The sequence below is a fragment of the Mirounga leonina genome, unplaced genomic scaffold (assembly GCF_011800145.1).
Source record: "Mirounga leonina isolate KUSES-001 unplaced genomic scaffold, KU_Mleo_1.0 Mir_154, whole genome shotgun sequence".
Lineage (NCBI taxonomy): Eukaryota > Metazoa > Chordata > Mammalia > Carnivora > Phocidae > Mirounga > Mirounga leonina.
Window position 1 is genome coordinate 52,392,538 of NW_023270389.1, and position 144,179 is coordinate 52,536,716.

Genomic DNA, 144,179 nt, shown 5'->3' on the forward strand with positions numbered 1-144,179 from the left:
AAGCTGTTCAACGAGAAAGCTTTTGCTAAACTGCTTTAAATATGTTTATATAAACCCATATCTTCACTCTTTTTCTGACTCTCCCTCCCCCCAACCCCAGTCTTGGCCCGCCCTCCTGCCCTCCCCCCTCCCCCGACACGACAGGGCTTCTGGGGCTCTAGGAGACATGCAACCCCACCAAGGACTATTGGCTTGTCATCAGGGGAAGGACAGAATCTACAGGAGGAGAGACTGAGAACACCTGTCAAATTAAGGGAGAGAACAAATCTAATATTTAGAAATGACACATATCAGAATCATATCTTACAGCCTTTATGTTTTCACCTTTTTCCTTTAAAGAAATCTCAGCCTCCCACAAAACAACCTAGAAGTTTCTGACAATTTGGTAGCTGAGCAAATAACTTAATATTGGGTATTGTCCCCAGGGTAACTTCTCCAATCAGGGTAGGCATTTTAAACTTCATTTTGGTTGTTTCTTTTTTTCCCTTTGGCGGGCGGGGCGGGGGCGGACAGCTTAAAAATGGGTAGGATTTGTGTGTTGACATTAAGGAATTTGGTTAATTTCACAGGGTCTGGCAGGAGTTCTCCCTCCTCAACTCTCCTCCTGAAGTAATCTGGCTTCAGGGCCAGGAACAGCCACTCTCCTTAGGAATTAAAGTGCATTTGTTCAGTACAAGGGGGGTGAGGGGAGGTGCGGTTTACACTTAAGTGATAATGATTAAAGAGGGTGGGGTGAGAGAAAATCCTATTCCTATATATAGGTATTTATAATTAAGGTCATAATAAAAACAGATATTCTCTAAGGAAATAAGATGCACGAACCCAGGCCAGCACCCTCAGAGGTGGAAGAGCGCTCGCCTGGCTCACTGACTTTTCTGAGGCATCTTTATTAATGGTGTAATAGCTTCAGATGAAAGACACAAACCTCAAATGTTTGTTTTTTCAAAGGGAAAAAACGGACTGGTAGGTTCTTATAGTTTAAAACTCTACCTCATTCCCTTTCAGGGATAACAACATTTTAGAAATTGATTGTCTGTTTTAATATGAATCTTTGATTAGCAAGTTGTGAAAAAAATGGTACCTAAGTTTGTCACTTACAAATACTACGGTAGCCTTTAAAAACACAGGAAGGGGGGGCATGTTGATCCTTGCTATCCGTATTATGAGGGGAAGAGAAATTGTCCTATAATCTCTTTATTTGATAGCTACCACCAGGACCTTATTTTCTGACTATTTTCCTTGAAATGCTTTACTACTTCTTGGGGGACAAACCCAAGAGTTTTCCAAAGAGAAGTAAATGCTACATTATTAGCTGTATGAAGAAGTGATGGGCTCAAGATGAGAAGGGAGGAAATGGTCCTGGGTTCTGGCCTCTGAGTCCAGTGTGATCTGCTTTTCACAGTGACCAGTGGGAAGGCACAGTGCCAGGGACAGGTAGATGGGGGACAGTTGTCACCCACCATATAAGCACCATAGAGAACAGGTGGACAGATTTCTTCCAGACCATGTCCATCTGAAGGAAACCACATTTCAGCTACCTTGATTTTTCTGTCTTTAAACCCTCAGCCTTCTCTTCTCCTCCCAGGGGCAGAGCGTGAGTGAGTCCCAACCCTGAATGATGAGGAGCCAGGAAATCTAAGTGCTCTTCCAAATGTTCTTCTCCCTTTACTCACTTAGGCTAACATGCCAAAGATGGAGAGTTCTGGTTTTAAGATTCCTTAAAGGAGAGGCCATTGGTTCCTTACTGAATTGGCAGATCTCTTCAAGTTCTGCCATTAGATCACAAAATAACGCAACGGGCTAAAACTATGAACACAGACCAGAGCAGATAAAAAGGTAATGAACTGAGAGAGAACACATTTCTCTAGTTTGGGAATGTTTTTCTTTTGTTGAGTAGAGGGAGGGTGGTGAAACTGTAATCAGACTAGCATTTGCGTAGCTGTTTCCGAAAGGACTCCTTAGAAGTTGAAGAGGAATCAGCAAGCCAATCCAGTAGGGCAGACAACTTGACTGAACTTCACAGTTCTGACAGAGAATTCCTGTAGGGGATTTGTTTCATTCCTTGCTTAAAATATAGAACAAGTTTATATATTTTATACCATTACTGCCCCATCCTCCTCGTCTACTCTCCCTCTCCCCCCAGGAATCATAAAATCCAGTGCAGTGTGATTTGCATAAAGTTCAACAATGGTTCACAGTACTCCACAATCCTCCTCAGTATGACACCCTAACGCACTACTCTCTGGATGCATGCAAGTCCCAAAGGCTACTGTTTTTCTCTTCCACCCCATATCGAGAAGCCTTCATAAATTTTCTAAGGCATAGGAGACATTTTCTCTAAAAGACATTGCAGCATTTACATGCAATGTAAACAGCCAGGCCTCCATTTATTTTAATGAAATGTCAAGGCCTGATGGTAATTCAGTCCTCTGCACTAGCCAATCTTTCCATCTAACTGATTTTTCTTCTTGAAAACACTGTGACCTATTTGAAATTTAAAGTATCAATTATTGTAGGCAATATATGAATGAAAATTTCTATGGTGCCCAGAATTCTCTCAGAAAAGAGACTGCTATAACTGAACTTGCTCTTAAACAAAAATTTCTATCATGAACGAGAAATCACTTGGTAGCTAATCAGTTTGAATGGGGCTGGGGGGAGGGTGGTGTCTCACTTGTAAGGTAATCAAACTGTTCTCCACATTCCCATTACCGTGTGTGAAGTTGCCACGGGCAGGGCAGGCATTTTTACTACCTGGGGTGGGGAGAAAGAAAGATATGGAACCTCACTTAGGAATTACCAGGTTAGGTCTCTGACATCCCAGAATAAAGATACTAAAATGACTCATTTCACATTTCATGTAAAATTCAGAAATATTTAAGCCTTAGCTAGTGCATTTCATTCACAAAAAATACAAACACAAAACCCCCCAAAAAACAAACAAAAAAACCCCAAGGAAAAGTGAAAGTCACTTTACATTGAAATCCCACTTAGAAGATAGGCTAAGAGACAAATAATCAAATGTATCACCATCACCCCCAGGAAGGATCCTTCTCTTTTTCCATTAACTTTAATAATGCTTCTTGTTTATTTTACAAATAGAAATCATCCTAGGTGGGTTGGGCTTGGCCTTTTAATAAGTTCAAGTGCTCTATTTTAGCTAGCAGAGTTGAGAAATCTCCACTCAAATCATATAATGCAAAGAAAAGAGGATTCTAGAGACCAGACTCTGAAAATCTGTTTTGCTTACTTATGCACACCTTGTATTTGGTATAGAGACGAAACTGGATGGATGGTAACATCTCTCTCCAGAATTACTTTGAGGACAAATGGATGATCCATTTTACCACCTGAGCCTTGGACCACTTTAAACTCAGAGCCATGCTGGGATAGCAATAAAGGTATCTTATGACACAAAAAGAACCAGATTGAGGTTATCCTGCTGGAGACCACTCAAGAATACCTGGCCAGTGATTCTCAACCTTGGCTGCCCACTAGGATCAGCTGGGGAGCTTTTAAAGCCCTAGGTGCACAGCAGACCAATTCAACATGAGGGTCCGGCAGGGGCCCCAGGCAACAGTCATTTTTTACATGTCCCACGTGATTCTAATGCGCAGCCAAGATGGAAAACTACTGGCTTAGGGTCAACTGACTCTGTAATAAAAAGCATTCAGGCCAGTGTTCACTGAAGCCAGGGGGAAGAAAGGTAAGACTCCATGCTTCCTCTCAGATTCACAGATTTAATATGCACCCCAAAGACATGGCTAGGCATTTCTCACTTTTTTGTTTTGTTTTTAAATAAATCACTTTGGCTGTAACAGGTCACACTGCCAACAGTAAATTTCGGATTTAGGTAAGTCTGCATTTAAATATGTGTTATAGCAAAACACCTGGGGACAGGCCTAGAACAGACTTGGCACAAAAAGATAAGCCAGAGGGAAGAAGTTTCCTAAGCAGGAGTTAATTCCTGAGTCTAGGATATTAGCATGGCTTATAAAATGACAATTATTCTACAGTTAGAATAACAACAGCTGGGCAGCTCTTTCCCCCGTGCTTTAATAAACACACACACACACACACACAGAGAGAAAAGAAAGGAAGGGAACCAACAGTGTGGTGAGTAGACTCACATGATTTCCTGCCTCAGCTCCCTCCAGGACTCATGCTGTACTCAGGCAGAGGTGACTTAGATCAGTGGCCTCCTAGGAGTAATGCCTGTCTCATTAACTGGAATTTCACACCGTATCGTCGCTTGCCCTTCCCAATCACCAGGACAGCAAATACTGATCAGCTAGGACCTGAACACAGAGGTCAACCTGTAAACACTGGGGACTAGATCACTTTTTCACTCTCACTCCTAACCCGAGAATCCCCGTTTGGACGTTACCAGCAGCCAGTGCCTTAGAATGAAAAGGTGGAAAGCGCCACAGGAGATCTATGACAGGGCCGAGAGTTCTTCTTAAGCCAGAACACATGTTCAAAACGTAGGTAACCTGATATGGCTCGGTGTGCAAGCGCCCCAAACAGTAAGTCAGCCGAGCATCACACCGAATGTAAAGATTAGGTGGTGTGCCTCGTGGGAGTTTATTACTGACACTCAGATTCCTGACACCTGCACATTCAAGTGAGGCCATCCTGACTACAGCAGAGGCATTAAAACAGGAGTGTCTCTTTGGAGTGACTAAAAGCAAAACCAGTCATCTAAAAACCCATGTCACGCATTCCTCTGTGTCAAGATACTGGCAGAAGGCTCACCGTCGGGCAAATACGGTTAGTCATCTGGTCCCCCAGTAATGGACTGCAAATGGCAATGACCAAAAAAACAGCTCAGGACTCAAACAAAATTTTCATATTTCATTAAAAGGAGTTTGGTGCGTTTTTAAAAAAAACCAGGAAGATTCCACATGCACTGGCTACTCTTGCCAAACAGAAGCCTGCAGATAAAAGCACTAAACCGAAGCATTCTGACACTGTTGGATTTCGACACCAGAGCTAAGGACCAACATCTGCACGTGACCAGGAGATACCGCGACCTCTAGACTGTGCGTCTGGCTTTCCTTCACTTGCTACAAAAAGCACGCTCTTTCTTCAGCCAAGTGCTCAGAGGTAGAGGAGCTGAAGCGAGTGCAAAAGAGGACGAGGTGGACAGTGGCTGAGGAACGCGGCTTCCTGCCCAAAGGGCTACAGGGCAATCTTGGAATATGCTCAGTCTTTAATGGGAGGTAGACTATTCTACATTGACTTATCTGCCTTCATCAGACACCTTTTTCTCACACACACACATAAAATCACACACATCGCTGGCAACTCGTGATAAAATTGCAACTTGCAGCAACAGCACGCCTACCCCAACAGCTCCTTTCACTCTAAATTTGATATGAAACCCCAGCCCTTCTCAGGTAGATGCAAGCCAAGTTTGTTATTTTGAGGTCCCTCCTTATGCCAGGCTTTTTAAACATACATTTCACTTTAACACCTACTTTTTTTTTTTTTTTTGTCTCTAAACAACAGCTACACTAAGTGGGTGTAATGTGTTATAACATCTTTATAAATAGAAAGTGCAAGAAATAATTTTCTTAGCCAAAATACAAAGCAACAAAAAGCTCTCACAGCCTACTATGCCAAGAATTTGATTTTTTAGAATCAATGATACAGCTAACAAATGCTTCTAATGCTACCAAGGTCATAGTGGATGAGTAAATATATTTATAAACATTTATGAAAAAAGATATTACGAAAATAGCCAAACTTCCCACAAAAGCTATTTGCATGAACTATCTTTAGTATACCACTCTGTGTTCAATGCACATGCATATACAATTGAGTTATATTAGTGTTATTTTTATTGGGCCAGTTTTCCAAAAAGAAAACAGGCTAATTTTTTAAAACTTCAAGTTACATGATTTAAAATCGTTTTTGTAAAAATATTAGAAATACCATATAAATCCTAAATATCTCTGCTATCTGATAGCGGTTCTAGACATAGAATTCAGCCACACTCTCAGTGACACCCGCTTGAGCATCTCGGCTTCCAGAGGAAACACATTTTAAGCTTTGTTCCCTGTGTTGTAATTCTGTTTTTGCAGTGGTTCTTAAACAACCACTACAGTGAGGACTCTATTACTTTATAGGAAACTCAGGAGATCATCTTCAAATATGTCACGAACATCTGCTTTAAGACATAGCTAAGAGCAGAAATCTGAACCCTAAGAATTTCTATTCCCGCAGGGCGCTGTGACCGGCCTGAGATGCTGGAAAGACTCACTATGTTCTCAATCTACAGGTTCCCTTTCTTCCGACTCTGTTCTCTTCTGCAAATCAAGACCACAGTACTTCATTCTCATGCCACCAGCAGAGGATATCAAACCTAAGCGCCACGGAGAATCTAGAGGAGGGCCCAAAGAGCTATCCCATACAGAACATGAGACTTCTCCATAGATGACCATAAGATTTTTCATTCCCTGGGAATATATTTTCAAAGGCTTCTCTGTCACAAAAAGCAGACTTTGAGGTACATTAGAGTGGAAATGTGGATCAAAAAGAAAATGTTAAGGCTCACTTGTTTTTATTCATTGAAATTTGCCCCAATCCTTATATGATAAAATCTAATCTTGATGCCTAAATGCCTCAAACATTTCATCCCTGGCTATCCAACTACAAATGCCAAAGTCCTTTTCCCTTCCCAGCATTTTGTAGAGCCCTATATTAAGCCTTCAGCACTGAGTACCCTCCCTTTCCTGTGTCTGCAATTCCTGAGGCCTGACCTAAGGAACAGAGACCTCCTCACTCTCTGATACCTAGGGATGACCAGCAAGAAGCCTTCACAGCTAATTCTCCAGGAACCCACTGCCCACGGCATGAATAGATAATCCCAAATCTTTCTTCTCTTACAAAGCATATTGGTCTGGGGGTGATCATTTTTAGAGCAGAATTTATTCTCTGCCCATAATTCTTCTGTCACAGCAATAGTCTAACTAGTATCAGCCACCAGGAGTTTAAATAAAGCACCCTAAATCTGACAAAAATCCTCACAGTTCAGTGATCTGTTACTTTAGATGACAGGTTGACAGCAACTGCTAATTTTATTTATTTTTTTAAAAAAGATTTTTATTTATTTGACAGAGAGAGAGAGACAGTGAGAGAGAGAACACAAACAAGGGGGAGTGAAAGAGGGAGAAGCAGGCTTCCTGCCGAGCAGGGAGCCCAATGAGGGGCTCGATCCCAGGACCTGGGATCATGACCTGAGCCGAAGGCAGATGCTTAACGACTGAGCCACCCAGGCGCCCCCTCAACTGCTGATTTTAAAGGATTAACAACATATTAAATTGAGCAATGAATTTTCCCATATGAAAGGTGATAAAAAATGGGATGAACTGTGCCTGAGGTGGTGTGGTGTCAGTTAAGGTGGGACTAGGATATGCAGGCAAAGTTTTCAATTATCTAAAGAATATGATCCATGTAGTCACGCGATAGAAACTCCTGTTGAAAGAGATTTAGTAGCCATATGAATTTTCCATACCACAGGAGTTTTTGCCTATTTGTAAACTTAAATACAGTTGACATCTCTAAAAGATAAACTTCTATAACAGCAAGCTTTTTACTCCCTCTGGGGTATTTCTGGCTCAGTATGTACAGTTGCTGTAGCTTCACAGAAAAAAAAAAAAAACAAAACCAGCAAATGCTCACCACTTGGAACTTGGAACAAAAGAAAAATGAAATGGAAATTTTGCTATAAGATAAGTGAAACTCAGTGGGTGGATAGCTAATGAAACCTTTATGGGGTATGTGTCTCATTCTCTTTCTAGCTCCTTGACTGACCCACGGTAGACATCATAAGTGGTTTCTATGGCACAAACAACTAACCCAAATGAATGAACACAGAAAAGCCCAGAGAAATCAATAACCTAATGCTACCTACGACAGATTAAAGTAGTCCCAAATCCTTGACATACATGCCATCAAGTGGTATTTCCTCTCCCCTTGAGTCTGGGCTGACCAGTGACTTCTCTGACCAACAGCGTATGGGGGTGACTCTATGATAGTTCTGAGCCTGGCCTTGGAGGCCTGGCACCATCTGCCCAGCTTCTTAGAGGCCTGAGCTGCCATTTAATAAGTCTGACTGCCCCGACGCAGAGACCACATGGAAAGTCCCTGAGACTCCAGAGAGGGAGAGGAAGCCTGCTGAGCCCCAAGTCTTCTAGCCCTCCCGCAAGGTGTCAGGCATGTGAGATCAGCATGGACACTCCAGACCAGTCCAACAACCTGCTGAATACGACCAGGTGACCTCAGTCATCACCACAGGGAACAAGAGAATTGCCTAGAGGAGCCTTTATTTCTGATTCACAACATCACAAGATATATAAAATTGTTGTTTTAGGTCACTATAGTTTAGGGCAGTTTGTTACAAAGCTAGATATACAAGAATGCTATCTTTCAATTTTTGCCTTGGTGGTAACCTGAACTGAGTCACAATTAGATCTATCAAATGGGCGACTCCTGAATCAATGGGCAATACCTCCAGAAAATATTCACCATTCAACATCTGCTCAGAGACACTATCTTTTGAAGAAATCTTCCAATCATGCTTTCTTGAGTTAAAAATTCACTGAAAGCAGTACTGTTACTGACTATTCTTTATTCCAAGTCACCCCAACTCTTTATAAGTAAACAGAGTCAATATGATGTAGTGGAGAGAGTCTGGGCTTTGGAATCAGACAGGAAAATACTGGGTCTGCAATTTATTCACTGTGTAACCCTGGGCTCTCTTCGTCTATAAAATGTGGTATAATTACACTTCTTAAAGGCAACATAGTCTAGTACAGTGTCAACTCTAGTGTCAGATGGCCTGGGTCAACCTCTCTGTGCCTCAATTTCTATTTCTCCCTCTCTAAAGTGAGGAGAGTAACAGTGTCTACCCACATGGGACTGCTGTAAGGATTAGGTGAGTTAACCAATGTGAAACACATGGATCCATGCCTGGCACATAGTAAGCATTCAAAAAAACTCTCAACCATTTTTAGTTCTACTGTTATTAACTCACAGGATTATTCTGAGGATTAACTGCAATTATGCCACTAAAGCATTTAGGACAGTTAATTCTGTTCCCTTCTCTTTGATCTCTGTGGTGAAAAGTGCAGGCTTTTAAAAAGCGTACATCCAGACTCCAACCGAGTGGATTCAGGACTCTCAAGTATAGGAAGCCACATCTAAACTATGTCTAAAATCAATTTTGTTATATAAATTCCAAGCATACGGTCAGGTACCAAAAAGTACTTAATATTTACTTTATGGGACAGATTCTCCTGTATGCTACTTATCACTTAAGATAAGTGATTTCACAGAATAGGAAACATTTTCCCACGAGAAACTCTGACTTTTGGCATCATGCATTAATGCAAATTCTAAGATTCACAGTATATTAAATTGTGCTGTTGTCCATATAAGATGCTGCACATATATCTCCCTTAACTGGATGGTGAATTCTAGCCTCCTCAACAGGACTTACTGAGTGGACAAGAAAGAAGCAAGCATTAGAAGAGTTTTATTTGTCATGAACTGCTCTGCCTTTATAACCTAGCTCTGTTGCTTAAAGCTTCCACTATCTGAGTGAGCCAGCCCCTCTTAACTATGTTAAGATGGGAAGTCTCTCTCTCTCATTCTCTCTCTCAAATAAATAAATAAAATCTAGAAAAAAAAAAAAGATGGGAAGTATTTATTATATAGATAATGGGGAAGATGTGAGAGAAGAAATTTATTCACGCACGTACTCTGTGAAGACACTATACATTTCAAGTAATAACTGCCTTTTAAGTCATTGCTGTTCCTCACAGTTGAGGGAAAAGGTAGTCTGCCTATATGAGAAAACTGGAGAGTCTGTGCCGATATCCTCCGGGTTTTAATACCACTGTTGGCTGTCAGTAATTACATCCTTTGGAATGTAACTAAGTCAGGTGTTTGAAGGGACTCATAATATCCAACTTTGGCTTGTCCTGAGCAAGAAACACCTACTTACTGCAAAGTAAAAAGACTGGTCTTGGGAAAAGCCTACCTAAAAATGAGAAGACTGAAAACAGAGAAACAGACTCTAGAAAGCAAAGGCGGCACAACATAAGACTGGTAATTATCAAAGAAATTATAATGCTGGGCAAACAACACTGTTTTCAACGCATTTGCATAGAAATGGCAGACGGTTCACCTGGCTCTCTAAATTCAATCGCTTTCACAAGTTCTATATCTCAGATTAATCAGAATCCCAAATTTTTCAGAAAAGCAACACTCCAAAATCTCAAGAACCCTGTATTACTCTAAGTGTGCCATGACAAGGCAGTTCTAACCTAGGCAAATATTCTGGAACTTTACAGGTAAGGGTCATCTATTACTCATAGGGCATATCATATAAAACTTACTAATATCCAACTTAGAAAAAAGGAACTTTAAGAATAAAATGCCTAGTAGAGAGGTGCGTTACTGGAGGTTAGGTCACTCATCCGAACTTGGTTTGTGTTGGTTGAGCTGACAACAAAGTATGAATCAAATTCATTGCATTGTGTCAGCATGGCCTAGAACATTTTGTCCTGATAAATTTAACTCAGAAGTCTATGCATGGTTTCCAGATGCGGAACAATTATATTCTCCTCTTGCAAGGAATTCTGTTAATAATCATCCTAACATTTTCCATTTTTTGCACATCTGGCATAAATAAGCTATTTGAACAGTAAGAATGAACATTCAGAGAGCAAATAAATAATGGCCCAGTATATATTTAGAAAAATGATAGTAACAGAATTTGTAAGATGGGTCTAAGAGGAATTTGAAGTCCTCAGAGATTTCATTATGTTTTAAAACATTCATTGGAAAAAAAAAGATAAAGGAAGGAAAGAAGATTTGGCTTTTTACTACTCCACATGGAACAGAGTGAGTTTGAGGAAATGAAAATGAAGATTTGTAGTACAGGGAAAGGGTAGAGATTTCTAATCTAGAAAGCAGTATTTTGGGTAAGAATCAAACCACTTATTCATAACAGAAGTTAATTTTTATACTAATGGGAAAAAATTCATTCTTGCCATCATTATGCAAATCAGTTCAAGTGTTCTCAGAGGAATGGCAAAACTTACAAAAACATTAATTTTTTACAGTAGTTTATGTAAACATGGTACTCATTTAATCCTACATTATTATCACGGGAATTATTTTTTAAATTATTTTCTTACATCCGTAACTACTATCCTAAACTTTAATCTACCTGCACCTTTAAGGCAAGGACAGATTGTAAGGCTATTCTAAATGCTTTTAAAGCAATGGGAATCATTAAGAAGGAACACAAAGAGGGTTATGAGACAAAGATCTAGAAAAAGATGGCAAGCTCTTTCAAGAAACTGATGCATACATGGCAACATGAATTTAAAACCTCAACCAAACTATTATAAAGACAAAATGACCGGAGTGACAAATTTGGAGGTCATTCTTTCAAATCTAATTCTGGAGTTAGCAAACTTTTCTGTCAGGTGACAAACAGTACATTTTCAGGCTTTGCTGGCCATGTGGTCTGAGTCACAAGCACTCCACCTTGCCATCACAGTAGAAATAACACCTGAAGAACAGGTGTGGCCCCATTCCACCATCACTTTCTTTAGACAAACAGATGGCCTCAGGATTGGGCCCTGGGGGCCGCAGTCTGCTGAACCCTTATCTAATTCATAAATTCTAGGGATACACTTTGCTAAGGGGCATCCTCTCAAACCCAGGAGTTTACCTGACTTAATAGGTTGGTGTCCCTTTTCTAAATCTCAGCAACTAAAATACTTCAATATTGTGCACCCTTCCCAATGGCAAAGGTAAAGAGCCCCCGTTTTCAAAGACAAGTTCAATAAAGGCCTCTTTATTATGCCTTAAACCAGTAAGAGGAGAGCATCTGAGGAAGAGAAAACAAACAAACACCTGTCTGTTGGATCTGAAGAGAGAAAAACTTCCAGGATTCCAACCCCTTCCTGATTAAATGCCTTCCACTAGGATTAAGAAGACTGCAGTCTTTGTTCAGTTGAATTTCCTTTCCATTACCTGTTGTTTTTATTTCTTTAAATTAGATCTTCTAGTCAAACAAAATATAATTTTTACTAGTTAAAAGAAACGAAATTTGTGTCAAGTAACAGCTAAAATTTTTTAAAGTTATTTCTTGACCAGAGACTACTCAGCTAAGGATGAAGTTCACTATTTCAATACTCTTCCTTCAGACCACTTCCAACCAAGGCCAGATTTCAACTATGAAGGTGGGAGGAGAATGGTTTATCTCTATTGTCACAACATCTTTGGAAACTCTGTTTCACTGATATAGAGGGAACTGGAAACATTAAAAAATACCAAAAACAAAATAACAAGAAAACTTTCCTCAACTGCTGCCTCCCTTCTTTTCCAATCCTTATCCTTTAGGAACTAACTTATTTTTACTTATTCAAGATTAGATTTAACTGTCTGGCATAATGATGGCTTGGGGGTAGTTGGCAAATTACATAAAATAAAACTCAACTCGGTTCAGAGGTAAATATGGTTCTGAGTAAAGAGAGAACAAGTCATTAGAAAGAGCCCTTCTGCCTAAGTACAGTGTTCCTATTCATGCCAATGCTATATTTATATACTGGTATCGGAGTTCAGAGAGAATAAAAGGTACCTCTTAGAATGAAAACAGATTAATATACTGCCGTCTCTCTTCTTTTGCTGAGAATATTGGGTAGCTCCTTTGCTATTAAGTGCCACTCAATGAATGAAAACGGTCCCAGTGTTTGCTATTTCATGGCATTAAAGTACTTAATGATGATTTAGCTCTCATTGCTAATGCAGTTCCCTTCACAAGGTGACATGTGCAAGTTAAGATTTGGTAATGAGTTTTCAGCATTAGCTAAAGTCCATTTAGTACATCCTTAAGAGAGGTATCCTCTGTGCATACACCAATACAGCTATTCATTAATGTAGACAGAACACTACGAACTCCTATGACCCTACAGTGATGTTAGCTAAGAACTAGGACAATGTCACAGTGAACCTGGATAAGAATCTTGGATAGTTATTTAGAATAATAAAAGCCTTTGTGGCTAAAATGGAAATTGCTTTCAGAAACTTGAATTTGTTTAAAAGCTAGTCTGGCTTGTATGTTCATGGATTTCATGGCTCTGGGCTAGGCCAATTAAGAGGCGAGAACCAGCAAACATGCTGCTGTGGTCCCAGAAGACCGGGTAGCACTCTATTCACAGTATCAATACAGCGAAAACCTAGGACAAGTGAATGACAAGGGAGAGGGACCCACCAAACACTCACAGCATTTCCTCATCTGCTCAACAGTCCCTACTTGTTTAAGAGGTTTGTTGCTAATCCTGGCCAGAGGACTGACAAATGCTGCAGAGTTTCTCTTGACAAAGATTACTGCACTTCACCTTTACAATTTGGTAATAGTTTAAAAAAGCTCTGTTTCCTCACAGAAAATCTAAGAAACTAACAAAGCATAAAGAACTTTCCAGCATACTACTTCTCACAAGTAGGGTGGACTTAACATTTTTTTGGTAGGCTTAAAAGCTCCATCGACAGCAGCATATTCTGTACTTCTCATCTTCCTGCCTATTCAGTAATGAATCTGTCCACAGACAGCCTGGATGACCTGCAAAAAGGTTTCCCTAAAGATTTGAGTCTCATTTCAAATCCACTTCTAGGCCACAGAGCATAGCTGGTCCCTAAGATGGCCCTATTGTGCTGTTGCCCAACTAAAGAGGAGAGTGCCCCAGTCTATGTCTCTGAAAGACAAGACTGCTTCGGCAGATCGTGTAAGGGTAGGCTCTTATCAAATGGTAGCATCATTACATTCCTATTGAAAGACGCATTTCTACATTTTTCCAGAAGAGAAAATAACCACTCTCCAGTGACACGGTACAGCTTTATGTGTAGGTACAATTCGCAGATTGCTTACGAGTTACTCTTTGCACTCTAACTTCCTATCATCAAAGAAATGCCATTCTTTCCTACCCACCTTTCCACATACCACAAAGCATTCTCAGGAAGGGAGCATGCTACTAACATTCTCACAAATGGCTCACCCATGCAGGCACGACCAGCCCCGCCCCCGCCCCACATCTCTTTTACAATCATCTACGCCTCTGCACCAGAATAACTGCTTAAACCACTGCATATTTAAAAACTCTTAAAACATTAATGATCAATTAGGAGAAGCTATGGATTTTTCTCTTTTCTATTTGTACTGTAAGCATCTCCTTGCCCGCACCCCTTACTAATCCTCCTTCATTCTCTGAATTCGAGACAGGGCATCTAAACTCTACATGTTTGGTAAATTTTTTCTGACTCTCAGTGCTGGATTAAGAATCTCAGAAATTCCCAGAATTACCAAAAAGGTCCCTTGAAGTTTTAAAAATCTTAGGAATGATTAAGTAACCAAACCTGATCAAAACTGATCCCTTGATCAATTTATTGCAACATGATTGTGCATGATGTTTTCTGGTGAATGCCCTGTAGTGTATTATTAAAAAGCAAAGCTCTTGGAGTCACCAGCAATTTGCTGATGGTGGGTTTATGAATTACTAGGTTTGCAGACGCGAGACATGGATTTAGTGAGGTTCTTCTATTGGCTTGAAAATATTATAAACTATCACATATGTAGAAGGAAATGGAATTGTGGTTGCGATAAGAACCGTAGTGTTGAATTTCTTCAACCACAATATTGCAGAAAAAATGTGTTTAAAACTTCATATAAAAGTTATCAAATATGGAGACCTGTAGATTTAAAAATACAGTCCAGGCTCATTTCACTGGAAAGTGACATTTTTGATGTATAATATTGCTGTTACGTGAAAGGAGGAGCCAGAGAGACTGGATGAAACTTTGGTACTCAGCCTAACACATTAATTCATCTGGACTAGAGCCATTTCCTAACACCCAAAGATAATTAAGCACTGTGGTGTAAAAACACCGACCAGGAAGTTGCAGTACTCTGCGCCATTTGAAATTTGCACAAAAATCCCACTTCCTTCCCTGCTCCCCTCTTCCTCAATAGGACACTCAAGCCCCCAAATGTAGCAGAACCTACTGCGAACACTCTGCTGCTCATTTCACTTCCAGTTGCCTAAAGTGCTTCAGGTGATGCTGCCCACGAGAACACCGCTCCAAGACAGCGGTTTACATGAAACAATCAGGCAAAGTATCATCAGATGCCTAATCAGAGCAAAGATAAGGTCTGACCTTTCAAAACCGTAAGAACCACCAGGATACTTTTTTTTTTCCTCAAATGTGAAACTGCATGTTCTGGCAGGGAAGGAAGAGGAGAAATACCTCCTCCCTGTCACCATCACAACTACTTCCTTCTCTCTGGTGGCTGGCTGGTTCAGATGACCAAGGCTCCTGCTGTTTTTTTAGATCCGGGCAATTACAGCCACCAGGATGATATGGACCAAAGTACAGTGTTCAAACATGACTGGTAGATAAATGACCATTTATCATTGTTTTGTTAAAAAATTTTTTCTTATAAAGTTAACAAACCAAGGCTGTTGATCCCTGAATTAGAAAGTTGATTTGCTTGATTATTTTCCAAAGTATGAGGTGGGAAGGAGGAGGGGAAGAGCCTCTAGTGCTTCTGTGTATGTTGCTGATCCTCTAGTTTGGCAACATCTTGGGAGCATCTTCCGACCTAGCGATGTGGCATTTTGTAAATCTAAGTACCAGCCCACGGCCCTGATGCTGGCTGCTGACGGCCCAAAGGGGAAGAGGGTCTGCCCCCTCCCCCTCGATGTTTCAATCTGGCCCAGTGGTGGACACAGAGCCCTGGGCAGTTTCCCCAGGAGCAACTGTCTCTTCTTGGGAAGGTGACTCTTCCTCAGCTTGTCCTCGAGATGTGACAGTTGTTTCCGGGGAGATGCTGTGAGGCCCCTCCAGGGGTATGCAGCCAGGGTGATTTTTGCGAAAGTGCTGATTCAAGATGGCCTGGAAGGGGAAACTTTTGCCACAAACATGACAGTGGAAGGGTTTGTTGCCTGTGTGCTTGCGGATGTGATACTCCAGCTGATCTTTCCGGGTGTACTTCTTGCCACACATGCGGCAGACGAACGGCGTGATCCCCATGTGCAGGCGCATGTGGCGGTCCAGGCTCCCCTTCTGGTTGAAAGATTTGGCGCAGTAGATGCAGGTGAGACGGGGGTTGTACCGGAACCACCGCTCAGATACTTCTTGCTCTCGGAGATACTCCACATAGCCACTTACTCCCATCACTGCAGACTCTTCGACCTGTGCCAGGTGAGGAAAGCAGGCAAGAACACCTACGCTTAAGTATACGTATTAAAAGAGATCAAATCTCTTTTTACCTCTCATACTAGCCATATGCTTATTTTTAGGAGAGATCCGAACAGGAAATTAATGACTACAAAAAAGTAAAGATGTTAACATAGGAATTAAAAGAACAATCTGAGGACACTCTATTCCATTTCTTTAGAAGAGCAAGACAGTAGAGTTACTTGGGCTGACAAACAGCATGCTCATAAAGCCCCCACTGAATGTTCTATTTTACATGATAGGAGAACCTGAGGCCATTCATACCATCCTCTTGAACTCTAAACAATCACGTAGGTACTTAGGCAGTGCTGGGCCAATAGAACCTTCTGTGATGATGGGAATGTTCTGTAACCTGTTTCATCTCATATAGTAGCTCCTACCCATATGTGGCTCTTCAGCATTTGTAATATGGCTAGTGCAACTGAGGAACTGAATTTTTAATTTTAATTGCTTTCAATTAATTAAAATTTAAACTTAAATAGCCACATGTGACATGGCCAACGATAACAATACCTGATGGTATAGAATACATTATGTATGGCAAACACATCATAAATTCTATTTATGGCATTATCATTAATACCAAAAGGTAATCCTGCAGTTACTACCTTTATAATAGATAATACAATTTGTTAGTAACAGTATTCATTTACTCAAAAATATTTTGGTGCCATATCAATATATATGATCTTCATTCTAAAGACTACTCAAATTGTAACTGACCTCAGAGCAAATTGGCAGAAGAGGTGGGAAAGGAAACCAGACTGAGATATGGATTTACTAACTTGGTTATTCCTTCCTGTACCCTTTTCACAAATTGATACTCAATAAATATTTACTGACTATTGTCCACCAAATACAATAACAGATAACCACAGAGAAAGAAGTGTGAGACTTGGTTTCTGATTTTGCCCTCCGAACAAAAGATAAAATTTCTGAACAAAAACCAGACAAAGAGAAACAGGATCAATACACATTCCTAATGATATTGCTCATTCACTTTTCAAACTGCTTATACTAAAGGTTACCCTTGAAATACAGTGCACAGACATATTATCATCTGGCTTTATACACCTATTTGTAGTGGTTTTGAATTGATTTAAACAGATTATTAAAATAGAATAATCTGGGATGCCTGGACGGCTCAGTCGGTTAAGTGTCTGCCTTCGGCTCAGGTCATGATCCCAGCCAGGGTCCTGGGATCGAGCCCTACATCGGGCTCCCTGCTCCGCGGGAAGCCTGCTTCTCCCTCTCCCACTCCCCCTGCTTGTGTCCCCTCTCTCGCTGTCTCTCTCTCTGTCAAATAAATAAATAAAATCTTAAAAAAAAAAGAGAAAGATTATTTTTCTTAATACAATCAAACTACCACTACCACACCTAAAAAACCCAGTAATTCATCAATATCAGTTAAAGACCTTAATTTTGTTTTACCTAATATGAACATTAACAATGTAAATAAAGTTTTTAACATATGAAATAAACAAGGATTCCTCCTATCAGAAAGCTGGAAGTGGGAACAATATATTTCTTTTAATGAATAATTTAAAAATCCTGAAATATTTTTATAACAATTTTTTGAAAGTTTATTACTATTTTTAGTAATCTCTACACCCAACATGGGGCTTGAACCCATGACTCCAAGATCAAGAGTAGCATGCTCTTCTAACTGAGCCAGCCAGGTACCCCTAAACATTTTGGATTTATAAATGCTTTTCATTCAAAATTCTTTATTAAAATCTCCCCATTCAGAAATTACTGATATTTTCAGTCTGCGGACTTCTGAAATATAAATAACATACATATAACATAATGTTTTGAATAAAAAGCTTTTTTTAAAAAAATATTTTATTTATTTGAGAGAGACAGTGAGAGCACAAGCAGGGAGGAGAGGGAGAAGCAGGCTTCCCAGCTCAGCAGGGAGCCCGATGCAGGACTCGATCCCAGGACCCTGAGATCAGGACCCGAGCTGAAGGCAGACACTTAACCAACTGAGCCACCCAGGCGCCCGAATAAAAAGCTTTTATGTGGGACACCTGGGTGGCTCAGTCTGCTGGGCGTCTGCCTTCGGCTCCGGTCATGATCCCAGGGTCCTAGGATCGAGTCCCGCATCAGGCTCCCTGCTCGATGGGTAGCCTGCTTCTCCCTCTGCCTGCCATTCCCCCTGCTTGTGCTCTCTCTCTCTCTGACAGATAAATAGATAAAATATTTGAAAAAATAAAAAAAAAGCTTATATGTGTACAAAGATGTATGAGGCAATTACAGATGTTTGGTAGAGGCTAAAGTACAACTGCAAAAAGGAGAAAATGCAAAAGCTGACTCTGGATTAACTGGAGAAAGACTCATCTAATTTGTAATTAATTTTGTGCCCTCTTCTTAAATTTCTTTTTTTTAAGATTTTATTTATTTATTTGACAGAGAGAGCACATGTAGGCAGAGCAGCAGGAAGAGGGAGAGGGAGAAGCAGGTTCTCCGCTGAGCAGGGAACCCAATGCGGGGATCGATCCCAGGACCCTGAGATCATGACCCGAGCCAAAGGCAGCTGCTTAAGAGCGACTGAGCCACCCAGGCTCCCCTCTTCTCTTGAATTTCTAAAAATGAGTTTTGTCTCCTTTCACATGTGTAAACTGACAGTGCTCTCCAGCATTTCCAACAGAACAGAAGCAGTTCTCAGCAGGCTTGGGAAGCAGTATGTGAAGTCAAGCGTTGAATAGTTAAGACTGAGGTTTTAGATGATTTCTGATTTGTTTTATATAACATTTGTTTCTGCTCCATTTCCCTGGATAATCAACACTGAACTCCCATAAAGAACGAGGGATTAGCCCACTAAAAGTTCCTGGACAAAGCACAGAATAACTTCTCTGAGGCTTAGTTTTCTCATCCACAAAATTAAAAGGTTAGTACATGCTCTGCCAGCTCAATGAATTCTCTCAAGAGGATTCTCAGGAGAATCAAACACAATAAAGGTACCTTGAAACATTCCGAATGCACGTTATTACCCTGTATAGCAATTAAGGGTGCTGAAATGTGGGCTCAGATCTGCATCCTACTTAATGTGTGACCATGAGCAAGTTTTTTTTTTTTTTTTTTAAAGATTTTATTTATTTGACAGAGAGAGACACAGCGAGAGAGGAGAACACAAGCAGGGGGAGTGGGAGAGGGAGAAGCAGGCTTCCCGCCAAGCAGGGAGCCCAATGCGGGGCTCGATCCCAGGACCCTGGAATCATGACTCGAGCCGAAGGCAGACGCTTAACGACTGAGCCACCCAGGCGCCCCCATGAGCAAGTTATTTAACTACCCTCTGTGTGAATTCCTTCCTCTGTAAAATGAATACGATAATAGCATCTACCTGATAGGTTGCAATGAGCACTGAATGAGTTAATATACTAAAGTGCTTAATGTAGCTAAATAAATGTTAACTATTATTAAACATTATCAACTCACAATATTATTCATAATCTTGAGGGTACTGATTCTCTTAAAAAAAACCCCCTAACTTTAAGGAAAGTAATGTCATACCAGTATTATCCACAAGCAGAAAGTAAATGCATTTTAGTTATCCATGCTATCTTTTTAAATTATCTTTTAAAATATATTTATTTAATTTTTAAGTCTTTTAAGTTATCCTTTTAAGCGAATTATTCCATATAATGAATAAATTTCATATAAATGGTTTCCATATTTTCTACAATACCAGTCTAGATTCTTGACGTGGCCTTCAAATATGTTCACCATTAGGGTGCCTGGCTGGCTCAGTTGGTAGAACACCTGACTCTTGGTCTCGGGGTTGTGGGTTTGAGCCCCATGTTGGATGTAGAGATTACTTAAAAAAATAAAATCTTAAAAAAAACCCAGAAAAAATATGTTCACCATCCTAATCTTCTAATTACTAATCAGACTCAACTGAAGTAACTTTAAAAACTAATCAATTTGTGGGGTGCCTGGGTGGCTCAGTCGGTTAAGCATCTGCCTTTGGCTTGGGTAATGACCCCGGCGTCCTGGGATCAAGTCCCGTGTCCAGCTCCCTGCTCAGTGGGTAGCCTGCTTTTCCCTCTCCCTCTGCCCCTCTCACTGCTTGTTTTCTCTCTCTGTCAAATAAATAAAAATAAAATTAAAAATAAAAAACCTCATCAATTTGGCTCATTAATTTTATTTGAAGATCTCTAAAACTGGAAATTCACAGACAACCAAATAATCCCCCATTTGGTAGGTGCCTCTTTACTGAGCACCTACTAAGTAACCTTAGTTACTCAAAATTAGTGGTAAAACAACTTCTATTTATTGGGTACCCGAAAAGGCAGTCAGATATGAAGATTAGAAAATGAGGACTCTGTCCTCAGGGAAATTTCAAAGTAGAGGAGACTTAAAATTCATGCAAATAAAAAAATAATAATTTATATGAGTCAGTAGAGTTAGGAAAAATTATATCGTACCATCTGTAAATGCTATGGTGGTTTAAGGAGGGATCAAAGAGGACTGGACTAGTTAGGGCACATGGAATGAGGAGTGGGGTCTTAGGTGAACCCAGACACCTGGGAAGAAGAAGGCATCCCAGACTCAAGGTACAGAGACAGGAATAAGTTTGATGTGGTTCTGACACACAGAGAAAGTCTGTTTGTTTGGGATAATAAATGCTGATGAGTGGTGGGAAAAGCTAGGTTAGAAAGATTATAATTACTTGGAAAATTAGGCCAAGTATTTTCACCTTCATGTGGCAGAAAAAAGAAAAAGCCACAGAATTGTTTTGAATAAAGAAGTGACCTTAGCAGTTTAATCACCCCTATAATCAGGAAGCTCTTCAAGTCTATCAAAATTTGTTCTTACTGTAATGTAAGTTCATGTCTTGTTTTGGTCCTCTGCAGGAGGGAAAAAGGAACTGTGGTGGAGACGCACCATAATAAGCTTTCACACATACTAAGGTCTGTAATAATTCAGCTCTTAATATTATCTTCAGATAATACTACTTACCTGCTATTGCTTTATAGCCTGTACCTTCTGCTTTGGTCAGGTAAACACCCTTGCAGAATTCCCATTTTTATCCCTATCCCATCTACAGACGTAAGTTACCTCTTTGTAACCACTTCTTGCAAAAATGCGTTTCATCTCTCCTGAAGAACACTTTGCTAGGGGTACAGTGATTCTCAGAACTGCCTGTTAGCTACTCCCACTCCCACAGCACTGCTCCTCAAATTGCTACAGTCTTTCCTATACGTGTTTTATGTATCTGTTAGTCTGTCTTACCCACCCAGGCAGTTGTCAGGTCTGTCCCACTGCAGTATGTATTTGCCTAATAGTCACCTTCACAGGGTCATTGCATCCTATCTGAGAGGCGAAGAGAAAATCTGGGCCCTAATTATATGAGTAAAGTTACTTTTCCTCCAAGCTCCTCTCCTAACATTTTCTCTAACATCTTATTAAAACCAAAATCTATCTTTTTTTTTTTTTTTAAAGATTTTATTTATTTACTTGAAGAGAGAGACACAGTGAGGGAGGGAACACAAACAGGGGGAGTGGCAGAGGGAGAAGCAGGCTTCCCGCGGAGCAGGGAGCCCGATGCGGGGCTCGATCCCAGGACCCTGGGATCACGACCTGAGCCGAAGGCAGACGCTTAACGACTGAGCCACCCAGGCGCCCCCAAAATCTATCTTCTACTAGTTACCTTCCTTTTCCTGTACCCTGGCCTGATAACATACAAGTAAATACAGTTTCTAACAATGTCTCACCGCTGTTACTATACTATGGACACAATAAACATCCAATGGTTTACATAAAAACTAAGATACTATCATACAATGCAGAATCTAAAAACATTAGCTATCCAATCTTAATCCACCAGTGTTTCCTTTTAAAGGGCAAAAATATTTACAATTCATTGTGTTCTACTTGGTGAGTGCATAATCTTTTTAAAAATCAATCTTCCATGATACAGACTTATGAGAACAAACAAAACTATCAACTACTTACACTACTTGCTATGGACAGTTGCAAAAAAGATGGAAAACATCATTCCTATCCTTTCTAGAACATTTTGGTCTAACAAAAGATTCCAGAAGAAAAAAAAAAATGAAAAGGGCACCTGGGTGGCTCAGTTGGTTAAGTGACTACCTTCGGCTCAGGTGATGATCCTGGAGTCCCTGGATCGAGTCCTGCATCGGGCTCCCTGCTCGGCAGGGAGTCTGCTTCTCCCTCTGACCCTCCCCACTCTCATGTGCTGTCTCTCTCTCATTCTCTCTCTCCCTCAAATAAATAAAATCTTTTAAAAAAAAAAAGAAAAAGAAAAAAAATGAAGATACCAGCATACAAAAAAAGCAATCACACACACAAAAATGCATATGCAATTTATTTACAAATATATGACACTATGACACTATATAAATCAGTAATTATGTAGTGTTATACCCACCCAAGTACAAAATCAAACTCTCTCCATCCCAGGTCCTAAATTACCTGCATGTAGTTTTCAGGGGTTATTTATGTTATTCTCAGGAATACAGACTGGTTCCTACAATCAGGGAAGAGTTCCACAATCTCATCTTTTTCTACTTCCCAAACTCTGCTGACAACAAAACTGTATTTCCTGCATGCTCACAAGCCAGAATAAAGAAAAAAAAGTAACCAAATAGAGTACTTATTTAACAGGGCCACTGTTACCTTTCCTACATCTTTTCTTTCTTATTCATTATATTCTGTTCACACACAGCGGCACTTTCTTCAACCACTGCAGCAATCCTAAATCCACTACATACCTGGGAGCTGGGCTGCTTAGGCTCATCCATTCTCCCAGGAGACTCACTTCTGGCTCTGTGTCTCTCCGTCAAGGGAACAACACTGCCGGAGGGGCTAAATCTGTTGGAAGAGGAGCAAAAAGGGGACTGATAGAAAATAGCGTCAAGGAACTTAAAAAATAGTGATGTCTACCCTTTTTATCCCATGGCTGAGGAAGGGGGAACAAACGGAAAAACAGATTACTGAGGAATACTTTCATGGAGTCAATATAGGATCTGATCTGAAATGAGAAAGGTCTGCCTTAGTAAATCAAACACAAAATGACATAGCAGACAGACCACATGGCCTGGTGAAACTAAGGCTAAATAGAAGCTTCTACCCTTAAGTTCTGGGAGACCATAGAGGCATAAATTAAAACTGGGTCTATGATTTTGTTTCTTCTATGTAACTATTAGGTTTGGGGTTGTTCCTCCCTCCAGTCCCCATGGTAACTTGTTACATATTTCAGACTGCTGATACCGATCATGGAGATTACAAATCTTTGCATCCAAAGCCATTACTTCTGATACAGTTCTAACACTGGACAACAGTGCTAACACAGGGGGCAGTAAGTATTGTGCACAAGGAGATTTTAACTGTGAAGGACACAAGAAAAGACCACCTATAGTAAATACAGGATATACTCTCTGTGAAATATATGTCACTTTCAAGACCAGGTGTGAACCAAAGTAATAGCTTCTTTAGTTTTCATTGTTCATGCAGTCAATTTTAATTTATTTTCAAGAGTGGAAAAAAACAAATGTTACCAATCTACATTGGTAATATTTTCTTTCACCTGAGACTTTGTTTCAATTTACTTAGATTAGAATTATTGCTACTTCCACCAAAAAAAAAAAAAAAAAAGTTCTGCAATATATCAGACAAAGTAAAGTGAGGGGTAGGACATTAGCAGCACTGGTGGAAAAACGAGACTCTCAGGCTTGTGGTGCCAGCAGTCATCGATGAGAGAAAACAGGGAAGATATTATCAAATGGCAAATGAGTTAAAAAAAAAAAAAGGGAAAAACATCCAAAAAGCTTTTCTTTGGAATTACTGTGATTACACTAAAAAGAACAATCCTGCTGGTACCATCCTTCCTCTAATTTGGTAGGTGGGGGCAAGGAAAAGTAAACAGTGCTACAAAGGAAAGTAAAAGTCCCCGAGGCCACCTACCTGTGTGATAACATACCAAGGAAGGGCAAAGATGCCAGGCTCCCAGCTGATGATCAGCTCCCTGCCTGGAAATCCGAGAAGGCCCTGGCAATTACTGATCCTAGTGTGGCTGCAGCTGCTAGTCTGATTCATGGAAGTGTCTAACTTTACCATAGTTCTCACAACACTGTGAATACTTCACGACTAGGAGCTTCCTGCTTTAAAAAAACAAGAATGCAAGTCTTTTGGCACACTTCCAGTTTCCCCAACACCAACTTATCTTGGCTAAGAACAGCAAGTAAGGAAGATGCCCTCTGTACCACACAGAGGGCCTGCTTCAGGGATGTCTGCTCAACAGCCATCAGATGACCAAGGAAAACAAACCTTACCTGTCAATTTCACTGCTTGTTGGCCGGGCCACCTTGGTTCCCGAAGATCCTAAAGGGTAATTTTCCTGTCCCACAGAACCATGGCCTGTGGTGTCGATCACCATAGCTGTGACTTCCTCGGCACTACTCCCATCTTCTCCGGAAGGCTGATTCTCAGGCCCGAGCCACTCCTCCAGATTCTCAGTTTTGATGTGCACTGCTCCAAGGACCCTGACTTCGTCATCACTGCGGGCCCCTCGGTCTGCTACTCCCGTCTCCACGTACCACTGTCCTGCTCGGTTGATTCGAAGGATGGGCTCCCGGCTCTCTACATCAGAACTCGGTTCAATTATCTGAGGGCTGGTGGACTCCTCCGGAGGACTGAGCTCCCTGATATCCAACACAGCGCTAACCTGACCTCGCCGGTTTCCCTTTGCGGTATTGGGCCGTGGGCTAAGGGAACGGTTTAGAGTTGGTGTAACCCTGTGAGATTCTGGAGGTCTTTCTGGATGCTTTGTCCTCGTCTGACTTAATTCGGCTTCAACCTCTGCCACATTGATTTTGAAATGAATGCCCTCCAGGATCTGTGTACATTTGTCGATGATATGCTGCATCTGCAGGAAACTGGCGGCCGTCAGGTAGCTGATGATATCTGCCAGCTGCAGGCATATCCGCCCCGTGTAACAGAAGGAGAGGAGCTGTTCAAAAACACTAGGGTTCTTGATGACCGAAATGGAGACAGTACTCATCTCGTTTAAGGACATGTGATCCCGGAAATAGGGTGAGCTGGCAGCCAGTACCACTTTGTGCGCCCGAAAAGCTTGTCCTTGCACATTGACCACAATATCACAGAGACGGCCCTGCATGCGCAGCTGGTTTAGATGGCTCAGGACAGAGTTGCTGAAGTCCGGGATCTCCAGTTGTATGTTCCCACCTTTCTCCATGGTCGTGCCTGAGGCTGTAGGCAGGCATTCAACCCTGTGGAAAGAGGAAACCATGTTCAGCGATAGTTAGAATGTCACTCCTCTCATGCTTTCTGATTCAACTCTACTGACGAATAGTTTTGGGTAAAATTTCAAAATCTCCAAGTAAAAAGATAACTTTCCTCACATTTAAATATGGAAAAGAAGTACCAACAGGTTTTTCAGTTCACATTTCCCAGAAGATACCCTTAAAACCGAAATGTGATTGCTAGACTTCTGTACACTCGAGCTATGTCCATACGTCCCTTACTAATAAGCTATGCAACATCAAGACAGAAGTTCAACAGAATAGAAGGGGCAAAGCAGTTGTGACAGTTCTTTTTTTGTTGTTGTTCTTTAGTCATAAAGTATTTGCACACTGAATATAAAAATCCTCTGACAACTTTTCTTTGGAGGAGAAAGTAATAAGCTCTTTGAATAAATGTAATTACACACCAACGGGTCGATTAGGCATCCATCCCTCCTGTTAATACTTTACTACATTATGCATGAGTTAGGTTTATTATTTAAAAGGTGACTAATAGCCCATATGAATGCAAGCCATTATTTCTAAGCTTAAGAGTCAGAGCTCCCACCAAAAGGCTTTGGGTTTAGGACTCTGAAATAAACTCTAGGTTAGGAAAACGTGCCACAGCTGTGTCAGAACTCAGTGAAGATGCAGAAAACTTGAAATTCACTCTCAGAATTAGGACAGAGTAGGTAAACCTACTTCTATCTAAATTCAAAGTCGGGAATTTCAGGGTGGTGATGATACTGATACTGACATTTCATTCCCCCAAACTGGTTAAAAAAAATAGAGCATTTACCAAGTATGGTCAAAATTTTGACATTAAAAGATTAAAAAAAAAAATAGCTGAAACACTATGCCGGTAATTGCACCCAATAGCCTTCAATGGTTGAGAATAATTTGTATAAATCTCAACAGGAAGACACTGACTTGAGCCCAATGTTTCCATTTATCTGTAACTTTATAAGACATTACATAGTTATCTAAGACCTAAAATTTCAGGAACTTATCCTGACAAACTCACAGTATTGCCCCGCATTTACGACACATTTATCAGTAAATAGGGAAGTGTATACACTGCTTTCAAGAACCAACTTTAGCCAATCTGACCTTTTTCCAAAGCGTTTTGGTCTGTTTTGAAACTTTTAATCCAATAAGAGCCTCTGTCGATGCCATCATGAATTCAGATGTGTTTATTTTGGAGCCTACACCAGCGCCTTTTTTGTTTGCTCTTTCCGGCAATTCCCCAGTGAGGAGGAAGCCCCTGGAGTAAGGTCTTTACCGTCGGCACTGGAAGGGTGAGAGCTGTAAGAGGGAGAATCGGGAACGCCATGGGGTTGGCCACCTCGGTATTTGAGGGGCTTTAGTCTGCGTTAGGAAGCGTGGGTAGCGGGGAACTGGCGGCAGGGCGAAATGTCACCGAGGGGCGGGGGAGGAGAGGGGTGCAAGGCGTGAGGCTGGGGAGCTAGCCATCAGGTGAGGGCAGAGACCGGGAAGGGGGCGGCGCCCCGGGACCCTGTCCAGGCGGTAAGCGTAGGCGGGCGGGGAGCTGCCCAGAGGTGGGTGTGTGTCTCTGGGTGTGTCCGGGCTGCGGTGGGGGAGGGGGCCGCCCATCCCGGGGTCCTGAGGGAGGGGCCCGGCGAGGGGGCGGGTCCGGCAGCTCAGCCCGGCCCGGGGCCAAGGGGGTGGAAGGTCTCCGGTGCCTTGAGGGTGGGGTGAAGGGGAGTGGCTGAGCGCCCCAGGAGCAGGCTGCGGCGGAGCCCGGACAAGGCGGCCCCGGTGCAGGGCAGCTGGACCGGAGTGCGGGGCCCGAGCCCAGTCAAGGAGCAGCACCTACCTCCGGGGGTGGAAATGGGCCGGAATGGGCCGGAACACCGTCCCGGAAGTGAAACCCCCCACCCCCTCCCCCGGAGCGGGCGACGTGCCGGAAGGAAATCACTCACCCTTACACCGCCCCCCTCCCCCTCCCCCAGCGCTTTCCGTCCCTCGCGCCCCCTCCCCTCTCTTCCTTCTCAGTCGGTCGGAGGGCGGGAGCCCTGAAGTCACGCGGGCGGTCGTGTCTCCGCCCACAACGGCGAGGTGGGGCGGGGCCAAAGGGAAGGAGGTGTGGCTAGAGGAGGAGGAAGAGATGAGGGGAGGAGAGGGGGAGGAGCTGAAGCCTGCGCTGGCGGGGAGGAGCTGAAGCCTGCGCTGGCGGGGAGGATGCGTCATGACGTCATAAAATCCCCATCTTTATATACTAGCGCTGGCCGCCATCTCGGTCTTTTGAGGCTAGGAGTCGCCGATCTGTATGTAAGTGTTTTTTTTTTTTTTTGCTTAGTGGCCTCTTGGCTCGAGGCCGCCAACTCTTGGCAATTAAAGTCACCTTATACATGTATTTCTAGGCTGGTCGTGAGCCTTTGCAGGGTTCACAAGATGAAGATGGTAGATGATTACGCGTAGGGTGCGGGTGCGGCCTAAACTACTTGGGTTGTGGGGGCTGAACTGCGAAAAAGCCCTGGGCTCGCGTTCCCTGCCTGTGATGAAGCTTGCGTTGGTAGGGACATCTGAGACTGTTGATGAATGCCAACGGCTCTGATGGCGGCGCGTGCCGATGACCCGAGTGGGCCTCCTGTGGCCTCTTGCTCAGGGAGGCCGGCGGTTGGGGTGCTTCGTCCACGTGGTTCTCTCAGTGGCTGCATCCAGCATCGCACCGTTATTTACGCCAGTGGTGCCCAGCCTTTGTGCACTGCGCTTTCTCTAACCTGTGAAGTGCACCCTTTATAGTCATGAAGTCACGGGTGGTGTAGACCACCTGGTATAGATGATAGGAAAACGACATGCTTAGACTTATTTAGAGGAAAACGGTATCCTAAAAATCGTCGTCTTTTCTCTTAGGAATCATGCTGGGCACGAATGCAGTGTGGCTTTTGATGGCTTCTGATGGACAGGTAAGAAACGGGTAAATGCAGTGGTAGGAGTCAGATCTGCTTGGAGGTGGTCTTTGTGTTAAGCCTGTGATGGTTTAAGAGTAGTGGACAGAAGGGATTTCTGAAAAATCCTACTCTGAGGCTTAAGTAGTTAAGAGTGTTGATAATTTACGTGGCTACTCGGTGTGTTTCACTGGATATTCCTTGTCTGTTTTCTAGTTCTGTGTCAAAGGGGTGGAAGTGGCTGCCGAGGTAAGTTACTGAAATTCTCTCACAAAGGGGAGGTTAGGTTGAAAGTGCTACAATGATGACATTTTATTTGCTACTCTTGACTGTGAGAATGACGAGAATTATTACCACCGTTACACTAACTGAGGCACATAAAATGGTGATGTAAAAAATTTAGAGATTGCTACCAAGTTTACATGAAGCTGTTTCTTCCTAGGTCCTAAAGTTTCACACCCTCGCCATGGGCAAAGAGGTGAGAAACCTTGTATTATGTAGTCCATATTACTCGGTATTTTTTTTTTTTTTAAGATTTTATTTATTTATTTGAGAGAGAGAATGAGAGACAGCACAAGAGGGAAGAGGGTCAGAGGGAGAAGCAGGCCCCCCCGCTGAGCAGGGAGCCCAATGCGGGACTCGATCCAGGGACTCCAGGATCATGACCTGAGCCGAAGGCAGTCGCTTAACCAACTGAGCCACCCAGGCGCCCCAGTATTTTTTTTTTTTAACACAAATGTGAACTTCTGTACTCCAGTATCTTCTGTTAAATGCTTGGGGAACCTGAAAAACAGATACTGTGATGGTTGCATAGTTCAGCAGATTGGATCATGAAGAGAGACACCATTTGTCTGATGTATCTGCATTGATAGTAAAACTGGTTTGGTACTAATAGCATAAGGAAAATGTCACTAACTTAATTTCGCTCCTTTTTTGTAGGCACTAAACAGAAGTAGCTGGAAGTTGAAGGGGTGAGTAGTTAATTGAACTAAAACATTGGTAACTGGGCAGACATGACAAAGAATGCCACTAATGGCTTTTCAGAGTTGCCTTATGCACAGAAACCACTCCTCCCATGAAATGCTTGAGTGCATTGCTGAAGGCATTAAATAAATCAACGGCCAGATCCTTGTCCTGTTCCCATTAGTTAGGACCCTGTCATTTGTAAAAAACCAGCCTGTATGATGAGAAGCAAATACTGACTGAGCATGAAGGTCTTAATTAGCTCTACCTGATTTCAGGCATTTTTTAAATTTGTGGGGGAGAAAATTCATCTTTGGTGTCTTGCTAACTATCTTTATTTCTTAGGTGGACTTGAGTCTTAGACATGTCTGGACCATTTTTGGGGTAAGTATTAAACATTTTAGTAGGTCCAAAACTTACTGTGAATGCGTAAGTAGAACGCTTAACTACCAAGTTACTAGTTTTCTATGGCTGGTTAGTGAACGCATGTTGAGCATGCTCTGAACGGGGTTTTTGAAATGATGTTGATCAAATGTCTGACCTGAAATGAGCATGTAGACAAATTTAACACTGAAGAACCCTGTGACAGTGATAATTGTCTATCCAATTAATTCAATGATAATTAACATTTTAATGAAATGTCTTGTTTCTTTTCTAGCTTATAGGCCACTATCATGGAGGCTTGCTTGGGGTAAGACAAAAACAGTTCATTTTCTGAAGTCAAGTCTATGTTTCTGAAATACACTGTGTTAAGTGCTTTCTGGTGTTGCGGGGAGGATTTGGCTTGTTGTGAAGTGTGTCTAAAGCGGTATCTTTTTGTTAGGTACTGAGTTTGAAGACGTTTTCATATAAAGGTATGTATTCTATTAATTTTACTTGGTTACTAAGCAAGATGCTGTTAGTGATGATTTTTGAAATTAAAAACAGATGGGAATCTCTCTGAAAAAGAGTGAAGATTTTTAAAAAACTGAAACAGTATCAGGAAAACTTCAGAAACCTACTTGTTATTACTTACTACTAAATTTGACCAAATTTCTGCAGGTGTGAAGAGTTGGGGGCACCTTACAAAGCCTGGAACAAGGAGTTATAAGCTAAGGTACAGAAATCTCAAGTTTGATTTCTATATGAAGTGGTTTAAAGCCGGTACGATGATGAAACCATAGTTCAGCAGACTAGCAGTGATGAGCAAAATTGTCTTTCGCTCCTATCTGATGTATCTGGCTGCAGCAATCCTATCCATAACCCTTGAAAAGGAAAATTAGCCATTCTACCACAGAAAATGTTCAGGGTTTGAATACTATAGTGGCTCATACACAGACAGTTCTAAGGACTCATAACTTGAGAAATACAGGCTGATACATTTTTGCCAGGAAATTATGGCATGTAAATCTGAATAGATTATGCCAGAATGAGTTATTTAGTTGTATTTACTTATTAATAAACTCCATTTCCAGAGCAGTTTCAGTATCCCCAGCAAAACTGAACATAGACTTGGTATATATCCTGTCTTCACACACCTCACTATCCACATTCAACAATGGAGTGAGATTTGCTACAGTCACGAATCTATAATAGACCGTTATCACCGAAGTCCAGAGTTGACATTAGGATTCACTCATGGTGTTACATGATGTATGGGCTTGGATAATAGTGTATGACACCTACACAACTGTTATAATGTGTGGAATAGGTTTGCTGCCCTAAACGTTACTTCTCAGAAAGTTAAAAATGGGGAAAATGAAGGACAAATTTTAAGGGCTTTATTTCTCCCATATTCAAACAGGCAGACTTGTCAACCTGAAGATTTAGAGGTACGTTGGTCTCTCTGATCTAGATGATAAGTTAGAATGTAACCAGTGATGTAGTGATTCTGCCAAATGAAATAGAATGATATCACTCTTAAAACCGTTCCATTTGATTCTGAGGTTACTTTATTAGCAACCATCATGTAAGGGGTTTTTTTTTTTACCATGATTAACTTGCAGTTGCTTTTAGGGTGTTTGAGAGCAGCAATCCAGTTATGAGAGCAGCTTACCAGTTGAAAGGTGAGGCTTAAAGACATCAGTACTGTTGTCTTATTCCAGAATACATGATGATCTCACTCCAACTTGAACTCTCTCACTGATCACTTGATGATCATAAAAGATCTGATATTCTATGTACTCAATACCATTAGAATTGAAACACAGAAATGTGACTAAAAACAGCTTCTTTGTCCTTGCAGGCACCTGAATGGATGCTTATGGGATAGAAGATCAAATTTCCAATTTCAATAAATTTTTATAAACCATCTGATCAAGAGTGCTTCTTTCAGTTTAATGAGATGAAGGAAGGGAAGTAGGACATCTTTGTGGTTTGAGACCCTGTGACCTTAGTTTCATTAGTTGACCTTTTCATGTGTATTTTATAGGATGTCTTGGGCTTGAAAATAATTTGCAGAGGAATATACTATAGCCCTTTTGTTTAAAATACTGTATTTGTATTGACTTAGATTAGTGACATGATCTGGGATTAGCTGTATATTTTGCAGAAATTTTCTAGGGCTGAATGAAATCCCTGTCAGAAAAATATTTGCTGTTAAGCATGGTTTCTTAGAAGTGTTGATAGATGATAAAAAGAAGTGACTCGGTATCTTCCCCCCCCATACAAATTGAAAGCAAGCCTAAAAATCTAATAGATTTTAAGACTGAAGTCAGTACTGTGGTTATACCAATCCTTTAGAAAATAGGTATATTTAGTAGTAGTGCTAATTTTGTAAGTGACAATTGGGATTTTGGTCATTACTGAATAATCGTAAACTAGTGGGTTGCCAGTCAATTACTCCCTAAATTCCTAAAGAGACCGCTTTGGCTTCTGGCAACATAAAAGCCTTAGATACTCCAAATCTGCACATTTAGTACTTGAAGTGTGGGGGTGACATGACACATTCGGGTTGCAATTTATCTTCGGACTTAACCTACTTGAGTTTTAAGACCAAAGATACTGCAAATCTGGATACAATGTGACTTGAAATAAACACTGGGGTCTGATTGTGAGCTTTTGATGGCTTTCAGAGTATGAGAAAACTTAACCCCAGCCACACTGACAACCACACTTGTACAGGAAAGTAAAGTACGAATTTATCGCAGATGGGATTAGCTCAGTCTCTGAGAAATTGTGGCTAGGTGCCCAAAGGTCAATAATGAAATTAGGCAGCAATCATGGTGGTCTATGGCTTGGAAGATGGCCATTAAGGTGAGTTCATGGCTGGTTGAAAACTTCATGAAGTGAAGACTAATGGTAATAAATTAAAAGGGACATCTCTAGTATATTAGAAACACCAATCGTGTGTTATTTTAAAAAAAACCTGAATGAGGGAAGCAGTTTTTGAATGTCTACTATATGCTAAATGTTTTTAGTTCTTATGACAGCAAGTGAGGAATTTCCTCCATTTTACAGATGCACAACCTCAGGATAAAGTTGCCAGAGGCCACACAGATGGCAGTGTCAGACTATACTACAGTGTATCATTGTAATGGGCAGAATTAGTACACTGAAGGACCCATCTCTTAGGGGGCTCAAAGGGAGGGCCAAAACCACTAGACGAAACACTACAGGCAGAAATATTAAAAGTCTTGCCATCTGGTCTGAAAAGTCCCAGTGTATACCTAGAATCAGTAAAGTTTGCTTGACATTAGATTGGGGAAGACTTGGGAGGTTTTATGGGACAAAGGGTTATCCAAAAGGGCTGGGCTGATTTTAAAAAATGAAAACCCTAATGTGACTTTAGCCTCTGGCACTGGGTGGGAGCTTGGACTCAAGTTACAAGGTACCCTGCAATCCTTGGAACACGTAATCCTTTTAACTTGTTGCCTACCACTTACAGGGAGGTGAGGGATGGGTGTGTAGGGTACTGTTGAGTCATTGGTAACTCCAGTTTGAATAACTGATTCCCACATTTATACTTCCAATATTTGATTGGGCCCCCTGGAAAATTGATACCCATTACTAAGAGCCCATGTAAATTATTTTCATTGAACAAAATGGAAATAGCCCGTTAGTTGACCCTACCCTACCAGAAGGCCAACAAATAGCTTTGGAGGCCACTGTAAGGACTCTAGCTTTTCTCTGAGATGGGAAACCACTGAAGGGTTTTGAGCACTTAGAAATGTTGATAGATGATAAAAGGAAGTGACTGATACCACTCCAGGAGTGACCTGACCCTGACAGACTGCTGAGGGGTAAGGATGCAAGCAAGATTGTTAGGAAGCTTTTGCTGTGGAAGATGGTCACCTGAACCAGGGTGGTGGCTGGAGGTAAGAAAAAGTATCAGATGCTAGATATATTTTGAAGGTAGAGCTGACAAGACCTTTGAGACAAGTTTCTCCAGACTCACGTTCTTGTTCTGACCATAAAACTGAGGACTACCATGTGTTTACAAGATGACTCTGGAATGTCTGGGAAAAAGAATGTTACGTAATAATAAAGCTACTTTTATGTGGCACTTAACAATCAGGGACATACGTCAGGAAATCTATGAAGCACTTTTTATTTTTTAAAGGTTTTCTTTGTCGGAGTGCATGCAAGAGCACAAGCAGGGGGAGTGGCAGGCAGAGGGAGAAGCAGACTCCCCACTGAGCAAGGAGCCTGATGTGGAGCTCGATCCCAGGACCCTGGGATCATGACCCAAGCCAAAGGCAGACACTCAACTGAGCCACCCAGGCGCCCCTATATATAATGCTCTCAATTCCCCTTCCAAATTTGCCTAGCTATTTTTTATCATTTCTTCTACCCCGTGCACACATTTAATTCCCTCTTTTATTTCTATAAATATGTTTTGTTAGGTTCCAATAGTTCCAATACATTAAATATTTGCAAATCTGATTCTGTTTGCTGATAGTGTCTCATTAGTAGCTTGTTTCCTTGGGTGTTTTGTCATTAAAAAAAAAAATCATGAGATTATGTGCCTTGGAACTTTATCTTCAGCAATTCTTTGAGAACCGGGTTTGTTTTATTTTGCATTTGCTTTTATCAACCTAGGAATACTATGAATCTCAGCTTGTAAAGTGTTCAAACCTCCGTTAAGTGTCAGTTTGTGGTTGTTAATGCTCAGAGCCGATCCCCAGAGCCAATGCAAACACAGACAAGTTTCTTTATCATCACCCTCTACCAAGGGGGTCTCCTTTCAGGAGCTTGTTTTACATGGGGATCTCTTATCTAACTTCTCCATGTATGCAGGAGGCAGTAGGCTTTGTTTGCCTGTTTCCCCTTATAATCCAGCAAAAACCAAAGTCCTAGGTCACACCAGATCAGCAGTACCCCCAGGATATCAACAGCTTAAGCACCTAATTACATCAGTGTCGGGGGCATTTCTGGTCTCTAAGGAGCTCCCTTACTTTCTTACTAGTTCATTTATGCATTTAAAGAGAGTCAATGAGGGGCGCCTGGGTGGTTCAGTGGGTTAAGTGTCCAACTCTTGATCTCAGCTCAGGTCATGACTTCAGGGTCATTAGATCGAGCCCCTTGTCGGCTCTGCGCTCAGTGCAGAGTCTGCTTGAGATTCTCTCTCTCCCTCTGCCCCGCCCCCCGCTCACACTCTCCCTCTCTCTTTAAAGAAAATCTTAAAAAAAAAATACAAAGATTCAAAGAAATTTTATTTAGGAATTTTAGGTGTTCTGTACAAGAAAGATTTTCTAGGATAGTTACTCTATCATATTGCTAAAGTGAAGTCCTAAGCTAACACTGTTTAAATATTCAATGATATTATATGAACAGTAGTTGTGTGTGCCAAAACAGATTCATTTACTTAACTCCCACTGCCCGAAATAGTGAGTATTCTAAAAACTGCCCGAAAAAATCTAGTTTTCTGAATTTTTATATACCTCTTTATATATAAAATCTCTATATATTCTTTATATATATTTTTGTTCCCTCTTTTATATAAAAGTGCCATTTTCTGAATCAGAAAACTTTTTATTTTTTTAATTTTTTAATTTTTATTTTTTTAAAGATTTTATTTATTTGAGCCAGAGAGAATGAGAGAGAGAGAGAGCACATGAGAGGGGGTAGGGTCAGAGGGAAAAGCAGGCTCCCTGCCGAGCAGGGAGCCCGATGCGGGACTCGATCCCGGGACTCCAGGATCATGACCTGAGCCGAAGGCAGTCGCTTAACCAACTGAGCCACCCAGGCGCCCTGAATCAGAAAACTTTTTGAGAAGCATAAAGATTATAAATTTTTATATATTGTTCATCATTTTGGAACTTTAGTTATTCAATCTTGACCTTGAGTGCATGTCATTTAAATATTTTGTTTGACAAAAGAGCAAGTACACGTGCACTTCTGCCACATAACAATGTATGATTTTTTTCTAGAAAAATCAGGTGCAGTGCTTTTTTAAAGACATCTGAGGGGCGCCTGGGTGGCTCAGTCATTAAGTGTCTGCCTTCGGCTCGCGTCCTGATCCCGGGGTCCTGGGATTGAGCCCCGCATTGGGCTCCCTGCTCCTTGGGGAGCCTGCTTCTCCCTCTCCCACTCCCCCTGCTTGTGTTCCCTCTCTCACTGTGTCTCTCTGTCAAATAAATAAAATTAAAAAAAAAAAAAAAGACATCTGAATCTTTGTTTTTATTTTATTTTTTTTTAAAGATTTTATTTATTTGACAGGGAGAGAGCGAGAAAGCATAAGCAGGGGGGAGGACCAAGGGGAGAAGGAGAAGCAGGCTCCCCACTGATCAGGGAGCCCAATGCAGGACTCCATCCCAGGACCCCGGGATCATGACCTGAGCCGAAGGCAGGTGCTTAACCGACTGAGCCACCCAGGCACCCTTTATTTTTATTTTTTAAAGTAATCTCTACACCCAACGTGGGGCTCGAACTTACAACCCTGAGATCAAGAGTCACATGTTCCACCGACTGAGCCAGCCAGGCACCCCTGCAAGCTGAATTATGTGCTTTTTCCATACAACATCATTTTTACTTGAAAACAAGGCTGACAAATTGAGATTATTCGTATTTGGGTATTTGGCAGATATTTTCTAAAAAACGAATCAAGTTTGGGGGCACCTGGGTGGTATTGTTGGTTAAGTGTCCGACTTCTGTCTCAGGTCAGGATCTTGGGGTAGTGAGACAGAGCTCCATTGTCAGGCTCCGCGCTCAGCATGGAGTCTGCCTGGGAGTCTCTTTCCCTCTGCCCCTCCCGCTCATGCTCTCTCTCTAAAATAAATAAATCTTAAAAAAAAAAAAAAAAAAAAGAAACCAAAACAAAATATGATTAAGTTTGGGAAAAAACTGATGGTCTTCGTTGGCAATGGTGAAATTCAAGCTAATTAAAAACAGAATTTGGAAAGCTTGTATCTGTCACTGTGTCCTTGCAGCCTCTTCATACTTAAAGACTGGTGACAAAGGTCATGGTGGTATCAGTGTGATTTTTTAGATATTATGGGCCAAAATGTGTCAACATTTGGAAGATTTGTATAACTCAGTGTACCAATATTTTCCAAATGATCAGTGTGTAGTGTTACAAAAGCATGCATAAAAGTTGTATTCAAAATACAAGGTCAACCAATGGACTTTAGAAAAGTTTACCAATCTGATTTCTGACTCCACATTGCAACTAATTTTTAAGGAACTTGTATCAAAGAAGAATACCTATAATTATCAGGAAGGCTATTAAAATATTCCTCTCTTTTTCAACTTCACACTTACGTGAGGCTAGGTTTTCTTCACATATTTCAACCAAAACAACATATGACAACAGATTGAATGCAGAAGCAGATAATGAGAATCCAGTGTCTTCTATTAAGCCAGGCATCAAAAAGATTTGCAGAAATGTAAAACGCCATTAATTTTTGTTTTGAAAAATAATACTTTTAAAATAAAAACATGCTATTTGTGTCAACGTGTCAGGAGTTCATTATTTTAAAATGAATTAATACATATTTAAGAAATCTAATTCCTACTATAGTAAAAGAGTATTTATAGACGCTCTTTGGGGTCCTCAATAATTTTTAAAGAGTTAAGTGGTCCTGAGACCAAAATTTGAGAACTGCAAGAAACAGGAGCCTAGAGGGCGCCTGGGTGGCTCAGTCGTTAAGCGTCTGCCTTTGGCTCAGGTCATGATCCCAGGGTCCTGAGATCGAGCCCCGCTATTGGGCTCCCTGCTCAGCGGGAAGTCTGCTTCTCCCTTTCCCACTTCCCCTGCTTGTGTTCCCTCTCTCTCTGTCAAATAAATAAATAAAATCTTAAAAAAAAAAAAAAAAAAGAAACAGGAGCCTAGAGAGGTTGAATGGCTGGGCAAGGTTGCATAACTAGAGAATGGTAAAGAGGGAATTAAATTCAGGTTTGTCTAAACCACACAAGCTCTTTCTACCAAGTACACGGTCTTAAATAGAGAAGATGACTCAGATGTACACTGTTGCAGGACTTACATGTGCAACTGTTACACAGCTGTCTCATCTTACTATGCACCTGGTTATTTCTCATGGTACAACATAACTCCCTTTTCTCAAAATAAGAAAAAAGGTGTCCTTAAGGCAGTATTTTTAGGGTTGGTTATGCTTAAAAAACCAGTAGCAAGGAATGTGATGTTACAGAGTTCTGGTTCTTCAGAGAAGGGAATCCTGGAGCAGCTGTATAGATGCATTGTTTTATTTAAGCAAAGCCCAAGAGCATAAAGCAATCCCATCAGACTCATCATCTGACAAATCTCTTTCCAACAAGGAGAAATTGTTCATAAGACAGAGTTCTCTTGAAGCTAATAATAACTATTGATGTTATAGCTGGCACTTGCTTACCTTTGTTTTTAAAACTTGCAACACAGGATAAATCTAAATTCCCTAGGAAAGTGGGGAGATAGGATTTGAAATAAACTTAGCATCCGGTTTATAATCAGATTGTGCATTTCAAAATCCTGGCTGTGTTGTTTTCAATTTATCATTAAGTAGTTCCTTAATTTTTGAGAAAAGACTTAATTTAAAATTTCACCTCACTTCAATATGGTAAGGGATCTAAAACAAGTGACATTTCCCTGGATTTCAGAATAAGCATTTTGTTTTTTTTCCCCAAGAGGCAAGACTAAAGCCGAGTGAGGCCCCAAATGACTAGGTCTTTGAGATAACAATACAGGATTGTTTGACTTTTAAGGACTGGGGGTCTTTAGTATTTGTAGCCTAGAAAATATTCTCTGGATTTTACGTGTCTTCTGGAACTCTCATTTCCAGGATAAAAGACAACATTTTAGTTGGAATTAGGCTTTACATAGTCAATAGTGAATTACATTTATCCCACGGGGGATAAATGGACAAACTGCATTTCCCCACCTATTAAAGGGAAGCTCTAAAAATTCTCTCCACTGAGAAAGGGTAGGCAGACTTGGATACCCATTCTCACCAGGAGAGCCCTGCCAGCAAGAATTTTCTTGCTCCAGAGTACACCCACAGATGGGGAGATTGGGTTCAAGGACATACTTTAGAGAGAAGCTCCACCTAACGGCAAACCACTTTTCTGCAGCAGTGAAGAACGTTCATACTCATCTTGGTCTACTGAGTATCACAGATTAGAACTGGAAGGGAAGCAGATTTTATTTTCAAACAGAAACAACTATAGGATTGCATTGCTTAGACCACCAAGAAAAATAGGCAGGGATTGAGGACTGATACTTGGTACTTATAAATTACACATCAAAAGAATGTCAAGGCAAAAGTGAAGATAAAGTAGAAAAGAACACTTTCATTAATCAAGGCCTTGTTCCCGTTTCATAATTATTAACTAATTATAAGCTTTTATTTATGTCACAGAATGTATAAGAAAATTACAATCACTTTTCTATATTTGAGGTTGGCCTAAGATCAATATTTTCAATTACTTCCACATGAGTGTTATTCAGGGATTAATAATAATTATTATTATTTTATTATTTCTTTAAAGATTTTATTTTTAAGTAATCTCTAGACCCAATGTGGGGCTCGAACTTACAACCCTAAAATCAAGAGCTGTATGCTCTACCCACTGAGCCGGCGAAGCACCCCAATAATTATTTTTAAAAATAGAATCATAAATAGAATACTGATTAATTACTGTTTTTCTTATACTATAGATATCAATTTTATTTAATCTTAAGACTATAAGATACATAGGTATACCTATATCTGTTTACAGATAAATAATACCATTATCTTACATTTGTGTAATGCTTTACAGTTTTTCAAAGCATTTTCACTCACTATCCCTTCCACATACATCATTTCCTCTGGTTCTGGGCAAGCAGTGTTCCCATTTCATATAGGCAGGAAAGGAGGCTTATGTAACTTGCTCAAGGTGAAACACTAAGATTTTGTGACTTTGATTTTGGTGATTTTTTTTTTTTTTGCATTATATCATGATGCTTCTCGTATTATACTGATAGTTGAGATGTCACTATTTAGCTTAATTTACAGGACTCTCTTGATGATGCTGGTTGAACTAACCCCCCATCAACTGACTAGTCTAAAGGGGCAAGCATTTCCCCACATTTCACATGGTCTGATTACCTCTGTCTCAAGTGAACGATCTACTATCCAGGTATGAAAAACATGATGAGAAAACATTAAGCTATTATATTACTCAGACAAAGGGCCATTTTCACACCTCTCCAGGTAACAGAAACTGCCAAAAAAATCCCAAACAAAAAATCATAGTAATGCCTGTTATCAAGTCAAAATTGGATACCTTCTGTTTCTTTGTTGTGGTGAAGAATGTTGTCTGGATTCCTTCCACCTAAAGACCTGCTTATTAGACCTGTGGCAGAACTCCGCATCTGATTTCAGCCTTGGGGAAGCAAAGCAGACAAAACTCAAAAGCTCAATTTTCTGGATGGTATGGCTGATTCAACGAGCTCTTTTCTGCTTCTGAGTCTGCTGGCCAGGAGACCTGGATATGATAGGGCTTCAGTTCCTCAGGAGGGAGAGAATCTGGGGCACTGCTCATGAGGTCGTGCCCCCTGAAGGATTTGGGGAAGGCTATGACATCTCTGATGCTTGGTGCTCCAGTGACAAGGCATATCAGTCTGTCTAACCCTGGAAATAAAATACAAAGGTAACAGATGAGAATGTAATCTAAGGCTGGGAGTGACTAAGATTTTCCACAAAGGTTGTAGAGAACTTCTAAGTAAGAATCTTTAACAAGTTGCAGCCAAGCAGAGTTCCCTGCCTTTTTTAGGGAACTTATGTTTGTTTGAAAGGTTCTTTTCTGTCTTATTCTAGAAAAATGCTGAAGATGAATATTCACATGCTCAAATTAAGTCACAGCAATTAATGAGTCCTTAGCAAGGGTTTTCTAAAGGTTGACAAAAATCAGGTGCTGTGCAGGGCACTCCCAAGAACACAGATGGACGTCCTTGCTGTCGAGGGCCTACAATCTAGGTGAGCTTCCAAGAATTTCTCACACTCCTCCTTGCTTGATAAAACAAGCAAGGTGAGCAACCATGGCGGAAGGGCACCGGCATATTCCTACTTTCACACAAGCTGAATACTATGGAGCAGTGTCTCTCAGATACCTATGAATGTGTCCGTGAGCCCCCAGGGATTTGAGCAATACTGACTTAAGACTGAAGTTTTATTCTATTAAGAAAGCTTTCAAATGCAAATTATCAGTCAAGTTTTACCTTTAACTGGTAAAGTACATTTTAAACATATATCAACGAAATGAAAATACGAACTTAAATTCTTACAGAATTCTTGGGCTCACACCCTATTCTTTTTACCCCCACCCGCTCCTCCTCTGCCCCTGCCTGGAAACTGAGCCCAAATCTGAGACATACGGATGGTTATGGAATGAAATTTAGCTTGTCAAAGGATAGTTGTTTACCTAAGGCAATTCCTCCATGAGGGGGTGCCCCAAAACCTAAGGCCTGGAGCAAATGGGACAGCAATTTCACATCTTCCTGAAATTCAAAACAGAATTCAATTTGAATACACGCTGAGGGTCCACAGTAAGCTTAGGCAATAAAGGAAAAAAACAGGTGAGTTAAAAAAATACCTTAAGAAGTTTACAGTTTAGCAAGAGAGTAGGACTAGTCACAGATATTAAAACATGCAGAGAAAGTCCTGGCACTCAGTAAATGCAGCCAGTATTATACTGGGAATGGGAAGAGGGTAACGCCAATCAAGAACATGAAGATGTGGGCTCTGAAAGGTGGGATGAAGAGCAGGGAACTGTCCTATCACAGGGCCAAGGGAAGAGAACATTATTAAGAGAGGAACAGTGTCAAACGCTGCTGGTAGGTGGGACAGCTTAGGGGCCAAGAACAGGCCACTGGATCTGGTGGCTATGCAAGTTAACTTATGTGGGGCAATGTGTGTAGAAATGTTGAAAGTGTATCTGACAGTGGTTCTCTCACCAGGCTACAGATCCAAAACAAGTGGGGAGCTTTTAAGGAAGGAATGCTAAAGCCTCACACAGAGCCTTTTATTTAATTGATCTGGTGTGGAGTAGTGGGGTGATTTTTTTTGTTTTTAACACTTTCCACTTGATTCTGTTCCAATGTGCAGCAGGGCTGAGAACCAATGGGGGCAGGGAAGAAGCAGAAGCAATGAATTCTCACTGACTCATTTAAGAAGCTTAACAATGAAAGGAAGGAAGAAATTCGGCTGGGAAACTGATGACTGGATGCCTTGAGTTGGGAGGAGAAACATTAAGGGAGGTCACAATGTCTGCAAGGCTAACGGGGAGTCTAGGGTTTTGAGTTCTCCAATCCTGTCTTCAAATAAAATTCTTCCATCCTACTTCACCCCTGTTAGTTAATCCCACAAAATGATCTCTTGGGATCAGACTCTGAGACATTTGCTTTCCTGAAATCTATCCTGGCCTTCTATGGAATCATCAAGAAACTGCAGGTTTTTAGGCCTGCATCTGTAGAGACTCTTCTTTTAAAAATCCTGATTATGCCACTTTCTATCACTAAAATACCTCCCTGCCCGTATTAAATGATACAAAATTCTTTCAAGCCAGGCTCTTTCTCTAGCATTATCAACATTTCCATGCATTTCTGACCGCATCATTTTTTTGTGCAGTGTGGTGGTTCAGAGCTTAGGAGCTTGGGCTCAAAGTGCCACCCTGCCTGGATTCCAACAGTGGCTCAGTTTACTTCTGTGCTGTGTAACTCTGGGCAGATTAATTAATCTGCATCAGTCATTCATCTTTAAAATGGGCAGAACAGGGGTATTTATCTCAAAAAGTAATTGTGAGGATTAAATGTGTCTGTGCATATAAAGTACTTAGTGCCTGGCACATATGATCAGTACTAATGAACGGCTCTTATTACTTTTCAAAGTCTTACACTAAAGGTACAGAGACAAGCCAACACTGTTCTGTATCTAGTGAATCCTTCATTCATACCAATTAAAAAAAAAAAACAACCCCACATACATTCTGGAAGGCAGCTATGCTTACCACTATATCATCAATGCTGGCTAAAACAACAAATATTCTGGTTAAAAAAAAAACACAACAGGTTAGAAGATGATGTTACCTTCAGTAATGTTGCCAGAATGTAATGCTGGAGCTCTGCATCATGAATTCGGATAGAACCACCGCCTATCTCACTGCCATTTAAAACCAAGTCATAGTGTTGGCTACGGACCTAGAAGATTCCCAGAGCCTTTACGTTAGAGAAAATTTCTAGTTTTCTGTTCTTCTACAGGTTGAAGACAGCGAAGTTACTTAGAGACAACGTATTCACTATGGGCTCAAACCCGACCATCTCTTCTGAGGCTTCCAGAACTGGGTCAGACTGTGAAATCGAAACATCTTTGCCTGTGTTTCCACATTTCCCTTTTATTTGGAAGTACAGATACGGTACCTTCTTGGGTTCAGTGTATAGGAGCTGGAGGTCACTGGGGTGGGGAGCAGTGAATGGGTGGTGGGCTGACTCCAGCTCTCCGGGATTTTCCTCCTTGGGAAGGAAGAGTGGGAAATCCACAACCCAAAGGAAAGAGAACAGAGCTGGGTCACGGAGCACCAATCCTCTTGCTTCTAGAAGGTCGGCACATTCCAGTCGTAATTTTCCCAGCACAGAGCACTGCAAAGAGAAGATACAAATGTTGACTTAACCACTGTGACAGAGTAGGCAGCAAATGACACAAGCTGGACTCTACAGCCAGGCCATCCTCTGAGAAGGGATTAGACAATTAATAGATGAGACACTCTGAGCCTCTCAGGAGACAGAGCTGAGGATGATCGGATTGAAACATGGTTGAGAAGGATGGTCACACTCGGCAGGCAGATCGGGTGAGGATTTGATGACACGGTGACTGAGGGCACAGACACCCGAGCCTGACTGACCTGGGTGTATCTCAGTTTGGCTACTGACTCACTTCTCTGCACCTTTTCCTAGGGGACAATGGAGATCAACCAATCTACTCCAAAAAGCTGTTGAGAACATCAAGTGAGACTCGGCATGTGAGGTGCCATATCCATGGCGGCTATTCTGTGAATATTTTCCTGACTGCTCCTGCAGGGTGTGGTGAGGCTCTGAGCAGTGCCTGGCCCACAGCTGATGGCCCGTAAAAGTTGGCTATGATTAGAGGGGCAGTACGGGTAAGAGGTCTGTTTGAGAGTGTGAGTTTTGAAACCAGACTTCATAGATTAGAACCCTGGCTCCCCTACTGCCTAGCTGCGTGTGAGCAAATTTCTCATCTCCATGCCTCAGTTCTCCTTTTTTGTAAAGTATTTTATTTATTTATTTGAGAAAGAGAGCAGAGAGCACAAGTGGGGAGTGGGGGGAAAGGGGCAGAGGAAGGGGGAGAAGCAGGCTTCCCGCTGAGCAAGGTGTCCAATGTGGGGCTCGATCCCAGCACCCCGAGATCATGACTTGAGCTGAAGGCAGACGCTTAATCGACTGAGCCACCCAGGCGCCCCCATGCCTCCGTTTTCTTATCTTAGAATGGTAACTTCTCTCCGATAAGGTTGTCATGAGGGTTAAATGAGTTAATATACACAAAGTACACAGAACAGTGCTGAGCAAACAGAAGCGCTCACTAAGTGCTAACTATGATATGCAGAGCTTCCCTGAGAAGGGAAACCATGCCTGGAAACATGCATAGGGTGTCACTTTATGGCCTATTCTAGCTTACGTTAAATATGCACCCAGGGTACTTGCACTGTGACATATTCAGAATCTAATGCTATTCCTCCTAAGTCTGGTTTCTAGTTGTTTCAAGGAGTCCCAGTAGGAATTGGAACAGTACCTTCCTGAGAGTGGAATGACCAAATGAGTTTGCAGCAGGATACTTATATAATACAAAATCCCAAGTTCTTTTGTAAGAAACTCATTGACAGTAAAATTTGTAATTAACTGGTGCATTCCCCAGCAAATTTATCAGGGCTGTTCGTGGCTGGTATTAAAAAATAATGTCGATAAATGAATTCATTATAAACATGACTGTGGTATCAAAACAAATTTGTAATTAAATAGCTTTCTTCACTCCACTATTGCAGGAGAAGGGAAAGACAGTGGGTTACATTTATTTATTTATTCAAAAGAAGTCTTTTAAAATTTATATAAAATTTATATATTTACTTATTTAAAGTAATCGCTACACCCAACGTAGGGCTCGAACTCATGACCCCAAGATCAAGAGTTGCATGCTCTTTCGACTGAGCCAGCCAGGTGCCGGGTAGTGGGTTACATTTAGCACTGAAACTGACCTCTGAAGCTTTTCCTCTGGAACAAACAATGATATGTACAGAACAAATACAAATTAAAAGAATGGACTTGATAAAGTCAGATACCACTGCTATACAGAAATCATATTATACTTTAGTGCGAGAATGAATTTATATCACACTTGACCTTTCCAATATATTTTCAATATTCATGTTTGACTTATATTCCATACTTCTGTACATTTTACAATGATCTTTATGGCTAAGTCCACTCCACAGATCACCAGGCATAGTGGAGCTCATCACCTCCCAGCTGCTGCTCCTGAGGAGGAAGGGTCCTGCCTTGACCAAGGAGGGCCAGAGATGTCTGCCAGCCCAGTAGCCTTCCAACAGTCTGATCTCTCCCTCCACAGTTTTAGGAATGCATTATCTACAAAAGTTTGGGATTACCAAAATATCCTAATCTGCAAAACCTGGAAAATGAAAATATTTTTTCACAGCCCTACAAGAAATACCACTGGACCTTTACCTGAGTGACTTTCCTAATCAGAGCCAGATCTAATCTGTGTGAACAATGCCAATCCTCACAATTATCACTGTGTGAGCAGTGCTGATGGAGGCTGGGAACTGATGAAGAAAACTCTAGTTCTGATACAGTGCATTGTTTGTAAGTGCTGAAAGGTATTTATTAATAGCAAACTCATGTAGAGCAGCCCCAACATTTTATGAAATTAAGTCAGTTTTAAATATGTACTATGTACGTAGGAGAAGAGAGGCACCATGCAGCATCAACAGCACAGATGTTCACAGGTAGTGTTTCTTACTGCTTTCTCGTGCTCCCCGGCAGCTAGCAGGACCACATCAGCCTCTTGGATTTCCATGAGTCTGATTAGTCCTGATCTTTGCTCCTCCAGTATGGACTGAGCAACTGGAGTATTCCAGTTTCTATCGGCTTTCGGGAATACAGGTAAGACTTCCTGTGATAAAGAAAAAGACTTTAGTCACATTTTCTTAAAAAGTGGGGGTGATTTATTTTTCTTGTCGTAGAAAGATTTCTTGTTCCCAATAGAACACGGGATGATCTTCATTCCCTCCCTCGACCCCTTCAAAATGATACTAGAGGAATTACAAAAGTAATCTCACTATAATCAAAAACAAAAGGGAATAAAAGGTGGGAGACACCAGCAAAGAGGTTTCTGCAAATTTGTGGCAGGCTGCAAATGAATGGAATAGAACGATTATAGCAGCAAGATGCAGGAAGTTCTGGCCTGGAGAAAAATGGAGTAGTCTCACCACAGAAGGAACTGATTTTACCCTGCAGAAGCCTCGAGAGTAGGCTCAGGACTCTTAAGAAGCTTTGGTTTCACAGGGTAATGGCCAATGGCTCTGCTGCTCCCCCTAAACTGAACCTACCCATTCACAAAGCCCCTGCAAGCACCCTGTGTTCCCAACCAGCTTAAAAAAATGTTTTTTTTCTTTAACTAAGCTCTACACCCAGTGTGGGGGTTGAACTCAGGACCCCTGAGATCAAGAGAGATCAAGAGAGATCAAGAGTCGCATGCTCCCCCATTCTGTGGGTTGCCTCTTTGTTTTGTTGACTGTTTCCTTTGCTGTGCAGAAGCTTTTTATCTTGATGAAGTCCCAAAAGTTCATTTTTGCTTTTGTTTCACTAGCTTTTGGAGATGTATCTTGAAAGAAGTTGCTGTGGGCGATGTCAAAGAGGTTACCACCTATGTTCTCCTCTAGGATTTTGATGGATTCCTGTCTCACATTGAGATAAAGGGCTGGTATCCAAGATCTATAAAGAACTTCTCAAACTCAACACCCAAAAAACAAATAATCAAGTCAAAAAGTGGGCAGAAGATATGAAAAGACACTTCTCTGAAGAAGACATACAAATGGCTAACAGACACATGAAAAAATGTTCATCATCATTAGCTATCAGGGAAATCCAAATCAAAACCACATTGAGATACCACCTTACACCAGTTAGAATGGCAAAAATGGACAGGGAAAGAAACAACAAATGTTGGAGAGGTTGTGGAGAAAGGGGAACCCTCTTACACTGTTGGTGGGAATGCAAGTTGGTACAGCCACTTTGGAAAACAGTGTGGAGGTGCCTCAAAAATTTAAAAATAGAGCTACCCTATGACCCAGCAATTGCACTACTGGGTATTTACCCCAAAGACACAGATGTAGTGAAAAGAAGGGCCATATGCACCCCAATGTTCATAGCAGCAATGTCCGCAATAGCCAAACTGTGGAAAGAGCCGAGATGCCCTTCAACAGATGAATGGATAAAGAAGATGTGGTCCATATATACAATGGAATATTACTCAGCCATCAGAAAGGATGAATATCCAACTTTTACATCAATATGGATGGGACTGGAGGAGATTATGCTAAGTGAAATAAGTCAAGCAGAGAAAGTCAATTATCGTATGGTTTCACTTATTTGTGGAACATAAGGAATAGCATGGAGGACATTAGGAGAAGGAAGCGAAAAATGGCGGGGGCGAATTGGAGGGAGAGATGAACCATGAGAGACTATGGACTCTGAGAAACAAACAGGGTTTTAGAGGGGAGGGGGGAGGGAGGATTGGTTAGCCCGGTGATGGGTATTAAGGAGGGCATGTACTGCATGGAGCACTGGGTGTTATATGAAAACAATGGATCGTGGACCACCACATCAAAAACCAATGATGTATTGTATGGTGACTAACATAACATAATAAAATTAAAAAAAAAAAAAAGGTCACATGCTCTACCAAGTGAACCAGTCAGGCTCCACCCCCAATCAGCTTTTTAGATACTTCGTTCTGGGAGGTGGGTGGAGGACAGGTGAAACAGGTGATGGGGATGAAGAGTACCGGGCATTGTAAGGAAGTGCTGACTCACTAAATTGTAAACCTGAAACTAATATTAAATTGTATGTTAACTAACTGGAATTTAAATAAAAACTTAAAAAAAAATGCCTCCTTCTAAATATATACAACCAACAGTCACCATTCATCAACGAAATTCTGCAGTATTTAAAAAAAAAAAAAAAAAAGGACCCAAAGGAGGTAGTTTAGGTAGTTTAGGGACCAAAGGAGGTAGTTTAGGGACCAAAGGAGGACTGAATCATCAAAGGCCCTCAAAAATATATTTTATCAATAAAATGAGAATAATATATGATGGAAAAAACCAAAAAACAGCTATTGGGACATAAACATGACTGCTAAAAAGAATTCAACAGAAGAGTTGAAGAAATCTCTTAGTAAGAATAAAAAGGATGAAGAAGGGGTGCCTGGGTGGCTCAGTTAGTTGGGCGACTGCCTTCGGCTCAGGTCATGATCCTAGGGTCCTGGGATCGAGTCCCGCATCGGGCTCCCTGCTCGGTGGAGAGCCTGCTTCTCCCTCTACCTCTGCCTGCCACTCTGCCTACTTGTGCTCTCTATCTCTGTTAAATGAATAAATAAAAAATCTTAAAAAAAAAAAAAAAAAAAAAAGGACGAAGAAAATGGTGGGAAAGAACATGGGGGAAAAAAAGAGACAAGTTAAGTTACAATAGGAGGTCCGAATAGGACTAAAAGAAATTCCAAAAAAAGAGACTAGAGAAAATGATGAAGTAAAAACAATTAGTAATAGAACAACTTTCCACAGATGAAAGACATGAGCCATCATATTGAAAGGGCCCTTCTAGTGTACAACACACGAATGTAAAACAACCCAAAGGTACATAAACTGAAATTTTGGAACATCAAGAATCAGGAGGCTGAATGCTTCCAAAGGAAAACAATCAGGTTTGCTGTAAAGGAATAAATTTGTATCAGCATCAGGCTTCTCAGCAGTAACAGCAGGTACCACGGAAAAAAACAATGCCTTCAACAAGTTAAGGCTGTGCTAATATAGTAGCCACCACTCACACGTACCTATTTAAATTAACTGAAGTGAAACAAAATTAAAAATTCAGCTCCTCAGGTATACTAGCCGCATTTCAAGCATTGGATGGCTACACCGGCTAGTGGTTACCATACTGGACGATGTAGATGCAAAACATTCCCACCATCACAGAAAGTTCTCTTGGACAGCACTGTTCTTTCTCTATTTTCTTTCCTTCCTTCCTTCCTTCCTTCCTTCCTTCCTTCCTTCCTTCCTTCCTTCCTTCCTTCCTTCCTTCCTTCCTTCCTTCCCTTCCTCCCTCCCTCCCTTTTCTTTCTTTCCTTTCTTTCTTTTCTCTCTTTCCTTTCTTTCCTTCCTTCCTCTCTCTCTCCCTTCCTTTCTTTAAAGATTTATTTATTTTAGAGAGAGAGTGAGCTTGCGCAAGAGGGCAAGTGGGGGGAGGGGCAGAGGGAGAGAATCTTCAGGCTGACTCCGCATAAGTGGGAAGGCTGATGCGGGGCTCGATTCCATGACCCATGAGATCATGACCTGAGCCGAATCAAGAGTCGGAGGTTCAACCAAGTGAGCCATCCAGGTGCCCCAGACAGCACTGTTCTAAAGGGATAGGACTGCCAATTCTGAATTTTATACTAAGCTAAATGAGTAATCAAGTGTGAGGTTTTGAACATAAAGACATTTTTAGACAAAGCAAGTGTATCTCTTGCACGCTTTCTTAGGAAGTTACTTGAGGATATACTCCAACACAAATAAGACAGAGGAAGATCTGGGATCCAGGAAGAGTGGTTTCAACTCAGAAGAGGAATGGAGAAAAGGTCCAGAAAGACAGCTGTGCAGAAGGGACAGAGTAACTAAGGCAGGCCTGTGTGTGGGAGCTTCATCTATCGTGCAGGAAGTTAAGAGATAAAATTTAAAATGGATAAGTAAAAACAAACACAAACAAACAAAAACACTAGTATGTAGATATATTTCTAAGACCGGAGACGTTCTGGCTGCTGTGGGACTGGTGTGATGTGAGCTGGAACACACACTTGTTGCTTATCATTAGTAATCCTTTACTATTTGTGTTTTTAACCCTGCGCATGTAGCATATTGCTAAAAATTCACATACATATTAAAAATAAAGCCAAGTTAAAATATATTAATAAATTGAAAAAACAGAAGTAGTGCCCATTTCTTCTATAAAAATCCAGTTAATGAGAAAGGGTAAAAAAAGAAAAGAGGAAAAGAGATGAGGAAAAGAAGAACATGTAGTAAGAGTTCCATCAACTGAAGGCTACTGAAGTTATTAACCTTTGGGCTTATTTCCTGGTCCTGTCGATCCTAGATGCAGACTTCAAACACTAGCAACATGAAAGTAAAGAAACAAAATTGGGAGATCTAGAGTTTCCACTTTTGAATTTTATCAAAGGCATAAAACAAACCTAAAACATTATCTGCTATTACCATCCTTTCATAAAAGAACATACATTTTTACAACAAAGAACAAGAAGTAAAGGATAATTCTTTAAATTCATTTAGCTTTATGAAAAGCTTTTTATATTGCTCTGACTTTTCTCATTTTGCCTTGACCCATTTGGAAACCATTATCCTAATCTTTCTTTCTTTCTTGTTGAAAAATCCCTTTGAGCCTGAGGTATGAGGCTTGGCTTGTGGTGGCAGCAGAGGTGGTCCATTTTCAGTCCACAAATACTGTGTTTTTACCTGGTTATGATCAGTGTTTATAGAATTCTGTATTTGCCTTTTCTTACGAATCATTACAACATGAACATGTCCCCCATACTATAAACTCTTTGGAGACAAAGTTTTAAAAAGGAACTTTAATATTAATTCCTTTGATTATACCTTAATTTATTTAATCATTCCCATATAATTTCATCTTATCCCTGTTGTAAAGGATACTATAGTAAGCATACTCTCCTCACATTTAGAATGTTTTCTACAAAGCATGTCACGGAAAATTAATGACTCAGAGGGTATGATTATTTTTAAAGTTACTGATTCCGAGAAGGCTGAGGCAATTTCCAGGTCCAGTGACAAGGTAAGAAGGCCTGTTTCCCACTCCTGCTCCTTTGTAGTTCAGTTCCTCCATTCACCAAGCCAACAACACACAATGTGTTTGTCAAAGGTGGATTCAGAATTTTAAAAAGGATATGGGAAGAACAATGAATACAGGCTTTCTTTCAAAACTTGGGCACATGGGGCTCTAATCTAATCTTAACTGGATTAAAACTCCACATTTATTTTATTTATTTTTTATTTTTATTTTTTATTTATTTTTATTTTTTTTAAGATTTTTATTTATTTATTTGACAGAGAGAGACACAGCGAGAGACGGAACACAAGCAGGGGGAGTGGGAGAGGGAGAAGCAGGCTTCCAGCAGAGCAGGGAGCCCGATGCGGGGCTCGATCCCAGGACCCCGGGATCATGACCTGAGCCGAAGGCAAACGCTTAACGGCTGAGCCACCCAGGCGCCCCTATTTTATTTATTTTTTAAAGATTTTTATTTATTTGAGAGAGCAAGAGAGTGAGAGAGCCACAAGTGGGTGGAGGAGCAAAGGGAGAAGCAGACTTCCCAGTGAGCAGGGATCCCGACATGGGGCTTGATCATGACGTGAGCCGAAGGCAGATGCTTAACCATTTAACCAACTGAGCCACCCAGGCATCTCTTCACATTTATTTTAAAAACTATGGTTGAACTTCCACATTCTGATTAATGGTGAATTCAACTATCTAAGTCAAAGTCCTAGAGTCATGCCCTGGGATTAGATGAACTTTAAAAAGAAGAAAAGTAGAAAAATGGTCTGAAATAACAAGACCTCAAAACTAGTGATTGTATAAAGAGCTCAAACACTTACTAAAAATATGGAATCCCTAAAAGGAAAAAAAAAACCTATTGTAATTAACTCCTTACCTGATTAAAATGGTCAGCTGCAAATTTTCTAATGGATTCAATGTCCTTCCTTTTTAAGTATTTCTGAAAAGAAAAGTAAACTCAGCTTCATAAACATGTCTATGGTATCAAATAGGATACAAATACATTTTGTGTCCTTCCATCACAAGAGGATTCAATGTAAAATTTAATTTCTGCTTCCAAATGACAACACTTTAGAGCTTGTCACAGAGCTTATTACCCTCCCCCCTTAATTACACAAGTCTCATTGGAAACGGCTATGAATGTATTCCACAGAACAGCCTGCATATGGAATACGTGGGGTACATGTTCAAATCTTTACAACTGAACTGTGTAAGAAAAAATAACTTTCAGATCAGAAAGAGGACTCAGAATTTGCTTATTTCAGGTGCTTAAAATTCTTTGTATCTTACTCTTTCTAAATTATCTCAATGCCTTTGTAAGTGAGACATGAGGACTATCATCATAACTAATATTCTCGGGGCACTAGACTAGGTATGGGAGATACAAAAAAGTGGAGACACGGTTCACAATCCTTCACTTCTTATAATCTGCTCGGGGAAGACTGGACATACTCAAATTGAGGCGAACAATAATACCAAGCAGTATATGTGACACTGAGCTTACCTGCACGCATTCATTATGTCTGGACTAGAGTACGGACACGGATTACTTTCCACTAAACATGTGAAGTGAATAAAAAGTAATGAGAATGAATTCTTATTCCCATTTTGAATACACTAATATGCTCAAATGAGTCGCTTTTCAAAATAGTAATTTTGTTCAAAGTCCTTCTGGAACTCTTCTCAAATTCTGTTCTAAGCAGGTGTGGTAACTATGGAAAACAGACGTGTTTCACCATCTCAGAGTCAGGGGTTGCCTAGCCCGGCCACTCTTTCTCCCACCCTAACGTCCCCTCCCTTTTGCTTTTCACAGCTCCACCTCCTGGCCCTCCCACTGTTATTAATGCAGTTGAATGCAACTGAGACCAGGGATCTCTGAAGACCCAGAACAACATGCAAGGGTGATGCTGGAGCTGATATGGGCTGGGAGCCTTTGGATAAACTGAGGCTGGAGGACATATGAACACTATTTCATGCTCATCACTGGTGGGAATGATGGCAAATGAAGTAGAGGAGTACTTTACAGAATTTTTTAAAAGAAAGACAAAAACTCTAGATCTTGAGTGTAAATTCACACTCACAGGGTTTTATTCTCTACTTATAGTTTCAGGGACACTGTTTTAAAATATATATTCTTTTTCTTTCTTTTTTTAGAAAGAGGGGAGGGGTAGAAGGAGACAGAGAGAGAATCTCAAGCAGGCTCCACGCTCAGTGCAGAGTCTGATGTGGGGCTCAATCTCAGGACCCTAAGATCATGACCTGACCCGAAATCAGGAGTTGGACACTTAACTGACTGAGCCACCCAGGCGCCCCTAAAAATATATATATATATTTTAAAGATTTTATTTATTTGCGAGAGAGAGAATGAGAGACAGAGAGCATGAGAGGGAGGAGGGTCAGAGGGAGAAGCAGACTCCCCGCCGAGCAGGGAGCCCGATGTGGAACTCGATCCCGGGACTCCAGGATCATGACCTGAGCCAAAGGCAGTCGCTTAACCAACTGAGCCACCCAGGCGCCCTAAAAATATATATTCTTAAAAAAAGAATTGTTCTTCTTGAAGTTTAAATGTGCCAGTGTTGAACATTGAACATATTTACTTCCCAAATATACATCCTAGAGAAACAGAACTGCGAGTCACTTACTGCTCCTTCAGAGATACATATGGCTTTGACGGCTCCTTGGGGTTTACTAAGTGCATCTTGAAGAAATCCAACCTCTGTGTTTCTGAACATATCACTAATATCTACGATCTATAAAACAGCAACAAAAAAAGGTAACTAAATGTGAAGTAATTTTTATCTCAAAAAATTTTACAAACAAGATTCTAAAGAAGCAAGTAGATCTTACTAAGTTAATGTTTACAGAGCACCATCAGTTTTTACTGGGTTGAGCACTACGACAGGGGTTAATCTACTAATGTATTATTCATCATTAATTCATTTAATCAGTACAACAAGAGTATGAGATATGCACTCTCATTATCCCCATGTAATACAGGAAGAAACCAAGCACAGAGAAGAAAGTAACTCGGCCAAGATAACACAGAGCCAGAACCTAACCTAAGAAGTCTGACTTAAGCACCACTATTCTAGATTACAGAAGAAGAAATAAGGAGTGGTTAAGTTGGCAGCTCTAAGTAGGCAGTTAGAACATTTTGTATATTTTTTCATCCCAAGAATCGAGCACTGCCTATTTATAGATGAAGTGGAACTTCGATTTCTAAGGAATTTGCACTGAGAACTGAGATAGAGAAATGCCACCAGCATTATAGACATGAAGGGCCACTGCTTTCTAAGAGCAAATAATGAGAGGCTTGCTAATGGAAACTGCTTTATATAAATTCTACTCTTACCCCTAGTTAAAATATGTACAGATCTTACTAGTTTGAATAAACATTTCCATGTTTGAGCTCTTTATAGGCTAGGGAAAAAGAATAACTCTTAATCATTTGCCTTCCAAGTGCCATTTTAGATTAAGAAAAATTGAAGAGGAAAGAATAGGTTTTTTTTCCCCCTTTCAAGTGGTCATCCATGTCCATATAATTAATAAGTTGTCAGTAATAAAAACCTTATGGCAAGAACCTTATTCTTGGAAATGGTCTAGGAGCATAGGAGATAGGACAAAAGTACTGTAGTGCTAACATGCTTTTATTCTCTCTTGCTATAGCTTGATAACAAGCTAAAGTAACAACAAAAAAATATGATATAACAATGTGTGTAACTGGTTGTAAATTTCAAAGTGGTTTAAAAAACTGCAAGAGTATGGTGGGACAGAGTCCTGGAAAAGTGAAGAGAAGTACCTTCATCCCAAAGCGAGTGTCAGGTTTATCCGTTCCATAGCTGGCCAATGCCTCAACAAAAGTCATAGAAGGAAAAGGAACCACTAGAGGATCTTTGTCATTGGGCCAGGAATACTGGAGCAGGCCCTCAATTAGGCTCCGGATTCCGGTCTGGTCTACAAAAGACATCTCTATGTCAATCTGAAACCAAAATAACATATGGAAACTAACTTGAACAGCCACCATATTAATATGTACGTATTTATACATTCCTCTGGTTTCAAGTTACCATAGGATTCTGCACATAAATACTTAATACATGGGTGTGGGTTGGGAGGATAAATGTTACTGTACATCTGTTTTGTGTTAGGCATTATTCTAAGGCTTTATATATATCAACTTGTTTAGTTCCCATCACTCTCCTCATGGCTTAAGGCTCAGAGAGGCTTTGTAACTTGCCTGTCTACATGCACTTAATAAGTAGTGAAACTACACTTGATCCCAGGTTTGTCCAACTCCAAAGCTTATGATTTTTGCGCTTCACCACTTTGATTAACACGCTATCACATAAAAACCAAATCATGACAGCTTTGATGAGTCTAAAGATTAGACAGATTAAATACCAACATACAGAATTCTTGGTTCTTTTTTTTTTTTTTAAGATTTTATTTATTTGACAGAGAGAGACACAGCGAGAGAAGGAACACAAGCAGGGGGAGTGGGAGAAGGAGATGCAGGCTTCCCGCCGAGGAGCCCGAAGTGGGGCTCGATTCCAGGACCCTGGGATCATGACCTGAGCTGAAGGCAGACGCTTAACGGTAGAGCCACCCAGGCGCCCCAGAATTCTTGGTTCTTAATGTATAAGAGATTTGTTTTAAAGAATTTTATCCTAGCAACGACCATTAAAACACTGCAGGAATCTTTGGCATTTCTTAGTTGATGACCATACGTGTTATAAAAAGGACACATGAAATGGATCAAAAATTAAATAGTGTCTCAACTGCAGGTTAGTTTAATTAAATATCTGATGGATAAAATGTAATGAGAAGTAAAGCGCTGGCATACACTAGAGCTCTTGCAGGTTTGGTTCCAGACTGCTGCAATAAAGCATAATCACAATAAAGTGAGTCAAATTAATTTTTTGGTTTTGCAGTGCCTATAAAAGTTATGTTTATCCTATACTGTAGTCTATTAAGTGTGCAATAACATTGTCAAAAAATGTATGTACCTTTATTAAAAAATACTTTATTGCTAGAAAATACTAACATCATCTGAGCTTTCAGTGAATCACAATCACTGATCACAGATCACCAAAACAAATATAATAATGAAAAAGTTTGAAATATTGTAAGAATTACCAAAACATGACATAGAGACACAAAGGGAGCAAATGCTGTTGGAAAAATGGTGCTGATCCACTTGCTCTGAAGGGTTGCCACAAACCTTCAATCAGTAAACAATGCAATGTCTGCGAAGCACAATAAAGCGAAGTACAACAAAACAAGGTCTGCCTATATATAAAATTACTGCCCGGTCTGGAACCACTTGGCTGGCACAAGGATGACTGAGTAAGAGACAAAAGTGAATATAACTTAGTACCTGAGTAAACTCAGGCTGTCGGTCTGGTCTTGAACCTTCATCTCGGTAACATCGGGCAACCTGAAAATATCTACAATTGAAAAATAGTATGAATTGAGTCATGATTCTAGGAAGATACACACACTTTTCCCCAGAAGTTCATGGTAGTGCAGTCTACGAAATAAGTTAATAATGGTACCTAAAGGACATAAGAAATTTTAAAATTCTTTATGATGCTCTAATCTAATCAGATATACAGTAGACCCATAAGAAACTAATATTCTATACATTGTTTTAAAAATATACAATGGCACCTTTCAATATTCATATATTAGATTGGCATGCAAGGCACTTATGCTTCTTTATATATACTCTTTTGCTCTGACCAAATCAAAATACTTATTGATCCATGACTACACTTGAGCTTTTTTGTGCTATGCCATTTCCATTCTCATCTTCATCTGCTGAGATGCAGCACTGTCCCAAAAGGCCTTGCTCACAAAGTTTTTTTAATAATATTTCCCCAAACAATACCTAGTTTGCAACCTTCAACAAACTTATTTTTGGGTTCTATCATAGTTGGCAGTTGGTTTATTTATTTATTACCCTATTCTGTCTTACTACATTCATTAACTCCTGGACAGCAAAACCTTTTCTTTCTTGCTTGCTTTCTTTCTTTCTCTCTCTCTTTTTAGGTAGGCTCCATGCCCACCTTGGAGCCCAACTCAGGGCTTGAACTTACAACCCCGAGATCAAGATATGAGCCAAGATCAAGAGTCAGACACTTAACCAACTGAGTCACCCAGGCACTCCTAAGACCTTTCCTTTTTTGTTTTTAATTCCCTGCACATCTACTAGCATAGAGCTTTGCACATGGCGGCCACCCAATACATCTTTACTAAATAATGACTACAAATGTTTAGGGTTTTTAACAAGTGTTTTCCAAATGCTCATACATTTTCTAACTTCTTTTAAGAGATCAGATAACTTTGTGTTTCCTTTTTTCCTCCCCACCTTCCTCCCCTTTCTTTTTCTGACAACTTACTACTAACATACAGAAGGCTCACCTGTCTACACCACCAACCATCAGAAGCTGTTTAAACTGTTGAGGACTCTGAGGGAGACAATAAAACTTTCCAGGTTCCCTGGATGGTATTACAAACTCTTTTGCACCCTTTAATGAGAGGAGAGCAGAAATATTGTTAAAAAAACCTGGACCTAAGACCTGGTGGAAGTTGATACTTCAGCTCATCAATGAAGTTAACTAAAGAGCAAATGACAGAGATCATCTCTTGCTCATCTTTTAGTCCCCCAAAAGGCTTGCACACAGTAGGCTTCTAACAATGTTTGTACATGGTAAGTAATAAATGCGTGCTTGTTGAAATGAATTCCCAATTCTGTTATGAGCTGAAAGAATTTTGTGCAATTCCTATCTAATAATTGCTAACTGCTTTTTAAAACTATGTTTTTATAAAAGTCCATGGACTGTATAAATATCAATGTTTAGAAATGTCAATTCTTATTGATCAAGGAGTTTATTTTCTTTTAAGTTTTTTTTATTTATTTAAGTAATCTCTATACCCCATTTGGGGCTTGAACTCACAAGTCTGAGATCAAGAGTCACATGCTCTCCTGACTGAGCCAGCCAGGCACCCCACAAGGGGTTTATTTTTAAGGAAAGAATTCATTATTGATTTGCATTTATAAACCTCAAGGGAAAGAAAACTCATGTAGAATAAAAGTGTTCTGACTCAAAATACTGACCCATATAATTTTCTCAACTCTTAACAAAACCTAGTTAATGTGATCATTGTGAAATAATAAAATACATGAAAAAAATACAGCCACATGAATATAAAAACAAAGTGGTCCTATTTCAGAACTAATAGGACATTATTAGTAGGCTGATTTAAGGGATATACATACCCCAGGAGTCCTCTTAAACAATGTTGGTGTTTCTATATCCACAAATCCTAAAAAGAGAGAAGCATCAGAAATTACTAGATAGGAATTTGTCAAGTATGTTGTCTAGGGTACAGTTCAACAAATCAAATCTGAGGCTACATTTTAATTAGGAATTTTGACTGAAAGAAATTACCAAGCCTACTGAATGCTGATTTCCACACATCCAAGACAGAAGCTGAGGATTTTCATAAAACCCTATTTGGCTCATAAAGTGACACTTTTGTCATGAAATAATTCCAACTGTTTGATGGATTCTTGTTTACTGAACTGTTTTCATTTTCTAGATGTTCTGCTAGGATAGCAAAAATAACTCAAACATAGTAGAAAAACCTCCAGGACTGATTGAAGAGTCTAGTTTAATTCATAGGACATTTCTGAGCTCCTAACAAATTAGTATAAGCGTGATAAAAAATTAAGAAAACTCATAAATAACAACCAAAGGGCTTTTCTACCTTCAATGCAATATCTTTAAAAGACTGTATTTGGGACCTAGTAGAACTAAATTATGTTCTAAGTTACCAAATTATGCTCTAGGACAAAACACTGGAAATCACCTTTTTTTCAAAAACTGCTTTACACATTAAGTGAATTCCAGAGCTCTGGCAACTTCTGACCCAATGATGCTAAAGAGAGATACAATAAAATGCTGAATAAAACAAAAGAAGATGCTGAAAAGTTCTAAAGAACATTTAGGCATGTCCTTTACCGTGTAGATTACAGAGATACTCCCGCATTTTCATGACCATCTGGGACCTCAGTCGCAGGTTATACTGCATTTGGAAACTACGCAAGTCTAAGTAGCGATACTGCAAACGAAGAGCCTCTGTTTTCTAAACAAATTGAAAGATTTTAATGTTTAAATATTCTTTGAATATTAAAGAGATATTAACTTTAATACAGAGCGTGGATTTTCAAAAACTTCAGTTCTATCTTTAGTTTCCACTATTTGCGAATACAACACCATCCTTAATTCCTACAGCCTCTAAGTTTGTTACTAGCATAGATTTTACGTTTTTTTAACTCTTCTTTATTATTAACATCGCCCTTCACTGACTGAAATTTGCCTACCCTCACTAAACATTTATCCATTTATTTAAGCCCATAGTTGAGTCTTGAAAAATACATTTAAAGACTTCAAAGATCATTTAAAAATATACACCAGAGTAGGGGTGCCTGGGTAGCTCAGTAGGTTAAGCATCTGCCTTTGGCTCTGGTCATGATCCCGCGGTCCTGGGATCGAGCCCCGTGTCGGGATCCATACTGAGCTTCTCTTCTCTGCCATTCCCCTTGCTCGTTCTCTCTCAAATAAATAAAATCTTTTTTTTTTTTTTAAGATTTTATTTATTTATTTGAGACAGAGAGAATGAGAGAGAGAGAGAGAGCACATGAGAGGGGGGAGGGTCAGAGGACGAAGCAGACTCCCTGCCAAGCAGGAAGCCTGATGCGGGACTCGATCCCGGGACTCCAGGATCATGACCTGAGCCGAAGGCAGTCGCTTAACCGACTGAGCCACCCAGGCGCCCAATAAATAAAATCTTAAAAAAAAAATACACAAGAGTAAAAATAGCTATGACATTATCACCTAAGTGGGAGTACAGGTGTGAGAAATGCAAGGAAACCCCCCCACTGTTGTACTAGTAGAAATCGGTAAGAAGGTTTGCTTATTTTCAAAGCTGTACATCTCTGCAGCTCTCTGTGCTGACTTTTTTTTTTAAAGATTTTATTTATTTATTTGAGAGAGACCAGCGAGAGAGGGAACACAAGCAGGGGAAGGGGGAGAGGGAGAAGCAGGCTCCCCGCGGAGCAGGGAGCCCGATGCGGGGCTCGATCCCAGGACCTTGGGATCATGACCTGAGCCAAAGGCAGACGCTTAACGACTGAGCCACCCAGGTGCCCTGTTCTGACAACTTTTTAACCAGAAGTAGAACTGTCATTTCTTTCTGAAAGCTTAGCTGGGGGAAAACTGTATATTTCCTTTTCTCTCCCGCCACAGAAAGGTCAACCAGATAATTATATTGCTTTTTCTAATTAAAAGATTAAGTACTGAGAATTTAAATGTGACACTAAGTGGCCATACAGTTAATTTAAAAACCGTTGTATAGATCAGTTTACAAATTAGATGTATAAACATCTTCAACTGTAGATAATTGTTTCAAAGCTACAGATTATCAGGGTACACTCACCCAGAGCTATTTAGCTTCGGCAACCCCTCAAACTTGGGCAAAGTACATCCTAAAATACAGTAATCAGATTTATATGCTTGCAAAGTCAAGCAAACATTTTATCACTGTTAGAGCCTGAAAGTTAATAGATGCAGGATCTCCTATGCCGTCTGGCTATTTCCAAGCTAGACACAAATTTCCTTTCAAAGTGTAAAACAGCAACAAAAAAACCTGAAAACACCACCTCAAGTCTTAAAGGTAGACCCATGTTTCGAGCTGTCTGAAAAAGCAGCCTAGGTGTTTAGGAACTGCAATGGCTTACTTCAGAACAGCACAGAACAGAACACTTCACGATAGGTCCACAAAAAAATGCTTAATTTTGTAGAAGTTAGTTTTTCTTTAAAAAACTCTGAAAACACTTTACCGGTTACCAACATTTTCTAGATACTCTATTTTATTAATAACAGAGGATGGCACCTTCACAAAGTCCTTAATTTCAAAGGGCAGCTTCTTGCAGGAATTCAGAAGTTCAGCTGTTTTAACTTTGATTTCGATCTCACCTGTTGGCATTTTCTTAAAGAGAGAGAAGAAAAGACCTATTTTTTAAAAAAAATCACTCATCAGGACCTGTACACAGTGATCATTTGTAAAACGCATGCATTTACTTACATATGTAAAATGTGAGGGTGCGTATGGCGTGTAGTCTAAAGCATCAATGTCTGTGCGTGATTTTGACCTTTTTTTTTTTTTTTTCAGAGAGACACAGCGAGAGAGGGAACACAAGCAGGTGGAGTGGGAGAGAGAGAAGCAGGCTTCCCGCGGAGCAGGGAGCCCGATGCGGGGCTCAATCCCAGGACCCGGGGATAATGACCTGAGCCGAAGGCAGACACTTAACGACTGAGCCACCCAGGGGCCCCTGATTTTGACATTCTTACGCATATCTGTGGTCGATGTGCTCACTGACAGATGTCTTAACATGCCTGTGCACATTGGTGTGTTTGTAGTGAAGATTTTGGAATCTGTAGGTTCATTTGTGGAACCTGCAGAAATCTTAGTGCCTGATGTCTAATAGGTGCTTGGTGTCTGTTGCCTAAATGTGTAGAGTGCACACATATACAGGTAAAATTTACATAGACCGCTTCTTAACTACTAACTGGATTCTCTTGTCCTGGAGGTCGGGAAATTACTGTCCCAGACACTTGCACCACAGATTCCACAGGGGCTTCACACAAAATCTTCTTCACAGAAGCAGCTGACTACAGAATGAGAGAGAAAAACAGTTCCGACAAACAAATGAATGTAGAGGAATATGTAGTTACCGCAGTCTATGGTTTAGAAAAATATTAACACTCATAGCTTAATTGCCATAAATACTGGGGCTGCCCTTAATGACTTTCTTAAAGAATTTGGTAAATTGCATTGCCATTTTGACTCCATATAATACAGCAGGTAAACCTGTTAAGGGTTTTAGAATGTTTTCCTTAAAGGAAAATAAGGGGAAAAATGATTGATGGAAACAATTCCTACATACTTTTAAGGCAACTGTCTCCAGAGTTAGTCTTAGGGGCAGTTACATCCAATAGAAATAATGGAGTCCAACTGAAAGGAATTCTCCTGGGTTAGCTATGCTCGTCTCTGGATCCTGATCCCTGAAAGATAATTCATTGCTCTTTACTTACTTCAAAGACTAAGAACTGAGTAAATCACACATTTCTTAGGTATAAAGCATTTGTAAACATTACCACAAGAGAAACCAATATAGCTCAACAAGCATGATGAGAGCTATTTTACCTAATTTTAATGCTAATTTTTTTTTGAGCAGGTGGTACCGTAAACGTGGCTCAAAATTCAAAGGGTATAAATAGATATACCGTAAAAAGTTGCCTTTCCCAGAGTTTGCCAATGTTACCAGATATGTATGTATTATTCCAGGAACATTTCATCACACACACACACAAATACTTATCCAACATACTAAGCATAGCATCAGAGAGACTTTCAGATAACAGTAGGAAACCTTCTATTACCTCCTCCTGGGGAATGACAACTTGAACAAGCCCATGGAAATCTCTCAGGACCAGGAAGATGTTTTGCCTGATCAATGAAGAAAATGAACATGTTAAGGCCAAAATCTCTGAGCCCAAAATTTTAAGGAGGCAAAACAAATTAAACAAACAAAAATCCATGCAATTTCCCACGTTCTTTTTATAATAATTATGTGTTTTCATTATGTGCTACATTCATGCAATTATCTATGTAGCTTATTAACGGAAAAAAACCCAGACTTTGCATTTGTTATTTTCTTAATCATCTATTTTTAAAATTTTCTAAAAAAGATTTTATCTATTTATTTGAGAGAAAGCACAAGCAGGGGGAGCAGCAGAGGGAGAAGGAGAAGCAGGATCCCTGCTGAGCAGGGAGCCCAACATGGGGCTTATCCCAGGACTCCAGGATCATGACCTGAGCCGAAGGCAGCCACTCAACCGACTGAGCCACCCAGGTGCTCCTGTTTTTTAAAAAATTTTTAAGTAAACTCCATGCCACAAGCAGGGCTCGAACTCACAACCCTGAGATCCAGAGTTGCACACACTCCCACTGAGCCAACCAGGCACCCCAGGCTTTTCATTTTCAATTTCAATTTTTACTGGTTATATATTCAGCTTACTAAAGTTATCCAGATGGCTTGTCAGTAAAAGGCAAACTTTTAATTTTCATTGGCTTAAGTCTTTATAAGAAAATTTTATTAAATTTGGAAACTTTTCATGTATTAAAATCCACAAATATTTTAGGATATGAGAAATATCCAATTATAGCAATATAAATTTTTGAAATATAGCAATATAAACTTTTTTTTTTAAGATTTTATTTATTTATTTGACAGAGAGAGAGAGAAAGCACAAGTAGGCAGAGAGGCAGGCAAAGGGAGAGGGAGAAGCAGGCTCTCCACTGAGCAGGCAGCCCGATGTGGGGCTCGATCCCAGAACTCTGGGATCACGACCCGAGCCGAAGGCAGCCGCTCAACCGACTGAGCCACCCAGGCGCCCCACAATATAAACTTTTTTTAAGATTTTATTTATTTACTTGAGAGAGAGCAAGCGAGAGAGAGCACGAGTTGGGGAGAGTGGCAGAGGGAGAGGGAGAAGCAGGTTCCCCGCTGAGTAGGGAGCCTGATTCGGGGCTCGATCCCAGGACCCCGGGGACCATGACCTGACCTGAAGGCAGACACTTAACCGACTGAGCCACCCAGGTGTCTCTATAAACTCTTTTCTTAAAAGATAAAAACTACAATTTTCTAGAGGTGGTCCAACTACTAATACTTCTATAAACCATCAAAAAGGTCTCCCAAATCCGAACATTTTAGCATTCAACCTGCATTTCTCATACTATCCTTAGTACCAGGAAGAGGTACAGAAAACCTCTTCAGATTTTGAGTTCAGAAATCACCAAATTTATGGGTCAAATATCCACCCATATGGAACATATTCTTCAGGAAGGCCACACAGTCTATGTATTTTGGAGCTCTTCACTGTTAATTAATGTACTATTCAGGTATGTGCTGGAATATAGAGAACAACAACAAAATGGGCTTTAATCTTAAGGAATCACTGTTCGTGTTTTTACGCTTTTTCTCTACCTAAATTTAGAATAAAATAAGCTTTTTCATGCTACTGAAGCTTACCAGGTGGCCCACTCCCAATTACTGGTCCTCGGAACTCTTCAACTCGAGTAAGCTAAGGGACATTTCAATCCACTGGTGGAACACACTGTTATCACACCCTTCAACAGATGCCACTCCAGTGATTCTGTTTGGGTCTTTCAAAACAAATCTGAAAACTCAGTGAATTCTGAGAATCCTATAGGAGTTGAGAAGCTTTTGTTGTTCTGAGTGATTGAAAATTAATAAAAGTTTGGAACTGACTGAGGGAAAACAATCTCCAGGCATTCTTTTTTTTGGGGGGGTGGGAGGGGCAGAAAGAGTATCTTAAGCAGGCGGATCCCATCTTGGTGCTCTATCTCACGGCCTTGAGATCATGACCTGAGCGGAAATCAAGAGCTGAAAGCGTAATGGACCCAGCCACCCAGTCACCCCTAACCACCAGGTATTCTAAGCCAGTTTACCTTCGGTATTGAATCCATCCACACAAAGTGACTTCTTGGCCTAAGTGAGAAGAACGCAACTCTCCACACGTGTTGGTCCGAGCAACAAAGCTACTGAATTCTTTAAAGGAAAGCAAGATTAAAAACATATGATTTGCAAACTGCTTGAAAATAAAGACGCTCAAATTATATCATCTTAAGTATTTCATGACAATGAATGAAATTCATAAAGTTGAAGTATGTAATTTGATTCAGTCACTATTTAATTTAGCTGCAAATGTGTCAAAAGCCAAGTGAATTAACAGTCTTACTGTAAATTTTTGCCCTGTGTTAGGAAATCTAAACTTTGATCACGTAGCATTTGCATTGAGACCTAAAATTACCCTATTTTTAATAGTGCACATTCCTTTCCAAAATGAAATGAGGTTTTGGAATAACGGGTTTGATGGTATGAATCTAGAGTGAAACCAGTCACTTGCACGCTAGAAAACATTCTCAAATGTGAAAGAATTTTTTAGGCTTATTAATAGCATCAGCTAAAAGCAGAATTCACGCGGTTACTTTTAAAACTCCGGACAAAAATCTACATTATAAGAAATGGAGAGTGAATGATCTGCCTCTACACATAAGGCTACCCAGTTCAGACTACAGGAAAATGGAGTAAGAGCACTCTGACTGCAGAGACCAGGAGGAAGTACTGTTTAAAGAGGACAGAACCCTTCACTGCTTTCACCTGGAGTTCTCCTCTGTGAACCGAGCACCAGCGTTCTGGAGAGAGAACCCCGGATCAGGTGGGTGATCCTTCCGGTGGGTGTGGAAAAACCCCTGCATAGCCGACTTAACCAACAGGAGAACATGTTGGAGCCGCAGGATGGCGAGAGACGCTCACGAATCCCAGGCTGCCGGTGTTGGATGATGATCAAAAGTCACTTTTGGAAATACACACAAATCCCTTAAAATGCTAGTTGTTCTCGCTCTCTTCTCCAATATTTAAGCCCTTCTCCGCTGAACAGTCAAGTACACGTGTCTAGAAACTAGATAAATCTACAAGTTCTTCGGGGCCCTTGGGAAGCGGGTAGGGGAAAGAGCCTTTTCCCACCTCCAATGCATCAGTTTCCACTTCTAACCAACCGAACTGCGGCCCCAGAAGAGCCGAGAGAACCTTCCAGACAGCAGGGCAGAGTGGGACTCCTCCGCGACCATACAGAGGCGGAAGGGGTTGACCACCAACTGCCCGCCCTTCCCTTCCTTCCACGCTTCTCCGAAGGTTCCCGCAGGCCGAACTTGGAAAACAAGAAGGAACTCAGCCTCAGGTTTTAAATCTCTCCGACCTGGCGGCCGTCCTCGGGTCTTCAGAAAGAGGAAGGCCAGCAAGCCCGAAACCTCCTCAGGTCCAGAACCCACAGCCGTATCCCCGCTGAGAGCCAAGCGCTCCTCGTTCGGCTCCGAGAGCGCTCAAGTTACGGTGGAGGCATTCAACCAATCAGAGCAGAGGTGCTGCCGCCATGCTTATTGTGGGCGGAAATTTGAAGGAACGCTTCGCGCAGGTAGAAAAGCGCTGAAGACTATCGCCGCGCGGTTAGCCAAGTTGACGATTATGGTTAGGTAGTTTGACCTCAGTTAAAATGGCGACCGTAGTTGCTTCATTAACGTGTGATCGGCACCAGGGAGGCTTCCGGCGTCCCGCCGCAAAGCGAGACGGGAAACTATTTTAAACTGAGGCGGCGGCTGAGCGCTGGGTTGCAGCTCCTCAAAGGCGGGATTTCTGAGCTCGCTGGGCCTCTGAAGGGCTCAGGTGGAGAGGGGAGAGTTGGGACCCATTGTCCCTTGCCCTTCCTCTCCTCCGGCAGAGGCCGACTCCGCAGAAGCGAGGGTCGCAGAGCTGGTGGCTGGGTCAGCGGAAATGCCCCTCCTGGGGTGAAGTCTCGGGACATCTGAGGAAGCGAGTTTGTGTCCCTGGTGAACCCAGTTATTGCGGAGCGAGAGGGAATTTGGAGGGGCCAAGGATTCCTCCAAACTCTCTCTTACCTGCCGTTTTGGCGGCTTTTTTTTTTTTAAACTTCAGGGGATTTTAGTCTCTACCTACTTTTGGAACCAGAATTGAAGAATGACTCTTGAAGCCGGAATGGGTGACAGCGTCATCACGGTATTTTATTGGTAAGAAGCTTTATCTTTGTCCAGGACTGGCCGTCAACTTTATGTTTTGCCCTGCTGTGTACTCGTTATCTCTACAACACTTTTGTGTTTAGATGGCTGCACGCTACGTGCTTGGCACTGGGCCAAGCATTGGCAGTGGGATTTAGGTATTGGTAGCGGTGTAAAAAGTCAGGGTCCGTTCCTTCATGGATTTACCACAAGAAAAACAACTAAGTTGTAACTGTGTGTTATGAACTGCAAGTGCAAGAAGAGCTGGTGATACTCTGTGGATACCGGCCGGCTTCTGAGGACGTGAAACCTCCAGGATGGGTTGCATTTGGTCAGGCCAATGGGAGGAGAGAAGCATCCTTAGTTGGCTGAAGGCTGAATAAAGAAGTCAGGGAGCAGAGGCAAACATGACAGGCACGAAGGGGAGTAGTAGGGTGATGATCAGTCTAGGGCAGTGGTTCATAATCTTTTCAAAAATTGTCTACTGGACCTTTCTTCCTCCCCCTCCACCACCAAATACACATGCATACAACATTTTGCATACAACCTTAGAGGGTTGTTGGATTTTGGAAAGGCCATTTGTCCATAGATCTTGGGCCGAGAACTCCTGAAGTAGAAAATGAACCTGGATAATATCAAATAATAAGATCAGATCATGTAGTGCCATGAAACTCAGAGAAGTTCTGACTTCATCTGAAAGATGGGTGGGAATTGTTAGGGGATCTCCAGCAAGGTAATGACAAGATAGAAGTGGCATCTATGGATCACTCCTTATGGACTGGGGAAAGGGGTTAAGAATGGGACACTAAAGTAATGAGTCAAGATATATCTTTAACCTCTTACTTATTGGGCAGGGCAAAATTGCCCTTTATTGAGTGCGGAGTGAGAGAATAAAATAGATGTGAGTCATTTTCTAATCTTTCATGCGTGGTTTGGGATATTTCACATTACCATAATATTAAATACTGAGGGGAAAGGTTTTCTCAAAACCAACTGTCTCCGTGCTAATAGTCCTTTTCTCATCTACACAGATTTTTAAATCATTTTTTGGAATTCATAGCATTTCTCTTTTAAGGAGTCAAATTCAGCAGGGCTTCTTTTGCCTTGAAATTGATCTCTATTGAAAGGCAATGTGAAAAAAGAGATAAGAGCACCCACTCTGGCATTATACTGTCTGGGTTCAAATCCTGGTTCTTGCCTTCTTTACCTGTATGACTTTGGCAGATTACTGAACTTCTTTGTCTTTTCGTCTGTCAACTGGGAATATAATAAACCACCTCATGGGGGTTGAGGCAATATTTGTTAGGGGCTTGGACAAGTACCTGGCACCTGATGAGTACTCAATAAATGTTAGCAATTAATCCAAATAAAAATTTGAAAGAAACATTCTGTGTGGATGGGACTGATTAAAATCCCTCCCCGCTGTTTTTTGCTTTTTTTTTTTTTTTAAGATTTTTTATTTATTTATTTGACAGAGAAAGCACGAGCAGGGAGAGCAGGAGAGGAAGAAGCAGGCTCCCCGCCAAGGAGGGAGCCCAGTGCGGGACTTGATCCCAGGACTCTGGGATCATGACCTGAGCCGAAGGCAGATGCTTAACCATCTGAGCCACCCAGGCGCCCTTTTTTTTTTTTTTTTTTTAAAGACCGTGCCACTGAAGGGTGGATGTAGGGGCAGAGGGAGAGAGAGAATCTCAAGCAGGCTCCATGCCCAGTGCACAGGGCTCAATCTCACGACCCTGAGATCATGACCTGAGCCGAAATCCAGAGTCACACTCTTAACTGACTGAGATAACTAGGTGCCCTAAAACTCTCTTTTAAAGAGATAATTCAGTATGCATTTAAAAGTAGAATGCTTTAAATTAGCTGTTATTTAAATTGTGTGATGTATGATCTTGCCAGGGCATTATCTGAGCATTGAGAAATGCATATTTAACCTGTGAAGTTTTGTGCAAGATACAGAGGGTGTCCTACTTTGACATAATAAAATTTAAATACAGTAATAAATACAAGTTTTCATTTTTTTAGAAGGTTCTATTTGAGAGAGACAGCATGCACGCACGCACGCAAACACAAGCGGGAGGGAGGGGGAGGGGGAGAAGCAGGGAGCCTGATGTGGGGCTCTATCCTATGTGGGGCTGTATCCGGGCACTCTGCGATCATGACCTGAGCCAAAGGCAGACTCTTAACCGACTGAGCCACCCAGCCGCCCCTACAAGTTTTCATTTGTGAAAAACTGTTACCAAAGGGTAACTGTGCCAATACGTGGGAGTAATTATTATAACTTTTAAATCATAATTCCTTTCAATGAAAGTTATAATTTCAGAGTTCTATGAAATTCTTGGTTTTTTTTTTTTTTTTTTTAAGATTTTATTTATTTATTTGACAGAGAGAGACACAGCGAGAGAGGGAACACAAGCAGGGGGAGTGGGAGAGGGAGAAGCAGGCTTCCCGCAGAGCAGGGAGCCTGATGTGGGGCTTGGTCCCAGGACCCTGGGATCATGACCTGAGCCGAAGGCAGATGCTCAACGACTGAGCCATTCAGGCGCCCCCCTTCTGTTGATATAAACTGATACTTGTTAAGGGAGGTGGGCGGAGGGGGGGATGGGTTAAATGGGTGATGGGTATTAAGGAGGGTACTTGTTGTGATGAGCAACTGGGAGTTGTATATAAGTGATGTATCTCTAAATTCTACTCCTGAAACTAATATTACACTGTATGTTAACTAACTGGAATTTAAAGAAAAACTTGAAACTACAAAAACTAACAAATAAAAAACCCCTGCAATCCTTGCTAACAATTAAAAAACACTCAGCATTATATTAGGATAATTATACAAGAGAAATATAAAGCATGATTTCAAAGTATTTTAGTCTTGTTGGGAAGAGAAAAAATGCATACCAAAAAAAATTGTACAAGGAACTATATGAATATGGGCTAAAATGAGTGGTACAAACTAGATGATCAAGGAGAGCTATGCGGGCTGGTATATTATTAATCTCCAAACATTTTATGAAACATATTGTGAGATTTTGTTAGACTCATCGAGAGGATTTTTGGGCTTTTAAAAAATATTTACCCCTGAGATCTCATTCTGTGCACACACAGCCATGCCCGCATACACATTGCTTCCAGGAATGAGCTATTGATACAGACAGAAGTGTATAACATAGATATTCTGGGGAAAAAAGATTAACAAAACCCTTCTACTTGAAAAGAGATCAAATTCAAACATGGTCCTAAAGGAGGTGGATAAGGAACATGATTGATAGGCAAAAACATGAAGACAAGAATATGCTTATGCCTAGGAGAAGTAGGATAAGAGCAAGCTGAATTATGAAAGATCTTAAATAGCAGAAAAGTAGAATTTTTCTCATCACTGTAAAGTTTTTTTGCACAGGCGACAAATAAAGTGTCACTGCTGAAGAATGGATTACCCGTAGATACTGTAATAAGAACCTAGAAGTAGCTTTGGGAATGGATGACAGAGACTGTTGAAGGAAAAACTCAAAAGAATGTGCTTAATGACTACATGTTCAAGAATGAAAGTGGGAGAATACTTTTCTCCCACTTTAAATGAATTTAACATAGAAAATTGACTGGAATTTGAAAATGGACCAGCTAACTTTTGGAGGAGGATGGGAAGGAATTAAATTTAGTTTTGAACATTCTGAGTTTGAGGTATTGGTAAGAAAAAATAGCCTATAGCCAATGAGAAATATAGGACTTGGTTAAAAACTCAAATCTGGGGGTGAGGGGAGGAGCAAGGAGAGGAAGGGAAAGAAAGAATTCCTTTATAGCAGGGAGAAGAAGGATCAGTGAAACTATGAGCATGAATTAAGTTTTTAGTGTTCAGAATTCTGGTTTTATTTCTTTTTATGTAGACCATGGATTCTTATGATACATCAGAATCGACTCCTAGGCACAGTGCATCCTCAAGGCTTAAAGATTACTTTATAGGTGCCACCCCTTTGCAGAAACGATTAGAATCAGTCAGGAAGCTGACTTCATTTATCCCAACTCCACCTCGAAGGAAAATTCCTCAGTGTTCACAATTACAGGTATGCCTTTTGTGTTCCTTCGTGTTACTCAATAATTGAGAAAATCTGTGAGCAAAACATTTTGACTTTTGTTACTTTTTAATGTTTTTAGTGTCTTCTTAATCTCCCAGATAATAAATGAGAAATAGCAAAAACAAACTATTATTCACACTATCAGTACCACCTCTGTTATGTCTTTTAACTTCCTTTAATCTGGAGCATTTCCACAGTATTTCTTTGTTTTTTATGACATTGATGTTTTGAAGAATGTAATTTCCTCCCTTTTCCTTTTTTATTTTATTTTTTTAAAAGATTTTTATTTATTTATTATTTGATAGGGAGAGAGACAGTGAGAGAGGGAACAGAAGCAGGGGGGAGCGGGAAAGGGAGAAGCAGGCTTCACGCCGAGCAGGGAGCCCGATGCAGGGCTCGATCCCAGGACCCTGGGATCATGACCCAAGCCAAAGGCAGACACTCAAAGACTGAGCCATCCAGGCGCCCCTCCCCTTTCCTTTTTAAATAGAGTATTCTTTGTTTTGTATCTGTCTGATGTTTCCTCATGGTTAGATTGAAGTTATGTATTGGCTGGAACACATTCCTTTTTGGGGAATAACATCTGGTAGCACGGAGGTGATGTCAGTTTTGATCATCCTGTCAAGGTGTTACCCAGTGGTCACTGTTTTATTCCTCTCTGCATCTAATAAACAGTCTGGGAAACACTTTAGGATAATGTAAATATTCTGTTCCTCATCAAAATTTCCCCTTACACTTAACATCCATTGATTATATTTGTCTGATTCTATATTTATCATGATGGTCACGATATAATGATTTTCCAACTCCCATTTGCTCCATATTTACCAACCAGCCTTTGGCATTCTATTATAAACCGTTCTCATTTCTCCTCTATTTATTTATTTATCTATCTTTCTTAATGAATTTTTTTCAAATTTTTCTAAATCATTAATTATTTTGATGTTTATATTGTCTCCAGTTTGTCTGCTGGCAACATTCTCTGTTTTGATTATTCATAAACAACTCTGAAGGTAACATTAGTAATTTGTGATTTCATTGGACCATGAAATAAAACCCTCGTCAGTGTGGGTTTGATGTGTGGTCTTGAGAAACATAGCAAGGATTCTGGCTGATCAGTCACCCACATCCTCCCTATAGTCTTGTTTTCTTGTCCATGTTGTGTGCCTCATATCTCTTGAGATATGGGAAAATTTTTGCTTCTTTCTGAAAAGTTTCTTAAATTACTAGTGCTGGTAATGAAAGTGATCGTTCCTAACCATAAAACAGAAATTGTATATAAAGATTGGAATGTCCAATTCATTTCCTTATCTCTGTGAAACAAATAATTTTCCCATACCTTTTGATCATAATAAGAAAAAAGTTTATAACTTTATATAAGTTTTATAAAAGTTTTCATGAACACTCTAGTCAGAAGAAATAGTTTTATCAAGTAGACAACTGTAATGAAAGTTCCAAAAGATAGTTGGAGCTGTAAGACCATGTCAAAAACTATGGATTTTATAGAAAAATTCAGTTCAGGATGAAAGTAGGAACCTGTATGGGGATGTATGTGAAGACCCTCAGTAATGTCATAGGGCCAATATGAAGGAAGTGTTTTTGTTTTTGATGGTACCTGTGGTTCTAATAGAACATGGCAGAAATGCTCCCAAGTATCTTTTTATTTAATCTACTGAATTTGACATTGTGTTATAGAGTGGACTTACCACCAAACGTTTAAGAAAATTACATAATTAAAACTAATCAAATTAAATGCTCCAGGAGTAGTTACTGTTTTCTAAATCTATAATTTTAAATTTCTAAAAGTCAAACATAAATGTTCATCCAATAAATATTTATTGAACAGCCGTTCTAGATGCTAGAGATATAGCACCTAATAGACAAAATCCCTGTTCTTGTCATACTTACACTCTAGTAAGGAAGACAGACAATAAAAATCAGACAAACGTATAATGTCATATAGTAATAAATGCTTTGGAAAAAAAAGGAATGTTAAAGAGATATAAAGTGACAAAATTGGAGTGAGACAAAATTAGATAGGGTAGCCTCTTGAGTGACATTTGGACAGACCTGAGTGAAGGAAAGGAACATGCCATGTGAACACATATGGGAAGAGTATTCCAGAGTGAAGGTACAGCAAATGAAAAGACTTGTTCAGGGATCTTCAGAGTCCTGCAAACTCTATTTTGGCTGGAGTGTAAAGATCAGGTACCCAGTAATAGATTTGTGTTAAGTATTTGAAATATTATGATTAAGAATTAGGAAATATTAGTAAATGAGAATTTAAACTTGTCTTGACTTTTTTTTCCTGTAGGAAGATAATGATCCTCAAAAAGTTGCATTCCTTCTGCATAAACAATGGACTTTATATAGTCTAACTCCCCTATATAAATTCTCCTATACTAATCTCAAAGAGTATTCTAGACTTCTGAGTGCATTTATTGCTGCTGAAAAGCAAAAAGGGCTTGCTGTGGAAGTGGGAGAAGACTTCAACATCAAAGTGACTTTCTCCACTCTCCTAGGAATGAAAGGAACACAAAGAGACTCTGAAGCGTTTCTCGTTCAGGTATGTTATATAAGCAATCCTTGCTTCCCAGGGGAAAAGAATTGGCACTGTCTTGGTTTAAAAATTGTGGTATTTTCAGCAATTGCACTTCTGGGTATTTACCCCAAAGACACAGATGTAGTGAAAAGAAGGGCCATATGCACCCCAATGTTCATAGCAGCAACGTCTGTAATAGCCAAACTGTGGAAAGAGCCAAGATGCCCTTCAACAGACGAATGGATAAAGAAGATGTGGTCCATATATACAGTGGAATATTACTCAGCCATCAGAAAGGATGAATATCCAACTTTTACATCAACATGGATGGGACTGGAGGAGATTATGCTAAGTGAAATAAGTCAAGCAGAGAAAGTCAATTATCGTATGGTTTCACTTATTTGTGGAACATAAGGAATAGCATGGAGGACACTAGGAGAAGGAAGGGAAAAATGAGAGGGGTGGAATTGGAGGGAGAGATGAACCATGAGAGACTATGGACTCTGAGAAACAAACAGGGTTTTAGAGGGGAGGGGGGAGGGAGGATTGGTTAGCCCGGTGATGGGTATTAAGGAGGGCATGTACTGCATGGAGCACTGGGTGTTATATGAAAACAATGGATCGTGGATCACTACATCAAAAACTAATGATGTATTTTATGGTGACTAACATAATAAAATTTAAAAAAAAGAAAAAAAGAAAAAAAATTGTGGTATTTTCTTACCATTTAAAAAAAATTTTAACCTTGTGATTTATAACCTATTTTATGTCTTGTTTGACCAAATTATAGTAATTAGATATGGCTAACTTAAAAAGTTTTTTTTTCCAGTTACATTATAGTCATGTTTACTTTAGAAAACTTAGAAAATACTTAAAAATACAAAGAAAATTGAAAACCACAATTTAACATTTTGGTCTACATCTATTTGGCAATAGACAATCTGAGTAAACCTCTATTTATTAAAGAAATTGAGTCAGTACTTTCCAAAATAGAAAGCATCAGGCCCAGATGGGTTCACTGGTGAATTCTGTCAAACATTTAAGGAAGAAATTATTTCAGTTTTCTGCAGTCTCTTCAGAGTATAGAACCAGAGGGAATACTTCCTTACACATTCTGTGAGGCTAGCATTACCCAATACTAAAACTAGACAAAGGTTATTAAAACTATAGATCAATATCTCTCATGAACATAGATACATCTGTCTGGCTATCTGGATCTACTAAAATTGGGATTTTATTGCCCATACTTTTGCATATGGCCTTTTTTTTTAAAATTAATAATAGTGTTGTAGATAATTACTCATGTCCTTAAGAATATTACATTTTGGGGGGCACCTGGGTGGCTCAGATGGTTAAGTGTCTGCCTTCGGCTTGGGTCATGATCCCAGGGTCCTGGGATTGAGCCCCACATTGGGCTCCTGGCTCAGCGGGGAACCTGCTTCTCCCTCTCCCTCTGCCTCTCTCACTGCTCATGCTCTGTCTCTTTCTCTCTCTCTCTATCTCTGTGTCTCAAATGAATAAATAAAATCTTTAAAAAAACAAAACCCAAGAATATTACATTTTTGTAAGTGTATCTGTCTAATTCTATGGACTAAATTCCTAGAAGTGGAATTTTAGCAAAAAAACCCCAAACACATAATATATACACACACACAATCTATCATCATATATTGTGATATATCATGCCAGGTTACTCTTAGAAATGTAACATTCCTTCCTATGTGTAGTATTTAAAAGTAATATGACTATTTTTGGATTAAGAAACTGGATTTATTATTCATGCCTGCTACTTCTGTTTCTTCTGAGTGAATTCATCTTAGTCATTTTAAATCAAATTCTGAAATACGCCAACTATGGCCTGCGGGCCAAATCTGACCTGCTGCTTGTTTTTGTTGCTGTTTTTGGAAATCAGGTTTTACTGGAGCAGTGCTCCTTTCATTTGTTTACATATTGTCTATGGCTGCTTTTGTGCTACAACAGCACGTTTGAGTATTTGCTACAGAGACCATGTGGCTTGCAAAGCCTAAAATATTTACTGTCTGACTTTTACAGAAAGAATTTGCTAACCCCTGGTATAGATCATGATATTGGCAAGGATCTTCAAGATTCCTAGGATTAGGTTTAGCTGCATAAAACAGAAAGACCAAATAACCATGAATTAAATGTCTGTCTTGAGGTTTAATAGATAGAGGCTTATTTGTCTTACCAAAAAGTGTTTGGAGGTAAGGTGTTTAAGGTGGTATATGCTTTATGAATTAATAATCTAGGCTCCTTCCATCTTCTCCATCTTCTTCTTCCATCTTCTCTCTCATCCTTGGTGCATGGCTTCTATCCTTAAGGTTGCATCTTAAGTCTAAGGTGGCTCCTGAAGCTCTAAATATTCTCTGCCAGTTTCAGGCAGGAAGTAGGAAGGTGAACCGAATGAATCTTTAATGAGACTGCTAAGACCCAACAACTTCTCTTTACATCCCAGTCGGAAGGCAGATTAGGAAATTTTTCTGTTTTAGTGGGTACTTTGCCATCTCATTAAAAGCCCAGTTTTATTGTGGAAGGAAAAATAGGTACTGGGTAGACAGCAGTCTTTGTCAAATGAAGCAGTTGATGCCCAGAGAAGGGATGTGATTTGCATGTTAACAGGCAAACGTTCTTGTGAGGAATAGAAATGACTTCTTGAACTCTTAGTAGAGTGTCCTAACAGTGTCCAAGTTAAATCTCATTTCTTCACAGAGTTACAGAACTTTTAGGTTATGAAAGTGTGATAGACCTATCTGGGCTTAAAGGCTTTTGAGTCTCTTACAATCTCTTGAACAAGGAGGAGAAATATGCAAAAAGTAACTGTTAAAATGATTATCTCTAAAGAGATATGATACTGGGCTGTGATCTTCACTTTATCCTGGTCAAACTTTAAAACTATGAATATCTGGAAGGTATGTTTGTCATGTACTTTATAGATTTGAAGTTTGAGACGTTAGTCTGCTGGAAAACATAATCAAGATTCTGAAAAATCTGAATGGATTGGCGCAATGGGTCAAATTGAAAGAGATTAAAATTTTATTTTATTTTTTTAAAGATTTTATTTATTTATTTGACAGAGAGAGACAGCGAGAGAGGGAACATAAGCAGGGGGAGTGGGAGAGGGAGAAGCAGGCTTCCCGTGGAGCAGGGAGCCCGATGCGGGGCTCGATCCCAGGACCCTGGGATCATGACCTGAACCGAAGGCAGATGCTTAACGACTGAGCCACCCAGGCGCCCCGAGATTAAAATTTTAATAGGAATAAATATACTGCCTCTGTATATTAGGGGAGGTTTACCTTTTTTTTTTTTTTAAGATTTGTTTATTTACTTTAGAGAGCACACAAGCAGGGGGAGGGGGAGAGGGAGAGAATCTCAAGCAGACTCCCCGCTAAGCATGGAGCCTGACGTGGGGCTCATTCTCAGGACCCTGAGATCATGACCTGAGCCCAAATCAAGAGTTGGCTGCTTAACTAACTGAGCCACCCAGGTGCCCAGAGATTTACCTATTTTTTTTTTTTAAAGATTTTATTTATTTTTATTTGAGAGAGAATGAGAGACAGAGAGCACGAGAGGGAAGAGGGCAGAGGGAGAAGCAGACCCCCTGCCGAGCAGGGAGCCCGATGTGGGACTCGATCCTGGGACTCCAGGATCATGACCTGAGCCGAAGGCAGTCGCTTAACCAACTGAGCCGCCCAGGCGCCCGAGATTTACCTATTAATAGCAAAAACGAATAGGGTAATTTATGTAAAGCTGTCAACTAAAAATTAGAAAACTACTGCAATCTAAGATTATATTAATAGTTGTATAATCCAGGTTAAAGATGGTCACAGTCCTTTATTTTTTATTTACTTATTTTTAAAGATTTTATTTATTTATTTGACAGAGAGAGATAGCGAGAGCAGGAACACAAGCAGGGGGAGTGGAAGAGGGAGAAGCAGGCTTCCCGCTGAGCAGGGAGCCCGATGTGGGGCTCGATCCCAGGACCGTAGGACCATGACCTGAGCCGAAGGCAGATGCTTAACGACTGAGCCATCCAGGCACCCCGGTTACAGTCCTTTAATCAGATCTTTTTGAAGTAATTATATTCACTTAAGAATGACACTCCTGCAGAATAATTTCAGAGTGACCAGGATAATGTGTATGGCATAGGAGGAATGGTTGAAGAAACGGAGATGTTGAACTTGACATTACATATGATAGGGGTCATCAAATATTTGAAGGGCTTTTCCTGTAGAAGAGAAATTAGATTTGATTTGTTCTACATGCACATAAGGAAGAAAACAGGACCTGCGGGTGGAAACTGTGGGCCTAACATATGAGAGAACGTTTTTAAGTTGATAGAGCTGCCTTAGGAAGAATTCAAGCACTTTGGATTTGGTGACTTTTTACACTCCCTTCTGAAGTTGAGATTTTGAGATTTTTTTCCCTTAGGATAGTGTACTTGATTACACCATATCGGCATTCCTTATTTTGCATTTTGGCTGCACCAAGATCTTGCCATATACCATATCCTAATAAGAGCATTAAGAGGTAGGTCAATTAACTTGATATATCCTAATAGTGATTAGGGAGATTATTCCCTTTGTGTTTTTTGGCAAGTAGTACAACATATCTTCTTATTTTTAAATGTACTGATTTTGAGAAGATGTAATTTAGGAGTAAATGTACTTTTGAACTTAACCTTTTTTTTCTTTGTAGATTCTGTCAAAATCTCAATTGCCATCTGAGAACAGAGAACATAAAGTGTTGTGGACTGGTTGGTTCTGCTGTATATTTGGAGACAGTCTTCTAGAGACTGTTTCAGAAGATTTCACCTGTGTACCCTTATTCCTTGCAAATGGAGCAGAGACAAATACAGCCATAGTAGGAACCTGGTTTCAGAAAACTTTTGATTGTTATTTCAGTCCCTTAGCAATCAATGCATTTAATCTTTCCTGGATGGCTGCTATGTGGACTGCATGCAAAATGGACCAGTATATGGCTGCTACCGAATTTCTTTGGTCTGTACCCTGTAGCCCTCAAAGTCTGGACATTTCTTATGCCATACATCCAGAAGATGCCAAAGCTTTGTGGGACAGTGTCCACAAAACACCTGGAGAAGTTACTCAGGAGGAAGTTGACTTATTTATGGACTGCCTTTATTCACATTTCCATAGGCATTTCAAAATTCACTTATCAGCCACAAGATTGGTCCGTGTTTCCACATCTGTAGCTTCAGCACATACTGATGGAAAAATAAAGGTTAGTCTGAACAAATCTAGTTAAGTAATTTTTCCTTATTGTTACATAGCTTTCAAAATGTATGGTAATTGTATTTTCTACATTGAAGAAACACATTTGAATGCTAATTCAAGACAGTAGAGATATTTTATTTTATGCTTTATAAATGATTTACTAAAAAGTCTTCAGCCTCTAGATACAGCTTTATAATGGGAGGATACTGTATGCTGTGTGCTATAGACTTTGGTAATAATAGGAATTATTCTGTAGTAACTTTGAAACTTTAAAAATTGTTTTGTCAAACTTTGAAATAATTATTGGAGCAACAGAGGATTTTGTGTGTTAGATCAGAAAATTATAGCCAGAAATACATAACTAAGGTGTCATTTTTATATTTTAGGCTTTTCTCTCCCTACTGGGAAAGAAATAATTGGCATTGTTTTACTCTCTATGAAGTACTTGCTAGAGGAAGTATCAGAAATAAACTGAGAGTAGGCACCTAAATATAATAAAATATATTAATATATTTAAAATGTATTAAAATATAGCCACAGTAAACAGTGAATATTGGTCTTGTCACTGTGCTAGGAGTTTAATACACCTTAATTTTAATCTTTAGAGCAACCCTGTAGTAGGTGTTTTTATCCACATTTTAGTTTTAAGGAAACATTTATTTTTAAAATAATAAAATTTTATTTTTTATTTATTGAGTTTATTTTTAGAAATAACACCTATTTTTAAAATAGGTGTTTTTATCCACATTTTATTTTTAAAATAAGATAGGTGAAAGTGATACCTGCAAGATAGCTTAGTCAGAGGAGGAGTCAGTATTTGAATGTTTATCTCTTAGGTTCCAAAAAGCTCATACTCTATAAGTACCGTATTAATGTTTTTCAAACTGAAGGTCATAATGCAATAGTAAGTTGGAAAATAATTTTGATGGGAAGAGACCAGCTTTAAAAAAACAAGAGAGAAATATAATAGAAAATATATAAATGAGTGTATCACATGTGGTAAGGGTATACATTTGCTTGTACTGGGTCATGATGTTAAATTTATTTCTTTGGTTTGCAGTAAAACATTTGAAAGATTATACTATACCTTGTTACTTTGATATTATAAAGGAAAAAAATTCCATTTTAGCACCTCAGAATTCAGTGTTCATGAAGTCCTTGTATATTTTAAGATTTTTATTTTCATATGCCCACATTCCATTAGTAAACTACATTTAAAAACTGTTATGTATAATGTGTTCTTATGAATATAAAGGTGGTTCTTTAACAAATTGATTTTATCTGGTCTATTATACATGTAAGAGCCTCTTTTTCTTTTTAAGATTTTATTTATTTATTTTAGAGATAGAACAAGCAAGTGGGAGGGGAGAGCAGAGGGAGAGGGATAAACAGATTCCATGCTGAGTGGAGCCTGATACAGGGCTCAACACCGGGCTTGATCCCATGACCCTGAGATAATGACTTGAGCCAAAATCAAGTCAGATGCCTACCCTACTGAGGTACCCAGGCACCCCACTAAGAGCCTCGCTTAATGATATAAGACAGTAACTGGCTCCTACCTTCACATAATGCCATGATGATAGCTAACATTTTTAAATTTTTTTTGATAGTGAACATTTATTAAGCACTAGCCGTGCCAGGCATTATTAAGCATTTTATGTATACTGTCTTATTTAGTTTTTCACAACAATCTGTTGACCTAGCTTGTAAAGACGAAACTAGCACAGAGGATAAGTAGGTTCCCTGAGATCACACAGCTAATAAGTGGAGTTGGAATTTGAAAACAGTCATCTGACTCAAAAGCTTATGCTTTTAATTGCAACAGTGTACTGCCTCTCAGAAGTTTGAAATTAGTGTATTAACCAGGTTTCTGCCATCTGCTTAGTTTCTACAAGATACTTTTGGAATCATATATCCCTTTGAGAAGAAGGAAGCTATGGAACATCTTTCTAGAAAATGTAGATACTCAATTTGCATATAAATCCAAGGGTTCAGGGATACCTGTTCCTCTCCTTACTCCTTATGCAGATAGCCCACCCATGGAAATCAAGATAAATAAGAACTTTAGTTATTTCTATGCACCATTGACTAATAGTTGTATATTTATTAAAGTTAGTAGTCTTCATTAAATAGAATAAAATTTATTTGACTTAGAGCAGCAGTGGTTTGGATTCATCTTAGCTTGCAGATACGGAATTTAAAATAAGCCTGGAATATTTATCAAATATTAAACTGCTTTGTTATCAGAATTCTAATTTTAAATGTCTGGGTTTTTTTGTTTTTCAGATTCTGTGTCGTAAATACCTTATTGGAGTCTTGGCATATTTGACAGAACTGGCAATTTTTCAAATTGATTGAAGTCTTGTGGGGACGATACATGATGGATTATATACTTCTTTCTCACTGATTATTTGCCTAATTGCTATGCTGAGAGGGCCTGCAGGAGAAATATGCATCTGTCTCTGCATCTGTTTTCCTCTCAGTGCCTTTGGAATTGCCCAGATGGAATTCAAGAAGGATCTAGAAGAACAAAGAAGGTGGTAGTAAATGAATCACAGCCAGGTGCTCGATAATAGTCATGATGATCTGGGATGCCAGATTCTAGAAAATGCTGAGTTGTTATTTTCTTGGACCATCTTTCTAAAAAATATGTAATGTTTATTACATTAAATTTTTAGGATTCAAATGAGGTATCTCTAATATTATTTCTGATTTGGATCTTTAAAACCTTCAGTTCCTTTTAAGCATTTTAGAGTTGGGTCCAGAGGGAATTTCTGTCTTCTGAAGACATTTTCCTAGTATCATTTCACTGTAAAGAATTGACAATTAAAATCTCCTCCAAAGGAAACTAGAGATTAATATACACTTTTTAAGCCACTAATATGCTTCTGTTTTTAATACTGTTCAATTCTTATTGCAATGTTGAATTAAATACTCACTTTTAAAATGAAGCAGTGTTTTTATTAGTGTCTTGGTGACAGATCTTTAATTAATGTCTCAGAAATGAGAAATCATAGGCTTTTTCTCTAGCACAAATGTTACAAGCCAACAATTATATGGAATCAAAGGCAACTGTGAGCTGCTTTTGAGGGCAGAAATTATTTAACTTTCATGTCCCTAATTTTGCTTTAGCACAGTGCTTAGTAAATATCTGCAGATTAAGTGAATGCATTTTAACCAACTCTTCCATTTTATAGATGCAAACTATGAGATCAAGCAACTTAGGAGACTTGCCCAAGATGCTGTATCTAAATCTCTGAATCTCTTCTTTTAATTTATTGAGCCCCAGAAGATTTTGTTTTACTTTATAAATGATGTTTTTAAAAATTTGTTTGAAAGGAAATAATTTTAATAGGCTGTCATTCTAAAAACAAAGATTAATTTCTGGAATGGGGTATTATTTCACATATACCATGAATAGCAGAGATAGTGGAAAAAGCATGGGCTTTGGAGTCAGACAGCCATTCATTTAACTAATATTAAGCTCCTACAGTATACTTGGAATTGTATTGGGCAACAGGGGTATAGCAATGAAGACAAAAAAGATCCCTGTCATGTGGAAATTATATTCTAGTGGAGGAAGGTAAAAGATAATTTCAGTTGAGATAAATGTTATAAAGAAAATAAGGCAGTACATTATGGAAAGGGGTGACTTTTTATACAGTTGTCAAAGAAGGTCTCTCTGAGGAAGTGACATTTGAGCTGAGTCCTGAGCGGTGAGAGGGAACCAGTGAAGGTGTGTGGAGGGGTTTGCTAGGCAAGTAAAATGGCAAGAGCACAGGCCTTGAGATAGCTAAGAACTTGGCTTATTTGAGGAATAAAGGAAGTTTGTGTGGCTGGAGCATAGTGAATAAGGGTGGAGTAGTAGTAGATCAAAGTGAAGAGATTGTGCAGCAGAGACTTATTCCATTGGTTATGTCTCCCAATTTTTGACTGGGCATGTGGCTGTCCAGTATAAAGATGACCTTCTCTGGCCTTTCTCAGGTGTAAACTATACCTAGGTATAGTCATATGACTAAGTTCTGACTCACGGCCTATAAATGGAAGGATCATGTAGAGCTTCCAGGAATCTTCCTTAAAAAACAGTGGGCATGTACCCTTTGCCTTTTTCTTATTCTTCTTCCATCTTTTCTCTTTGGAACACATATAATGACTGGAATTCTAGCCATTCTTTGTGGTCACGGGGATGCAGGTCAGGTCATAGGGCTGGTAGAGCATGGTCTGAAAGGAGTTTGTGCCTCGAGGACTTCTTCTTTTTTTTTTTTTTTTAAAGATTTTATTTATTTGAGATAGAATGAGAGAGAGAGAGAGAGCACATGAGAGGGGGGAGGGTCAGAGGGAGAAGCAGACTCCCTGCTGAGCAGGGAGCCCGATGCAGGACTCGATCCCGGGACTCCAGGATCATGACCTGAGCTGAAGGCAGTCGCTTAACCAACTGAGCCACCCAGGCGCCCTGCCTCGAGGACTTCTTAAAGCTAAACCCCACTGCCACCCTTGGGTGGTCTTCCTCTAGACTTACATGTCAGAGAACTTTTTTTTTTTTTTAAGAGAGGGAGGGTTGGGGGGGCAGAGAGGGGGAGAGAGAGAGTCTTAAGCAGTCTCCACCTCCAGCGTGGAGCCCGACACGGGGCTCGATCTCACAACCCTGAGATTATGACCTGAGCCGAAATCAAGGGTCAGTGCTTAACCGACTGAGCCACCCAGGTGCCCCAGAGAAGTAAACTTTTATCTTCTACAAGCTGTTGCTATTTTGGGTCTCTTGCTCATAGCCAAACCTAATCCTGATAGAAAGAGGCAGGATCTACATCATCTAAGTTTTTGTAGATACTGTGAAGAGATTGGATTTTATTCTAAATGCAATGAGAAGCCGCTGACGTTTTAAGCAGGAGAGTAATATTACCGAATCTATGTTTTATAAGATATGAGGGAGAATGAGTTATAGGTGGACAAGAGTGAAAGGAAAAACAGTTAAAAGATTATTGGAAATGGTACAGTCTCTATGGAGAAATTAGCAATATCTAGCAAAATTATGTGGGATTTATCCTTTGACCAGCAATCCCACTTCTAGCATTCTATCCCCAAAATTCACTGGCAAAATATAAATGAAGCGTGTACAAGGTTATCTATAGTGTTAGTATAGCAATAGTATTTGTAATAGCAAGACTGAAAAAAGTCCAAATGCATATCAAAGGGGGATTGTTTATGGTGTAGCTGCACAGTGAATTACTACTATGTGACTATAAAAAGGTTTGAAGAAGATATCTAATACTGCCATGGAGTGATCTTGATCTCTAAGATGCGTTGTTGAAAGAGCATCATGTAGACAGTGTATATATAGTATGCTATCTTTTACGGAAGGAATGGGTGAAATACGAGTTTGTGTGTGTATTTCCTTTATGTTTCCAAAAAACAATGGAAGGATAAACCAAAAACTAATGAAAATGGTTACTAATTAGGGGGAAGGAAGGAACTGGGTAAAGGGGACAGGAATGAAAGTTAAAACTTATTTGAATGTTCCTTGTTTATAGTTTGGAACCATGTAAGTGTTTTATATAATTACATAACAAAATTGGATCAAAAAGAAAAAGCAATCCTTAAAAATTGAAAATAAACCTAACTATATTAAGTTCATGCCATAATCACACAGAGTTATTTTTAGTATCTTTAAATCCTCGTATTTTGACTGTATGTTGTCAGCTATATCTTAGGAAAAGAGCAGCAAAGGAATTTAAGTTGTACTCAAGATAACTGAGTACAACATATAAAAACTGAGTATAAAACATGTAACAATGTTATGAATCAAGATATGCAATTATAAAATAAAGTAAGCTAAGTAGAAACTCTGTAATGTTAAATTTGAATTGGAAATACCAGGGTGAACTCATTTATTTTCAAAATGTAAAAGTTTTTAATTTTGATGAAGTCTAGCTTATCAGTTATTTTATTTCTTACGCCTTTGGTGTTGTGTCTAAGAAATCTTACTGCTTAATCTGAGGTCTCAAAGGGTTACTCCTTTGTTTTTTTAAGGATCTTATAATTGTAGCTTTAAATTGAGGTCTGTAATCCATCTTGAGATTTTCTGTATGGAGTGAGGTAAGCATCCAAACTCATCATTTTGCATATTCATTCATTCATGTCATTCATTTGTTCTAGTACCATTTATTAAAAAGGCTATTTTCCCATGTTGCCTCTGTCACCTTTCTTAAAAATCATTTGGCCGTAGATGTTTATTTCTGGACCCTGTTCTATTTCATTGATGTGAGTACCATACTGTCTTGGTTACTGTAGCTTTGTAGTGCACTTTGAAATCAGGAAGTGTGAGTCTTCCAGCTTTTCCTTCTTTTTTCTAAGATTGTTTTGGTTATTCTGGGTCTTTTGCATTTCCAAAGAATTTTAGGATCAGCTGGTCAATTTTGAAAAAAAGTTAGCTGGGATTTTGATAGTGGTTGTGTTCAATCTATAGATCAATTTGGGGAGTACTGCTATCATAATGATATTAAGTCTAATATCTAATCTACGAGCATGGGGTATCTTTTTATTTATTTCAGAATTTCCTTCAACCGTGTTTTATAGTTTTCAGCATACAAGTATTGCACTTCTTTTGCTAAATTTATTCCTAAGTATTTCATGCTATTGAGAATGGAAAAACACTTTTTGCAAAATAAGTGAAAATTACTTTATTTTGGAAAGGTAAGTAGCTAGGGAGTTTCAAAGTAGAGCTACACATCCATCCATACTAGATAATGACAGTAGAGTAATTTTATGTGTTTTCTGTTTTTGAAGGATAGACCTCTTAAAAAGATGCTTGCACTTTTATACATTTGGAATTGCTTTCTTAATTTCATTTTTGGATTGTTTGTTGTGAGTATATATATTGCTCTTATATCCTGTGATCTTGCTGAACTTGTTTATTCTAGTAATTTTTTTCAGTGAATTCCTTAGGATTTTCTGTATGCAAGACTAATGTCACTTGTGAATAAAGAGTTTTACTTAATTTCAACCTGGATGCCTTTTCTTTCTTTTTCTTGCCAACTTGCCTTGGCTAGAATTTCCACCACAATTGCAGATAGAAGTGGTGAGGATGTAGTTTTATATTGTTCCTGATCTTAGTGTGTATTTCACTATTAAATGTGCTGTTAGCTGTAGGTTTCTCCTATATGCCCTTTGTCAGGTTAAAGCAATTCTCTTCCTAATTTGTTGATGGTTTTTATTATGCATGGATGTTGCATCTTGTCAAATTATTTTTCTGTACCTATTGAGATAATTCATGATTTATATTTTTTTTACTTAAAACTACACATTTCACTTCCAGTTTCCAGTTCCTCATACGAGGATGGCCACTGCGTCCTAACAAGTAAAAAGTTGAGGAGATGGAAAAATCAAGAACTCTTCTTGGATCCATAGGAGGGGAGGATATAGGGTAAACAGCTGTCCCCTAGGTTGAAGAGTAGTATAGAGAACAATGAATGGATTTGGAATCGTTATGTGGATATGAGGTTCAGTTTCTACCATGTCCTTCTAACTTTCTAAGCTTCAGTTTACTTATTTATAAAATGAAGAGGACAGCCAACCCAACCCAACTCTGAGCTCACTTCATAATTGTGGAAATCAGTATGCAAATATTCTTTTTTTTTTTAAAGATTTTATTTATTTATTTGAGAGAGAATGAGATAGAGAGCATGAGAGGGGGGAGGGTCAGAGGGAGAAGCAGACTCCCTGCCGAGCAGGGAGCCCGATGCGGGACTCGATCCAGGGACTCCAGGATCATGACCTGAGCCGAAGGCAGTCGCTTAACCAACTGAAGCCACCCAGGCACCCTGTTCATAGTATGCAAATACTCTTTTACAGCAATGACATTTATATAATAGGTATATTTTATCAATAATAAAACTGGACCACTTTCAGTGGAGGGAAAAAATAACCCTTTATGCTCCAATGAACACTTTGGTCAGTATTGTAGTTCCTGGGTCTCTGCTCTTGAATCACTGCCATGTCAATTGCTCCTATTGGGAACTTTCCTACTTACTGAGAGTCTAATTCCTAGAATTTTTTTTCCTGTTCTTGTTTCTTTTTTTTTTTAAATTTTATTGTCATGTTAATCACCATACATTACATCATTAATTTTTGATGTAGTGTTCCATGATTCATTATATGCGTATAACACCCAGTGCTCCATGCAGAACGTGCCCTCTTTAATACCCATCACCAGGCTAACCCATCCTCCCACCCCTCTCCCCTCTAGAACCCTCAGTTTGTTTTTCAGAGTCCATTGTCTCTCATGGTTCTTCTCCCCCTCTGATTTCCCTCCCTTCATTCTTCCCCTCCTGCTATCTTTTTTTTTTTTAAACATATATTACTTGTTTCAGAGGTACAGATCTGAGATTCAACAGTCTTGCACAATTCGCAGCGCTCACCATAGCACATACCCTCCCCAATGTCTATCACCCAGCCACCCCATCCCTCCCACCCCCCACCACTCCAGCAACCCTGTTTATTTTTCTCCTTTTCTTAAAATACATGCAATAGTAGAATCTTGGGAAATAAGTGAGTTTTGTCTTGAAGACTGACTTAATGATGCAGTACTCTAAGGATCTCATAAAGTGTTTATATTTTTTTAATGTTACATACCAGATTTACTTAGAGTCTGTTAGTATATTGAATTCTAGGCCATGTTTCAAGTGTGGGTGGAGTGGCAGTGTGGCACAGAAAGAGAAGTGGAGTGGGAGTTCAGGGAACTGATTTTTAATGTTGGTCCTATCATTGACTATATTTACTCTTAGGAAGGACATCTTTGGTTTTCAGTCTTAGAGCATAGAAATAGATGGGTTTGGGCCTGGGGATTGTTAAGAGTCCTTCTAGCTCAGAATTGTATGGTTCTAAGTGCTACACCAGAAAATAAGTTTAGAGGTTAGGTAATATAATCCTATTATATAAGATATATAATAAAAGTTCATAATTCTAGCTGGCAATCCCTTTATTCCTTCAGGTCGAAAGTACTTACAACTTTACATAAAGGAAATATAAATGATATAGAAACTAAATAGCAAAGACACAAGCACTAAAAAACATTTAGCCAAAATTTTTTTTTTACGGTAAGTACTACCTTTATTTAAAAAAGTTATACATGCTAGAAAAAAGCATAAATGATACATGTAAACAACTGTTTACCAAATACTTATTTTTTTTCCTTGTAAAGGTGCAAATGATCTTTAAATGTAAACACAAAAGTTGCCAAACATTTTTGTATTGGGGGAGGGAGAAGGAGAAGGTTATTCCTTTTGGTTGCGGTTAAAGTCTTATTCAAAGATTTTCCTGCAAAATACATTGAAAAAAATTGGTCTATGAACACAATGACAAAACTCTGACCACTGAAATTTGTATCATTTTTTCTTTAAAAATTTTAACTTTTCACCAGAAAGTGCAATTTCAGAGTAGTAACAGAGAATGAGGATGATATATAGTTTGTATAAAAGAACCAAGCTTTTATTAATAAAATGCCTCAATTTTACACTCATTAGTGTGTACTATTACATGAACTGAAGAATTCATTCCCTTGGAGGCTGTGATTACAGGTAAGCCTGAGCTTCAGCAGGCCTGAGCGTCAAGTGAAAATTGCATAACAGTATTCACTGCTGGGGAGAGGGCATTTCTCCCTGCTGGTCCTTAGTAGCAATAAGGAAACAAGAAGGAAAATTGTTTCAGTCAGTAATATTTTTGAGCAAAAACTTCTGCAGAGTAGCACATGATTCTATTGGAGGATTCTCGAGACAGCATATAAGAACTGTATACAGTTTTTATAGAGGCACTGAGCAGAGCTCTAGAGCTAGCAGAAATTCTATGAAAATATTATGAAAAAAGACTATGGTGGAAAACAAGTTCATATGGAAGGAAACAATTTGCAAACTTGCACTGATGAAAACTTTAGTGTCTGAGTCCTGGTTTTATCTACTTAATATTCCTTTTGAACTGTACTATTTAAAATGAGTGTTTCCTTTTTTTGTTTTTTAGATTTTCAAGTCTTCTGGTGCTTAGTGCAAGCATGATGGCTAAATAATACACTTTGCATACCTATCTTTGTCACTGGTAGTCCTTGTAAGTAGTGGAGTCATGTGGATGCAGTGCCTAGAAATAACTAGATCATGTATATAGCCCTTCTCCCTTTATTAGTATTTTCAAACTTAATATCTTAAAAATAAACTTTCACTGCTTAGAATTTTACCTTTATTTTTTTTCCTTTTTTAGTGGGAGGAAGGCTAAATCCAAAGCAAAATGAAACGACGACAAAAAACCCAACGACAAAAAACCCATGATAAATTAAAACCAAAAATAAATATTCTGCACAGAATTGAAAATTTTTGTGCAAAGGTGGCATCTTGCAGTTGAAGTACTTTCATTGTATTTGTATTTCCGTATGTTGAGGCACCGGCAAAGAATAAAATTTGTTCTAATGTTTTCTTGAGCTATACAAAGCTCCAAAGTCAAAGCTCTCCAGAATACAGAGGAGCATGTACACGACTGTCTCTAGATGTTCACCATATATGGGATTCACAATGTGTCATTTTAATAACTCCTACACCACCCCCTAGCCGACGGTAATTCATCCCGCCATATAACCTGCAAAGAAAGAAACAAAATCAGATTTCAAAGTGGAAAAATCACTGTTTGTTCTACAACTTAGATGTTAATAAAACACATGTTTTCTATCATAACTAATATTTTTAGATTCCTACTTCTCTTCCAAAGATTAGGACTTGGAATTGAGCACTGGTAAGTAGCAGAATTATTTCAGACATTGGGTGAAAAGGTCTCATTTCTAGGATACTGTTTTAAGAATGAATGTTGTATCCACATTTTGTATCACGACTTTATAACTTTACACCTAAACTGACTTCTAACAATTACACAGAATCATATTCTACATTTTTGTCTAGTTTTGACTATGGCTATCTTATTTTCCTACTCACATTTCCCTCTGCCTAAACATCGATAACTTATTTTTTTTTTAAATTTTTTTTTTTTTATTTATTTGCGAGAGAGAGAATGAGAGACAGAGAGCATGAGAGGGAGGAGGGTCAGAGGGAGAAGCAGACTCCCTGCCGAGCAGGGAGCCCAATGCGGGACTCCAGGATCATGACCTGAGCCGAAGGCAGTCGCTTAACCAACTAAGCCACCCAGGCGCCCCGATAACTTATTTTTATCTTTTTGTCTTATATGTATTCTTACAAGCCTCCTCCTTTATGGAACAAACCTGGATATGAGGAAATAAAGTAAGCATCTAGTTTTTGACCTGTGAACAAGATCATCTTCAAAGTTAAAGATTTACATGGAAAAGAATATTAGATCCTCGGGGCGCCTGGGTGGCTCAGTTGGTTAAGCAACTGCCTTCGGCCCAGGTCATGATCCTGGAGTCCCGGGATCGAGTCCCGCGTCGGGCTCCCTGCTCAGCGGGGAGTCTGCTTCTCCCTCTCCCGCTCCCCCCTCTTGTGCTCTTTCTCTCTCTCACTCTCTCTCTCAAATAAATAAATAAAATCTTAAAAAAAAAAAAAAAGAATATTAGATCCTCTGTCAGCTGTAAGGTAAAACTGGTTTTAAGTTTGGGATATGTAACTACAAAAATTTAGATCATAACCTCTCAATAGATGATCCTTAAGAATTTCATAAATATTACTCGGTCACATATTACTAATTCTATTTAGTGACAGTTACTGAGAAATAGGTCCTTATGTAGGATTATAGTGATTAAGTAGCAGAAGTAAATCTGGAGATTTCCCCAAATTCCCACTAAACATAGAAAGCTGAATATGCAAGAAAATATGTCACAAGTGGGAGGCTCCTCTTCAGGAAAACCTCCCATTATCTATCTCTCCCTTACCTCTATTAGGTTTTGCTAAAATGTTACCTTTGCAGTGAGGCCTTCCTAGGCCACATTTTCAAAAGAAGCTCCTCCCTGGACACCTCCACCCCCCTTGGCTCTTCACCATAGTGCTTCTACCCCCTGACATGGTACTGTTAGTCACTTTCTTACTAGAATGTCAGCTCCAGGAGAGCAGGGAATTTTGTTTTCCCTGTTGTATCCCTGATGTCTAGAATACTCAGTACATCTTTACTTAATGAACAAGGCTGTGAAAATGTGATGTAGTGGAAGCCAAAAATGTACAATGTCTGACTTTTAGTCTGACCCTAGTATTGTGACCAAGTCATAAAGAGCCATGAGAGAAAGGCAGAATCCAAAGAATGTCATTTAAACATCTGTAAAAGTGTGGCTTTCCCAGACATGAAGACAATTTTTTTAAAAGATTTTATTAATTATTTAAGAGAGCAAGCATGGTCGGGGGAGGAAGGGCCAAGGGAGAAGCAGACTCCCAGCTGAGTGCAGAGCCCGATGTGGTGCTCAATCCCAGGACCCCGAGATCATGACCTGAGCCAAGCCACCCAGGTGCCTCTATTTATTTATTTTTAAAGATTTTATTTATTTATTTGACAGAGAGAGACACAGCGAGAGAGGGAACACAAGCAGGGGGTGTGGGAGAGGGAGAAGCAGGCTTCCCGCGGAGCAGGGAGCCCGATGCGGGGCTAGATCCCAGGACGCTGAGATCATGACCTGAGCCGAAGGCAGACGTTTAACTAACAGAGCCCACCCAGGCATCCTACTTTTTTAAAATTTAAAATAAATGCACGAGTCACATGATTTATGTGAATTTATAAGAACTACTTAAGTCCTTAGAAAATATTTGTTAAGATTGTTAAGACAAAGATTTAAAAACAAAGTAAAATTAACCTATAAATATAATTTAACATAGTTAAACCTCTTAAATAAGTGGTAGATTCCTTCCTAAAAGTGATTGTTAAAATTTAATAGTTTTGTTTGTTTGTTTGTTTGTTTGTTTTTTAAGTAGGCTCCATGCCCCGCATGGAGCCCAATGCGGGGCTTGAACTCACCACCCTAAGATCAAGACCTGAGCTGAGACCAAGAGTAGGACGCTTAACCAACTGAGCCACCCAGGCGCCCTTAGACTTTAAAATAGAATAATAATATGTTTAAATAGATTTTAAAAGCTTAAGGAAAAAAATTTTTAAATGAAATAAACTATTATTTTTTAAAAAAGTAACTGAAGTTTGTTTTTTCCTGGGCATAAAGCTGTGCATAGGAACACCAAAAAACTGTGACAGATTAGAAGCAAGAGATCTAAGTTCTAATTCTATCACTAACTTGCTTCATTTTATTTCTCAGTGCCTCACTTACCTCAGCTGAACATGATGGGGCTAGAGAGGAGATTTTTTTTTTTTTTCCGTGTTTGCCATCTCTATTATAAAACTGAACAGTTACCAAAGAGAAGATGTTGTCAGATGTCAGCCACTTTAGAGCAGGGAAGTCACAAGAAGCCATCAAATATGGGTAACTTGGAGCTCTCTTACGAGTACTGCAAGAGCACTTCTCAATGTACTGACCATCCCCATTTTGATGGTCACAGGCGACCTTATGCCCATGATTTTCAAGTCAGCAGTGAGGTGATCTGCAATGTAGCTTAAAGGTTACCTCCATGTATTGGCATCAGGATCAAAAACTTCAATGGTCTTCAAGTACGTTGTGCCATCGAAGCCTCCTACAGCCATGAGCTGTCCGTTCACTACTGCCAGGCCAACCTACAGGACCAAAACACAGTGGCTACTGAAGAAGCCAGAGAATCACTGGGAAAATTTTGACTAGTATCTAGATAAATCTTTTTAATAAAAGATAATTCTTTATGACCTTACATTCTGGTTTACTTGAACACAGAGAAAAAGTAATGACAAAAATCTGTTACACTGTGGGAACAATAAAATTATATATTCAATTAGAATATTTTATAGTCAAAAACATAAATTTCTTAAATTTTTGGAAAATCATCACTGGGAGTGGGTAAGAACTTCCAAACTGCTCTCACTTCTTTTGGTATTTGCCTATTCTAACCCACTATCTAAATGACCACTGAAATACAGATCTAGCCATGCTGTCACTCTCTAAAAACTTTCTAAGCCTCCCTACCGTCTAAGGGTAAGTTTAAAGTCCTTACTATGTCATTCGGGCCCTCCAGAAATCCATACTAGCCCATGTTTTAGCCTCACCTCCTTATGTATCCGATGCTGCAAGAATACTGATTTAACTGCTAGTTCCAGAAAAGACCATGTTTTCCACGCCTCTGTACTTTGCACATGTTGTTCCCTGGCTGGTGTTTTCTTTCCCTCTTCTAGAAAATCTTATTTTTCTTTCAAGGCCTAGCTTACATGCGACTTTCTCTGGTGAGTCTCTTCACTGTCCCCAAACACATTAAGCATATTCTCCCGTGTTCTCTTAAAATGCACATGCTGTGGCTGTAAGATTTTTTTTTTTATGGTTAGCTGTAAACACTTCCATTTCCTTCACTAACTTGGGAGCTCCTCCTGGAGTTGTACTCACTTTTGCTTTCCTAGCACAGAATAAGCACTTAATAAATATTTGCTAAATAATCAAAATGTAGCAGTGAAAACAGTAGGAATGCGACCTAGAAGTTGTTAATCACCAGTAATAAAGAGCCACAGATGTGGGAATGTCTTGACTTGCTGATGCCTATCAATGATATTCCCTGATTTGTGCAAACTAGAATTTACTCCCTTTTCTCCTCAGATAATGGAGTCTTAGCTATTGCTGTGTTCTCCCACCTGTTGTCCTACCTCAATGCACTCCTGACACAATCAGTGGTTTATGGGTTACATTTCACTCTGAACCAAACACCCTGGGATGGATGAATGCTAAACTCCACCCTGGAAGTCTCTTGTAGTCACATGTCATTCATGGTCTAAAACATGACATAGGTCAGCCTGACCAGGTCTAGACTACAGATGGGACAGACTCCAACCAGTTTGTGGAGACTGGTGGTGGGGCCAGATGAGTTTCTGCCTAAACATTTGTATTGGTGTGCCAACTACTTAGAATATTACCTAGGAACATTTGCTAGGAATATTTAGCTCTAATCGAGAGGGATGAATATGGGTGAAGTTACATAAGGTAGTGGATAAGATAAGGTAATGTCTTTCAGGAAAACAATCGAAAGATAAATCACAAAAAATAATTCTATTATTAAGACTATGACTATAAGATATTTAACTACTTGAGATAACAGCAATTGCGAGAAATGAATTTTTTTTCCAGTACAAAAGTAGCAGGGGCTGTTTTGCTGAAATAGTGCACCTCCTTACTATGACAGATCAGAGCTCTCCTGCACAGCCCTGTCTTGGTGCTTTTTCCCAAAGTTTTCAGTAGCTGGGCACTTACTCCACTACGGCGGGACGTCATAGCCACCACCGGAGACCACTGGTTAGTTCTGGGGTTGTATCTCTCCGCGCTGCTAAGCTCTGTAGTGTCATCTCTCCCTCCTACGGCATAGATCATGTCCTGATACACTGCACAGCCGAGGTGTTTCCTCCGGGTCCCCATAGGAGCTATCGTGTGCCATCTGTTTTCCTGAGGGTTGTAGCGCTCCACTGCAGGGGAAAAAACCAGTAAGTGACTATTTAACCATTTCCTCTCACCTCTAGTTTTCCTCATAGCCACTAAAACTTTGTGATAACACGTATTTTCAATACACAATCTGATTTTTGCTCTGAGAAGGACTTGTATACCTTTAGACAAAACCACTATAATCTCCTCGGGGACTACTGGTTTCGTCTGTGTTCAGTATCGTGGAAAAGGCACGTGTTGGAGTCAAGGGACCTTAGTTCTAGTTCTAACTGTATGACTTGTGGCCTCACCTTATCTTTAAATGAGGGGATTAACTAAAGGATCTGGAGGCACCATTCCATACTAGTAACTGATTGTCATAATCAGACAACTTCTGTACTCTTGTATTCCCTTTGCCTGTATTCCTACTGCATTCTAAGCAGAAGACAAGATATGCGACTACGAATCTGATGCGAGTGCCACACTGACGATATCCTTAGGCAAAAATACCCATTATCTCTCAACAGAAAGGACTAATACATAAACCAGCTTATAGCTATAACTTTTTATTTATTCTTAGATTACAATATAGGTTTTGTTTTGTCCTTTTTTTAGTTTTGGTTTTTTAAGGAGAGATGGTTGGGGGTGAGGCAGAGAAATAATCATATTAGGAAAATAGTTCTTTTATTCATTATAAATTCCTAGAAGCTTATAAAGAGGAGGGAGAAAGAAGTATTTTGGGAATATGCTAGAAGAATATGGCTGCAGAAGGAGCTGAGGAAGAGTTGGGAGTTGTACTCTAAAGGAAAAATAATTTTCAATTATTTAGATTATAAATAATTATATCATTTACATAAATATAGAAATTATTTTAAATTTACAATTTATAACTTAAAATTATAGGATAACATGACTTTTTATACTTTTCTGTAGGGGGACTCTCTTGAGGAATGTGCTGCTTTGGGGGAACCGGACTGACCTCGGAAGGGACTAACCTGTGTTGAGTGGAGATGTCCCATCAGAGCCACCCACAGCGTATAAGAACCCTCCTAATACAGCCACGGCCACGCCTAGTCTTCTGGTGCTCATAGAAGCCACTCGAGTCCATTTGTTTTCCTTTGGATCATACCTGCAGTAAGGGAGAAACCAAAGACTGCATGCCTGTTTTTATGACGTGAGGCCCTTTTCATAAGGTATGAAATCATGCTAAAGACATGTTGGATACATACACTTGCTCTGGTCAAAATGCACAGTGAGAATCGAACATACTTTACTTAGTTACTAGGAAAAAAAGAATTTGTGCCCGTGTCAGTTATTAAGCTTTTTTTTTTTTTACAGATTTTATTTATTTATTTGACAGAGAGAGACACACAGCGAGAGAGGGAACACAAGCAGGGGGAGTGGGAGAGGGAGAAGCAGGCTCCCGCTGAGCAGGGAGCCGAACGTGGAGCTCAATCCCAGGACCCCAGGATCACGACCTGAGCCGAAGGCAGACGCTTAACGACTGAGCCACCCAGGCGCCCCATAGTTGTTTTCTATACTCTGACTTGTGATGCGGGGGCTGGAACTCTGAAAACATTTCTCCTTTGCCAAGCTGGCTGTCTGTCAGATTCTGCCAAGAGGAAGGACTAGCTGCTGGAAGTCTAGGGGAGGAGAAGGGACAGACTCCTTTCTGTTTTCTTGCCAATCCTGTTAGTGTTGTCTCAGCAATGGCCCTTTCACTCTGACTAAACCTGCCAATTTCAGTTTCTAGCCTTTTCCTGGCACAAAACTAGCCTTGTTGTGCTTCTTGGAGGTCTTAGTCATGGCTCTGTGAGGCACCTCCTCGGAGCTCCTGAGGTAAGAGTACCAGTGTTCCAATTATCTACAGCTGTATAAATCACCCCAAAACTCAGTGACTTAAGATAATTTTACTAACTTTCCTGTTTCCATGAGTCAGGAATTTGGGGAGGGCCTCACATGGAAGTTCTGGCTCAGTGTCTCATGTGGTTGCTATCAAACTGTGGCTGGGGCTGGAGTGCTAAAGCAGCGGGTGGCTGGCTGGGCATCTCTCCAAGTAGCCTCAGGGTCTCTCCATGTAGACCTCACAGCATGACCTCAGACAGCTCAAAGCTTCCAAGGGGCCCCAAGAGATCCAAGTAAAAGATGCATCTTCTATGACCTAGCCTCTAAAGTCACACACATAGTGCCACTTCGGCCATTCTTGTAAGGCAGCCAGAGTCAAGGGGAGAAAACGTAAATCTCACTTTTCAACAAGAAGAGTGTCAAAGGCAAATGATACAGAGCATGTGAAATGACAGGTACTGTTATTACCTTCGGAAAATACAATCTTCCAAAATCAGCCGGGAAGAGAAGCCTTCCCGGCGGTGTGTCATAGCTGTTCAGGGCAGCCACTCCTTCAGTGCTGATGGTTCCAGCTCTGTGGCATCTCTCCTCTAGGCTTCTAGGCTCCCAAAACTCTAATCTCTCTCCTTCGTGTTCCCAGATCGGGAACAGTTATTTCAGTGTCCTCTTTTCGTTTTTTTCAGCCCTTCAATATCTGCTAGCCAATTTTTGAATATTAAATTCTCTCTACTAAAGTAACTGGTATGGCTTCTGTTTTCTTTACTGAGTCCTGATTGATAAATTACAAGTGTTCAGAAATATGACAAAAATCACTTGGAATAGTGCTGGCACTTTATTGCGTGGGTGGGAAGTTCTGTTAGTCTATTCAGAACTGTTAGTAAACTCTATCAATATTGCAGAAAATATAAAATAAACGATACTAAAAACAGACCTTGCTCTTAAGAAGCAAGTGAGGGAGATGGAGCATGTTCTTAAGGAAAAACCTCCAAACTGATTCTGAGAATGTAGTAACTAACACAGATGAAAGCAGCAGAAATATAAATACTGGAGAATGGAGGCCCAGGAGAAAGGTTGTGGTTAGTCCAGTGATGGTTTCCTGAGGTTCATGCACTTTTATTTTTTTAAGGTTTATTTATTTGAGAGAGAGAGAGAGAGAGACAGCGCACGAGCAAGAGGAAGGGGAGGGGCAGAAGGAGAGGGAGAAGCAGACTCTCTGCTGAGCAGGGAGCCCAATGTGGGGCTCGAACCCAGGACCCGGGGATCATGACCTGAGCCGAAGGCAGATGCTTAACTGACTGAGCCACCCAGGTGCCCCCGTTCATGCACTCTGAATAAAGTTTATCTTTCATCCCTTTTGGAAAATTCTCAGCCAAAAATTCTATCTGCAAATACTGCTTCTGCTCTTATCTCACTCTCCTTTCCTTCTGGGACTCCAATTACATGTATGTTGGACTGTTTGTGTCCCATGAGTCTCTTACAGTCTGTTCTTTCCATTCTGTTTTCTTTGTTCTTCCTCTGTTTGGATAGTTTCTATTAATCTGTCTTTGAGTTCATTAACTCGGTCTTTTGTTGTGTCTGGTCTACTTTTATTGTGTCTAGTTAATCTCATTCCAATGTTCTTAATTTTAGATATTATATTTTTCAGTTGTAAAATGCACATCTTATTTTTAGATTCCAATTCTATATTAAAATTATCCAACCTTTTATCCATTTTTAATCTTTTCCTCTAATGTATTCATTATACTTATTTTAAAGTTTTTTTCTGTTAACTCTAAATGTGGATCATTTATTTTTTACTTTATTTTTTTAAAAGATTTATTTATTTGAGGGAGTGAGCTTATGCAAGTGGGTGGAGGGGCAGAGGGAGAGGGAAAGGGGGAAAATCTCAAGCCAATTCCTTTCTGAGCATGGAGCCCTACACGGGACTTGATCTCACCACCCTGAGATCATGACCTGGGCTGAAATCAAGAGTCCAACACTTTACTGAATGAGCCACCCAGGCACCCCTAAATGTGGATAAATATGCTTCTATTATCTATTTTCTTCTCTCAGCTACTGGCCATATTTTTGTTTCTTCAGATGTTTCATAATTTTTTATTTTAGCTGGACATTATTATAAAGGAATGGAATCCTAGAAACTGAAGTTATTATCCCCTCATTCCTGCACTGCCCTTGCACCCACCCCTCCTGGCCACCAGCAGTGGATTCACTCTTTCCTGTATTAGGCAGGGAGGGTGAAATATTATCACCCCAGTCCAATCAGGAATTGAGTTTTCATTAGATTCAGTCCACCTCAACTTTCAAATGTCTCAAGGATGAGAGCTATCCTGTATTTGTTGCAGGCCCCTCCTCACAGCAGGACTTTATCTTCTAAGCACTGTCAGGTTGCATGAGATTTCACTCACCCTAGTTTCCTAGTTTCCTGAGCTACCCCAGCACTCAGCAAGCATCTCATGGAGAAAAACAGCAGTATGTTTGAAACAGCAGTAGATTCCTATCTGTCATGCCAACCTGCATGACTGTTAAAAGTTCTACTGATTTACTCTCCTCCAGGAGAATCCCTTTGCCTAAGTCAAGTCCAATATTCAACCCTTCAGACTTGGCAAATATCCCCAGGGAAGAAAACAGCCGATGATCTCAGTTCACATAAATGGGCTCTTTCTTCAATGGAATTTTAGTTCATCTAGTCCTTGTTACTTCCACATGTCTCTGATGTTTTAAAAAATATATATATTTGTACTCTCATTTTTTCCTTTTGTTGCAGTGGGAGTGATGGCTGGCACTACTTACTACATTCTACTTGGAAGCAGAAGTCTTTGCATAATTTTTTAATTATAAAATAAAAACATCGATTCAGAAAGTCACACAAAACAAATGTGTAGTTTAATGTGTTATTATAAGGAAAGCCCATCACCCAGGCCAAGAAAAATAACTTTGCCCACCACACTGGAAGCCCACCTATGTGTCCCTTTCTAAACTCAGTGCCTTCTTCCCCACAGGATAACCATTATCTTGATTTTTACAGTAATTGCCTCCTTGAGTTTCTTTATAGTTTTTCCCACCCAAGTGTGCATCCCTTACTTTTGTTCATTATAATTTTTTTAAAGTCTCTTTTTGTCTACAGGTTTTTTTCTCCATTTCCCCTTTCCTCTTGTCTCCCCACAATTCATCTTTTAGAACCTGGGGCATCTGACCTGCAATTTCCCCCACAACATGGATTTGACTGACTAGACACTCATAGTGTAGTTCAACACACTGGTCTGTCCTCTGTACGTTCCACAAATTGGCAGCTGGATCCAGAAGTTTGATCAGGCCACATTTGGTCCCTTTGGCAAAACTACAGAAGGTGATATGTTAGCAGCTGCTAATTATTAATGCCTAAGTCCATTTATTTACTGAGTATTGCAAAATGGTTATATTCAATCATTTATTTTCTTTTATTGGGACATTTTTAAAAAGAAACAATCCTCGGGGTGCCTGGGTGGCTCAACTGGTTGAGAGGCTGGCTCTTGACTTTGGTTCAGGTCACGATCCCAGGGTCCTGAGACTGAGCCCTGCATTGGGCTCCGTGCTCAGTGGGGAGTCTGATTCAGGATTCTCTCTCTCCCTCTGCACCCCTCCCCTCATGCCCTCTCTCTCTAAAATAAATAAATAAATCTTTAAAAAAACCAAACAACAATCTTCTTATCGACTGTTTTGTACTCATTTCATATGTGATACAGTTCATACAAGAAAGGTTGGGCATATGTGTGCTTCTTTCACTTTATTTACTAGTACTCAAGATTATAAATTCATTCCCTGTGATCTTCTGAAGGCAACTAAATAGGGTTTTTTCTTTTAAATGTCAGTAGGAACTCATAGATTTAAATATATTTATTGGATTTTAATCAGTCACAATTATTATCTCTTTTAACTGTCCCATCTTTGGTCAAGTGAGAACATCTTCAAGTTTTCTCTTGAGTCTTTTTGACATCTCCTAGTCTTTGATAGGTTGCTTGCTATCTGGTAGGACAGGCTAGCCCAGGCTTATCTATACATTTCCTGTCCTAAATTTGGAATCAGACATTTCTCCAAGAAGCCCTCATTTCTTTTAGGGAAATGGAACTTCAAGATACAATCTAGGAATAGAGCTATTCACTGCCACTAGTTGGTCATTATGTCTAGGCTTCTTCAGTTGACAGAGCTAGAATATAATTTTATTTTTAATGAGGAACTTAATTCAAATCGAAATTCAGGACTACAAGGTCTTTTACTTAACTTCTTCTATTTTACGTTTATATTCTTCCATATCAAGAACCCTAGTTTTCAAGAACACAGGAGATGACAGAATTAGGATAACCCATACCCATTTCCTTTATTCCACATTAAACATATAGCAGTCTCAGATGAGCAATACTATCACTTCACTATCCCTGAGAACAATTAAAATTCTTTTTGCATATCTCTGTCCCATTCTCCTCCCACTTTTGAAAATATTTGTACCACATTTGCACCAACTGACATGTAGCCAGTGCATGCTACTCTCTTTTAACCCCTATTTACTCAGAATTCTCTGATTCACTGTATGTTTCATGCTCACCCTCCATCAATGTCTCTAGTAATTTTGTCTGAAGCTTGTTCTATAGTAGATTACTCAGTAAGGACTCATGGGAACAATATTCCAATTTCTTACATGTTAATAGTTTGTCTGTGCCCTTCATATTTCAAAGTCATTTTCTCTAGGTATAAACTTCTTAGCTTACATTTTGTTTGAATATCTTAAATGTTATCCCATTTTCCTCTAGCATAAAATATTGCTTTCAAAAAGTATGATAGTAATCTAAATTTCTTTCCTGTATAAATAACATGTACTTTTTTGTTGATTGACTAAGGAATTAGTTTCTTCAAAGTCCAGTAATTTTATTGGAATATATCTCTCAGTGTTGATTGTTCTAGGTCAGTAGTCAGAGGATATAATGTATTCTTTCAATAAATAATTTCAATTTTTTTATTAGAACAGGAAAATAATTTTGAATTATAGTTATTAGCACTTGTTCCATTCCTTTGCTTTGGTTTGCTTCCTCATGGACTCCTATTATCTATATTGGATTTTTACCTATCTTCAATATTTGTTGCTATCTCACATATCCTTTTTATTTCTTTTTTATATTTTTGACTTTAAAATAGTTCCTCTTTCACCTTCTATTTGTCTTCTGGCATTATCTGTTTTGTTTACTTGTTCTAGTTTAATCTTCATTCTGAAGTGATTTTTCCTCTTATTTCTAATATTTTTCTGAGTTTTGTCATCTCATATCTGGGTTTTTCAAATTCTGGCTTATGTAGTGTTTTCATATCTTATATCATTTTCCTAATGTCTTTTATTACATTGTGAAATAGTTGATTACAGTTTTGATCTGTTCTCTGGGTATGTCTTTCTGCTGTGCTTTTATTGTCTATAGAGATGTTATTCTGCTGCTTATTCTTTCATCTATTAACTTTGTATTGGATCTAACCTCAATACTCTGCTGTTGTTCATTTTTATATGAAATGAGTTTTCCTGAGGAGTGGTTCATGGTAATTTTCTAACTTCATGGAACTCTTTCTAGTTTTTTCATATAGTGTTAAAAAAGTATAGTGGTTTGCCTCCTGAGATTAATTGGCTTTATTCACTGGTTCTCCTTTTATCTTGGCCTTCTCTTCTCACTGCATATTAATCTTGTCTTGCTCAATTTTGATCCTGCACCCAGAAGTGTGGGCCCTGTTCTGGAAGGTCATACTGCTGGTCAGTTTTGAGGGTTCCTAGAGACTAGATGGCTCCAGCCCAGCTGGTTCTCAACTACAGTGGCTTTGCAACACTCCTCTCTCCACCTGGGGTATTTGGCAATGTCTAGAGACTTCTGGTGTCACAACCAGGTGTGTGCTACTGGCAATTAGTGGGTAGAGGCCAAGGATGCTGCTAAACATCTGCCAATGCACAGGACAGCCCCACAACAAAGAATTATCTGGCCCCAAATGGCAATAGTACTGAGGTTCAGCAACTCTCTTCTAAGTCCTTCAGATCTTATTATAGGTCCCTTGCACTTACTCTATATTAGGATTGAGCAAAACCCTTCTTAGTTTCAGCTGTTGGTCATAAATTTTCCCTTCACTCTTTCTAGTAAATATATATTGTCTATTTTGGGGTTCTTCTGTTCTTAGATCTGTCACACTTCTGATTGCTTCTCTGTATTTTCTCCTGCATAGACACTCATATCCTGCAGGTCTTGTGGCTTTTGGTACTTTGCCTTAGCCCATTGATGTTTTGGTGTTTATGGGAATACCCTCTTCCTTAGTTATATTTTAAATGTTGTCCATAGGTTTTTTTTTTTTTTTAAGTTATGGTAAAATTTACCGCCAATTTACATTAAATTTACCACTGTAACCATTTTTAAGTGTAGAGTTCAGCAGTGTTAGGTACATTCACACTGTTATCCAACCAAGTTCCATAATTTATCCATAGGTTTTTAGTTTTGCTATCTATTACTCTGTTTTTATGTGGGAATTTGGAGAGATTAAAGAATTATGCTGGTGTTGCTATCTTCCCAGAATCCTTTTGCATAGAGTTTTGAAAGTAGGGAAATAAGTTTCTTAATAGAAAAATAAGAAGAAATAGCTTTCAAGAATTACCTGCAACTTTATCTCTATTTAAGACAGTTAAACTCTTCAACTTAAACATGGTAACCCAACTAGTGAATGCTATTTGAAAAATTCTGAAGAGTCATGAAACATTTCTTTTTAAGAAGTGAGGATGAAATATGGAATGTTCTTGCTATTAATCATTAACACATGAGATTCCAAAATCTAATCTCTAGGACAGAATGACAAACTGATGGAGCAAGAAATTAAGAATAGAAACTATTTCACTAAAATTAACTGATTTGTAAAAATATAAATTAAACTTCCACAGCCAACACAGATTTCCCTAAGTACACTTCAAGAATTAATGAGAATCCATATATAAAATACTTTGGGGTATTTATAAAATGGGCTAGACAAAGTATTATTACTTCAATCATTTTTTTTTGGAGGAAGTCTGGGCAGTCATACATTAAGTACTGGGGAAAAAAATCAGAACAGATTTCAGAAGTGCTATGCTTAATTTCATATATGGAATATAATTTAGAATATGATTCCAACTCTTCAGTTAGGCTCTATCGGTATAACAAATAGTTTGAAAAATCAGGTTATATCTTTCATCTTCCTAGACCCTTAAGATCATCTGAAAACTTTTCCCCTAAAACCCATGGGATATCCACTGAATGGTGCCGTCCCTGGCATCCTAAACTGTTTCCTTTAAAGAGCCCTTTATATTCTTTTCCTTTATTTATTTACTTATTAGTTTCAGAGGTAGAGTTTAGTGATTCATCAGTTGCATATAACACCCAGTGCTCATTACATCAAGTGGTCTCCTTAATGCCCAACACCCAGTTACCTCATTCGCCTAACCACCTCACCTCCAGCAACCCTCAGTTTGTTTCTTTTTTTTTAAATTAATTAATTAATTTATTTTTTATTCTTATGTTAATCCCCATACATTACAGCATTAGTTTTAGATGAAGTGTTCCATGATTCATTGTTTGTGCATAACACCCAGTGCTCCATGCAGAATGTGCCCTCCTCAATACCCCCCACCAGGCTAACCCATCCTCCCACCCCCCTCCCCTCTAGAACCCTCAGTTTGTTTTTCAGAGTCCATCGTCTCTCATGGTTCATCTACCCCTCTGATTTCCCCCCTTCATTCTTCCCCTCCCCCTACCTTCTTCTTCTTCTTTTTTTTTTTCTTAACATATATTTCATTATTTGTTTCAGAGGTACAGATCTGAGATTCAACAGTCTTGCACAATTCACAGTGCTTACCAGAGCACATACCCTCCCCAGTGTCTATCACCCAGTCACCCCATCCCTCCCACCCCATCCCCCACTCCAGCAACCCTCAGTAGGTTTCCTGCAATTAAGAATTCCTCATATCAGTGAGATCATATGATACATGTCTTTCTCTGTTTGACTTATTTCACTCAACATAATACCCTCCAGTTCCATCCACATCATTGCAAATGGCAAGATCTCATTCCTTTTGATGGCTGCATAATATTCCATTGTATATATATACCACCTATTCTTTATCCATTCATCTGTCGATGGACATCTTGGCTCTTTCCACAGTTTGGCTATTGTGGACATTGATGCTATAAACATCGGGGTGCACGTACCCTTTCGGATCCCTACTTTTGTATCTTTGGGGTAAATACCCAGTAGTGCAATTGCTGGATCATATGGTAGCTCTATTTTCAACTTTTTGAGGAACCTCCATACTGTTTTCCAGAGTGGCTGCACCAGCTTGCATTCACACCAACAGTATAGGAGGGTTCCCCTTTCTCCACATCCCCACAAACATCTGTCGTTTCCTGACTTGTTAATTTTAGCCATTCTGACCGGTGTGAGGTGGTATCTCATTGAGGTTTTGATTTGGATTTCCCTGATGCCGAGTGATGTTGAGCACTTTTTCATGTGTCTCTTGGCCATTTGGATGTCTTCTTTGGAAAAATGTCTGTTCATGTCTTCTGCCCATTTCTTGATTGGATTCTTTGTTCTTTGGGTGTTGAATTTGATGAGTTCTTTATAGATTTTGGATACTAGCGCTTTATCTGATATGTCATTTGCAAATATCTTCACCCATTCTGTCGGTTGTCTTTTGGTTTTGTTGACTGTTTCCTTTGCTTTGCAAAAGCTTTTTATCTTGATGAAGTCCCAATAGTTCATTTTTGCCCTTGCTTCCCTTGCCTTTGGCGATGTTTCTAGGAAGAAGTTGCTTCGGCTGAGGTCAAAGAGGTTGCTGCCTGTGTTCTCCTTTAGGATTTTGATGGACTCCTGTCTCACATTGAGGTCTTTCAACCATTTGGAGTCTATTTTTGTGTGTGGTGTAAGGAAATGGTCCAGTTTCATTCTTCTGCATGTGGCTGTCCAATTGTCCCAACACCATTTGTTGAAGAGACTGTCTTTTTTCCATTGGACATTCTTTCCTGCTTTGTCAAAGATGAGTTGACCATAGAGTTGAGGGTCCATTTCTGGGCTCTCTATTCTGTTCCATTGATCTATGTGTCTGTTTTTGTGCCAGTACCATACTGTCTTGATGATGACAGCTTTGTAATAGAGCTGGAAGTCCGGAATTGTGATGCCACCAGCTTTGCTTTTCTTTTTCAACATTCCTCTGGCTATGCGGGGTCTTTTCTGGTTCCATACAAATTTTAGGATTATTTGTTCCATTTCTTTGAAACAAGTGGATGGTATTTTGATGGGGATTGCATTGAATGTGTAGATTGCTCTAGGTAGCATTGACATCTTCACAATATTTGTTCTTCCAATCCACGAGCATGGAACGTTTTTCCATTTCTTTGTGTCTTCCTCAATTTCTTTCATGAGTAGTTTATAGTTTTCTGAGTACAGATCCTTTGTCTCTTTGGTTAGATTTATTCCTAGGTATCTTCTGGTTTTGGGTGCAATTGTAAATGGGATTGACTCCTTAATTTCTCTTTCTTCTGTCTTGTAGGAATGCCACTGACTTCTGTGCATTGATTTTATATCTTGCCATTTTACTGCATTCCCGTATGAGTTCTAGCAGTTTTGGGGTGGAGTCTTTGGGGTTTTCCACATAAAGTATCATATCATCTGCAAAGAGTGAGAGTTTGACTTCTTCTTTGCCAATTTGGATGCCTTTGATTTCTTTTTGTTGTCTGATTGCTGTGGCTAGGACTTCCAATACTATGATGAATAGCAGTGGTGATAGTGGACATCCCTGCTGCGTTCCTGACCTTAGGGGGAAAGATCTCAGTTTTTCCCCATTGAGAATGATATTTGCTGTAGGTTTTTCATAGATGGCTTTTATGATATTGAGGTATGTACCCTCTATGCCTATACTCTGAAGAGTTTTGATCAAGAAAGGATGCTGTACTTTGTCAAAAGCTTTTTCTGCATCTATTGAGAGGATCATATGATTCTTGTTCTTTCTTTTGTTAATGTATTGTATCACATTGATTGATTTGCGGATGTTGAACCAACCTTGCAGCCCAGGGATAAATCCCACTTGGTCGTGGTGAATAATCCTTTTAATGTACTGTTGGATCCTATTGGCTAGTATTTTGGTGAGAATTTTTGCATCCATGTTTATCAGGGATATTGGTCTGTAATTCTCCTTTTTGATGGGGTCTTTGTCTGGTTTTGGGATCAAGGTAATGCTGGCCTCATAAAATGAGTTTGGAAGTTTTCCTTCCATTTCTATTTTTTGGAACAGTTTCAGAAGAATAGGTATTAATTCTTCTTGAAATGTTTGGTAGAATTCCCCTGGGAAGCCATCTGGCCCTGGGCTTTTGTTTTTTGGGAGATTTTTGATGACTGCTTCAATTTCCTTAGTGGTTATAGGTCTGTTCAGGTTTTCTCTTTCTTCCTGGTTCAGTTTTGGTAGTTGATACATCTCTAGGAATGTATCCATTTCTTCCAGGTTATCTAATTTGCTGGCATAGAGTTGCTCATAATATGTTCTTATAATTGTTTGTATTTCTCTGGTGTTGGTTGTGATCTCTCCTCTTTCATTCATGATTTTGTTGATTTGGGTCATTTCTCTTTTCTTTTTGATAAGTCTGGCCAGGGGTTTATCAATCTTGTTAATTCTTTCAAAGAACCAGTGCCTAGTTTCGTTGTTCTGTTCTACTGTTCTTTTGGTTTCTATTTAATTGATTTCTGCTCTGATCTTTATTATTTCTCTTCTCCTGCTGGGTTTAGGCTTTATTTGCTGTTCTTTCTCCAGCTCCTTTAGGTGTAGGGTTAGGTTGTGTACTTGAGACCTTTCTTGTTTCTTGAGAAAGGCTTGTATTGCTATATACTTTCCTCTAGGACTGCCTTTGCTGCATCCCAAAGATTTTGAATAGTTGTGTTTTCATTTTCATTGGTTTCCATGTATTTTTTTAATTCTTCTTTAATTTCCTGGTTGACCCATTCATTCTTCAGTAGAATGCTCTTTAGCCTCCATGTATTTGAGTTCTTTCCGACTTTCCTCTTGTGATTGAGTTCTAGTTTCAAAGCATTGTGGTCTGAAAATAGGCAGGGAATGATCCCAATCTTTTGGTACCAGTTGAGACCTGATTTATGACCTAGGATGTGATCGATTATGGAGAATGTTCCATGGGCACTAGAGAAGAATGTGTATTCCGTTGCTTTGGGATGGAATGTTCTGAATACGTCTGTGAAGTCCATTTGGTCCAGTGTGTCATTTAAAGTCTTTATTTCCTTTTTGATCTTTTGCTTAGACGATCTGTCCATTTCAGTGAGGGGGGTGTTAAAGTCCCCCACTATTATTGTATTGTTGTCGATGTGTTTCTTTGCTTTTGTTATTAATTGCCTTATATAATTGGCTGCTCCCATGTTAGGGGCATATTTACAATTGTTAGATCTTCTTGTTGGATAGATCCTTTAAGTAGGATATAATGTCCTTCCTCATCTCTTATTACAGTCTTTGTTTTAAAATCTAATTTGTCTGATATAAGGATTGCCACCCCAGCTTTCTTTTGGTGTCCATTAGCATGGTAAATGGTTTTCCACTCCCTCACTTTCAATCTGGGTGTATCTTTGGGTCTAAAATGAGTCTTTTGCAGACAGCATATCGATGGGTCTTGTTTTTTAATCCAGTCTGTTAGCCTGTGTCTTTTGATTGGGGCATTGAGCCCATTTACATTCAGGGTAACTATTGAAAGATAGGAATTTAGTGCCATTGTATTGCCTGTAAGGTGACTCTTACTGTATATTGTCTGTGTTCCTTTCTGGTCTATGTTACTTTTAAGGTCTCTCTTTGCTTAGAAGACCCCTTTCAAGATTTCCTGTAGGGCTGGTTTTGTGTTTGCAAATTCCTTTAGTTTTTGTTTGTTCTGGAAGCTTTTTATCTCTCCTTCAATTTTCAATGACAGCCTAGCTGGATATAGTATTCTTGGCTGCATATTTTTCTCACTTAGTGCTCTGAATATATCCTGCCAGTCCTTTCTGGCCTGCCAGGTCTCTGTGGATAGGTCTGTTGCCAATCTAATGTTTCTACCATTGTAGGTTACATATCTCTTCTCCCGAGCTGCTTTCAGGATTTTCTCTTTGTCTATGAGACTCGTAAGTTTTACTATTAGATGTCAGGGTGTTGACCTATTTTTATTGATTTTGAGAGGGGTTCTCTGTGCTTCCTGGATTTTGATGCCTGTTTCCTTCCCCAAGTTAGGGAAGTTCTCTGCTATAATTTGCTCCATTATACCTTTTGCCCCTCTCTGTCTTTCTTCTTCTTCTGGGATCCCAATTATTCTAATGTTGTTTCGTCTTATGGTATCGCTTATCTCTCGAATTCTGCCCTTGTGATCCAGTAGTTGTTTATCTCTCTTTTTCTCAGCTTCTTTATTTTCCATCATTTGGTCTTCTATATTACTGATTCTCTCTTCTGCCTCATTTATCCTAGCAGTTAGCGCCCCCATTTTTTATTGCACCTCATTCATAGCCTTTTTGATTTTGACTTGGTTAGATTTTAGTTCTTTTACTTCTCCAGAGAGGGTTTCTCTAAGAACTTCCATATTTTTTTCAAGCCCAGCTAGTATCTTTAAAGTGATGATTCTGAACTCTAGATCTGACATCGTACTAATGTCCGTATTGAGTAGGTCCCTGGCAGTTGGTACTACCTCTTGTTCTTTTTGTTGAGGTGATTTTTTCCGTCTTGTCATTTTGTGCAGAGGAGAATAGATTAATGAGAGAACAAAATGCTAGCAGAGTAACAATGTCCCCAGAAAATATACTCTAAACAAGTCAGAAAAGACCTGAAGCAGTGGGAAAAGAAATGGAAAGAGAGAAAAAAAGAAAAAGATAAAAACAAACAAAAACAAACAAAACAACACAACAACAACAACAAAAAAACCAGAATGTGATCAAATATGATCAGGCTGGTATATAGATCAGTGCCACACACTAGATTTGGGGTGTATTTTGGTCTTTTAGAAGAAAGTGCCTCCCAAAATTTTAAAGAAAGAAAACTTATATATGGACAAAAATAAGGGTTGATATGATGAAGGGATGCAGTATGACTGTAAAGATGGAAATTATAAAAAATTTTATAAAAGGAATTGATAAGAAGTTGTTTGAAAAAAGAAAGAAGAGGATTTAAAAAAAGAAAAAAGAAAAAAAAAGGGAGAGAATGTGATCAGGCAGGGCAATAGAAAACACCATATACTAGAGATTTAGGGTATATTTTAATCTGTTAGAAGAAACTATCTCAAAATTTTAAAGAGAGAACAACTTATATATATGCCAAAAATACGGGTAACTACTATGAAGGGATAGAATATGACTCTAAAAATGAAAAATAAAAATGTTTTTTTAAAAAAGGGATTGATAAGATGTTGGTTGAAAAAGGGAAAAAGAAAAATTCAAAAAAAAAAAAAAGACAGTTAAAAAAAAAATTTGAAAGACTAAAGAATCATGGGGAAAAGCCATGAATTCTATGTGCATTATTCCCGTAGCGCTGGAGTTCTGCTGTTCTCATTGATCGGTAAACTTGGTCTCGGCTGGCTGTTCTCGCTGATCTTCTGGGGAGGGGCCTGTGGCCGTGGTTTCCAAATGTCTTTGCCGGAGGCAGAATTGCCCCGCCCTTGCCCCCTCCCGGCTAAGTAATCTGTTCGGGTTTGCTCTCCGGGGCTTTTGTTCCCTGCGAGCTTTCCGTACAGCTTTGGAGGCGGAGAGTGAAAATGGCGGCCTCCCAATCTCTGCCCCGGAGGAGCCGAGAACTCGGGGCCCCGCTCCTCAGTGAGCCCCCAGAGAAAAGCTGTCAGTCACTCCAGTCTCCCCGCTCTCCGGCCGCACTCCGTGCTCACCTGGCCTGCGACCGCGCTTCTCTATCTCTGGCACCCGACCCCGGGTGGAGTCTCCAAACCCAGTAGATCCCTACAGTGCACTCCCGCACGGCTCCTCCCGGGGGAGGAAGGTGAGTCTCCCCGGATCTGCCGCTTGTTGGGTCCCTGCTGGAGGAGCAGTGGCCTGACTGTGCTGCGGATCACGGTCTATGGCAACCCCGAGCTGAGAGCCCGCGCCTGGGCTCCGCCTCTGCAGCCGGCTTCCCTGCTCCGTTACTTGGGAGCTCTGCCGCACTCAGGTACCCCCGGTCTTTCTGTGACCCCGAGGGTCCTGAGACCACACTGTCCCGGAGGGTTCCACCCCCTGCTTAGCCACCAGAGTGACGTCCCTCGGTGGAGCAGACTTTTAAAAGTTCCGATTTTGTGCTCCGTGGTTCTATCACTTGCCAGAAGCAGCCTACGGAGGCCCCTCCCCCGCTGTCTATCCTCCCGAATATCGCCTCGGATTCACTTCTCCGCACGTCCTACCTTCCAGAAAGTGGTTGCTTTTCTGATGAGAGAGTTGTTGCTCTTCTTTTCTTCGATCTCCTGTTGAGTTTGTAGGTGTTCAGAATGGTTTGATCCCTATCCAGCTGAATTCCTGAGAGGAGACGAAATCCAGGTCTCCTACTCCTCCGCCATCTTGCTCCCCCCCTCAGTTTGTTTCTTATAGTTAAGAGTCTCTTATGGTTTGTCTCCCTCTCTGATTTCATCTTGTTTTATTTTTCCCTCCCTTCCCCTATGATCCTGTTTTGTTTCTTAAATTCCACTTATGAGTGAAATCATATTGAAATGATATAATTGTCTTTCTCTGATTAACTTATTTCACTTAGCATAATACCCTCTAGTTCCATTCACGTCATTGCAAATGGTAAGATTTCATTTTTTTGATGGCTGAGTAATATTCCATTACACACACACACACACACCTATTGTGGACATTGCTGCTATAAACACTGGGGTACAGGTGCCCCTTCAGATCACTATGTTTGCATCCTTTGGGTAAATACCCTTTATATTCTTTTAAAAAATTGAAAATGACTTAAAAAAAATCACCTCTCAACAATGTTGAGGCAAGACACGCCATCCTGGCCACCCACAGCATAGAGAAAGCCTCCGAGCACTGCCACACCAACACTTGTCCTGCAGGTGCTTGTAGGAGCCACATCACTGCTCCACTGGTTTGTTTTGGGGTCATACCTGCAGAGAACATAGTAAGAGCAGAGTTTGTATTACACAAAGAAAGCCTGGCTATATTTACATATTCTATACTCTTTCCTCTAAATATGGGCTGATTAATAACTAAAGTATATGAAAAGCTAATTTAGGTTTTATTTTTTAAACTTAATTTTTACTTATACAAGTCACAGATGAATATATTTTCTTTAAAACTTTTTTCAGAATGTTATAGGTTAACCTAAATTTTCCTTTGAGTTCCACCAATTTCTGGTCTCTTCCCATTGTGACCTGGTGTATGTCCTTCAAGACTTTTCAGTAAAATACTTTTAAATAGGTATATTTAGATGCAAGTATGTTTTCTTTACATAAATAATACCACATAGTAGGCACAGCTTTTTTACTCAACATACTTCTGAGATCTATCCATGCTAATAGATAATGTTCTAGATTTTTCCAGCATTTCATTATTGTGTTCCATTACATATTCCTGTTGATGTATCCTTACATTGTGTCTGACATTTTGCTATTAAAAACAGTGATTACCATTGTATATTTCTCTTTGTGCAAATAGATGATGACAAGTAGAATCATGGGGCACAGAGTAGAGTCATTGTCAATTTAAAAAATATACTGTCAAAAAAAACTATCAAATTGCTCTTTGTGTAATTATATCAATTTTGTTTGTTTTCAATTTCATTAGTTCTTTCTCTTTTTTTTCTATTTAATTTCTTTTTTTCTATTTTCTTGGGTTTTGCTGCTCTTTTTGTAACTTCATGATTTAAAAGCATGATTTATTTTCTCATCTTTCTTATTTTCAAATGAATGCATATTAAGTTAAAATGCACTATAAATTTGCCTCTGAATACTACCTTAGTTGCATTCCACACATTTTGGTATATTTGGGCTTGTTATTAAGTTGTAAATATTTAATAATTTCCATTCTTATTTCTTTTTCTCAATTTATTTTTTATTTTTTATATTTTCAATTTTTTTTCCTAAGATTTTATTTATTTGAGAGAGAGAGAGAATGAGAGAGAGCATGGCAGGGGAGGGTGAGAGGGAGAAGCTGACTCCCTGCTGAGCAGGGAGCCCATATGGGACTCAATCCCTCGAGCTGGAGGCAGTCACTTAACCAACTGAGCCACCCAGGCGCTCATATTTTCAATTTTTTTAAAAGTAGGCTCTCTGCCCAATGTGAGGCTTGAACTCACAACCCTGAAATCAAGAGTTGCATGCTCTACCAACTGAGCCACCCAGGCATCTCTAACTCTATTTATTTTTTTAAGTGTGCTTTTTTTTTTTTTTTAACTTCTATGGAGTTGATTCCTTTGTTTCCTTTTTCAGCTATACAAACTATACCTCTAGATCTTTTCTATTTTTTATTTCTATTTTTTAAAGATTTTATTTATTTATTTGACAGAGAGAGACACAGTGAGAGAGGGAACCCAAGCAGGGGAGTGGGAGAGGGAGAAGCAGGCTTCCCGCTGAGCAGGGAGCCCAATGCGGGACTCGATCCCAGGGCCCTAGGATCATGAACTGAGCTGAAGGCAGACACTTAACGACTGAGCCACTCAGGCGCCCCTACCTCTAGATCTTTTAATGCTGCAGGATGTCACAGACATTTTTAGGCAATACCAAGAATCACTGTAAATCCCAGTTTAATGAAAAAGAGAATATGAAAGCAAGAAACTAGAACAATTATCGTAGCATTCCAATGTGCCAGGCACTATGATAGATATGGGAAAAGACATTTTAACAACGATAGCCAATCAGATATGTATGTTCAAAATACTTATGAAAAGGCAGAGGAATGAGTAACTAATTGTGTGGTGTCAGAGAAGGCTTTATGTAGGAAATAACATTTGAGTCTTGGAGAGATAATCCAGGGAAGAAAGAATAGCATGCATATGGGTAGGCAAAGAGGAATAAAAGAATTTAGTGTGTACAAGGAACTACAGGCAATTTGGTAGATCTGGAGTAGCACTAGGGAACAGTGGTGTGGCTGGGGGAGACAGACTGCAAAAATAGGTCAGGCGGAGGTTACATCATGAAGAACTTATACGTCATGCTAAGGGGTCAAGGCTGCCAACTAGTGCCACAAATGTAACACTAAAGCAGCAAATCACATTTGTTTCCTAGTTAACATCTCAAGTGCAAAAAATATTCAAATTGACCTTACTTACCTTTCAACACTATTGAGATAAGAGGATCCATCATGGCCTCCTACTGCATATAGCAGATCATCAAGAACACTGACCCCAACTCCACATCGCCTTTTGCTCATTGAAGCTACCATTCGCCATTCATTGGTCTGTGGATCATATCGTTCAACACTAGAAATGGCATCTCCACTGCACCAGCCACCGACTGGGGAAGTAAGAGAAGTGGTCAGGAGAATACCTGTCCTAATGCACAGAATGTATCACTCATTGCAAAACTTTAAATTGTGACCTAATGCTTGGACTTACCAAATATGTCTAGAAGCAGGTCAAAACATAAGTCATGACTTTTACTTATGCTACTGGGGTTGCTATAATCTTTAATTTTCTAAATAAGTTAGTATTAGGTCCATAGGAGGGCAAAGACACTAATTTAAATGAGATTGAGAAATAATGTAGCATTTAATGGATAGAGCACTGAATTTAGGTAGAAAACTGGGGTTTGACTGTAACCTCTACTAAGCAATATGATCTTGGGAATATCTTGTAAACTACCTTATTTGTAAAATAAAGAATAAAAATTTAAAAGTGAAATAATATATACATGAAACTGCTTTCTAAAGAATAAAACACTACATAAATGTAATTTGTTATTGAAAACCAAAAGAACTAAAACCTCACAAAAAAATAACAAGCATTGGTGATGTGGAGAAAAGGGAATTCTCATACACTTGCAATGTATTCCTCATACTAGTGGAAATGCAAACTGGTGCAGCCACTCTGGAAAACAGTATGGAGGTTCCTCAAAAAATTAAAAATAGAACTACCATACAATCCAGCAATCCCACTTCTGGATATTTATCCAAAGAAAATGAAAACACCAATTCAAAGAGATATATGAACCCCTATGTTCAATGTGGCATTATTTACAACCGCCAAGATATGAAAGCAACCTAAGGGTCTACTGATAAATGAATGGATACCACATACACAACTGAATATTACTCAGCCATAAAAAAGAAGGAAATCTTGCCATTTGCGACAACATAGTTGGATCTAGAGGGATCCAACTAAGTGAAATAAGTCAGATACAGAAAGACAAATAGAACACAATTTCACTTATGTGGAATCTAAAAAACAAAACAAACACACAAAACAAAACAGAAACAAACTCATAGATATAGGAAACAAATGTTGGTTACCAGAGTGGAGATTTATGGGGTGGCTGAAATAGGTAAAGAGGATTAAGAAGTATAAACTTCCAATATAAAATAAATTAGTTATGGGCATGTAATGTGTAGCATAGGGAATACAGTCAATAATATTGTAATAACTTTGTGTGGTGACACATGGTAAAACAAGGATTATTTCGTAATGCATAAAAAATATCAAATCACTATGATGTATATCTGAAACTAACAAGACATTATATGTTAATTATACTTAAAAAAAAACTATAAATCAGAAGCCTAGGTTTGTTTATTCTAGTAGGGGAAGGGATTTTGAGTCATCTATTCATGGCCTCTTTATAGTCCTCTTGTGACCAAAAATAATATAAAAATTCTTATGATATATGCTACAAAATACTTTCTGCATAATCTTAATTAAGCCTGTACTGAATTCTATATTATCCAACATGACATATAAGGTCAGAAAACTTTTTTAAAAAACTACATTTTTCATAACCAGAATGACAGAAATCAAACTGAGTTCCACAGAGCTTCTTGGAGTACTGAGTACGGCCTGAAAAAAAGTGTGGTTATAGCAGATACATTTAATTTGTTATTCTTTCAAATCATCTCTATTCCAATCCAAAATAAGAGCTACATTCTGGAGCTTAAAAAGTTAAGTAAGGATACTTTAATCTCAAAACATCTGAAAAATAATGGTTTCTATAATGTTTTCTAATCTTATTCTAGATGGATGTGAAAACTTACTTCTTTATTTCAAATCTCAATGTGCTGTATACATTTTATTTTTTATGGTTTCATTTAAATCAGAATATTCAAATAATACCAAATCACAGTAGGGTGGGGGATGGGCTAGATGGGTGATGGGTATTAAGGAGGGCACTTGTGATGAGCACTGGGTGTTGTATGTAAATGATGAATGACTGAATTCTACTCTAGAAACCAATATTGCACCTTCATGTTAACTAATTAAAATAAAAACATACTAAATCATAGTAAGTTTGTGTATATTAATTTTAATTTTAATTCTGTTCTAGGATATATGCCAGGAGTTTCAATGTCAGAGAAAACATCTTAAAATCCAAAATAAAATTTGGCTGCAAATGTGAGGGTTATAACCATTTAAGACAAATCAAATAGCCTAACCACCAAACCTTGGGCACAATTTTACAATGGGAGCCATTAAAACCAACTTTTTTTGGATTATCTGGCTCCAAATCAAATTATTACCACTTCATAAATTGTGTCCTCTGATACTAATAACAACAACAAAAAAATAGGTCTTTAGGAAAGAAAATTTCAATATTTCCTGTGACCTGGGGAACAAGAAAAGGAAAGCATCAATTCCACTGTCTCATGGCAACTTTACCTGTATTATGATTTCTGAGGCAACAAGTGATGATATAGTTGGGACAGAACTAGTTAAGTTATTATAAGCTAAGTATAGCTGTATTTAGCAAAATAAAGTGTATGCATGTCCTTGCCACGAGAACACTCAATTTGAGTTAAGAAATGTACCTAAGGAAAAATATTGCTGAAAAACAAACAAAGAAACATGGTGAGATGTTGACTCTAAAAAAAATTACCTCAAAGACAGATTTGGTCAAAAAGTATTACCTTAAAGAAGGCAACTTTTAGAAAGTATCTGGAATAAGGATCACTGAACTGTGAAAACCTAAAAAAACCCTGAGCAAAACAGAAACACAAAATGATAAGCATCAAGAAGTCTAATGGAAAACAAGAGGACAGGCCAGAAGATATAAGGAGAAGTAAAATGCTCCTGAGTAAAAAATTACTAAGATTATAGATTTGATCTTAGGTTTCCAGGGTTTCCAGAATGATGAATAAAGGAAGGCTCAATTTTCCAAAGTTAAGTGAGGATTGGTAATTTGGCATTCTAAAGATAATGAAAACAAAATTGCAGTAAAAACCAAAAGAAATTGAAGATTAAGCTTTACTAAAGTAGAGACAGATAGGTCAAGATCTAAAATAATGTCAGTGAACAGTATCACTCAAGAATGATATTCAGATCTGGAAAACATAAAAAGACAGAGAAAGCTGGGAAAAACCAAAGCAGTTGTAAAGGAAAAGACCTAATGGCTCTTCTCTACAAATGAAAATGTAAAGCTTCATAGTGTAAAAAAAGATGGTAGATAATTTAACTTTTCTTCTTTATATTTTTGTTTCTTTTTAAAGATTTTTATTTATTTATTGAGAGAGAGAGAGAGAATGATAGAGAGCATGAGAGGGAGGAGGGTCAGAGGGAGAAGCAGACTCCCTGCTAAGCTGGGAGCCCGATGCGGGACTCAATCCTGGGACTCCAGGATCATGACCTGAGCCGAAGGCAGTTGCTTAACCAACTGAGCCACCCAGGCGCCCCTTATATTTTTTTGTTAATCAAAATTTCTTATTTATTTGAGAGAGAGCACGCATGAGTGTGAGTGTGCATGGGCATGCATGGGGGAGGGGCAGAGAAAAAGGGGGAGAGAGAACCCCAAGCAAGCTTTGCCCCCCAGTGAAGCCCCACACCAGGTTCGATCTCATGACCTGAAGATCACAACCTAAGCCGAAATCAAGAGTCAGGCGCCCAACTGCCTGAGCCACCCAGGTACCCTGTTAATCAAAATTTTTATACCACATATATATAAGGTGTTATTTATTTTAAATAAATAAAGGTGTTATTTATTTTAAAAGATTTTATCCATTCATTTGAGAGAGAGAGTGTACTAGTGGGGGGAGGGGCAGAAGGAGAGGGAGAGCAGAGTGTGGAGCCTGATGTGGGGCCCAATCCCAGGACTCTGAGATCATGACCTGAGCTGAAGTCAGATGCTTAACCAACTGAGCCAACCAGGTGCCCCAAAGGTGTTATTTATTTTTTATTTTTTTAAAGATTTTATTTATTTGACAGAGAGAGACACAGTGAGAGGGAACACAAAGCAGGGGGAGTGGGAGGGGGGGAAGCAGGCTTCCCGCTAAGCAGGGAGACCGATGAGGGGCTAGATCCCAGGACCGTGGGATCATGACCTGAGCCGAAGGCAGACGCTTAATGACTGAGCCACCCAGGCGCCCCCAAAGGTGTTATTTAAAAATAGGTTATCTTTCATATGCAAAGTGACATTAGTAATCCGTTAATGCTACTGGCATGTGCTTTCCAATTTTCTTTTTCCATTAGTCATGGTGGGTTGATGCTCATTTCTCACTAGTATTCCTCAGGATCAACAGCAAGTAATTAATCTTTATTGAGTGCCTATTCTGATAAGATTGCTACACAATCTAGAAACTACAAAAATAAATTAGAAATGGTCCTTGCCTTCAAGTAGTTAACAATATTGTCAAGGAATCAGATACTCAATCAGCAATGTGAAATTATGTGATTACTAGAAGGAATTTGAGATCATAAAACTGATCCAATTTAGCTGGCTTCTAAAGAAGACAAAGTATGGTTTCATTAATATCATGATCTTTTTTTTTAAAGATTTTATTTTTAAGTAATCCCTACACTCAACATGGGGCTTAAAACTGCAACCCTGAGACCAAGAGTCACACACTCCACCAACTGAGCCAGCCAGGTGCCTCAAAAGGTGTTCTTTTTTTCCTCTATACCCAATGTGGGGCTTGAACTCATGACCCTGAGATCAAGAGTCACATGCTTTATTGACTGAGCGAGCTAGGCACCCAATACCATGATTTAATCAAAGAGGCAAATGAGATTTTCATGAAGATAGTTACACACTGAAAACATGCCACCTGACAATTTATAATCAGGTCACATTGGAAAAATATGGTAGAAATCAGCAGAATAAAGATGGCAGCTGTTGAATAACTCAAGCGAAGTCAAGTTTAAATTCTATTTAAGGGGCGCCTGGGTGGCTCAGATGGTTAAGCGTCTGCCTTCGGCTCAGGTCATGATCCCAGGGTCCTGGGATCGAGTCCCGCATCGGGCTCCCTGCTCCTTGGGAGCCTGCTTCTCCCTCTGCCTCTCTCTCTCTCTCTGTCTCTCATGAATAAATAAATAAAATCTTTAAAAAAAAAAAAACAAAAAAAACCCAAAACAAATTCCTATTTAAGGAGCTACATTAGTGTCTCTCAGCATTCCCAAAGGTATGCCTGTCTAGTTCCACTGGATTGGTATCCCCACTGAATCCAGAGAAGACCCTGGACATGAAATATACTTTCCATATACCCTTTTGGCTTAGCCTCTAGCTTTTGATCATAGGGAGGAAGTTCTCTTCAGTTTCATTTGTCTGAGTTCCTGTTACCTTCCCCTCTGTTAATCTAGTTCTTAATCATCAACAGAATGTTCTGAGGCTGATGAAACAGTACTGTACTGTCATCCCTAGTCAGGAATTAAAACTAACAGTCAGCCAAATAAAACAGTTAATAGATCTTCATAATAATGGACATAACTCCACAAAGATGGCCCTACTACTACATTCCTAAAACCAACACATCATGAAGGCACAGGTACCAAATAATTAGATCTTGCAGGCTTCTAATTTTAAAAAGAGACAATTGACTTTCAAAATTGAAAAGAGAAGGGGTGCCTGACTGGTTCAGTTGAGTACAGCATGTGACTCTTGATCTCAGGCTTGTGAGTTTAAGCCTGATGCTGGGCGTGGAGCCTACTTAAAAATTTTTTTTTAATAAAATAAAATATCAAAATTGGGAAAGAGAAACTCTAAGACTGGTATGTGGGGGAAAGGATACAGATGTAGGTGTGAGCATGCAAGTGTCTGTGTAAACCCACACAAACAGGTGAATATGTAACTGTGCATGCACACATAAGAATGAAAGCCATAGGAATAAATAAGAGTGATAATACAAATGATAAATCTATTAATAACAATGGAGACATGTGGACACTGGAAGTATGGGAGAATTCAGTGCATAGTGAATTAATAATTAAGTTTGAAATTTAAAACGAGAATGAAGAAATTCCTTCAAAAGAGAAAAAAAAAAAGCCTGATGAAGATTAAGGAGAAAAAGAAAACTTGGCATCAATTTTCTTCTGGAAGAAATACTACTCTCTCTCTCTCCCAAGTCAATCAATCAATCAATCAATCAATTTAAAAAAAGGGGGGGGGGGTTGGCACCTGGGTGGCCAGGTGTGCACCTTGTGATTTCAGCTGAGGTCATGATCTCATGGGTCATGGGATCAAGCCCCATGTCGAGCTCCAGGCACAGCGGGGAGTCTGCTTGGGATTCTCTCTTCCTCTCCGTCTGTCCCTTCCCCTGCTCTTAAATGCACTCTCTCTCTCCCTCTCAAATAAATAAAAAAAGAAATACTACAATATCCTCTACATGAAGAAATTTAGATGCAAAAATTTAAAAAGAGAGAATTCAAAACAGAAATTATCAAATTTTTCTTCTTTTAAAAAAAGATTATTTGAGAGAAAGAGAGAGCAGGGGGAGGGGGAGAGGTGGAGAAGGGGGAGAGAGAATCTCAAGCAGACTCCGTAATGAGTGTAGGCCTGACCCGGGGCTCGATCTCAAGACCCTGAGATCATGACCTGAGCTGAAACCAAGAGTTGGACGCTCAACCGGCTGAGCCACCAAGGTGCCTCTTCTTCTAAAAATATAGGGGAAAATATATTTCCACATGCCAAGAGAAAATTAAACTGGAAAGAAAAAGATAGACAGTGGTTAGGCTGACAGAAAAGGATACTATGCCCCAGAGATTGCATGAAATTCCCTGATGAGAAGGAATGGAACACTTCACAAATTAAAATGGGACAAAAGAATCCAAGCATACCTACATCTAAGAAACCATGGAATTAGTGCAAGTTGGGAGCTTAAATACAAATTCTACAGTAAGTCCTCGCTAGCTACATGAATCAGAATTAGAAAAAAAATTCAAAGAACTTGCTACAGACTGAATGTTTGTATGCCCCATCAAAATTTGTATGTTGAAATCTAGTCCTCAGTGTGATGGTATTAGGAGGTGGGGCCTTTGCGAGGTGCTTAGGTCATGAGGGCAGAGCTTCCATGAATGGGATTAGTGCTCTTATAAAGGAGACCTCAGAAAGTTCCCTTGTCCCTACCACCGAGCAAGGACACAGCAAAAAGATGAGAAGACGACCCTCCATGAAGAAGCAGATGGGCTCTCATGAGACACAGAATCTGCTGGTGACTTACCTTGGACTTCCCAGCCTCCAGAACTGTGAGAAATAAATTTATGTTTATAACCACCCAGTCTCTGGTTTTCTGCTAGAGTAGTCCAAATGGACTAAGACAGAACCAGTAAGAAGTAGTTTGACTAAACAGTGAGAAAGTTGTTCAGGTGAGCAAGGTAGCTGAGTTTACATGGGAGGAAGGGAAACATCTGAGGCTAAAAATTGTCAGAGATTTAGGAGTAGAGAATAGGAGCAAAATGATATAGCAGGTTGTCTTGGTCTCAAACTAGCTCAGTAGAGCTAGGAAAGCATGTAACTGTTTAATGTAATGTTTTTTGACAGAATTAATGCATGTGACTCTTTTAACAAAACATCCATTGCATGACATTTTTAGACTTATATAAAAATAGAGCACTCTTGGAGAATACCAGTGTTGGATCATGAGTTAACAATCAAGCTACAAGGTAACTTATTATGTGTTTCTTATGACAGTGGATATCAGTTTAACATGTGGGAAAATATTCAGTTTAGTCACAGTATATTAAGACCCAAACCTGCAAAGAGTACTTCTCCACATCGAATAGGTTTCCGTGGTCTTGTCCTTGGTCCTTGCATTAGTGGTCGTTCTTGAGGCAATAGGAGATAGTTTTTAGCTTCATCTACCAAGTCCCTGTGGAGAAAATTTTGCCTTTATTCCAAATGTCTAAATAACATTGTTAGTCAAATCCCAATATGGTTTAGGAATATGTACGTCGGCAAAGGGGAACAAGCATAAATCAAACCAAATTATGAATGCCAGCCAATATTTAAAAAGTCACAAACTTGAGAGAAATGATGCCAGTCATACTATGAGTTGTAAATTGATTGGTATTTCCATCATGACTTCCTATCTTAGTATAAACTTTAGCTTAAAACTTAATATGCTTGGGGCCAACAATAATTTATGGGAAACTAAAACTTACAACTCAATTACCAGCCTGCATGGTTATTGCTTTCTAATGAATTTTACTAGATTCTGCAGGATACTGGCAACGCAGTACATCAGCCCTGGCATTAGATATTTGTTAGATTAATTAAACAATAAAACTATGTCAAAAATTGGATTGCTAAAAAGAAACACTATACTGTCATTTAATATTAAGTGGTTATCTGGTACCATATGAAATGGTTTACTCTCAACAAGTCTACTGAGGATGAACAATTTTTTTTTTCTGTCTATTAAGGTACTTTCTGAGAAGATCCTAGTAATTATACTTGTTGAATACAATATCCTAATATAAATCTATTCATGTATGTACTCCTCTCACTTGAGTCCTCTGAGTTATTCAGTGCCTGATCAGTGCAAATTCAATCTGTTACTCTGTTCTTTCTCAACTTTGGAAGTGTTTCCTAAAATACATTTTCATTTCTCTAGCTTTTTATGTTACAAAGAGTTAATTTATTATTGCAGAACCAGTCCTAATCATGACCCAATGATGCACTTCCAATATATGGGTTTGATAAGACCCCTTCTGAGTTTATCCTAAAAAACCCCAAAAAACCAACAGCCCCTCCACCCCCCAAATCCCAAGCTGATGACCAAGAGTTTTTTCAAGCTTCCTCAGCCTTAAAAACAAAGACTGTGATCTCCTAATATCCGGTTTTTAATTAAGTGTTCAGGGGTTCCTAGAAAGAGTACTATAGAGCTAATACTTAGCAAGCCAACCCAAAATTAATAGTAACAACAAGAACACTTACAGCTATGTGTCAGCCCCTGTTTTAAGGGGTTAATATGTATTAACTTGCCAATCCCCACCACAGCCCTATGAAATAGGTACTATTATTATCCCTGCTTTACACATGAAGAAACCATAGCAGAATGAGGTTAAAGTAACTTGCCTAAGGTCCCACAGCTAGTAAATGTCATGAGGTCAGGATACCAGGAAGGGGCTTCTTTTAAAAGTGACTTTGGAAGTACCTTTACTTTGTGCATCAGAATCAGTACAATCTGATTTATGTTTTAGAGGGGAGGGGCATCTTTGCATTGTTTCTTCAGATTTCAAATCCATAATTCATATGGTTTTCCTTCTGCTATTGTCAATATTTGAGGGAATTAATTGCCATTTGTCTGTTTTTTAAATTTAAGAGACAAATATCTAAAACTCCCTCTGACATATCTTGTTAAAGGGACAGGCTTCAGATTATAGAAGAAATGCAAATGAATCTACGTGTTCTACCTCTGTTCTAGAGATGCCCAATACTAGAACAAGTTTCTTTAGTCACTAAGGGAGACCCAAAGGTCAGTATAGTCTAGGAAGTTCTGAGTATTGACTTGCTCTTTCATTTTTATATATAGAACATGTTGGGGGGAGAAAATGGTTAAAAACACCATATGGTTTGGTTGGAATCTAAATCTTAAAATCTATCAAACTGGGAAAAGTAATTCTTAAATTATGTCTATATTACAGAGATAGCCCAATAAAATAGGTATCTTGTTTGTATTACAAAAGCATTTAGAATTTCTTTCAATCAAAATACATTATGAAACTACTCCACCAAACTCTAGTGGAAACCCTTCCACAGCTGCTTGAGGAGTAGTCCTTTGACTCTGTCTACATCCTCAGAAAGCAAGGCTGGTCCTATTCCCTAGGCAGGCATATGTGATAGAATGAAAAAATGCTCCTGACGCTTTTTGACAGAGTCAACAGCATTATTTATCTCAAGAAAAACATGTATTAGCAGAGAACTGCCTCTTCAAATTCAAGCTTGGATTAAAATCTTAGAAATCTACCTCTTTATTGCCACTTCTACACCAATTATCACCACACATAAAAACTAATGGAATGGAATACTGGAAGCTCAGTCCTCTCTTCTTCCATCTCCTCCTCTTGACCCTAACCCAGAAGAAAAACCTGTTAAATATTGCCCTGGTGTCAGCACTAAGAAATACAAATATTTAGGAATCAAGACAAATAAGGAAATTGGGAGAAAATAGGAATGCTTAGCTGTTGATTTTTCCCACCCAGGGCCACTCATACCTGCATTCTTCATCACTTTTGATGAGGGGATCAGAGCCTACGGTGCCCACCAGGAACTTGGGACTAAGCAAAGGCAGACGAACATGTTGCAGCACCTAAGAGATAATAAATACTGTTAAAGGCACGAGTTCCCACTTGCAAGATATTTAAGAGAATACATAACCCATGCTCCCATACTGTGTTTTCAATTGCTTTGGGATCTAATAATAAGAATAAGAACAAGAACATTAAACATTTCATTTTAGTGATCACTTATGGCCCATATCATCCCTTTCCTCTTCAAAATGTGACAGGATTTCCAAGACACATTGGGATGGGAAGCAAGATAATTGCCATCCTTGCTTTCTTTTGTTCATTTAGTACCATTTAGGTTTTGACTTGTGCTATACCCTAACCTAGAGCTGATGCAAAATAGAGAGGAAGCTAAGGAGCAAAAAGTTCATAATGATAAACACTTAAAATGTTTCTAAACACTATGTCCTTGATTTACGGGGAGACAGATGATCTCTCTTGCAGTCTAATATAAGGGACAGTGACAACGGTTTCTTTTTTACAAGCCAAATATATACTATTTCATCTAGTACAAAAAAGACAGTTACTTGGAGAAAGGTTTCCAACATACCTGGGGTAACTGAGGACGTCTTTCTTGAATACTGTATTTGACCCAGGCCATCACTGCATTGAACACCTGTTCTTCACTGCGAACATTTAGTTCATCACTAGATATTATATCAATGAGCTGATTGGCTGGAAGCAACATGAACTCTTCACTTTCCATTACCTGTTCAAAGTTAGGTAAGAATAAAGAAAAAAAACCCTGTGACCACATTTAATGTACTGTTTCAATATTGTCCTTCAGGGTTATGGGGCAAAGCTCTATTTCATAATGGAGCTGAAGTTCAAAAGAGAAGAAAGGGAAGAAAAATTTAAAAAAGGGAACAAAGATAGGCAGAGCACGGAGGACTTTTAGGACAATGAAACTACCCTTTATAGTACTACAATGATGGACACATTTGTCAAAACCCATAGAATGTATAACAGCACCAGTGAACTCTAATTTAAATTATGGACTTTAGGTGATGATAACATGTCAATGTAGGTTCATCAGTTTTAACAAACGTACCTCTCTGGTGCAGGATATTGATAACAGGGATAACAGTGTGTGTATAAATGGGGCATATGGGAACTCTGAACTTTCTGCTCCATTTTGCTGCGAACTTAAAACTGCTCTAAAAAATAAAGTTTGGGGGTACCTGGGTGGTAGAGTCCGTTGTGATCTCAGGGTCATGAGCTCGAGACCCACATTGGGTTCCGTGCTCAGCTCAGAGTCTGCCTAAGTTTCTCTCTCCCTCTCCCTCTGTCCCTCCCCTCTGTGCACTTTCTCTCTCTCTAAAATAAATAAAATCTTTAGAAAAAAATAAAGTTTATTTAAAAAAGGGGTAGGGGAACAAAAGAGAGTACCGAGGACATAATTAAAATTTAGGAAAAATAGTAATTTGTGATTCAAGCGATTTAAGAAAAAGGAAAGCTGTTTTTCCAAAATGAAGTATCAAAATATAAGTTTACATTCAAAATAAACTAACCTACACCAAATTATAACTCCAGAAATATGAGGCATACAAAAAATCAGAGGAAGCTTTCAGAGGAAGACTGGTTGGTTCTGTCTTGGGCAGAAACACCAAGGGGCCAGTTTAAAAAAAAAGAATGAGGGTATCAGCAATTCTACAAGTAAGAATGAATATACTGAGGAGAGCATTAAACCCATGAAAATCTCTGAGAATCAAACCACTCTGAGGAGCAACCATGGAGATGAAATGGCAATAAGAATACTACCTTGCTGTGCAGTCCAGCCACAAATCCCAAGATCTTATAAATCTTGTCATCGGTATGTAGAGTAAAAGGGGCAAAGTGCAATGTGGAGGAGGGAAACAGGACTGCTACACTCCACGTGGTTTGTTCTCTCATTCGAAGATTGTGCTACATGTGATGTCTATTATCTATTAGTGCAGGAAGGATATGGTTAAGAGCGCTAATTCCTACTGTGTGACCTCTAATACAGATGATGTACTCTCTTGAGAGGGCTTTTTTTATGATAAAAAAAGTCAGAATATTTAGCAGGATACGAGATCAGCCATAGCAATTTGAGTATTTGATTAAGAATGTTTTTTCCCAAGTACACTAGGAAAAAATGCAAATCCCAAAACCATGACGGCCATAAGGTCAGCTGTACTTACAGTAGAAAATACTAATGAACTCTACAATTTTTATAGGCACAGATTTTCAAATCATCTGGTGAGAAATCTTCTGGAGGTCAGGAAATTAAATAGGTTACCTCCAAATTTTAGCTGAGATTGCTTACCCAGGCAACTCAGTAGTTAGAATGGCTGCATTGTACTCTGTGTGGCAGGGTTGTCAGAAGTAGTAAATGAAACAAAGGACATACTTAACACTAAAAAATTACCTGTTGTTCATCTGAAATTTAAAGTTAACTGGGCAGCCTGTATTTTATCTGGCAAGCCCATGGTGGGGCTATAAAACCATGAGCAAAATTCGGGGCCTGGCCCTAATTAGATGTGCTGGCCTTCACAAGATTGCATGCAAGACTGTAGCCATGGCTGTATCTTACTTTCTTATTAACTTTTTCACTCTGATCTCTTAACTTAAACACAAAGGTGGTATCATATATCTCTGTGAAGTGCCTTAGCATTCTTTTGGATCTTGTTAAAGTATAAATTATTTTTCCCAACTTAGTGATTATAAACCAATGATCACCAAATTTAAAGTCTACGAATAAACCACTATTATATTCACTAGACACTTACTGGAAACATTAAATGGCAAGAAAACATGAAAATCCGAGTGAGAAAATATTTGTTTGGCATTAACAGCAAAGAGTAAAAATAATACTTTTGATAAACAAAGTCTGGTTAAATTGTCACTTCTCCTTTTTCCATCAAGAAGAGAAAGATATTAATGCTCACTATTAGAGCAAATCTAGCACTTAAGTCTATTCTTGACCAAACAACCAGGTTAAGAAAATAATTCTTTTTTTTTTTTTAAAGATTTTATTTATTTATTTGAGAGAGAGAGAGAAGAGAGCATGCATGCATGAGCAGCAGGGAGGGGCAGTGGGAGAAGACTTCCTGCTTAGCAGGAAGTCTGATGTGGGGCTTGATCCCAGGACCCCGGGATCATGACCTGAGCTGAAGGTTGCCACTTAACCAACTGAGCCACCCAGGCACCCCAAGAAAATAATTCTTTAAAGTATCTGTTTTAAGTAAAAGTTTACAGGAGATCTGAATTTTAAGTCCCACACTATTATGGTAATGAGCTTACTTTTAGTTTCTTCAGATAAATGTAGATGCAATTTGAAGAATGAATAAAGCTCAAAACAAGAGTGAATAAGCAAAGTCATCTAGAGTTGTTCTAACAGAAGTGAATGGTGAACTTAATGTTGAAAGACAATTTTTAAATTCATGTTTATGGACAAAAATAACACTGTATGAATTAAGCTTGGTCTAATGAAATAGAAGGAAATTAAATATAGATTTAAGTTAGAGAATAATTTAAATGAGTCACATGTGTTAAGCCCCAAATGGTGACATTTTTTGTATCTGCACAGAACTAGTGAACAAACTAGTGCCTTTTAGTCCACAAACAAGGGGATTTCATTATGGTATATATCAGGTTCACTTCATCAGGTTTACTTGAGGCAGGGTTAGAACTGGAAGGGATTCTAAAACTTTCTCTACTGTTAAGGATATTCTTCAGATATTTGCTACTACCTTAGATCTAAAACAAAAGCTATGGTTAAAGCAGGAAATTAAAAAAAATCAACCTTACTTATTTATTTTAAATGTACAGATCAATCAGTTTTGATCAGTGTACTCATGTAACCATGATCACAATCAAGATATAAAATATCACCATCATCCTAAAAGCAGGGACTTCTTAATATGGGGTCCAATGACTCTGGCAAATTATTTTGGAAATTCTCAATGCTGGTAAATCTTTAGTTTTAGAGAGTGGATTTTGACATTTGAAAATGGTGGGATGAGGGGCGCCTGGGTGGCTCAGTTGGTTAAGCGACTGCCTTCAGCTCAGGTCATGATCCTGGAGTCCCTGGATCGAGTCCCGCTTCGGGCTCCCTGCTCAGCGGGGAGTCTGCTTCTCCCTCTGACCCTCCTCCCTCTCATGTTCTCTGTCTCTCATTCTCTCTCTCTCAAATAAATAAAATCTTAAAAAAAAAAAGAAAAGAAAATGGTGGGATGAAATTAAGAGCCAAATCTGTTAAAAAAGTGTATGAAGAAGTTAGATTATTTTAAATGAGAAATTAATGTATTAACTTTAATGAACTATAAACTCCATTTAGTTATGGTGTATTCCACTTTTTATATTTAAATGGAATCAATTTACTAATATTTGATTAAATTTTTTCCTATCTAAATTAATGAGAGAGATCTATCTGTAGTTTTCTTTTAGTGCCTGTGGTTTTGATACCAGGGTGACTTTGTCTTTATTTGGCAGCCTCCTCCTCATTTTTCTGAAAAACTTTATATAAAATTAGTATTATGTCTTCCTTAAGTGTTTGATAGAATTCACCATCTGGGATGGGTATTTTCTTTGTGGGAAGGTTTTTTTTATTTTTATTTTTAAAAATATTTTATTTATTTATTTGACAGAGAGAGACACAGCGAGAGAGGGAACACAAGCAGGGGGAGTGGGAGAGGGAGAAGCAGGCTTCCCGCCGAGCAGGGAGCCCAATGCGGGGCTTGATCCCAGGACCCTGGGATCATGACCTGAGCCGAAGGCAGACGCTTAATGACTGAGCCACCTAGGTATCCCTGCTGGAAGGTTTTTAAATTACTATTTCAATTTCTTTCATAGATGAAGGGTTGTTCTGGTTTTCTGTTACTTCTTGAGTCAGTTTCTATAATCTGTGTTTTTCAAAGAATTTGTCCATTTCCTATCAGTTGTTGAATTTACTGGCAAAAAGTTAATACTCCCTTATTATGCTTTTTAATCTGATGGATTTGTAGTGATGTCCTCTTATTTCTGATATTGGTAATTTATGTCTTCCCTCCTTTTTTTCTTGATCAGTGTAACTAGAGGTTCATCAACTTTTTTTCAAAGAACCATTGGGTTTTTTGCTCTAACCTTTATTCTCTTCTTTCTTTTATTTACTTTGGGTTTAATTTGCTCTTTTTTTCCTAGTTTACAAAAGTAATCACTAGAACAAACCACAAATGTTCCTATATACCAAAATAAATAAAATAAAAATAAGGAGCAAAGAACATATCATATAGAAGAATAAATACAGTAAATATAACTAAATTAGATACTTTTCATAAAAAATATGAGAGTTTAGTGCAAACATATCAGTCATGACAATAGATACAAATGGGCTTTAACTGCCTATTTAAAGAAAAAGATTTTCAAACTGGCTCACAAAGTAAAACTTAATTCTATGCAAATTCAAGAAAAATACCTAAAACATCATGATGCAAAAAGGCTACAAGTAAAGGGCAAATGCGCAAAGATACATGAGGCAGGTGGAAACAAAAGAAAATAAGAATTAAAAGCCAGGTATCAAAGTAGAATTAAGACAACAAATGAAGTAAATCTGACAAAGGAGGATACTTTATAAAGCTAAAAGTCACAATCTGTAATTAAGATACAGAATTATGATTATATATGCATTAAACAACACAGTGACCACCTATATAAACTACAGATGATGCAAGGAGAAATAGAAACACACTAATAATAAGAGACTTTAACACACAGGTCTATGGACAAAATAATATAAAAGAGCTAAGTAATATAATCAGTAAGATAGACTTTATGCATATATATCAAATACTATACTATGAGAATAGAGACAAGAAAATATACTTCCTTTCCATGCACATATAGTCAGAAAAATTGACCATAAATTATGTGACTAAAAAAGTCAGTAAATTTCATGAAACAGAAATACTACAAACACTGCAATGCACTAAAACTAGAAATTAAAAATGAAATTAAATACAAAAGCTCCTTCCACCTAAAAATTTAAAATTTTGCTATTAATAGAAATATAAACAGAATTACGGTAAAACAACAATTAAGCAATAAAGATAAGAATCTATTAAATATATATATATATTTTTAAAGATTTTATTTATTTATTCGAGACAGAGAATGAGAGAGAGAGAGCACATGAGAGGGAGGAGGGTCAGAGGGAGAAGCAGACTCCGTGCCGAGCAGGGAGCCCGATGTGGGACTTGATCCAGGGACTCCAGGATCATGACCTGAGCCGAAGGCAGTCACTTAACCAACTGAGCCACCCAGGCGCCCTATTAAATATATTTAAAACAGTGATCAAAGGAAAACTATGGCCTTAAACATTTATAGTAGTTAATGTAAAAGAATGAAAACAAATCAAATTCTCAACTCAAACAACTAGAAAACGGAACACAGCAAGTCAAAAGACAACATAAGGAAGGAAATAATAAAAGTAAAACCAGAATGTAGTGAAACGGGAAAAAACTGTAGATCTAATTAATAAGTCAAAATACTGATTCTTTGGAAAAACATAAACAAAACAGACCACTAGCTACCTTTTTCAAGGAAAAAAACATTGAAAGCACACATATACAAAATGCAAAATATCAAGGGGTAAGGGATGCCTTGGTGGCTCAGTTGGTTGAGCATCTGGTTTCAGCTCAGGTCATGATCTCAGGGTTGTGAGATTGAGCATGGAGTCAGGCTCTGCGCTGGTAACAGGGCCTGCTTAAGATTCTTTCTCTCCTTCTCCCTCTGCCCAGCCCATGCACCCCTCCTCCGCCCCCCACTCACATGTGCTGTCTCCAAAAAAAAAAAAAGTCAAGGGGCAAATAACTATTGATGCAGAGATTTAAAAATTAAAAGAAATTACTTTGTACACCTCTATACAAATAAATTTGAAAACGTAGATAAAATTGATAATTTTCTAGGGAAATATAGTCTACCAAAATTGATCCGAGTAGAAAGGGGAAATTTCATAGAATAGAGAAAATTATCAATAAACTACTTCATAAAAAAGCACCAAGCCTAGACAGTTTCACAGAGAAATTCTACCAAACTTTCAGAAAGGACATAGTCTCAATGTTGTATAAATTATTTCAAAGCACAGAACATGCAGGAAAACTTCTAACTCATGTTCATGAAGTAGTATATATCTATATTTATATCTATATCTAACCTGATAAAGACAGCACAAGAAAATTAAAGACTAGCATCACTTCTGAATATCAATATAGAAACACTATATAAAATATTAGTGAATAGATTCAAACATCACATTAACAGTACACCATGAGCAAAATGTGTGTACGTAGAATGCAAAGATGCTTTAATTTTAGGACCTCATTCATGTAATTCATAATAATGGGTTTAAGGAGAAAATTCATATGATTACCTCCATAAATACTGAGAAAACCCTTGACAAAATTCAATACCATTCCTAATAAAAAGCATCCAAGAAAATAGGAATTGTTGTACATGGATACTTCCTTAATATGATAAAATCTTCATACTTCAATCCTAAAAACAGCATATTAGTTAATGGGAAAACACCAAAGTCATTCCTACTAATGCCAGAAACAAAGTAAGTATGTCCAATATTTCCATTATTATTTAACATTTCACTAGAAGTATTAACCCAAACAACTAGAGAAAAACAACAACAACAAAGGCATTAACAATTGAAGAAGAAATAAAACTACTGATATGCAGATGACATGATAGGATGTTCAGAAAACTCTAAAGAATCAATGGCAAAAGTAACTCAAAGAATAAAAAAATTCAATAGGGTAGCTTTCATATACATTAATGGCAATTGGTTAGAAGCTACAGTGAAGGGGAAAAAATTACAAAAGAAACAAAAAATAACACTTAGGAATAACTTAAGAAGAAATGTACAAAACTTAAATGAAGAAAAGTATAAAACATTCCTGAGAGATAAAAAAAACAGAACTGAAGAAACAGAAAGACAGATTTCATTTTTTAATAGAACACATCATAAAAATGACTGTTCTTAACTTATAAATAAATTTGATCCCAATAAATATCCCAAGGTTTTTTCTTAGAGCTAGATATGGTGATATTAAGTTCATTTGGAAAAACAAACATGCAAGAAATTTAGGAAAACACTGAAAAAGAGAGTTATACAGGAGGAGTATTAATAACCCTACTATGTATTAAAATATACTACAAAGCCTCAATAATTGAAACATTGTAGAAAACAGTGTGGTAGTGTTGTTATGGCCTACACTAGAAGATCTAGAACCCAGCATGCACAGAAATTCAGTATATAATAAAGATGTTATCTCAAATCACTGGGGGCAAAAAGAGACTTTTAAATAAATGATACTGGGACCAGCTGGATATTTACAAAAAGATAATAGTAAGCATTTCACACCCTACACAAGATAAACTCAGAGAGACCATATACATACTATAAAAAATACGGGTAAATTCCTTTGTAACCTGAGGAAAGGGGAAGCCTTCAAACTCTGCCTCAAAACCCAGATGCAATAAAGTAAAAGATTTATACATTTGACAATATTAAAAAAAAAAACCACAACCTTTTGCATGACCAAAAATACCATAAGCAGAGTTGAAAGGCAAATGCAAACTGGGAAAAAGAGTTTGTAACATGTAGCACAGATAGAAGGCTATCACTGTTAATAAAGAGAGAACTTTAAAATGAGGAGAAAAAATATAAAAACTATTGAATAGAAAAATGGGCAAAAGATGATAATAAACAATATTAAAATTATATTAAAAAGGCCCCCTAAACATATGAAAGATATTCAACTTATGTTAAGAGAAATGCAAATTAAAACCACACCGAGATTCCACTTCTCATCTATTAGACTGGCAAAATTCAAAAGGTTGACAATATACTCTGTTAGTGAGGCGATGAGGAAATAGTCACCCTCATATGTTAGGATCAGAATGGTTTCATCCCCATAGAGGGGAATTTGGTGATATTTAACAAAATTACATATGCAGTTAACCTTTGGCCCTGCAGTCCCATTTCTAGGAATTTATCCTGAAAATAAACCTCCAACAACACTGAAATATTCATACACAAGGCTATTCACTGCAGCATTATTTGTAATGGCAAAACATTGAACACTATCTAAATGCTCAAACATACGAAACTGATTGAACAAACTGTGGTACACACTAGAAGAATGCAGCTGTGGAGAGAGAACAAGGAAGATCTCTATGAACTGATATGGAATGAATTTTGGAATAAATTAAGTAGAAGGCAAAGTGCAACAGAGAATATACACAATGCTACCTTTTGTGTAGGACAGAAATGGAAATAAAAAAACATGCATATGTCTGCTTAATTTTGCAAAAGTAAGCATAGGAAGGATAAATCAGACTATAAAGCACCAAAATAATAAATGGTAACAAAGGACTATAATCCATCAACTAGAATAAAAGTCTATGAATCCATAATGCCAACCAATCACTCAGAACAAGGAATATTCTTCCTTATAGCAGAACGTTGATAGAAAAGGGGGAATTTTTTTTTTTAATCACCATTTTACAACCATCATAGTAATAACTAATTTGGGTAGAAATTATCAATGGATGTGAGTGAAAGTGAGTACAAGTTTGATAAGGAATAGGATATTTACATGGATTTGAAGTATCTGTCAAAGTTCTTACTAGTTACAAAAAGAAAAATAATAACTTAATAGGAAACTTTGGGGACTCCACTTAACCAAATGATCAAAGTTAACATAATCAGTAATGGGACAAATAGATACTATGTACTTCTGTGATGTACTGAGGACAAAATATCACTTACTAGTACTCCTGTCAAAAATGAAGGGGGGGAATTCGGAGGAGGAGACGAACCATGAGACACTATGGACTCTGAGAAACAAACTGAGGGTTCTAGAGGGGAGGGGGGTGGGGGGAGGAGCCAGCCTGGTGATGGGTATTAAAGAGGGCATGTACTGAATGGAACACTGGGTGTTATATGCAAACAATGAATAGTGGAACACTACATCAAAATACTAATAATGTAGGGGCACCTGGGTGGTTCAGTCAGTTAAGCATCTGCCTTCAGCTCAGGTCATGATCCCAGGGTTCTGGGATCGAGCCCCGCATTGGGCTCCCTGCTCAGTGGGAAGCCTGCTTCTTCCTCTCCCACTCCCCGTTTGTGTTCCCTCTCTCGCTGTGTCTCTCTCTGTCAAGTAAATAAATAAAATCTTAAAAAAAAAACACAACTAATAATGTAATGTATGATTTATATAACATAATAAAATAAAAAAAAAAGGAAAAAATGTATATTGAATCTACCCATGAGGAAACATCAGACAAGTGGCCTATGCTTTTAAATGTGGAGGGAACTACTACAGATTATCTAGAACTCAACAAACATGACAAATAAATGCAGTGCAATCATCTGCTCTGGAATATGGACTGGGAAAAAACTGTTAAAAAGAACAAGTCGTTAAGCGTCTGCCTTCGGCTCAGGTCATGGTCCCAGGGTCCTGGGATCGAGCCCTGAGTTGGGCTCCCTGCTCGGCGGGAAGTCTGCTTCTCCCTCTCCCACTCCCTCTGCTTGTATCCCCTCTCTGGTTGTCTCTCTCTCTGTCAAATAAAATCTTAAAAAAAAACAATACTGCAACAGTTGGTGAAACTGGAATGGGGACTATGGATTAAATAATGTTTTTATCAATGTTAAATTTCCTGCATTTGATAAATGAACTGCTGTAAGAGAATTCTATGTAAAAAAAATATCCTTGTTCTTAGACAATACACACTGAAATGTTCAAGAGTACAGGAATATGATGTATGCAATATACTCAAATTGTTCAGAGAAAAAGATTTGATACAACAAGGAGGGAATGGTAAAGTGAATGTGGCAAAATGTTAACAACTGGTAATCTGGGTAAGGGATATATGAAAGTTTTTTCTTTTTCTTATAATTTCTTGTAAATTTGAATTTTTTTCAAATAAAATTAAAAAGTTGTTTTTCCAACCTGATAGGTTAACAATCATGTCTTGTTCTGATGTACGTTTAATTATGTGTAAGGGGGACTAAGCTTTTGTATGTTTATTTACATTTGAAAATCTCTTTTTACACCTTACTTATTCATACCTTTACCTATTTTTCTATTGTGTTTTTCAAGGTTTTTTTTCTCACTGAATTTGTATGAGTTTTATGGGAATTATTGTTTTTTTCTGTCATGTATGCTCCACATATGAGTTTGGCATTGATTTTTGATTTAGTTTATAGTGCTATTGTTGTTATTGTTGTTATAAAGAACAAAAATTCTTAATTTTTAGACAATCAAATTTATCTTTCTTTATGGCTTCTCAGTTGTATCCTGCTTGGAAAGGTCATTTTTACTACCAGCCAACTAATGGTATTTTCTAGAACTTTTAGAATTTTGTTTTTTAGGTTTAAAATATTCATCCACTGGGAATTCCATCTTTATTTTTTCCCCCAAATCACCATTTTCCTAATGACATTTATTGAACAATTCCACTTTCCTCCACGGACTTGAAATGTCAACTTCTGGACTCTTTTCAGCTCCACTGATCCATACCTTCTCTAGTACCAAAATGTTTGTAATGTTTTACTATTTCTTAAGGCCAATGGCCCTAATCTTAATTTCTGGAAACTTCCTGGCTATGCCAGTATACATACACACACACACATATATAATTTCCTTATTCTTAAAAAAAAAATCCCTTCCATTGCATTTCATGATCTCATACTCCTGGTTTTCCTCTTCTCTCTTCTCTAGTTATTCCCTTTTTCCTCTGCCAGTTGCTCTTTCACTAACCATCCTTCAATGCTGGAAAAATTTTAAGGCTTTCTCTTCTCTCTCCCTTCTTGGTGAGCTCATTGGCATTGATTTTTTGACCTTGTTTTTGGTGCTTTTTTGTTATAAAAAAGTTTAAAATTTTTATGCAATCAAATTTATCAACCTTTTATAAAGGTTTCTGGGTTAAATCCTGCCTTAAAAGGATTAAGCCATCATAGTTTATTACTATGAGTTGATGACTCCTAAATTTTAATCTCAGTCTAACCTCTAAGATAAAAGACTCATAACAGTGGCCTGGCTCAGTATCTCTATTTAGAGATCTTATAGGTGTTTCAAATTAATATATCTAAAACAAAACCCATGATCTCATCTCCTCAAACTGCTCCTTTCTCCAGTAAATTTGTAGCACAAATTCCCAGAAATGGGACTGCTGAGTCAAAGAGTGTGAAAAAAAGTGTACACATTTCCTTTCAAGGAGGTTGTATCAATTTATATTCACACTAGCAATGTAGCTCCATTACCTTGTCTCCGTGGCCTTGTCAACAGGGTGTGGAATCAAACTTCTAGATATTTGGAATCTGATAGATTATAATTTTGTAATCTGAGAAATGAAAAATAGTACTTTGGTATAATTTATGTTTCAGTCATTTTGAACAACCTGCAGCAGATTTTCATATGTTTAAGGGCAATCTGAATTTGTTTACTGCCCATTTTTTGGTTACATCATTAGTCTAGGTTGTTGACCAATAAAATCTCTTGCTGTATTAAAGAGATTGTCTGTGATAGTTGCAAATATTTTGCTCCATTTTATCTTTTTTTTTTTTTAAGATTTTATTTTTAAGTAATCTGTACACCCAACGCGGGGCTAGAATTCACAACCCTGAGATCAAGAGCTGCATGCTCTATTAACTGAGCCATCCAGGTGTCACCCACTCCCTCACTTTGTCTTTGACTTTTATCTTGTTATGTTTTTTTGTTTTACCCTGAAAAAATTTTTTATTTTTATGTAGTCAAGTCTATCAGTATTTTCTTCTATGCCTTCTGTGTTAGTCAATTAGAAAGGCCTTTCTCAATTCAGGATTAAAAAGAAATTGCTCCATGTCATCTTCTAATATTTTCATGGTTTCATTTTGTATTTTTAAATCTTTGATCCATTGGAAGTTATCCTGCTGGGGAGAAGAGTGATAGTAAAGTGCAAAAGGGACCATGTCTTTGCTTAAAGCCCTTTAATGGTTTTCTATTGCTCTTAAGATTAAATTTCAAATTCTTAACATGGTCTATTAACTCCAGTGTGATGGGGCTCCCTTCTTTCTGTAAAATCATTATGTAACATCCTCCCTTTTGCTCTCTGGGTCTCACTGGGTTTCTTTCAGTTTCTCAACCTATGTCTCAGAATTTTTTTTTTTTTTTTTTAAGATTTTATTTATTTGACAGAGAGAGACACAGCGAGAGAGGGAACACAAGCAGGGGGAGTGGGAGAGGGATAAGCAGGCCTCCCGCAGAGCAGGGAGCCCGATGCGGAACTCGATCCCAGGACCCTGGGATCATGACCTGAGCTGAAGGCAGTCGCTTAACCAACTGAACCACCCAGGCACCCTATGTCTCAGAATTTTGCAATGAGCTGTTTCAGAACCAAAGTTAAATCTCTCTGTAATACGCTAAATCATCCGCTTCTTTGTAGCACCTATAAACTGTAATTAATTATTTGTGTAATTATGCATTCAATGGATATCCTCCCTGCTAGATTATAACCTCCATAAGAACAGACACTCTAGGCATCTTGTTCACTACTATATGTAGCCTTTTTTCCCCAAGTACAGTGGCTGAAACAGTAGCTTTTCATATATTTATTAAATAAATGAATAAATGAAAACAGATTTAATGAAACATTCTTTTCATATACATCTAACTTCATTTTTTCCCGATTGTTAGTTCTCCAAGTAACTGCTGATTTATTATTTATTCTGCTGAACAATCCATATAATCAGGAAGGTAATGTTTCATGCAAATGACTGATATGAGGTATCCTATCAGACACTGATCTCCTAATGAATTAATAAACTGTATTCTGACTTATAAACTAGTTTATTAGTATGGCTAGGGAGAATCAAATCCCTAAACTTTACCTTTGGTTGACAGAACATGAAATTGGTCTCTAAAATAAAAACCAGGCTTAGAATTTATAACAATTTATATCTTTGGTATTATGAGTTAGAATCAGCAGTAAATACCCAAACAGGTACATGTTGGTTAGCAGAACATGAACTCATAGTGCTCTCCTGACCAATACATTATGAACGCATCCAAACCACCAGTACAACTCACCTCTTGAAAGTTATGTTGAGTAAACTTGTCTGCTATCCTTAGCAACTCACGACATGAGTGTGTGTCAGCAAAAGCCCGAATGCCCAGGCAATTAGAGGGATCTAACTGTCTCTTTAAGAATTCACAGCAAGCTTCCTGTATCTCTGCCAGCTGAAGGAGGCAAGCAGCTGGCAGAAGGGTCTGAACATTGCCCTCTTCCACGGTTATTTGGGAGGTATATGCAAAGTCAATCAGTAGCTCCATAGCCCGCTCATCTATGTCTCGAATCACAACTTCTGTCTGACGGCTCTCTGCCAATTCTCCTGTAAACATAGCTCGGAAGTAGGGGCTACAGGCTGACAAAATGACTCGATGGGCATATATCTTCTTAGCGCCCACAACTAGCACCACATCGCAGAGCTCCCGGTGCTTTCTCAGAAGGTTAATCACTTCCAAGGTTTGTCGAGGGTGCTTGTCTGAGATATAGGGCATGCGGGCAGGTTGGGGAACCCCTTCTGGCAGTTTATTGGGGTCTCCAAGGGTGCAGCGGCTTGTTACATCCATTCCAGTCTCTCCTGGTCGAATGTTGGTACACCTACAGGAATGGGGGAAGGAGGGAAGAAAGATGATGGCAATATTATTAGAAACTCACTCTTGCCATAAAGTGTTCACAGTCAAGAGATAGGGAAACCTGCAGGTAATCAAAAGGGAGAACTAAGCTCCCAAAGAACTTCCTTTCTAAGAACACTAAAACTCATAAACTTCCTTAAAGTCTTCTGAAGAACAAACATTATTAATCCCAAATCAGGGCACTTTCATTATGCACTTCCATAAAATAAAGGACAATTCTTTTTTCATCTCATAAGTACTCAGACTAGACTGTCTCGGGCCACATCTTTTATAACTACCTGCAATACATTAATAAAAGTTTATGAAAAACACTTGTAAATTATTCTCTCTCTGAACAAAACAGATCTGTGGACTTTAAATCCTTAATCTGGTTTAACCAAAATATTGATATTTGTTATTTTTCTAAAACACAGAAATGTTTATTTCTCATTATCACAGATAATATTTTAGATTTCTCTCAGGTTCAGCACAAAGCTATAAAATATTATAGCCCATGCTGCATGAAAAGATCAGAAAAAGGAGGCCAAGGTCCTCCAAATTAACTTTATATATAGTACTATATTTCCTTTATTTTAAGATGCATAGTTTTCACAGTTTGTACAGTCTATCACAATGGTGCTAAGTAAAAAACAAACTAAACTAAAAAAACAAAAACCCAAAATACAAGCCCGGGTTACAAAAACTAGTGTGTTGCTGGGATGCTACAGATAATTGTGATGGCCAGACATAATTCAGGACATTCTTTGGTCTGTGAATGAGAGGAAAGCTTAGAATCAAACTTTGTGATATTGAAGAAAACTTAGGTATTGATTATATGGATAAATACATGTTAGACTATCAGCTAATAAAAGCTTTACATACCTTTAATGCAATATTTACACTTCTAAAAAGTTATTAAATGAGTCATGTGTCTTATAAGCAAGGAAATATAGTAAATAACTATGTAATCACATTAGTTTGTAAAAAAGGGAAAGAATCAAACCAAAGATTTTACAAGCCACTCACAGGGAGAAACGAGTTAAAATTCTCTTCTCTGCCTAAGTCTTAGTCCAGCCATAGATGTCTCAAAATATTTTACCATACCTTAAATTAAGATTTCTTTTATTTTTCTCCCCAAGTCTAACAGCTCTGACACTTGGGTACTATGGCTACTCTGTCATTAGTTAGCATAAAGTTTCAAAGCACACTGTGTAACAGATGGACCTGGGTTGAAATGCTAGTACAGATAATTACTGGACAAGTTACTTATCCTTCCTAATCCCCAGTTTCTTTAACTCTAAAATGGGTAAGTATCTACCCCATATGGTAAAGATTAAATGAGATAATGTACATAAAAGCTTCCAGCTCAGGGCTTGCTACATGTTAACAATTTTAAATTGTAGCTATCCTAGTAATAGAACTATCTACATTCCTTTTAGATAAGGTAGTTATGCTTATCCATATTAGAAATCAAATAAAAAAATCTAATCTGAGTTGATATGCTTCAATTAATATTTACATAAATTTTGAATTAATGATAATCCAGCAAGTCTGGATTGAAGTTTATCTTCACTTAGAAATCTTTTCTTCACAGTTTATGAATATTAAAGTGGTAAAGAAGATGGCAGGTAAAATATTTTTTTATTTAGTAGAACTCTTAAGAGCCTCGAGAAAGACTTTGTTAAACTAATTTGGGCTAGAGATATTAAATCTGATAATAAGCCTCATTCCTTTAAAAGTACTACATATGTCATGGACATGTGGGTGGCTCAGTCAGTTAAGCGTCTGACTCTTGATTTTGGCTCAGGTCGTGATCTCGGGGTTGTGAGATCGAAGCTCCACACTGAACTCTGTGCTGGGCATGGAGCCTGCTTAAGATTGTCTCTCCCCTTCTCCCGCTGCCCCTACCCCCCCAAAATAAAAGTACTACATATATCCAATTGTTCCTACCAAATCAGTCAGAATTGATGAAGGTTTACTATGATCACAAAAGAAATGTATAGCACGTATTGAATGGAGCACTGGGTGTTATATGCAAACAAGGAATCATGGAACACTACATCAAAAACTAATGATGTAATGTATGGTGACTAACATAACATAATAAAATTAAAAAAAATGTATAGGTACATAAATAGACATTCTCCACTTTACAAATACTTTTCTAAAAGTTTAATTTTATGCTGCCTGGAGGTTTGTATTTGTCTTTAGTAAGAGTGCTGTAAGTGTGGCTAGGTTTAGTTGTAAAATCAATTCGGTGTGTTAAAAGCAGCACTAAAAAAATGAAATAGAAGAAAAAATATTGGCATACATTCCTTTTAATTAAATATGTTTCAACTATGTGTTCTATACACATTTAAGTTCATATACATTTGCATAATTAGGTCCCTTTGCAGGCTGTATATCAAATAAGTTTAAAAGCCACTGACACAGAATTCTGACCTGAGTTTTGAAGTCCTAAGACAAAAGGGCCAAGAGGAACAAGGAGAAGGAAAAGAATATCTGTCATTTTGGTATTGATCTAGGATTTGCTGTTGCTATTGTTTTTGGTGGCTTTTGGGTAGGGTGATGGCTGGAGCTTGGGAAGCTACTTTTATGCAAAGACTCTGGAAGTCTGTAAGTTGGGCATTTCTTATATATTTAAGTACGTGTTACCCTAATGGTGCTACAGGACACACTCTTGAGAGGCTGTAATAATTATTTTCCTTTAAAAAAGGATCTGAAAAAAAAAGTGGCAGCTCTGTAAATTTCTCAAATTTGATACACATTGCATCACAGGATCAGGGTATATATGTATTAGTAAATTTTACATGTTAATGTTCTCCAGAAGTCTTTAAATATGAAAACCATCCTTCCTTGCTTGGCATAATCTGTTACCTAGCTTGAAGAATGGAGACTGAGATGTGAAACAGAATGGACCATCAGATCATTTAGCATAATATCCTCCTTTAACAGATGAAGAAACTGATTTGGTTAGGTGACTTGCTAAAATCATGAAGCTATCCTTTCAGTAGCAGAGCAGGTCTCCTGATGCTTTTGGATAAACCACAATTGTCTCCTGGGGCACTGCAAATATTTAGTAACTGGGATTGATGTGAATGCTGGGTTGGGGAGAGAAGGGAGTTGTAGAATTATTTAACAATTCAAAATAAAATTTTCAGTTTTTTTCCTTGTGGATATCCAAATTTCAGTACAATTCTTTTTTAAAAGCCTAGGAAGTTGCAATAAATGCAGATTATTTTGGTCCAGTCATCATAAAGAACTTCACCGGTGAACTGTCAGAAGAATCAACGAACTTGGTAAGAGGCCTACAAAATGAATGTTAAGCTTGAGGAAAATAGCAAACAAAATTGAACCTAAGTCTTTTCCAGCTAAACAATACTGGGATAGTCTAAGAATTTTTCAAAATTATCTTTAAACATTTAAACTTTAAACATAAGAAATTACATTACATTTCCAATAAAATATAGTCAAAGGCTTATTACCTTTTAAAAAGTTATTCCAGATAATATATGAGAAGCAAAGTTTACATGTTATGTTCATATTTCAGAAATTCAGGGGTTAACTTGCTAGATAAATGCCACAAATTTAAACTGACACATAAGTGTAATGAAGATATTTGGATTTTCATAATCATCACACTGTATCTACTGATACGCAGAGAAAAGAGATCTATGCCCCTCTAAAATGGTAATTATTCTTTTAACAAATATTTACTAATTGCATATAATTTACAAAGCATTTTGCTCAAACTGAGAAAAATTCAAAGGAATATAAAGAGGCAACCAGGGAACCTAACTATTGAGAAGGGGAGATACGGGAATAACTAGAGAGAGGGCAACCAGGATACAAACTATGGTCAGAAAGGCAAAAATCAATAAAGTATTTGTTTATACTGGAAAGATCCTAGATCTAACTGGCATAAGCTACAAGGTTACTTCACAGGTATGTATTTTTGTTGTGAAGTAGGAATATTAAATTGGGTTATTCTGGAACTTAGGTGAAATATCCTATACCCATGGTCCAGATCATTGTATTTCTGCTTCTGATTCTATATTCACTAAGCAGTCTTCTGATGAATAATTCTTCCATGTTATTTAAAAGGGGGTTAGGTAGCTCCAAAGTTCTGATCACTGGGTTTTAGGTCAGCCTCATGTGAGTCTCACAGACTTAATCATCTATGACTATATTGAGATAGTCTAATATCTGGCCTGCAAGGGACAGTATCAGTTTACTACCCCTAAAGCTGTGGCACCAACAAGAACTGCAGTATAATAAAACACCTGTGTTGAAAGAGTCCCCAGGGAAGGAGAGAAGAAAAGGACATTTTGGGAAAAGAAACTACATTTACATTACAAAGGCACAGCCTGAAAGCAAAGAAGACAGTTGTGCCTTTCTCCCAACCTGTTTTTCCAAAGTACTTATAAATTCAATCTTTCTAGGCTTGGCCTTAGCCCATAGGTGATTCTGTATTCTAGAATACAAAATGTTCATAATTCTGACATCTGGTAGAAACAGCACTGTTTATGCTTGACAATTTAAAGACTAAAAAAAACTGAGCAGTTAAAGAATAATTTTTACCACCCACATTAACAATCAAGGAAGCTTTTAACCACAGTGCTTAAAGATACCTTGTACATAGTAGATGCTGAAAGAATAAATCACATGGTTAATTAACAGTGGTACAATCAAGCTTCTTTAAAAAAGAACCACCATTAAAAACAAGATAAATTCAAAAATTCCTATTTTAATATTGACATTGCATGTTGAAATGAAAACATTTTGTTGTAACTATAATTATGTACATAAAGACAGTACTATTAAACTCAGATATAAACAATTTTTTATTTTGCCTATATACAATATGGAAGCTAATTTCTACGTATCTCCCTTTCATTTAAAAGTATACCATAGCAAAAAAAATTGTGCTATTATTACTGTATTAGTATAGATTCTGATTTTTAATAATGGCTAATTTGTAAACTCTTATCAAAGGTCTAGTTTGCAAACTTGCAAAAAAATCTCTTAAATGTGGTCATTCTCTAAAATTCGATCCTCTCTGCTCTCTACACACATTCTTAGGGGAGCTCATCTAATCTCATGGTTCCCATCACCCATATATGAATGGCTAAAAGAGCCTTATCTCCTGCCTGGATAAGGTCTCAATCTGGATCCATATGAATGTCTCTTATCACACAAGCTAAATAGATCTCAATGATGTATCTAAAATGGATCCCTTGATTCTCTACCTTCTCCAACATGCTGTCTTCTAGCTTTCCCCAGATTAATAAAAAGCAATTTCATTCTTCCAGTTGCTCAGGCCAAAAATCTTGGGAGCCCCTTCCCTTCCACACACCCTCAAACTTAATCCATCAGCAAATCCTGTCATTCTACCTCCAAATAATATCTAGATTCCAACTATTTCTCTGCATCTTCACCAGCCCCACCCTAATTCAGGCTATTTTCACTGTTTTATATTATAATAGTCTCATAAATGGTCTTCTTGCTTCTACCTTTGCCAATTTATATTCTCTTCTCTAAACAACCTAACTGATCCTTTAGAAAAGTCAGATTATGGGGAACCTGTGCGGCTCAGTTAGTTAAGCGTCAGACTCTTGGTTTCAGCTCAGGTCATGATCTCAGCGTCATGGGACCCTGCCCTGCATTGGGTTCCAATGTCATTGAAGAGTCTGCTTGACATTCTTTTCCCCTCCCTATTCCTCTCCCCTGCCCTTCCCCTCCCCTTGTGCACGCTCTAATAAATAAATAAAATCTTAAAAAAAAAAAAAGTCAGATTATGCCACTAGAGGAGTGCTCCAAATGCTTTAAACACTCATAGTAAAACACTCATATTAAAAAACAAAGCATATAAGGTTTACCAACATCTACATGACTCTTCCCCTGGCTAACTCTGCATTTTTTTTTTTTTAAGATTTTTTAATTTATTTGACAGAGAGAGAGCACAAGCAGAGG

General features: G+C 38.8%; 4 protein-coding genes, 1 long non-coding RNA gene and 9 other non-coding genes across 19 annotated transcripts in view; 11 read left to right on the forward strand and 3 right to left on the reverse strand.

Moving 5' to 3' along the window:
- Nucleotides 1-9,028: 9,028 nt before the first annotated feature.
- Nucleotides 9,029-27,496, reverse strand: ZBTB37 (zinc finger and BTB domain containing 37). 3 transcript variants are annotated; one of them, XM_035010774.1, is made up of 5 exons: nt 27,427-27,496; nt 26,700-26,894; nt 24,621-25,577; nt 23,061-23,160; nt 9,029-16,272 (listed from the first exon to the last, which is right to left on the reverse strand). In XM_035010774.1, the coding sequence occupies exons 3-5, from the start codon at nt 25,541-25,543 to the stop codon at nt 15,784-15,786; spliced, it is 1,512 nt and encodes a 503-aa protein (XP_034866665.1). In that variant the 5' UTR covers nt 25,544-25,577; nt 26,700-26,894; nt 27,427-27,496; the 3' UTR covers nt 9,029-15,783. The 3 variants fall into 3 exon arrangements, with proteins under 3 accessions (XP_034866665.1, XP_034866666.1, XP_034866664.1); XM_035010775.1 differs by lacking the exon at nt 26,700-26,894 and having other exon boundaries at nt 27,427-27,443; XM_035010773.1 differs by lacking the exons at nt 26,700-26,894; nt 27,427-27,496 and having other exon boundaries at nt 24,621-26,244.
- Nucleotides 27,497-27,653: 157 nt separating this feature from the next.
- Nucleotides 27,654-31,756, forward strand: LOC118014457. Of its 2 annotated transcripts, none has more exons than XR_004680287.1 (13): nt 27,654-27,668; nt 27,833-27,881; nt 28,467-28,519; nt 28,718-28,750; nt 28,930-28,979; nt 29,441-29,472; nt 29,810-29,848; nt 30,123-30,155; nt 30,288-30,318; nt 30,506-30,560; nt 31,248-31,275; nt 31,460-31,509; nt 31,689-31,756. It is a non-coding gene; the product is annotated as an uncharacterized LOC118014457 (long non-coding RNA). The 2 variants fall into 2 exon arrangements; XR_004680286.1 differs by having other exon boundaries at nt 28,944-28,979.
- On the forward strand, nt 28,097-28,176 carry LOC118014604. The gene has a single exon (XR_004680315.1). It is a non-coding gene; the product is annotated as a small nucleolar RNA SNORD74 (small nucleolar RNA).
- Nucleotides 28,581-28,642, forward strand: LOC118014621. Its single transcript, XR_004680331.1, has one exon. It is a non-coding gene; the product is annotated as a small nucleolar RNA SNORD75 (small nucleolar RNA).
- Nucleotides 29,296-29,363, forward strand: LOC118014619. Its single transcript, XR_004680329.1, has one exon. It is a non-coding gene; the product is annotated as a small nucleolar RNA SNORD77 (small nucleolar RNA).
- On the forward strand, nt 29,678-29,738 carry LOC118014605. The gene has a single exon (XR_004680316.1). It is a non-coding gene; the product is annotated as a small nucleolar RNA SNORD44 (small nucleolar RNA).
- LOC118014620 lies at nt 29,978-30,042 on the forward strand. Its single transcript, XR_004680330.1, has one exon. It is a non-coding gene; the product is annotated as a small nucleolar RNA SNORD78 (small nucleolar RNA).
- On the forward strand, nt 30,358-30,442 carry LOC118014601. Its single transcript, XR_004680312.1, has one exon. It is a non-coding gene; the product is annotated as a small nucleolar RNA SNORD79 (small nucleolar RNA).
- LOC118014606 lies at nt 30,605-30,684 on the forward strand. The gene has a single exon (XR_004680317.1). It is a non-coding gene; the product is annotated as a small nucleolar RNA snR60/Z15/Z230/Z193/J17 (small nucleolar RNA).
- Nucleotides 31,316-31,392, forward strand: LOC118014603. The gene has a single exon (XR_004680314.1). It is a non-coding gene; the product is annotated as a small nucleolar RNA SNORD47 (small nucleolar RNA).
- On the forward strand, nt 31,546-31,622 carry LOC118014599. The gene has a single exon (XR_004680311.1). It is a non-coding gene; the product is annotated as a small nucleolar RNA SNORD81 (small nucleolar RNA).
- A 7,665-nt stretch (nt 31,757-39,421) lies between the features above and the next one.
- Nucleotides 39,422-66,012, reverse strand: DARS2 (aspartyl-tRNA synthetase 2, mitochondrial). Of its 2 annotated transcripts, XM_035010777.1 has the most exons (17): nt 65,314-66,012; nt 64,602-64,701; nt 62,510-62,576; nt 61,637-61,738; nt 60,960-61,055; nt 59,027-59,150; nt 58,282-58,328; nt 57,423-57,529; nt 56,377-56,446; nt 54,799-54,978; nt 53,642-53,749; nt 51,877-51,939; nt 45,904-46,056; nt 43,275-43,493; nt 42,945-43,055; nt 41,282-41,357; nt 39,422-40,491 (listed from the first exon to the last, which is right to left on the reverse strand). In XM_035010777.1, exons 1-17 carry the CDS (start codon nt 65,435-65,437, stop codon nt 40,277-40,279), a joined length of 1,962 nt encoding a protein of 653 aa, XP_034866668.1. In that variant the 5' UTR covers nt 65,438-66,012; the 3' UTR covers nt 39,422-40,276. The 2 variants fall into 2 exon arrangements, with proteins under 2 accessions (XP_034866668.1, XP_034866669.1); XM_035010778.1 differs by lacking the exon at nt 41,282-41,357 and having other exon boundaries at nt 40,451-40,491; nt 65,314-66,010.
- Nucleotides 66,013-66,292: 280 nt separating this feature from the next.
- Nucleotides 66,293-81,919, forward strand: CENPL (centromere protein L). The gene is made up of 6 exons (XM_035010779.1): nt 66,293-66,539; nt 66,646-66,737; nt 70,607-70,783; nt 73,110-73,361; nt 78,051-78,593; nt 80,873-81,919. The coding sequence occupies exons 3-6, from the start codon at nt 70,610-70,612 to the stop codon at nt 80,942-80,944; spliced, it is 1,041 nt and encodes a 346-aa protein (XP_034866670.1). The 5' UTR covers nt 66,293-66,539; nt 66,646-66,737; nt 70,607-70,609; the 3' UTR covers nt 80,945-81,919.
- Nucleotides 81,920-88,595: 6,676 nt separating this feature from the next.
- The window catches only part of KLHL20 (kelch like family member 20), a 65,053-nt gene continuing 9,469 nt past the window's right edge, over nt 88,596-144,179 (reverse strand). For both annotated transcript variants that reach the window (XM_035010780.1, XM_035010781.1), the window contains 10 exons: nt 137,619-138,192; nt 124,088-124,246; nt 123,466-123,560; nt 121,003-121,118; nt 113,170-113,353; nt 110,864-111,007; nt 95,039-95,172; nt 93,879-94,087; nt 92,124-92,230; nt 88,596-89,200 (listed from right to left, as the gene is read on the reverse strand). In XM_035010780.1, the coding sequence (XP_034866671.1) occupies nt 89,116-89,200; nt 92,124-92,230; nt 93,879-94,087; nt 95,039-95,172; nt 110,864-111,007; nt 113,170-113,353; nt 121,003-121,118; nt 123,466-123,560; nt 124,088-124,246; nt 137,619-138,192 (1,807 nt within the window). In that variant the 3' untranslated portion in view covers nt 88,596-89,115. The remainder of the gene's footprint in view (nt 89,201-92,123; nt 92,231-93,878; nt 94,088-95,038; nt 95,173-110,863; nt 111,008-113,169; nt 113,354-121,002; nt 121,119-123,465; nt 123,561-124,087; nt 124,247-137,618; nt 138,193-144,179) is intronic.

Excerpts from the sequence above, each read along its gene's own strand:
- ZBTB37 (XM_035010773.1), bottom strand. The coding sequence starts at position 25,597 with ATGGTTTCCTCTTTCCACAGGGTTGAATGCCTGCCTACAGCCTCAGGC. Across the intron at positions 23,161-24,620 it reads ACAAGCAGTGAAATTGACAG|ATTTAGCCCCTCCGGCAGTG; the intron begins GTAAGGTTTGTT and ends CTCTTCCAACAG. Across the intron at positions 16,273-23,060 it reads CTAAGCAGCCCAGCTCCCAG|GTCGAAGAGTCTGCAGTGAT; the intron begins GTATGTAGTGGA and ends CACCTGGCACAG.
- CENPL (XM_035010779.1), top strand. The coding sequence starts at position 70,610 with ATGGATTCTTATGATACATCAGAATCGACTCCTAGGCACAGTGCATCC. Across the intron at positions 73,362-78,050 it reads CTGAAGCGTTTCTCGTTCAG|ATTCTGTCAAAATCTCAATT; the intron begins GTATGTTATATA and ends TTTTCTTTGTAG. Across the intron at positions 78,594-80,872 it reads ATACTGATGGAAAAATAAAG|ATTCTGTGTCGTAAATACCT; the intron begins GTTAGTCTGAAC and ends TTTGTTTTTCAG.
- DARS2 (XM_035010777.1), bottom strand. The coding sequence starts at position 65,437 with ATGTTCTCCTGTTGGTTAAGTCGGCTATGCAGGGGTTTTTCCACACCC. Across the intron at positions 61,739-62,509 it reads TTGTCATTCCCCAGGAGGAG|TCAGCTGCTTCTGTGAAGAA; the intron begins GTAATAGAAGGT and ends CTCATTCTGTAG. Across the intron at positions 54,979-56,376 it reads GACAGCCTGAGTTTACTCAG|ATTGACATAGAGATGTCTTT; the intron begins GTACTAAGTTAT and ends TTTTGGTTTCAG.